Source organism: Bombina bombina, chromosome 1 (genome assembly GCF_027579735.1).
Source record: "Bombina bombina isolate aBomBom1 chromosome 1, aBomBom1.pri, whole genome shotgun sequence".
Taxonomy (NCBI): domain Eukaryota; kingdom Metazoa; phylum Chordata; class Amphibia; order Anura; family Bombinatoridae; genus Bombina; species Bombina bombina.
Window position 1 is genome coordinate 931,279,470 of NC_069499.1, and position 144,179 is coordinate 931,423,648.

The window sequence follows — 144,179 nt, forward strand, 5'->3', positions numbered from 1 at the left end:
TGAGGTCAGCAGCATTATTAACTCTCGTATGTCCAGGGGCGTACAATATTTGGTTCACTGGAGGGGCTAAGGTCCTGAGGAGCGTTCATGGGTTCCCTCTTCTGATGTTCATGCTCCCGCCCTCCTCCGTGCCTTCCATGCCCATTTCCCCAATAAGCCTTTTGTCCTCCCATGGGGGTGGGGTCGTTGAAGGGAGGGTACTGTCAGGGGTTTTTCGCTATTTTGTTTGCCATGTGCTGCTGGCAGCCATTTTACTCACCTCTCTTGCTGACGCTGGTGCATACTGTGTGATGCTGCTCATTTCCTGCACTTCCTTTTATGGCCAGACTGGTGTACATCATCCGTGTGAGACAGGATGCAGTCTCAGAATTGTGATGTCATCACTTATTATTTAAAGGGCCTCTGTTTAGTATGCTTTGCCCTTGCGTTGTCTCAGACCTGTTTGTGAGAGCGCCTGTGTATTACCTGGCTGTCTGATGTCCCTCCTGGTTCCTAATCCCTGGCTTGTTCCTGACTCTGCTGTTCTCCTAGTTCCTGATTCCGGCTCGTCTGACTACTTGCTTTGGCTCCTGACTCGGCTTGTCTGACTACCAGCTCTGGTTTTGATTCCTGGCTTGTTATTTGACTTGTGGACTTTTTATTACTTTTGCTATTAATTAAGGTGTGATTATTTTTGCACTTCTCGTCTCAGTCTGATTCCTGGCACCCTGACATCAAGGAGGCAAACTATAGTAGACCTCAGCCTAGAGAGCATATACATGAAGTCAGGGCAGGTCCTTCAAAGTCAGGAGTGTAGGAGTCTTCAGGCCTTACATCTTAGAAGGAACTAGAAGGAAAATGTGGCTCTGATACTGTCCTTCATAAACGGGGATCATCTTCTTGAGGGTTTCACCATTTCACCATGAAGCTCAATTTAAGAAATCAGTTTCAATGGCTTGTGAGCATTCAGGTTTGCATTTTAGCTGAACCAGTGCACAGGTGAAATAATCAGCTGATCAGTAACACCATGGTTACTAACCTACTCTCACCCATCAGCTGATTATTTAATCTGTGCTCTGGTTCAGCTATAATGAAAACCTGGCCTGTTGAGGGTTACTTGAGGACCGCGGTTTAGAAACACTGGTCTTTCTGACAGACTCCCTGCAGATGGGGAAGTTTGTCTATGCCAGGACATAATTTATTGATGTAAGTGAAATAAAGAAGGTGTGGACACAACTACGGATTCATCAGGTTCCTTTTTCTTTTTTACAATAAAAAGTAGAAGTATATTTACATTTATTTCAATATATATATTCAATATTATTTGTGTTATTGCTAAACAAGTGTAGTTGTTTTTAATTTCCATTATACTATACATTTCTAAAATAAAAATTATGGATTTATTTTCTCATATATTTGGGTTATTTTTATATTTAGATGTATTAAATGAGGAATAATCAGTGGGGATATTACATATTTAATTAAAGGTCAAACTATCAGTCCACCCTAATTAAGCAGTCCACGGAGTGAGCTCATAGGATGTGTACCCAGTCCAGTCTGAGAGTGCAGGCCCCTTCCGTGTTTTGTCCACAAGAGGTTGCAAACTTTAAAAATTGTGGGTACTTACATCACCACAAAGCTACAGGTCTAGTTGGGAGGAGGGTAGTACTGATTATTTTCTTGTATTTCAGATTTTCTTTCATTACATCTCCCTTTCACAATTTTCCTTTATTCATACCCTGACTAGAAGAGCAAAAAGGTGAAGCATAGTAAAACTCATTTACATATCCTTACCCAGAATTCTATAAATCAGTGGAAGATTTGCAGATGGCAGGGGCGTATTAAGGCATAGACCAACGAGGCCGGTGCCTAGGGCAGCAGATTTTTAAGGGGCAGCAGAATTTTGAGTCCCTAGGGCCACTCTACTGAACTCAGGGCCAGGTGGCTAAATCAACCAGGGCCCGGCTATTGCTATCCTATGGGATTGTATGTGGGTGCGCATGACGTGGTGACAGTGGAGGCGGAGCTCACTTGCGCAGCCTGGCCTGGACTGAGAGGGAATGCGGTATTCTTCCTGGCTCCACCGCGTGATTGAGAATCACACAGACTACACAGTGCAGTGTGTACTACACCGTGACCACTGTGAAACAGCATATGCCTTTCTCCCTTCAATACATCTTCATTAGGCATTAAAATACTTAAGCGGATTAGTCACTAAATACATTTACTGTTTGTCTATCTGTCATACATGCAAAGAATAAGTATTTATTGCTGAATCTATACAACTATGTGACTTAAAACACAACTAAAAATATGTTGTATGCATTTAATACATTCAGAAACAATACAAGTATATACTTTATTATGATTGTATCATGTGACTTTATCCCCTAGGATACAATTCCTAAACCTATCATAACTACTGTTGTATTTTTTAAGTACTTTTAAAGGCCAGTTTGTGTATTCATTACATATTTATCCAAGCAGATATTTTGCTTAAATAACTGTCAATCACCAAAGAAGATGTTTAAGGTTAAACAACTACCTACTGACAAACTATCATACAGTGAAGGATATTTTTTTCTGATATATACACTTTAATCATTTGACTTGCAAAATAATGTATATATATATATATATATGTGTGTGTGTGTGTGTGTGTGACCAGAGTGAATACAAGCCCTGGTGAACATCTACTTAAAAAGACATTATTTTTTTTATTTTTTACACCCTGCCCCAAAAATATTATGTCTAAAAAAAGGCCTTAAACCTGGGGTGGGGTGGGCAGCAGAATTTTGAGTGCCTAGGGCAGCACAAAACCTAAATACGCCCCTGGAGCCAGATGGCCTTTACAATTATCTATTTTCAGCCACCAGCTTGTCTAGTAATAATAAAATTAAGAGCAGCAGAGTAGAATTTGTGCAGAATTAGTGTGTATGTATTTCTAGTAATTATAAAAAATGTGAGGTTCAGATTAATATTACCAGTTTCCTAAGTCACTTATGGTAACTAATTCTGCTAATTAACCAGACAGCTAAGAGCTCATGTCTCAATTTAATTCCATGTGCATCTTCTAAGATAATATTCCCATTTTCTCATAAATTGCACAATTCCTCCCCCTAGTGGATATATGGAGCAATAGCTATAGTTGTAATACTTATTATTCCTGTCTAATTACTAATTATCTGTTATAAAAAATTTTTTACAGGGCCTATGTTGGGTATATATAAGCAGACAAAAGTAGTAATAAATAGGATTTAATTTAACTAGATAGCCCCCTGAACCAACAAGGGTCTAGAATCATAAATTAAATGCACACTATAGCAAAAGAGCTGCAACATAGCAACAGCTGGCTATAATGTGTTCATAAATTATAAATTAAAAAAAACAGCGTAACTAAAAATGTACCAGATTTTATGTAGTGGCTGCTGGGTCTGCTTAGCAGCAGTTAGTAATACTTATGAAAGTTTCTACAGCTAGCTCCATTCATAGTCACAATAACCATTTAGATTTTGCTATACTACAGTAATTTTATTTGCAGCTAATAAAATCAGCTGGATAATGTATTGACCAGTGTTCCCTCTAAGGCCAGAGAGAGGTCCAGCAGGGAAACAGTTAATTAGGAAACCATACTGTGCAGTTAGCAAACACTACACAATACAGACTGCAAGGTATGGTTCCCTTATTAACTGTTTCACTGCTGGACAGCTCACAAAATGTGGCCTTCGAGGGAACACTGGGCAGCTGGTATCCAAGAAAGGCAATGTAAATGATAAAAAAAATTATCATCTGCACTGATTTACACTAAAGAAAAAACTGTTAGGTGCAAGCTATGTGGGGTTTGCAGCGGGCTAGTAGTGAAGGAAATTAGCAGCCAATGATTAGTGGAGTGAAGTTTAATAGGGCTAAACCTGGAGTTAACAAACACTGCCCTCATTTCATGTCTCTTTAAAGTGACATTGTAGTTTACAAATCTGCTCCCATTTAGGGCCACATTACAAGTGGAGCGCTATTTAACACTCGATTGTTAACTGCACTAGAAGTAATCTTTTTGCGTGCGTCGGATTGCGCTTGTATTACAAGTTGAAAGTAAAAAGTTATTGTTCACGCTAACCCGACGCGCGTAAAAAGCTGAACTTATAATATCCCGCACGATAACCTATTCCCCCATAGAAGTCAATGGAGCAAAAAAAGTGGAAAAAACAGCCTACTCGCGCTCAAACCTGATCGCATATTCTCAAGTGCGCTAACACGACATAAAAATATGAATATTTCACATTCCAATTACGTTCTTTACAATGAAGAATATCTTCTAATTAATTCATAAATACATATTTCTACATATATCTGATGTTTTTTGGTACAATATATGCAGTATTTCTACATATATGTATATATATATATATATATATACACTAGTCCTAAAGCCCGTTCACACGGGCCATTTTTTGCAGTACAGCGGTCCCACCCCTTGCACTCTCTCCCTCCCCGCTCTCTCTCCCCCTCTCTCCCCCTCTCTCTCTCTCTCCCCCCTTTCTCTCCCCCCTCTCTCTCTCCCCCCCTCCCTCTCCCCCCCTCCCTCTCCCCCCTCTCTCTCCCCCCCCCCCCTCTCCCCCCCCCCTCTCTCCCCCCCTCTCCCCCCCTCTTTCCCCCCCTCTCTCCCCCCTCTCTCTCTCCCCCCTTTCTCTCCCCCCCTCTCTTTCCCCCTCTCTCTCCCCCCCCTCTCTCTCCCATCTCTCTCTTCCCCCTCTCTCTCTCCCATCTCTCTCTCCCCCTCTCTCTCCCCCCCTCTCTCCATCTCCCCCTTTCTCTCCCCCCTTTCTCTCCCCCCTGTCTCTTCCCCCTCTCTCTCCATCTCCCCCTCTCTCTCTCCCCCCTCTCTCCCCCTCTCTCTCTCCCCCCCTCTCCCTCTCCCCCCTCTCTCTCTCTCCTCTCTCCATCTCCCCCCTCTCTCTCTCCCCCCTCTCTCTCTCTCCCCTCTCTCTCCCTCCCCCCCTCTCTCTCTCTCCCCTCTCTCTTCCTCCTCTCTCTCCATCTCCCCCCTCTCTCTCTCCCCCCTCTCCCTCTCCCCCCTCTCTCTCTCCCCTCTCTCTCCCTCCCCCCCCCTCTCTCTCTCCTCCCTCCCTCCCCCCTCTCTCTCTCTCCCCCTCTCTCTCTCTCTCCCCCCCCCTCTCTCTCCCCCCTCTCTCTCTCTCCCCCTCTCTCTCTCTCTCCCCCCTCTCTCTCTCTCCCCCCTCTCTCTCTCCCCTCACTCTCTCTCTCTCTCCCCTCTCTCTCCCCCTCTCTCTCTCTCCCCCTCTTTCTCTCTCCCCCCTCTCTCTCTCTCTCTCTCTCTCTCTCTCTCCCCCCTCTCCCCCTCTATCTCCCCCCTCTCTCCCCCTCTCTCTCTACCCCCTCTCTCTCCCCCATCTATCTCTCCCCCTCTCTCTCTCCCCTCTCTTTTTTTGCTCTCTCTCTTTCCCCCTCTTATTTTCTCTCTCCCCCTCTATTTTGCTCTCTCCACCCTCTCTTGCTCTTTCCCCTCTCTTATCCTATCTTTAGCTCTTTCCCATCTCTTTTGTTCTCTCCCCCTCTTTCTATCTCTCCCCCTCTCTATCTCTCTCCCCTCTCTATCTCTCTCCCCTCTATCTTGCGTGAGCAACCGTGCCCGGCCCACCCCCTTCAAGTCCGGCCACGCCCCTTCACGTCCAGTCACGCCCACTTCTGCCGCATCGCAGATCAGGTAGGGACTCTAAGGCCAGTTGTGTTTGTCCTCGTGCTGTCTCTACTGCGCATGACAGCTTCGGACAAACACTTGACCTTTTATAGTATAGGATATATACCGTATATATATACACTATGGATACCAAGGTTTTTTTTGTAATGTTAGGTTTTAAATTTTTGATAATAGTAGGTTTTTATTTTTAAAGGTATGATTCGGTTTTTATTTCATTTGACAGGTAAGGGTCTTTGTTTTTTTTAGGGTAGTTATTTTATTTTGGTAAAGTTTGGGGTAGTTTGTTTTGGGTTAAGTTAGGGGGTGTTAGTTGAGAGGGTTTAGATGTGGTCGATGGCAGTTTAGGGGTTAATAGTATAGTTTAGATATTGCGATGTGGAGGGATGGGGGTTTAGGGGTTAATAGTATATTTATGTAGTTTGCGATGTGGGGGGGGGGTGGCTGTTTAGGGGTTGATGGTATATTTATGTAGTTTGCAATGTGGAGGATATCGGTTTAGGGGTTAATAGTATATTTATGTAGTTTGCAATGTGGGGGGGTGGCGGTTTAGGGGTTTATTGTGTGTTTAGTGTAACTGTTTCATTTGGACATGTGAACTTTCAGGTCACGTAAAAAGTTTGAGCGGTAAATGCGATTGCGCTCGCACAATTGCATTTACTTTCAACTTGTGAAACAAGCGCAAATTAGTGATTTACACTACCCATAGAAAATATGGGGAAGTAAATTACAGCGAGTTTGCGGAAACTAATATGCGGTAATTTTGATAGTGCGCCACTTGTAATATAGATTTGAGCGATCTTGTTTCCGCTCATAGTGATAACTATAGCGCTACACTTGTAATCTAGGCCAAAATGTTTGCCTGTGTGCTCTAGTTATTTACCTCAATTAATTTTCGAATACATAGTTATGTAAAATAGTAAATCCCATAGGTATTATAATCACATCCACAGTCAGCATGCATAAGAAACTTGCCTGACCTAAATAGTGCTCTGTTATTGGTTGATGTGTTTGCTAATCATGGTTGAAAACACACCCACCAACCAGGGAAGATCCTATGAGCACTGAGAATGTATTTGATAAGGGACAAACAGGAGCCTGGGTTTCATGTTATTGATCTGTGAGATTTGTTCATAAACGAAGAGACAATTTTATTTGTATGTCTTTCGTAGAGTCAAAATGTTTATCCATCTGTTAACAGACTCTAAATAATATACCCCACATCTAATAATAAACTTCTGCTATGGCAATTTCTTAGGCAGGTAAGAACCAAAAGGCCTGCCCAGACTGCACTAAATAATCAGCGTAGCCTTCCCATATGTCAGGTATTCTTGAATTCCCTTGCAGTCCTTAATACCATTATTATAAGTCTAGTTCATGAATCAGGAAAAAGGAAAATGTGGGAATCCGTTAGTCAGACCTCAAATGTCCTTCTTAAAGGTCAATATACAGTTCTGTCCGTTCAGCCACCAAAACCAATACTCCTCAAAACAGACTTTTTACCAGTGCTACAAATCTACTGAACAAAGTCACTCAAGTGCTGGAATTGCATACCTCCAAATAAATGTGTAGTGGGCAGAAAGATTTGCCGTTCTTTGAAGAAAATACCGGCCATGCTCATTAACATAAATTTGAATAAATAATTAAACAGCATAACTCAAAAACTAAAGCTGCTTGGACTTATTTTAAATGCTCATTTGTTTATAACTAGTATTAATCTCCCTCAGAAGACGTTTCACTTTGACAGGGGCTTTCTTTCAATATTTATTATTTATTTTCTACATTGACATGAACCTTAAAAATACCGGCCATGTCGGTAAAATACCGGCTGGGTGGCAACCCTAGACCCAACTGGCTGGTACAAATCTCCACCAGACGCTGTACGTGTATCCATTAGGCTTCTCACCCTTGTGCAGACGGACAATTCCGACAAGTCACCAATCCAAAGGCTGCAGCACCCGATGACGTATCTGCGTGTAGGAGGAAGATATTCTGCAACGGAGCTGGTACAGGCTGAGCAGACTGAAGACTAGTGCCAAAACTGCCGTGCTGGTGAAGTAAATATTCCACAAGAAAGAAGGTGGACAGTTCACAGTTAAATCCCAAAACTTTTATTTCATCCGTTAGAACTGTTATAGAAACAACAGCAGCAAGGTAGGGAGAGCGTAGCACCACCTGGCTTACGCCGTAATCATAGCCAATGGGTGCTAGGTTCAACCCAACTCATTTAAAAATGCTAATATGCAACCCTATAGGTTGCTAGAAACTAGTTACGCTAAACCCTAATTGTTCAATAAGTTGCCAAAGTGACGCTGTAACAGCAAAAATTCAGATAGAGTGCTAGAACAGACATTATAGATGATATATAGGATGTATATATAAAGTGCAAAAGCAATACACATTAAAGTATAATACCTTAGATTGCATAATGGACCAATTGCAAAGGCAGTTTAGAAAAGAAAATAATGAATAGATAAACATACTTGATAAGCATAAAGACATACTAGAAAGTTAATATGAAAATATATACAATCTAAAACATCAATGCTAATCCTAGAATAAATACACACAAATCCTATATCCTATACAATTCGGCATCCTATAATATAAAAGGTCAAGTGTGTTTGTCCGAAGCTGTCATGCGCATCAGAGACAGCACGAGGACAAACACACCTGGCCTTACCTGGCACACTGTTTGCGGCGGTGGGGTGAAAGTGGGCGTGGCCAGGTGGGAGCGTGGGCATGGGCGGGCGCGGTCGGCACGAGAGAGGGGAGAGAAATAGAAAGAGTGGGGGAGAGACAAAAAGAGATAGGGAAGAGCTAAAGAGAGGGGGAAGAGCAGAAGAGAGGGGAAAGCGCAGAAGAGAGGGGGAGAGAGAGCAAAATAGAGGAGAAAGAGCAAAATAGAGGGAAGAGAGAAAAAAAGAGAGGGGGAGAGAGAGAGCAAAAGAGAGGGGGAGAGAGAAAATAAGAGGGGGAAAGAGAGAGTGCAAAAGAGAGGGGAAGAGAGAGAGGGGGGAGAGAGAGCAAAAGAGAGGGGGGAGAGAGAGCAAAAGAGAGGAGGAGAGAGAGCAATAGAGAGGGGAAGAGAGAGTGCAAAAGAGAGGGATGGAAAGAGAGCAAAAGAGAAGGGGAGATAGAGCAAAAGAGAGGGAAGAGAGAGAAACAAGAGAGGGGGAGAGAGAGTAAAAGAGAGGGGGAGAGAGAGCAAAAGAGAGGGGGGAGAGAGAGAGAGCAAAAGAAAGGGATGGAGAGAGAGAGCAAAAGAGAGGGGAGAGATACAGAGCAAAAGAGGGGGGGAGAGGGGGGAGAGAGAGAGCAAAAGAGAGGGGGAGAGAGAGCAAAAGAGAGGGATGGAGAGAAAGAGCAAAAGAGAGGGATGGAGAGAGAGAGCAAAATAAAGGGGAGAGAGACAGAGCAAAAGAGAGGGGGAGAGAGAGAGGGGGGAGAGAGAGCAAAAGAGAGGGGGGAGAGAGAGCAAAAGAGAGGAGGAGAGAGAGCAATAGAGAGGGGAAGAGAGAGTGCAAAAGAGAGGGATGGAAAGAGAGCAAAAGAGAGGGGAAAGAGCAAAAGAGAAGGGGAGATAGAGCAAAAGAGAGGGAAGAGAGAGAAACAAGAGAGGGGGAGAGAGAGTAAAAGAGAGGGGGAGAGAGAGCAAAAGAGAGGGGGGAGAGAGAGAGAGCAAAAGAAAGGGATGGAGAGAGAGAGCAAAAGAGAGGGGAGAGATACAGAGCAAAAGAGGGGGGGAGAGGGGGGAGAGAGAGAGCAAAAGAGAGGGGGAGAGAGAGAGAGCAAAAGAGAGGGATGGAGAGAAAGAGCAAAAGAGAGGGATGGAGAGAGAGAGCAAAATAAAGGGGAGAGAGACAGAGCAAAAGAGAGGGGGAGAGAGAAAGCTCAAAAGAGGGGGGGAGATAAAGCACAAAAGAGAGGGGGGGAGAGAGAGCGCAAAAGAGAGGGGGAGAGAGAGAGCACAAAAGAGAGGGGAAGAGAGAGCACAAAAGAGAGAGGAGAGAGAGAGTGCAAAAGAGAGGGGGAGAGAGAGAGTGCAAAAGAGGGGGGAGAGAGAGAGCACAAAAGAGAGAGAGAACGCAAAAGAGAGGGGGGAGAGAGCGTAAAAGAGAGGGGAAATAGAGAGCGCAAAAGAGAGGGGGAGAGAGAGCAAAAGAGAGGGGGAGATAAAGCAAAAGAGAGGGGGAGAGAGGGAGCAAAAGAGAGGGGGGAGAGAGAGAGCAAAAGAGAGGTGGAGTGAGAAAGAGCGCAAAAGAGAGGGAGAGAGAGCGCAAAAGAGAGGGGGAGATAGAGCAAAAGAGAAGGGGGAGAGAGAGAGCAACAGAGAGGTGGAGAGAGAGAGAGCATAAGAGAGGTGGAGCAAGAGAGAGCGCAAAAGAGACGGGGAGAGAGAGCGCAAAAGAGAGGGGGAGAGAGCACAAAAGAGAGGGGGAGAGAGAGAGCAAGGGGTGGGACCGCTGTACTGCAAAAAATGGCCCGTGTAAACGGGCTTTAGGACTAGTAGTTAATAATTTATAGGAAAATAATAAATGGTCTAAGATAATATTGGATTCGTAGATCAGGGAATATACATCTGGGAAGAAACTACTCCCAATAATTAATATGGTCATACTTAGGAATTAAGACCTTGTGGTATACGAGTGCCCAACCTGAAAATCCAATACATCTCTCTTTTAGCCAAGATCTGATCAAGATTTCCACCCCTTTTGGGAGTTTTTACTTTTTCAATGGCACACCACCTAAATGAATGCATATTGCTATCATGTTTTGTGGCAAAATGTTGCACAAGTAGAGTAGAGGATCTACCTCTAGTGATAGTAGACAGATGTTCCCGTATGCGAGAGTTAACATCCCTACTCGTAAGCCCCACATATTGAAGATTGCAAAAAGTGCATTTAATATGGTAGATTACATAAGAAGAAGTGCAGTTTAGACATGATTGTATTTCAAAAACTTCTCCTGTAACAGAGGACCTAAAAGTGTTGGTGATGTATGCAAAGTCACAAGGTTTACATTGATTGTGACCACATATATACATCCTCACATGGGTAAGCCAGGAACTTGTAGGAGGAGTCGTTGACTTGAGTTGTGTTGGGGATAATATAGAGCCAAGTGTACGACACTTTTTATATGAGCATCTAATTCCCTTTCTCATAACATCAACCAAACTATCATCCGCTGCCAGAAGCGCAACATGTTTTTTGATTATAGCACGTATCTGTGAATATTGAGTGCTATAACCTGTTACAAAATGTAAACCGTCAAAGTTAGAATGTTTACTTCTACAGGAAACATCCAATAGAAGTGTTTCCCTCTCAGTGTTGTGAACCTCTCATCTAGCCCTATATACTTCCCTTTTTGGGTATTTCCTGGTAAACAATCGTTCTTCCAATAGACCAGCCTCAGTCACAAAATCAGTGAACTGGCCTCTAGCCACTGCAAATGTCACATGATCTGGGTGACAAGAGGTAGCGTGAAGAAGGGTATTACCGGCTATGGGTTTGCGATAGACCCTTGACATAATCTTACCACTGTCATCTCCTATCAAAGTGAGATCCAAAAAGTTTATATATTTGGAGTGATACTCAAAGGTAAATCGCAACCCCATATCATTTGTGTTCAGATAATCAACAAAGGGAACAATCAACTCAGTAGGACCTGACCAGATCAGTAGCAAATCCTCAATGAAACGTTTAAACAGTCTTATATAAGAACCGAATGGGTTGCTCTCTCCAAAGATGTGCACCATCTCCCACCATCCTAGATATAAGTTTGCATAGGATGGAGCAAATTTTTCTCCTATGGATGTGCCACCTTTGGAGAAAGAAATCCCCATCAAATCTAAAATAATTATGGGTAAGCAAAAACTAAGCCACCTTGGCAATAAACTTCTGAAAATTGTCAGTATACTGAGTGAAGTGTTGAAGAAAAAAAATGCAAGGCTTGTAAACCTTTGTCATGAGGAATTGGCGTGTAAAGGGACACTGCATCAATTGTCAGCCAAGTAAAGCCATTGTCCCATGTGACTTCTTTAATTAAATTGAGTACATGCTTAGTATCTCTGATACAGGACTAGGGAGGAGACAAGAGTGTGTTCTAGTAGGGAATCAATACCACTTATGATTGGTCGTCCTTGTATATTGCTTATAGTTTTATGTACCTTCGGTAGATGGTGAAACCAGGGTGTCTTTGGAAATTCAACATTCAAATAATCTACCATTTGGGAATCAAAGAAGCCCTGTTCCATTCCATCATCTAGAAGTTGTCTTAATTCCATTCTGAACACACCAGTGGGATCCCCACTTAGTCTAGAATACTCTTGAGTATTAGTCAGTTGACGTTGTGCTTCAGATATATAACTTGATCTATCCATCACAACCACTGACCCTCCCTTGTCTGCAGGCCGTATGACAAGTGCCCTGTTTTGTTCCAAAGAAACAAGTGCTTCCTTTTGTCCCTTTGTAAAATAACATTTCGGTTTATAGGTATTTAATTTAATGGATTCCCCTAGGGCCACTAAATCAGATTCAAGTAATATTTAACACTAGACGATTAACATCTAATAAGGTTTGGAAAACGTTAAAATTAGAAGAAACAAAACAAAGACCCAAACTAAGAAGATATTCCTGATCTGAGGTTAGAGGAACACTGGACAAATTTAGAGCATTAGTTATTTGTATTTGCTCTGTGTGCTATTGCCCCTGAGTTGATACCTGTCTTTTGTGCCTTGGTTTGGGTTTTTTTTATAACTCGAACCCCCTCCCATAGGATACTGTTCCACTGGAAAAACCCAGTCCAAATCTGACTGTTCTGAAGATTTCCCACTAGTTTGTGGGGAAATACTCGATTTTATTTGTGCACTAACCCCACTGTTCTCATGATGGGTTGGAATCATTACTGGCATTTTGGGCTTTACCACTAGTTCTGACTGTGATACCAATGTCCCTTCTATAGGAACACCTTGAGTTACTGAATTCACTAGTACATTGTCAGTCCCTTTACTGTCATCAGAAGAATATTCAGTCTCACTGTCAGAAAAAGAGACATTCTTTTTACCCCTACATTTTTTGTTATTTTTGCCTTTGCTATTTTTATTGTTACCATTAGACTGAGATTGATTACGTCTGAAATCACTGCCCTTTTTTTCAATTCCAAATGTATACTGCATTAGATATATAGTATGCTTTATCTCTCATATATTTTAGATGTTTATTTTCCATTATTGATGATTTGCCCTGTGCAACTGATTGTTGTAAAATATTGTCATATTTGACAAACTTAGGCTCTGAACACATTTTATTTAGTTCCACCTGCAAATCATCAATTTAAAGTTTAATTTTATCCAAATTTTGAGTCCTATATTTGATCACCATTAGCATTAAACATACTGAACATTCTGATAAAATGTCATTCCAGGCAGTTAAGAAGTCTTTATCCTCACTATCTATTTCAAAAGTAGGAAACTTATACACCCTAAGACCTCTGGGTATCATGCCTGCCTTTATATATTTATCAAATGTCCATATGTCCCACTGAGCTTTAAGCTCTTACATCAACAGATTCTCCATATGATCAAATAAAGTCCCCAATGAGAGAGAACATTTATCTTCAGAGAAGATTAAGTCACAATCCTGAGTGTTGTTGCAGTGTAACATGGCTGGTCTCAATGAAAAAAAATTAAATGCATCTTGATGTGTCCCTTCCATAATAAAGCACTATATTCCCAATGGTCCCAGAGTAACACCAGAAGTACCCAATGAAATAGGAAAAAGGAAAATGTGGGAATCCGTTAGTCAGACCTTAAATGTCCGTCTTAAAAGGTCAATATACAGTTCTGTCCTTTCAGCCACCAAAACCAATACTCCTCAAAACAGACTTTTTACTAGTGCTACAAATCTACTGAACAAAGTCACTTGAGTGCTGGAATTGCATACCTCCAAATAAACGTGTATTGAGCAGAAAGAGTTACCATTCTAGGTGAGACCCAACTGGCTGCTACAAATATCCACAAGACGCTGTGCGTGTATCCATTGTGCAGACGGACCCTTCTGACAAGCCACAAATCCAAAGGCTGCAGCACCCGATGACGTATCTGTGTGTAGGAGGAAGATATTCTGCAACAGAGCTGGTACAGGCTGAGCAGACTGAAGACTAGTGGCAAAATTGCCGCGCTGGTAAAGTAAATATTCCACAAGAAAGAAGATGGACAGTTTGCAGTTAAAATCCAAAAAATGTATTTAATCCATTAAAACTGTTTTAGGAACAACAGCAGCAAGGTAGGGAGAGCGTAGCGCCACCTGGCTTACGCGTTTCGGCTTACGACGTAATCATAGCCAATGGCTGAATTTTGCTGTTACAGCATCACTTTGGCAACTTATTGAACAATTAGAGTTTAGCATAACTAGTTTCTAGCAACCTATAGGGTTGAATATTAGTATTTTTAAATGAGATGGGTTGAACCTAGCACCCATTGGCTATGATTACAGTGTAAGCCGAAACGCGTAAGCCAGGTGGTGCTACGCTCTCCCTACCTTGCTGCTGTTGTTCCTATAACAGTTTTAACGGATGAAATAAAAGTTTTGGGATTTTAACTGCAAACTGTCCACCTTCTTTCTTGTGGAATAGTTCATGGATCAACCACTCTTTTTGGAAAGAAGTGCTTACATAAATTACTCCTGAACTTGCTACAGTTTAATTTCACATCATGACCTCTTGTTATGGTATTGCTCATTTTGATGAACTAAGGCTCCGACTATGTCATTCCAAAGATTGCTACAGTTGTACCATCTAGAATTATACTAAAGGAGACATTTTAAAAAATAGAGAAAAAATACATTTTTATTAAGATTTGCGTCATGACAGCATGTTCCATGTACAGTAGATTGAAATCATAAGAATATGCTAATGGACACATTTGATTAAATCTAATTATAGTTTTTCAATAGCTATTAGAATCTTATAAATCAAAAATGAACATCTGATATAATAAGTTCCAAGAAAGGGAACAAAATGAAAAAAAGGAATACTCTTGTCTCCCTTTAACCCCCACACCACACATCCCCCAAACAAAATAGCTGTTTTTAAGTCAGTATCCCAACAGCAGACGTTTACTAGGGTCACCTAAATATCCCCCTCTAGATCAGTCTCCCGTGGGCTTTGAATTCCATTCAAACTTCTCAGATTGTATAGGGCCTGTCATATTTATCCATGTCAGAAAAACCCTCTATAGACCTCAACTATGTCTAGTACCGGTTTCTAGCTCAGGGGTTTATCTCTAATATTTTGAGCCAGTTTGACTGCCAGGAGTAGGTAAACACAAAGGTAGAGCCTTAAAGGGACACTTTACTCTAAAATTGGTTTCCCCTTAATGTGTTTCAAATGATTTCTTATACCTGATTCATTCAGAATATTATATATATATGGGAATTACTCCTTTTTTTCTACTTGTAAAAACAGTTTTTTTGCTCTTTAAAATCTCAACCCAATGGTCTCACAAACATGCCAATTCAAGTGGACTGAGCTTTCAGATATAACAACCCTCCTTATCTTATCTCTCTATATATACACAGGCAAACCTATCATATATTAAAGTCCAATACTTAGATACTGGAATTTTGATTTTCAATTGCTAGGACAAACCTAAAAATGCAATTCCCATATATATTTAATTCTATGTAGCTTGAATAGCAAGTCATTGGGAATATATTAAAGGAACAGAGGATAAGTAACTGCTAATAGTTTATTATAGTCCTAACACAGAGAACTGGGAGAATGTTTTTTGCTGTTTCCTCTTGTTTACGTAGCTTTTGTAGAGAGAATACTGCAGTATTAATATTTTCAGCATAGGTGGTGGTTTGAAAAGACAAAAGCAGTTATGACAAATGATACAATAAAGGTAAAGGAGCTAGTATGAACTAGTATGAACAGTATAATAGCATGTAAAATAAACCATTGGGAATTCATTTAAGGGGAGATAATTGTACAGTACAATGGCCCTATAAGATCATCAGCATTCTTATTAGAATAAGTACATACAAATCTGTTAAATAGATATCAGAGCAGACAAAAAAAAGCAGAATAAGGAAAATGGCTCTGCTAATGTGATGTAAAATCTTTTAGACAGAAACAAATCAGAACAGGGTACTCTAATTAGAAAAATTTCACCCTCTTTCATAAATGATTAACCCCGGTGGCTGGTCCACCCCAAGCAACTGCAGGAGACCAGGCAGAGTAATTAATGCTTGGCCAATTTCCATTGTTCTGTGAATCTGTCTTGTTATAACATGGGCCCTTAAATATTAACTGTTGCTACACCAAACCGTACAGCACAGAACAAATCATCACACATAACCTAAATCTCAATTCAGCTTCCCATCCCCCTGCCCCTGATGATAGGGCAGAAGTCTTTTTAAATACCCCATCTGATCATGTGATTATCCTTTATTCATCCCCATTCATATTCCCTGCTTTATCTGCACCATTGGTTTTGTGATGTATTCATTATTTTTCTGATTATGAAACATAATACTCAGCGCTGGCATTTTATATGCAGCTCACGCGTTCAATGGTTGCATTCCAGATTGTTACAGGTCATGTTGTTGGACTGGTCTGTCAGCTCAAAATCAGTAACAATTACTATGTATCCCTGAGAAAGAGAGAAATGAGATTTGATGAGAAAGTTAATGGCACAGTAGAAAGTAGGGGTATTCGAGGGGAGTGAATGGTTGTTTTGGGAAGAAACAAAAACTTATAGAGACAGTAAACACTTTGAGATTGCAATATAAAATGTTTAATAATGCATCATAAAACACATTTGTAATATACTTTCATTATTTATTTTGCCCCCTAGGGACAGTCTAATTTTTTTTTATTGTTCTAGACGCCTTTACTACTCATTCCCCAGCTTTGTATAACCAACACTGTTATATAAATATATAGGGGTCGATTTATGAAGCAGCGGATGCTGCTTCCGACCCATTTCGCTTCAGTTCCGCCTGAAGCGGAAGATAAGAAGCAGCGGTCCTAAGACGGCTGCTCCTTAACTCGTCCGCCACCTCTGAGGTGGAGTACAGCAATCAGCATGATCGAATACGATCAGGTTGATTGACTCCCCCACCTAGCGGCCGATTGGCCGCAAATCTGCAGGGGGCGGTATTGCACCAGCAGTTCACAAGAACTGCTGGTGCAATGGTAAATGCCGACAGCGTATGCTGTCGGCATTTATTGATGAGCGGCAGACATGATTCGCTATAGCGGATCATGTCTGTCCGCACCATGGTAAATATACCCCATAGCCTCTAAGTTTGCCTGTTTCTAAGCCCCTGCAGGTCGCCTCTTATATCAGTGATTTGTATTAGCTTTTTAAATCTTGCACAACAGCGAGAAAGTGCTAATTAATTTGTGCCATACAGATAACATTGTGCTCACTCACATGGAGAATGATAATGGTTATATAAGAACCAGCACCAGGTACGGGGCAGAAGCTTAGATACAAGGTAATCACAGAGGTAGAAAGTATTTTATTATAACAGTGCTGGTTAAGCAAAACTGGGGAATGGGTAATAAAGGGATTATCTATCTTTTTAAACAATAAAATGTTTTCCCTTTAAAGGGATATGAAACCCAAAAAATGTATTTTGTGATTCAGACAGAGCATACCATTTAAAAAAAATGTTTCCAATTTATGTCTATTATCAATTTGTTTAGTTCCCATGATATTCTGTGTGGAAGAGATACCTAGATAGGCATCTGGAACACTACATGACAGGAAATAGCGCTGCCATATAGTGCTCTTGTAAATGGATAACATTCTTGCAAAACTGCTGCCATATAGTGCTCCAGAAATGGGCTGGCTTGTAAGCATACGTCCCTGTTTTTTAACAAAAGATACCAAGAGATGAAGAAATATTGATAACAGAAGTAAATTAGAAATAATTTTTTGGGGTTTCTTATCCCTTTAAATATGCAAATATGATTCAAAGCTGAAAGAGCATATGACAGACTTCATAAGTAGTACCCTGCCACATATCTCTACCTAATTTGTTTATCTTATATTTTCTGCTGACACCAAACAATTGAGATTTTGTTAAGACAATGACAGTGGCAAAACAGTTGCAGCAAACCAGTGGCGTCACTAGGGTTGGTGTCACCTGGTGCGGTAACTCATGGTGTCAACCCCCATCTAGGATTGCTACCTTTTTAAGAAAAAAATACCGGCCACTTTAATTACCAGACAGCTAGGACAGATAGATAGACAGCAACATAGACAGACAGATAGAGGCAGGCAGAAAGACAGATAGATAGACTGATACAGACAGACAGACAGACAGCAACATAGACAGACAGATGGAAGACAGAGAAATAGACAGATAGATACATACATACATATAGATAGATAGATAGATAGATAGATAGACAGACAGAGACAGGCAGACAGATAGACAGACAGATAGATAGACTGCAACATAGACAGGTGGCAGACAGGCAGATACAGGCAGATAGATAGATAGATAGATAGATAGATAGATAGATAGATAGATAGATAGATAGATAGAGGCAGACAGACAGATAGATTGCAACATAGACAGACAGATACAGACAGACAGACAGACAGATAGATAGATAGATAGATAGATAGATGGATAGATAGATAGATAGATAGATAGATGCAGAAAGACAGCTAGATAACAACATAGAGAGACAGATGGCAGACAGACAAATAGATAGACAGACAGATAGATAGATAGATAGATAGATAGATATACTGTATAAATAGACAGACAGATACAGATGGCAGACAGACAAATAGATAGACAGACAGATAGATATATAGATAGACAGACAGATAAAGGGAAATAAAGAAAGATAGAAGATAGATACAGACAGACAGACAGATAGATAGATAGATAGATAGATAGATAGATAGATAGATAGATAGATAGATAGATACAGACAGATAGAAAGATAGATACAGGCAGATAAAGAAACACACAGGGGGCTACTTATCAAGCCGTCTACTTTTCTGGCTTCGCCGGCCCAATACGTCCGCCTAAGCTCGCCTACCTTCGCCGCCGCGGACCTTGAATACGTTCGCCTAAGTTATCAAATAAAGCTGTCAAAAAGCCGCGGGGCGATGAGCAGCGGACTGTGACAGTTATCACTCATCGGATCTCGCTGCCCTTCGGCTTTTTCCCAGCTTTATTGCTAGCCTGTCACTAAGCACTCACACTAAACTACACTGTTCTACCCCCTATACCGGCGCCCCCGGAGGCCCCCGCAACTAAATAAAGTTACTAACCCCTAAACCGCCGCTCCTAGACCCCGCCGCAAGTCTTATAAATGTATTAACCCCTAAACCGCCGCTCCTAGACCCCGCCGCAAGTCTTATAAATGTATTAACCCCTAAACCGCCGCTCCTAGACCCCGCCGCAAGTCTTATAAATGTATTAACCCCTAAACCGCCGTTCCCGGACACCGCTGCCACCTACATTATACCTAGTAACCCCTATCCTGCCCCCCTATACCGTCGCCCTCTATTATAAAATTATTAACCCCTATCCTGCTGATCCCGCACCTCTCCGCAACTAAATAAATAGTTTAACCCCTAAACCGCCGCTCCATGAACCCGCCGCAACCTATAATAAATTTATTAACCCCTATCCTGCCCCCCACTACGCCGCCGCCACTGTAATAAAATGATTAACCCCTAAACCTAAGTCTAACCCTAACCATAACGCCCCCCTAACTTAAATATTAATTAAATAAATCTAAATAAATTAACTCTTATTAACTAAATGAATCCTATTTAAAACTAAATACTTACCTTTAAAATAAACCCTAATATAGCTACAATATAAATAATAATTATATTCTAGCTATCTTAGGATTTATTTTTATTTTACAGGTACCTTTCAATTTATTTTAACCATGTACAATAGCTATTAAATAGTTATTAACTATTTAATAGCTTACCTAGCTAAAATAAAGAGAAATGTACCTGTGAAATAAATCCTAACCTAAGTTACAATTACACCTAACACTACACTATACTTTAATAAATTATTCCTATTTAAAAATAAATACTTACCTGTAAAATAAACCCTAAGATAGCTACAATGTAATTAATAATTATATTATAGCTATCTTAGGATTTATATTTATTTTACAGGTAACTTTGTATTTATTTTAGCTAGTTAGAATAGTTATTAAATAGTTATTAACTATTTAATAACTACCTAGCTAAAAGAAATACAAAATTACCTGTAAAATAAATCCTAACTTAAGTTACAATTAAACCTAATACTACACTATCATTAAATTAACTAAATAAACTACCTACAAAGAACTACAATGAAATACAATTACATAAACTAACTAAAGTACAAAAAATAAAAAAAGCTAAGTTACAAAAAATAAAAAATTAAGTTACAAACATGTTAAAAATATTACAACAATTTTAAGCTACTTACACCTAATCTAAGCCCCCTAATAAAATAACAAACCCCCCCAAAATAAAAAAAATCCCTACCCTATTCTAAATTACATAAATTTCAAAGCTCTTTTACCTTACCAGCCCTTAAAAGGGCCATTTGTGGGGGCATGCCCCAAAAAGTTCAGATCTTTTGCCTGTAAAATAAAAATACAACCCCCCCCCCAACATTAAAACCCACCACCCACATACCCCTAATCTAACCCAAACCCCCCTTACAAAAACCTAACACTAATCCCCTGAAGATCATCCTACCTTGAGTCGTCTTCACTCAGCCGAGCCACCGATGGAACTGAAGAGGACATCCGGAGCGGAAGAAGTTAATCCTCCAAGCGGCGCTGAAGAAATCTTCCATCCGATGAAGTCATCATCCAGGCGGCGCTGAAGAAGTCTTCGATCCGGCCGATGTCATCTTCAAAGAGGCGCTGAAGAGGTCTTCTATCCGGGCGAAGTCATCTTCCAAGCCGGGTCTTCAATCTTCCTTCCGCCGACGCGGAACCACCTTCTTCACCGACGGACTACGACGAATGACGGCTCCTTTAAGGGACGTCATCCAAGATGGCGTCCCCTCAATTCCGATTGGCTGATAGGATTCTATCAGCCAATCGGAATTAAGGTAGGAAAATCTGATTGGCTGATGGAATCAGCCAATCAGATTCAAGTTCAATCCGATTGGCTGATCCAATCAGCCAATCAGATTGAGCTCGCATTCTATTGGCTGATCGGAACAGCCAATAGAATGCGAGCTCAATCTGATTGGCTGATTCCATCAGCCAATCAGATTTTCCTACCTTAATTCCGATTGGCTGATAGAATCCTATCAGCCAATCGGAATTGAGGGGACGCCATCTTGGATGACGTCCCTTAAAGGAGCCGTCATTCGTCGTAGTCCGTCGGTGAAGAAGGTGGTTCCGCGTCGGCGGAAGGAAGATTGAAGACCCGGCTTGGAAGATGACTTCGCCCGGATAGAAGACCTCTTCAGCGCCTCTTTGAAGATGACATCGGCCGGATCGAAGACTTCTTCAGCGCCGCCTGGATGATGACTTCATCGGATGGAAGATTTCTTCAGCGCCGCTTGGAGGATTAACTTCTTCCGCTCCGGATGTCCTCTTCAGTTCCATCGGTGGCTCGGCTGAGTGAAGACGACTCAAGGTAGGATGATCTTCAGGGGATTAGTGTTAGGTTTTTGTAAGGGGGGTTTGGGTTAGATTAGGGGTATGTGGGTGGTGGGTTTTAATGTTGGGGGGGGGGTTGTATTTTTATTTTACAGGCAAAAGAGCTGAACTTTTTGGGGCATGCCCCCACAAATGGCCCTTTTAAGGGCTGGTAAGGTAAAAGAGCTTTGAAATTTATGTAATTTAGAATAGGGTAGGGATTTTTTTTATTTTGGGGGGGTTTGTTATTTTATTAGGGGGCTTAGATTAGGTGTAAGTAGCTTAAAATTGTTGTAATATTTTTAACATGTTTGTAACTTAATTTTTTATTTTTTGTAACTTAGCTTTTTTTATTTTTTGTACTTTAGTTAGTTTATGTAATTGTATTTCATTGTAGTTCTTTGTAGGTAGTTTATTTAGTTAATTTAATGATAGTGTAGTATTAGGTTTAATTGTAACTTAAGTTAGGATTTATTTTACAGGTAATTTTGTATTTCTTTTAGCTAGGTAGTTATTAAATAGTTAATAACTATTTAATAACTATTCTAACTAGCTAAAATAAATACAAAGTTACCTGTAAAATAAATATAAATCCTAAGATAGCTATAATATAATTATTAATTACATTGTAGCTATCTTAGGGTTTATTTTACAGGTAAGTATTTATTTTTAAATAGGAATAATTTATTAAAGTATAGTGTAGTGTTAGGTGTAATTGTAACTTAGGTTAGGATTTATTTCACAGGTACATTTCTCTTTATTTTAGCTAGGTAAGCTATTAAATAGTTAATAACTATTTAATAGCTATTGTACATGGTTAAAATAAATTGAAAGGTACCTGTAAAATAAAAATAAATCCTAAGATAGCTAGAATATAATTATTATTTATATTGTAGCTATATTAGGGTTTATTTTAAAGGTAAGTATTTAGTTTTAAATAGGATTCATTTAGTTAATAAGAGTTAATTTATTTAGATTTATTTAATTAATATTTAAGTTAGGGGGCGTTAGGGTTAGGTTTAGGGGTTAATCATTTTATTACAGTGGCGGCGGCGTAGTGGGGGGCAGGATAGGGGTTAATAAATTTATTATAGGTGGCGACGGTGTAGGGGGGGCAGATTAGGGGTTAATAAATGTATTATAGGTGGCGACGGTGTAGGGGGGGCAGGATAGGGGTTAATACATTTAATATAGGTTGCGGCGGGTTCAGGGAGCGGCGGGTTAGGGGTTAATACATTTATTATAGTTGCGGTGGGCTCCGGGAGCGGCGGTTTAGGGGTTAATATGTATAGAGTAGCTTGCGGTGGGCTCCGGGAGCGGCGGTTTAGGGGGTAATAACTTTATTTAGTTGCGGCGGTGTAGGGGGGGTCAGATTAGTGGTGTTTAGACTCGGGGTACATGTTAGGGTGTTAGGTGTAGACAGCTCCCATAGAAATCAATGGGATGTCTGTCAGCAGCGAACTTGTACTTTCGCTATGGTCAGACTCCCATTGATTCCTATGGGATCCGCCGCCTCCAGGCTGGCGCTTTGAAAACCAGGTACGCTGGGCCGTAAAAGTGCCGAGCGTACCTGCTAGTTTTTTGATAGCTAGCAAAAGTAGTGAGAATGTGCCGCACTTGTGTGCGGAACATCTGGAGTGACGTAAGAATCGATCTGTGTCGGACTGAGTCCGGCGGATCGAAGCTGACGTCACAAAATTCTACTTTTGCCGGTCTCGAGCCTTTGATAACTAAGGCGTATCAGCCTCGCCACAAATACGCTGAGGAATACGCAGCGTATTTGAGGTTGACGGCTTGATAACTACCCCCCACATTATCAACCACATGATTAAACAGAACTGGATGGTATTATCTACAGTAATTTACTTCATTCACTTGATATCCTTTGTTGAAAAGCATTTCTAAATAGGCTCCGTAGCTGCTGATTGGTGGCTGCATATAGATGCCTAGTGGGATTGGCTCACCCATGTGCATTGTTATTTGTTCAACAAAGGATATCAAAAGATTGAATCAAATTAGCAAATAGAAGTAAAATGGAATGTTGTTTAAAATTGTATTCTCTATCTGAACCATGAAAGATAAATGTTTGGTTTCATGTCCCTTTAAAGTATTATTAGCATTAGAGAGAGGGGTTAGGCACCGAGAGAGGAGCTCACCTGCAACAGTTGTACTGTAGGGTTCTGCAGACGTAAGTTGGAGATAGGAAAAGGGTAGATATCCCTGAGTCGTTCTGGAAAGACAACAATAATATAAGTTCAGCAGATATGTTATGAGTATAGTTCCCATCCAGCATTTTACCATCATGGCTGCTATTTTTAAGGTTCAGGTCAAAGGTGAAAATAAAGATTAAATAAAGAAATAAAGATGCTATCATGGTCAGACTTCTTCTAAGTGTGTTGGAATCCAATTATAAACAAATTATCATTTTAAATCAGTACTCGCAGCTTTAGTTCCTGATTTATGCTGTATCATTATTTATGCAAATTTATGCTAATGATCTTGGTTGTTATTTTTTTTCGATATATCATGGCAACCCTAGATATGAGGTTGAGATGCATACAATGTAAAATACTTACTGTTAATTAATGGACATGCAACCTTAAGAGCAAGGCTTACAAATCTCTGCAGCTCAGCTACCTATAATGGACAAGAGAACCTGCATGTTAGAATCGGGGGGGGGGGGGGGGGGGGGGAGTTCAGACTAATGTGTAACATTCTAGGAAAAAGATCTATGGTACTGGAGTCAATAATATGAAAAGTAGCTTATTTACAGGGACCAAGTAGTTTGTATGTACTTAAGAGAGATTGAAATGGTCCCCAGGTCGGCCACTGGTCAACTGCAAATCTGAACAAACTAATGTTTTAGTTGTAGCTTCTTTAGAATTTAAAGGGACATAAAACCCACATTTTTAAACAGCTTTCCAATTTACTTCTGTTATCAAATTTGCTTTGTTTTCTTAGTATCCTTTGTTGAAAAGCATACATAGGTAGGTTCAGGAGCTGGGAGCTAGGCTGCTGATTGGTGGCTGCACAAATATGCATCTTGTCATTGGCTTACCCATGTGTTCAGCTAGCTCCCAGTAGCACATTGGAAAGTTGTTTAAAAATGTCTTGTATTTACAAGGTATTTAGGGTCACTTTAAGTGCAATGTAGAGACTTTACTTGGATCTCTATCTGCATTAATCACTTGTCTATCTTTACATTTGCCACTTTTATCTTGTTTGTTGAAAACGTAAAAAAGCTATTAGAAGATAAATAAATGGTTAAATACATCTGTTTGTTTTTAGTAAAACATATTGCTAGTTTAGTAGAGCTAAAATGGGAATAAAGCACTAACCTTAACTGGCCCCACATCAGAGTGTACGAGGGTAAGGGAGAAGCTGTGAGGAGAGAAGGTAATTCTGATGTCATCAATATGTGGATGAATAAAACGTTCAAGACTTAGGGCTAGATTACAAGTGGTGTGCTATCATTAGCGTGAGAAGCACAAATGCAGGGTTTTTTGGCGCTCAAATCCATTTTACAAGTCACACAGTGTTTAAATTACCGCAAATTTGTTTGCGCAAACAAAATAATTTGACCAAAGGAAAAAGTTGTACTAAACTATACTACTAACCCCTAAACCACCACATCCCCACATCACAAACTACTCTGCTACACTATTAAAAGAAAATAACTATTTAAAAAAAAATAATATCCTAATCAAAAGATTGCCCTGAAAATGGCAATTGGTTGGGGATTGCCCTTAAAAGGGCATTTGGTAGGACAGTACCCTAAAGCTCTTTTGCTGCCCAATAAAAAAAAATATTCTGAAAAACCCTATCCTAAAAAAAGGTTGCCTGAAAAAAGGCATTTGGTAGTTCAAAAAAAAAAAAACTATTCTTCAAAAAAACACCCAAAGGAAAAAAAAACACCACTAAACACCAAACTTGAGTACCATCGCCAACTGCAGTGCTCCTCTTCATAGCGGCCCATCTTCATGAAGGTGGTGGCAGGCCATCTTCATGGAGGCGGCGGTCCTCTTCTATCTTCATCCCAGTGGCGGTGGTACATCTTTCTCCATCTTCCTCCATCTTGTGCCACTGTTCTGCTGGGTAAGTATTTATCCATCTTCCACCCAAGATTGGCTGATTTGAATTTGGAATTGAAAATCAGCCAATAGCAATGTAAGGGTGGTACCTCACATTCAAACTTCAGTGTGTGGCAGGTGACCGCATGAAGAGGATGTCAGCAATGAAAGATCCAAAGATGACAAGAAAAGATTGGTTGGAAGATGCATGAAGTAGAGAAGATGGATAAAGATGGACCACTGCCGCCAGGATGAAGATATAAGAGGACTGCTGCCTCCATGAAGATGGACCCCCGCCTACTCCATGAAGATAGGCCTCCAGGATGAAGATTGGCCTCTCCATGAAGAGGAGCACCGTATTTGGCGATCATGTGGGAGCTGGATTCAAATTTGCAAGTACCATCTTTGAGGTTTAGCAGACTTTTTTTGGGTGGGTGTTGGGTGGGTGTTTTTTTTTTGTACAATAGAGGGGGGTTGCCCTACCGAATGCCCTTTTCCGGAGGTTACGTTTATTGGAGAATGGAGTATTTTTTGAGAAAAAGGTCTAAATAACTTTAGGGCAATGCCCTACAAAGAGCCCTTCTAAGGGCTATTGCTATAGTAACTTTTAGTGTTAGTATAGGTTTTTTTTTTATCTTGGGGTGGGGTTTTAAGGAGGGCTTTAGTTTTAGAATAGGCATGACTATGGGTTTTTTATTTTTCTCAATTTTTTTTATTTTCTTTAATGTTAGCAGTTTAACAGGTATATGCTGTGCTATATGTGCGGTAAAATAGCTGCATGATGGGACCTATTTAAAATTTATACAGGTGTGTAATCTTGGAGAATAAAGACATATGATATGCAAAGCAAATGTGTGTGGCTTGGTAAGTGTAATATAGGAGAAAGGAACAGGTGTGAGATGGGACTACAGGTAAATGATGTATGCGGCTGTAACACACTAGATTACATTCCTGTGGTAAAGTTACAGCATTTACAAGAGGAATGTAATCTAGACCTAGAAGTAGAAACAATTATTATAAGAGGTCATTTAGAGAGTTTAACAGATGTGTGATATGTAGACGTAAGAAACCGGTGTGAAATAAGTGATGTGGGGGTATATAAGGAAAAAAGAAGAAAAGGGTGTATGATATGACAAATTCGTACCAGATACATTTTTCTGCTTTCAGGAATTTATTTTAAATGCCAGTTTTACTGAATGCAAATGCTGCAAACCTTTGAAAATATTAAAGCAACAAAAAATAAAGAAAACAATTTACAGAGAAATCCCCCAAACAACACAGATGAGTCAGTGAATGCAAAAGAACAGCTGGCCAGTCCAGGAAGGGAAATACAGCCTGGTCTGTTAGAGGGGCTTGAGGGTAAATCTGAGGAACACTGTGATGCACTGAATGTTTCATTTAGCTACATCAGGACAATAAAAGGGAAAGGCCAGTGTCTGAGTACCCCTTGCTAATGCTCCAGGTATACCCAGGGGTACACTTACCCCACGTGTGATATACAGAGGGTACACAAATGCCTTTTAGAAAAAGATGTGTGTGTGACACAGGGATAAAGAGGGAAGAGGCACTGGCATGTGAAAGAAAGAGGCATTTGTAGTTGGATATTTATGTAACATCAAGGGTAGGGGTTTAGTTGTGTGAGGAGGGAAGGGATAGTGCACATGTTTGGCATTTGATAGAGAAAGTATATATACAAACGAAGGGACCAATAAGAGTGTGTGATTTAAAAAACAACTACAATGTCATATTTTGCAGGGAGGCTACAGATGTAATTTCTGGGAGAGAGTATTATGAAGCTGATAATAGATTAGGAACACGTAAGTAAAAGATGAAGTTATAAAGTAAAGGCAAATAAATAAGATATGTAATAGCACGGACGTCTGCATAAATTTGTCTGAGGGGCAAGAAAAAAGAAAAGAGAAAAGAACTGCCCATGTGTAATAGATTATAGGACGATTTTATGATTTCTGGGAGTTACTCACTTTTTTTCTGCTAGTTGAGCTCCAAGGCTCTGTTCAGACAACAATAAGTCAACCTGAAATTCTCCGTCCTATAAAAAAGGTAGAAATGACAGCCCTATAAACAATTTGCACATTTGATTGATAATTACTATTAAATGCTGAATACAAAATGCCAATAAAACTAATGCTGATGCCATTAGAAATGCCAAAATATTAAACTGTTACAAATTATGATAAATAGTGCGCACCAACTTATTCCACGAATGTGGAAAAAAGAAACAATCCCCACTCTACAAATGTAGTTACATGAAACACAGAACAACCTTAAACTAGAAAGGTATCACTACCTCATATCTAATACGCTCAGCACGCACGCAGAAATAATGTTCCTACATAACTACCTCAGTTCCCCCTATACCATGCTCCCTTATATAAGGTACAAAAAGATAAACACCCCTTCCTACCCACTATAATGATAAATACTAACCAAAATGTATGGATCTCCCATCCTTCACTCTGATGACACCACAAGGCGGCATATCACAATAATACAAATTAAACAGTTCAGGATCTGTATATATCCATACATACTGTCTATTACATAGAAATTATTATTGTATATTGTTTATGGTTTTGTTTATTAACCCTTTCATGACAGGGTCATTTTGACAAATTGAAATCCCGCAATCGTGTAGGTGATCGCGAGATTTCAATGATGGGATCGGGTCAGGGGGGCGTCCCTATGAAGCTAGGCACGTTCTCCAGACTGCGATCCTATCTAGGAAGCACCATTGGCTTCAGGACAGCCAATCGGCTTGGACATTCTATTTTGTCTTAACGGCGCTAAAGCCCAGCGCGGTTAGGACGGAATAGAATGCCGCAACGGCGTTAAAAAGTTATAAAAGTATTGGAAATTTGCAAGTAAAAGTGCAATGGGCTACAAGTAGAACATGATGACAGAGTCCAAAACACTGCAGCAAAAACTTAAGAACTTTTATACGGACTTACAAATACAGGCTGCAACCAGACTTTCGGGGCCCATTTATCAAGCTTGTGGGTCCGTGTTTCTGGCGAGTCTTCAGCAGGCGAGCTCTGAGCAGGCGGACAGGAATCGCCAGAAATCAACCCGATCAAGTACGATCGGGTTGATTGACAGCTCCCTGCTGGTGGCCCATTGGCCGTGAGTCAGCAGGGAGCGGCGTTGTACCAGCAGCTCTTGTGAGCTGCTGGTGCAATGTTAAATGCGGAGAGCGTATTGCTCTCCGCATTCTGCGAGGTCTTGCGGACCTGATCCGCACTGTCGGATCAGGTCCGCAAGCCCTTTAATAAATAGACCCCATCATCTGAACTGTCTGTTACTTATAAATGACCCATGTATGCCACAAGTTGAAAGAAAAAAAAAGAAAAATGACAAAATATTACAGACAACACATCAGTAAAGAGGTTAAACAAAGGTGCACTTGTAGAAAACAACCATGGTACAGAGCGGCTCAAACTTGTCCCGGCAAACACTGTCATGTGCTGGTACATAAGAGTGCCCTCCTAATCACTTGTGTAAAAGCATCTGTATTTCAAAACTAACACTGTCTTGACACTGAAGGGACACTGAATCCAAATTATTTCTTTCATGATTCAGATAGAGCATTCAATTTTCAGCAACTTTCTAATTTACTCCTATTATCAAATTTGCTTCATTCTCTTAGTATCTTTATTTGAAAAGCAAGAATGTAAGTTTAAATGCCGAACCATTTTTGGTGAACAACCTGGGTTGTTCTTGCTGATTGGTGGATACATTCACCCACCAATAAACAAATGCTGTCCAGGGTACTGAACTAAAATTTGGCTGGCTCCTTAGCGTAGATGCCTTCTTTTTCAAATACAGATAGCAAGAGAATGAAGAACAATTGATAACAGGAGTAAATTAGATAGTTGCTTAAAATTACATTCTCTGGCCTCTATGTATGAAGCCGTCTACTTAGCTGCATTTGCTAGCCCAATACGCTCGCCTATTCTCGCTTACCATCGCCGCCGCGGACTTGAATACGTTCGCCAAAGTTATCAAAAAATCTGTCAAGAAGCCAGACAGTCATCGATCTCGCTGCTCATCGGGTTCTTCGCAGCTTTTTTGATAGCCTGTCACTAAGCACCCACACTAAACTACACTGTTTTACCCCCTAAACTGCCGCTCCCGGAGCCCCCCACAACTAAATAAAGTTATTACCCCCTAAACCGCCGCTCCTGGACCCCGTCGCAACTATAATAAATGTATTAACCCCTAAACCGCCGCACCCGGAGCCCACCGCCACCTATTTTAAAGTTATTAACCCCTATCCTGCCCCCCACTACACCGCCGCAACCTATATTCAAGTTATTAACCCCTATCCTGCGGATCCCGGACCCCGCCGCAACTAAATAAATTTTTAACCCCTAAACCGCCGCTCCCGGACCCCGCCGCAACTAAATTAAATGTTTAACCCATAAACCGCCACTCCCGGACCCCGCAGCCACCTATATTAAACTTATTAACCCCTAAACCTAAGTCTAACACTAACACTAACACCCCCCTAACTTTAATATTATTTTAATAAATCTAAATAAAACTTACTATTATTAACTAAATTATTCCTATTTAAAACTAAATACTTACCTGTAAAATAAACCCTAAGATAGCTACAATATAACTAATAGTTACATTGTAGCTATTTTAGGATTTATATTTATTTTACAGGCAACTTTGTATTTATTTTAACTAGGTACAATAGCTATTAAATAGTTAATAACTATTTAATAGCTACCTAGCTAAAATACTTACAAAATTACCTGTAAAATAAATCCTAACCTAAGTTACAATTAAACCTAACACTACGCTATCATTAAATAAATTAAATAAAGTAACTACAATTACCTAAAATTAAATTAAATAAACTAAACTATAGTACAAAACCCCCCCACTAAATTACAGAAAATAAAAAAGAATTACAAGAAGTTTAAACTAATTACACCTAATCTAAGCCCCCTAATAAAATAATAAAGCTCCCCAAAATAAAAAAATGCCCTACCCTATTCTTACCAAGTAACCAGCTTTTTTACCAGCCCTTAAAAGGGCTTTTTGCGGGGCATTGCCCCAAAGTAATCAGCTCTTTTACCTGTAAAAAAAAATACAACCCCCCCCAACATTAAAACCCACCACCCACATACCCCTACTCTAACCCACCCAAACCCCCCTTAAAGAAACCTAACGCTAAGCCCCTGAAGATCACCCTACCTGGAGCCGTCTTCACCCAACCGGGCCGAAATCTTCATTCAAGGTGCGCAGAGGAGGTCATCCATCCGATTGAAGTCTTCATCCAGGCGGCGTCTTCAATCTTCATCCATCCGGAGCGGAGCCATCTTCAAAGGAGCTGACACGGAGCCATCCTCTTCAACCGACGACTGAACGACGAATGAAGGTTCCTTTAAGGGACGTCATCCAAGATGGCGTTCCTCAAATTCCGATTGGCTGATAGGATTCTATCAGCCAATCGGAATTAAGGTAGGAAAAATCCAATTGGTTGATGCCATCAGCCAATCAGATTGAAGTTCAATCCGATTGGCTGATTGGATCAGCCAATAGAATGTGTGCTCAATCCAATTGGCTGATTGGATCAGCCAATCGGATTGAACTTCAATCTGATTGGCTGAATAAATCAGCCAATCAGATTTTTCCTACCTTAATTCCGATTGGCTGATAGAATCCTATCAGCCAATCGGAATTCGAGGGACGCCATCTTGGATGACGTCCCTTAAAGGAACCTTCATTCGTCGTTCAGTGGTCGGTTGAAGAGGATGGCTCCGTGTCGGCTCCTTTGAAGATGGCTCCGCTCCAGATGGATGAAGATTGAAGATGCCGCCTAGATGAAGACTTCAATCGGATGGAGGACCTCCTCTGTGCACCTTGGATGAAGATTTCGGCCCGGTTAGGGGAAGACAGCTCCAGGTTTTTTTAAGGGGGGTTTGGGTGGGTTAGAGTAGGGGTATGTGGGTGGTGGGTTTTAATGTTGGGGGGGTTGTATTTTTTTTTACAGGTAAAAGAGCTGATTACTTTGGGGCAATGCCCCGCAAAAAGCCCTTTTAAGGGCTGGTAAAAGAACTGGTTACTTGGTAATTTAGAATAGGGTAGGGCATTTTTTTATTTTGGGGGGCTTTATTATTTTATTAGGGGGCTTAGATTAGGTGTAATTAGTTTAAACTTCTTCTTTTTTATTTTCTGTAATTTAGTGTTTGTTTTTTTGTACTATAGTTTAGTTTATTTAATTTAAGTTTAGGTAATTGTAGGTAATTTTTTAAATGTATTTAATGACAGTGTAGTGTTAGGTTTAATTGTAACTTAGGTTAGGATTTATTTTACAGGTAATCATGTAAGTATTTTAGCTAGGTAGCTATTAAATAGTTATTAACTATTTAATAGCTATTGTACCTAGTTAAAATAAATACAAAGTTGCCTGTAAAATAAATATAAATCCTAAAATAGCTACAATATAATTATTATTTATATTGTAGCTATCTTAGGGTTTATTTTACAGGTAAGTATTTAGTTTTAAATAGGAATAATTTAGTTAATACGAGAAATATTATTTAGATTTATTAAAATAATATTTAAGTTAGGGGGGTGTTAGTGTTAGACTTGGGTTTATGGGTTAATAATTTTAATATAGGTGGCGGTGGTATAGGGGGGGCAGGATAGGGGTTAATAACTTTAATATAGGTGGTGGCGGGGTCCAGGAGCGGCGATTTAGGGGTTAAACAATTGATTTAGTTGCGGCGGGGTCCGGGATCCGCAGGATAGGGGTTAATAAGTTTATGTAGGTGGCGGCGGTATAGGGGGTGGCAGATTAGTATGTATAATGTAGGTGGTGGCGGGGTCAGGGAGTGGCGGTTTAGGGGTTAACATGTTTAATATAGTTGCGGCGGGGTCTGGGAGCGGCGGTTTAGGGGGTAATACATTTATTTAGGTGCGGCGGTGTAGGGGGGGACAGATTAGGGGTGTTTAGACTCGGAGTACATGTTAGGGTGTTAGGTGCAGACATCTCCCATAGGTATCAATGGGATATCGGGCAGCAGCGAACATGAGCTTTCGCTATGGTCAGACTCCCATTGATTCCTATGGGATCCGCCGCCTCCAGGGCGGCAGATTGAAATCCAGGTACGCTGGGCCGGAATAGTGCCGAGCGTACCTGGTAGTAGTTTGATAACTACCAAAAGTAGTCAGATTGTGCCGAACTTGCGTTCGGAACATCTGTAGTGACGTAACCATCGATCTGTGTCAGACTGAGTCCGGCGGATCGTATGTTGCGTCACTATATTCTACTTTTGCCGGGCAGTAGAGGTTGATAACTATGGCGAATCAGCCTCGCCACAAATACGCTGTGGAATTCCAGCGTATTTGCGGTTGACGGCTTGATAACTAGAGGCCTCTATCTCAATCATGAAAGAAAAAATGTGGGTTCAGTGTCCCTTTAAAACATCACTGTGGTCATTGCCAGCTGCAACATGCTGGCTGACATTTCATAAGTCATCAGCAGGTAACATTGTTAAGAAAAACATTATATTGCAACTTCACACTCTTCTTGTACAACCCCACCATTATTAAACCTCTATTATATCTCTATTTTAATATGACACTGTGTTTCTGACTCCCTTTCTGTCAGGTCTGGTCTTTAACAGATGCCATTCTAGAGCTATGCTTGGCAGTGCCATAGAAGCCCCAATTATTAATTTAGCACTATCAACCCTTATAAATGCCCTGTACATAGGAATGCCACCCAATCAGTATTTATTGGCCATAATGTAGATAATACAGAATAAATACAGAAATAAAGACCAGTTATGGTGAAACTTTCATCCTATTAGCTTTAGTTTTTGACTTGCTGTATATTTATGTAAATGTATGCTAATTAGCATAGATGGTAACAACAAGGGGGTCGATCCGATATAAAGCGTCGCCCGCAAAAGCCGGCGACGCCAATATTTACGCTGATTTGGTATCCTATATACGGCGTAACCTAGAAGTTAGGCGCGTATATTTCTGCCGTCGCCCGTAGTTTTTTGGGCCATAGGCAGGTATACCAAACCAGCGCAGTTTGGTATCCAATATGCAGCGTAAGGACTTACGTGGCGAAAATGGAGAAAACTTACTCCATTTTCACCTCGCCACAAAAAGCAGCCGTAAGAAGCCTTACGCTGACTATTGGAGCCCCGTAACTCCCTAAACTAACTAGAAAATAAACCTAACACCTAACGCATGCGCAATGTCTATCTCCCTGTCAACCGCGATCTGCTAAATAAAACCTAACGCATGCGCAATGTCTATCTACCTGTCAACCGCGATCCCCCCCCCCCCCGAAATCCCTAATAAAGTTCTTAACCCCTAAACCGCCGCTCCCGGACCCCGCCGCCATCTACATAAACTAACCCCCTACTGTGAGCCCCTAAAACCGCCGCCATCTACCTTATCTATCCCCTAATCTGACCCCTTACACCGCCGCCACCTATATAAAAATTATTAACCCCTAATCTAATCCCCCTATACCGCCGCCAGCTATATTAATATTATTAACCCCTAATGTAAGCCCCTTACACCGCCGCCATCTCTATTAAAATGATTAACCCCTAATTTAATCTACCTACCCCGCCGCCAGCTATATTATCTATATTAACCCTAAGTATATTATAGTTAATATAGGTATTACATTATATATATTAACTATATTAACCCTAATTATATTAGGGTTAATATAGTTACTATAGTATTTATATTAACTATATTAACTCTATCTAACCCTAACACCCCTAACTAAATTTATATTAAATTAATCTAATTCATTTATAAACTAAAATATTCCTATTTAAATCTAAATACTTACCTATAAAATAAACCCTAAGATAGCTACAATATAATTAATAATTACATTGTAGCTATGTTAGGGTTAATATTTATTTTACAGGTAAATTGTTAATTATTTTAACTAGGTATAATAGATATTAAATAGTTATTAACTATTTAATATCTACCTAGTTAAAATAATTACCCAATTACCTGTAAAATAAATCCTAACCTAAGTTACAAATACACCTACACTATCAATAAATTAAATAAACTACAAACATCTATCTAAAAATACAATTAAATTAACTAAACTAAATTACAAAAACAAACAAACACTAAATTACAAAAAATAAAAAAAAGATTACAAGATTTTTAAGCTAATTACACCTATTCTAAGCCCCCTAATAAAATAATAAACCCCCAAAATAAAAAAAATTCCCTGCCCTATTCTAAATTAAACAAATTTCAAAGCTCTTTACCTTACCAGCCCTTAAAAGGGCCTTTTGTGGGGCATGCCCCAAAGAATTCAGCTCTTTTGCATACAACAAATACAATCCCCCCCCCATTACAACCCACCACCCACATACCCCTATTCTAAAACCACCCAAACCCCCCTTAAAAAAGCCTTACACTACCCCCCTGAAGATCTCCCTACCTTGTCTTCACCACACCGGGCCGAACTCCTGATCCGATCCGGGCGAGGTCTTCCTCCAAGCGGCAAAGAAGAATTCTTCCTCCGGCGACGTCTTCCTCCAAGCGGCAGCAAAGTCTTCATTCTTCCGGCGGCATCTTCAATCTTCTTTCTTCGCTCCGCCGCCGCGGAGCATCCATCCCGGCCGACTGCTGTACTACGAATGAGGTACCTTTAAATGACGTCATCCAAGATGGCGTCCGCCGAATTCCGATTGGCTGATAGGATTCTATCAGCCAATCGGAATTAAGTTAGAAAAATCTGATTGAATCAGCCAATCAGATTCAAGTTCAATCCAATTGGCTGATCCGAACAGCCAATCAGATTGAGCTCGCATTCTATTGGCTGATCGGAACATCCAATAGAATGCGAGCTGAATCTGATTGGCTGATTGGATCAGCCAATCGGATTGAACTTGAATCTGATTGGCTGATTCAATCAGCCAATCAGATTTTTCTAACTTAATTCCGATTGGCTGATAGAATCCTATCAGCCAATCGGAATTCGGCGGACGCCATCTTGGATGACGTCATTTAAAGGTACCTCATTCGTAGTACAGCAGTCGGCCGGGATGGATGCTCCGCGGCGGCGGAGCGAAGAAAGAAGATTGAAGATGCCGCCGGAAGAATGAAGACTTTGCTGCCGCTTGGAGGAAGATGTCGCCGGAGGAAGAATTCTTCTTTGCCGCTTGGAGGAAGACATCGCCGGAGGAAGAATTCTTCTTTGCCGCTTGGAGGAAGACATCGTCCGGATCGGATCAGGAGTTCGGCCCGGTGTGGTGAAGACAAGGTAGGGAGATCTTCAGGGGGGTAGTGTTAGGCTTTTTTAAGGGGGGTTTGGGTGGTTTTAGAATAGGGGTATGTGGGTGGTGGGTTGTAATGGGGGGGGATTGTATTTGCTGTATGCAAAAGAGCTGAATTCTTTGGGGCATGCCCCACAAAAGGCCCTTTTAAGGGCTGGTAAGGTAAAGAGCTTTGAAATTTGTTTAATTTAGAATAGGGCAGGGAATTTTTTTTATTTTGGGGGTTTATTATTTTATTAGGGGGCTTAGAATAGGTGTAATTAGCTTAAAAATCTTGTAATCTTTTTTTTATTTTTTGTAATTTAGTGTTTGTTTTTTTTTGTAATTTAGTTTAGTTAATTTAATTGTATTTTTAGATAGATTTTTGTAGTTTATTTAATTTATTGATAGTGTAGGTGTATTTGTAACTTAGGTTAGGATTTATTTTACAGGTAATTGGGTAATTATTTTAACTAGGTAGATATTAAATAGTTAATAACTATTTAATATCTATTATACCTAGTTAAAATAATTAACAATTTACCTGTAAAATAAATATTAACCCTAACATAGCTACAATGTAATTATTAATTATATTGTAGCTATCTTAGGGTTTATTTTATAGGTAAGTATTTAGATTTAAATAGGAATATTTTAGTTTATAAATGAATTAGATTAATTTAATATAAATTTAGTTAGGGGTGTTAGGGTTAGATAGAGTTAATATAGTTAATATAAATACTATAGTAACTATATTAACCCTAATATAATTAGGGTTAATATAGTTAATATATATAATGTAATAACTATATTAACTATAATATACTTAGGGTTAATATAGATAATATAGCTGGCGGCGGGGTAGGTAGATTAAATTAGGGGTTAATCATTTTAATAGAGATGGCGGCGGTGTAAGGGGCTTACATTAGGGGTTAATAATATTAATATAGATGGCGGCGGTGTTAGGGGCTCACTTTAGGGGGTTATAGATATAATATAGCTGGCGGCGGGGTACGGGAGCGGCGGTTTAGGGGTTAATAACTTTATTAGGTTGCGGCGGGGTACGGGAGCGGCGGTTTAGGGGTTAATAGCTTTTTTATTGTTAGGCTAGTGAGGGGGGATAGCGGATAGAGGGTTAGACAGTGCGGGCTATGTTAGGGAGGCGTGTTAGACAGTGCGGGCTATGTTAGGGAGGCGTGTTAGACAGTGCGGGCTATGTTAGGGAGGCGTGTTAGACAGTGCGGGTGTTTTAGACTTTAGTCAGGTTTTACAGGCGCCGGCAGTTTCTAACGTGCCGCAAGTCACTGGCGACGCCAGAAATTTGTACTTGCGCAGATTTCTGGACATCGCTGGTTTGTCAGACTTACGGCACGTTAGCATCTGACGGCGACCTATATGGGATAGCTCGAGTTGCGAGCTGAAACTGCGGGCGACGCCGGTTCCCTCGCTTGCGCCGCAAACTGCGATCTATATCGGATCGCGCCCAAGAATGGTGGGAACCCTAGTCTCACATACCCTTTTCTTGTACAGTGATCTGTACGACTCTATGACTGGATGATACTCAACAACGGTGCAACCACATCTACCGAAGCGAAACTAACACACAAGTCCTCTCATTATAATCAGTAGCGCTTTTTAAAAAAAAATGTAAAGGATGAGTCACATAACCTGCTACTCATTATGGTGTAAATGACAAAATTGCAATAACTCACTGGATACTTTCTTAAGAGTGATAAAATGAGGTGGAAGTTCCATGGTATATAAACCTTGTACTTGTCTATATTGATATTCAAGGCATTTTTAATTTTTTTTTTTAATAGGATGAGCAGAAAAAGTAAAAATAATTTATATATACAATATTTAGGAGTGTATGAATTTATAGCATTTTATTTTTTGCCCTTTCTGCTTCTGATTTCCTTTGAGTTTACTACGATATTAAATATATTTTTTACATCAAACAGATAGATATATTTGCATAATATATATAGTGAAAAATGAATAGTAATTTTCCATTCAAATAGGACAGCAGCTCAATAAAGATTTGATTTTCCATATACATATATGTCCAGCAATGCATTTATGGAATACTAATTTTAAATCCTTAAAGGGATATGAAACCCAAATTTCTTCTTTTATAATTCAGATAGAGCACGCGATTTTAAACATCCTTCTAATTTACTTCGATTATTATTTTTTCTTCATTCTCTTGGTATCTTTTGTTGAAAGGCAAGGACGTATGCTTAGGAGCAGGACCATTTCTGGAGCACTTTATGACAGCAGTTTTGCAAGAATGTTATCCATTTATAAGAGCACTATTTCCTGCCATATAGTGCTCTAGATGCCTACCTAGATATCTCTTCATGGAAATTAAACATTTAATAAAAGAAGAAAATTGCAAACTTTTTTAAAAATGTTATGCTCTGTCTGAATCACAAAACAACATTTTGGGGTTTCATATCCCTTTAAAAATGTTTTGTATTAATTTAAGTATCCTGTTAACTAGTTAATTTATGGAGATTAGTGGTACCTTTACAATATCTCCCCTGATAACTCAAATTATATCTCATATAAAAATAAAACAACCTCCACAAATATAATTACCAGCCACTCTCGACCTTATCAGCTACACACACACTGTTGCACTAATATCATTCTAAATTGCGCTCCCTTACTTTCTATCATCCACCCATTTCACCCACCGATTGCAGCTGGAAAAGAGGTGCCAGTTGCTGCTTGGGGTTCATGGCAAATATCTGAATGTCTGTGGCCACCTGAACGGTCAAAGCGTTACTCTGACAGCTGACGAAGGGAGGGGAGCTTGCAGAAATCTGAAGGAGAACTGGAGGGGAATCCGGGAATCGGGTGGGAAGCTGAAGAGGAACAACAGAGACAAACACTTAAAGTGGCATTGTACTGTAAACCAATTACCCCCTGTAATCTGTTCCTAATGATCCATTTTACCCGCTGGAGTGTTTAAATTGATTACATACAGTTAATTTACTTTTATTTGTCATTTGAGATAACTGTTTTTGCCTGTTAAAACTGCCATTTATACGAAAATTCCAGTACTATGGTATTTGCTAGAGAAAACCTAGAAGAAATCAACCACCCAATCTGGTTGGGAGAGTACAGCCCATTTGAAAGACTGTTTCTGCAGCTGCTTTGAAAACAATTAACTCTTATCAGCTGTGTTTCAGAGTACATTGTCCCTTTAAATAAGGTGACTTCTGGTCACAACACAATTAAGCAACACGATAATGCTGTGAGATAGGACACACTAACTAAAAACCAGGGAGCGATTCAGAGGCATCATACTTGGATGCAACGTTTGAAAATTAAGAGTCTATCCCAGGCTTAAAGGCATAAAACCTAGATATTGAAACATTTAATTAGCAAAGTTACATCTGACATTTGATAGAGACATTCAACTCACTTGACATATGGATTGGGTAGTAAAAAATCCCTGTAAACAGTAACACAATATCCTGCAGACATATGGAATGGGCATAAAGATTCAGTACCTGAACACAAAGATCACATCTGAACAAAGAGTATATATGGACAAAAACAAATACAAAATACAAAAATGTTTCTCACCTCTGGAGCATAGATCCCTAAACTTTTTATGTTTAGTCGCAGGGGAGATTCTTTAGGTATCTGAAATGAACAGAAAATACAATTACCACCTAGCAGTATTAATTAAAAAAATAAAAAATAAATGTTACATTAAACAGGTATTTCTTTCATCAGATGGTGAGTCATCACGTGAAGTAATTCCTCTCCTGACCACTAGGAGGAGGCAAAAGATACCCCAACACATAAACCATGCAGTGAGGTCCAGGAAATTTGTGAGAATAGGAAACAGCACCCACAGTTCACAGCACACGGAGAAGGCTTACCATGCCTATGTGCGCATCAACAAAAAAGAGATATCTCCAGCTGTGATGAATTAAAAGACCTTTATTTTTCACATATGGTCAACAAATATACAGCAACGTTTCGGGCTAACACCTAGCCCTTACTCATGCCTGACAAAAGTTTTTAAATTCAGTGTTTAAATAGCCATTTTAGGCGCCAAACAATTGTACTGGGCAAATCTATACTGCCACCTAGTGGTTACATTTGTATATCATTTCATTCAACGTTGTTAAAAAACAACACTTGTCTTCCAAAATACTTTAATTGTGCATCTACCTCCTCTAGTGGTTATCAATTTATGTGTACAGGAGCCTTTTCAAAGGAAATTTATTACAACAAACAATAAATAGACAATAATTTTATTTACCAACCTAAAATCTCTACATTTTTCTAGAGAGCACAAAAAACATATATCTTTCGGATCTAAAATAAGATTCTTTTCTATTGCTTTATTAAGCTTGTAGTTGACTTTACTCCAGAACTGTCTTATTTTTGGGAATGACCAAAACCAGTGCATCGTATCCGCTTGTACTAAACAACATTTAGGGCATAACGATGTACTATTTATAAACCATTTACCTAAATGCACTGGAGTAATGTAAACCCTATTTACAGTGAGATTCTCTCAATGCTGTCATGAAGGATGTCCTTATTGCCAGTCTAAAACATTTTTTAACTCATATTTGGTAAAGTGATGGTAAATCCTAGCTTTTTTGAAACTCTAGGATTTACCAGTGCAACAATTAAAGGGGACTTTAAGTCATGAAGTATAAAATACTTCATGCTGAAAGTTCCTTTATTTGTCTGCAGCGTTTATCACTGAGCACCTCAGGCCACACCAGCAGAACGCTATTTTTTCAATGAGGTGACGTTTCCACCTCTTAGCACAGCCGGCATTATGCCATATAGCTAGGCTAAAACAATGTTTCTAAATACAATCATGTTCACAAAAGGACTAGGTAAGTCATTACTAGGACAATGTACGGTGCCAGAATATTAGACTCTAAATCATAGATAGTAACATGATCCTTTTCAGTGATTCAGTCAATTGCAAACATAGCTAATGCCATCAAGTTATATAACTTTATATTAGGATAAGCTAAACTGCCCACAGTTTTATGGAGACTTATCTTATGGGTAGAAAGATAAATCTTTTTCTCCGGCCAAACAAAATGAGCAGAAGCCCTATTTAAAAATACCACATCTTTAGTATGAATGATGAGAGGAAGATCTTAAATAAGATACAACAGCTGCAGGAAGAAGACAGTTTTAACCAATGCTATCCTAGCTGAAATAGGAAGAGACATCCATTTTTTTAAATCGTTATCATATTTTGAAAGGAAAGCTAAAAATTTTGAATTCTACCACCTAGAAGGCCTCTGCTAATCTTAATACCTAAATAATTAATTATATCTACTATCTGAAATGGGCAGGCTTGTTATGAATTCATTGATAGAATATTTCATTTTGCTTAGAAACACTAATAAATCATCAGCAAATAAGGTCAAAACCAGCATAGACTTTCCAATAATTATACCATTCAATTCTTGTCTTAGAAGGATTGCAAATGGTTCCAAAGAAAGATTTAAAAGCAAGGGTGGCAAAGGGCAACCCTGCCTTGTACCTTTCCCTAGCACAATATTGGCTATTAACTCATTATTTATAACATTGTTAGAAATAGGATAATGCCAGAGCATACAAATAAACTTTACAAAGTTCCCCTGGTATCCAAAAGAAACGAGGGTCATAAAGAGATAGTCCCAACCTACCAAATCTAATGCTTTTTCTGCATCAACAGACAGTATCGCTAAGTCTATTTTATTTTGACATTTTCTATCTTTACTCTTATACCAGAAATAATCTAAAACTGTAAGAACCTTACAAATTATATTTGCTCTATTTCTTCCTGTCATGAATCCTACTTGATTCAAGTGAATTAATGAGCCAAGATGTTTTTTGAACCTATGAACTATGCTATGCTGTCAAATTCAGGTATTTGAGATCTTGATAAAAGAAAGGCCCTCGGGAAAGAAGATACCTTTTTAGAGTAAAAAGATATAAACCACAATAAATAACCAGATATTGTGTAAGAGGTGCACCAGCAATGACCCTTAAAGCGACAAGGTGCAATTGGCCAATAGGCCACAAAAGTGAATACAAATAAATATAAATATAAACAAATACTCATATAAACAAATTGAAAAACATTTGAGGGTCAAATAAAATAAAGAGTGTGAAAGATCAACAGTGTAAAAAGTCATCAATCAATCCAAATGGTGGCAGGACGGTATGTATCGATAGGCTGCTCTCTTGATAGAAGACGATAAGAAAAAACAATGTCCTATAAGAGAAAATGAAAAGAGACGCCTTATGGTGTAGTATCTCAATGAACGAGGCACTGTATTCTAATATCTCCCATAATCTGGGTATAGATGCCGTTTCTAGTTTTTTGGAAGGTGACTGGTATATTCCACGATTACAAAAACAGTTCATTGTGCAACTTATTTTATTTATTCTTAAGCATAATTATTTTTTATTTCAAAATTACTTTTACCTGCAGGTAAAAGGTACTGCCATGAGTACCAGGTTCACCCGGAGTTTTGAAAACCTTTTCATGGGTTGCTTCGAACATCAATATACCTATCTAGGTTCGGGGCGAGCCTGGTATTCTATGGCAGATACATAGATTATCTTATTTTTTTGTGGAATGGCTCTAGAGAGAGAGCAGAAGAGTTTGTTGATCATTTAAATACCAATGACAGAGGGCTCGTTTTCACTAGTTGTATCCATCATGAATCTGTGGTGTTCTTAGATTTGTGTTTACGCTTCATTGATCTAGGAGGAATAGATAGTTCCACACATTTCAAAACTGTAGACTGCAATAGTTACCTGGACATCTCCAGTAATCATTACCATCCATGGAAGAAGAATGTCCTATATGGAAAATTCAAAAGAATTAGGACAAACTGTAGCACCCTAGCTAATTATGAAGAACAAACTCTTAATCTAAAGGAAAGGTTCCAAGAAAAATATTACCCTTTGGAAACTATAGAAAAAGGTTACCTTTGGGCCAAAAACGAAGATAGGGAGGAATATTTCCTTGACCATAAGAAAGGGAATATAGAATAGCCCATTAACTCTAATAAATCAGAATTAAGATTCATAACCCAGTTTAATTCTGATCACAAATTCACCAAGCTCTAAATAATCACTAGACGATACTAAAGAGGGATCCGATTCTAAATGGATTAATTGGAGATAAGCCTATGGTGGTCTTCAAGAAGGCTCTAATATTAAGAATATCTTAACCCTAGAAGAATTGTAAAGCACAAAAATACTCCTGGGTCTTCTAGCTTCTATAAAAATAACAAAAAACTAAAGAATAAGCACACTTTTAAGATCAAGAAGGGAGGACATGTTTTCACTCTCATATCAATAAGAAGAGTTATCATATCAAAAGCCTTTAAACCTGTGCCTCACACAAACAGTTTTGCACTAAACAGGGTACGTTATTTTCCCCCATAGCGCTGCCATTACGAGTTTCTGAAAAGCTTCCTTGTGCGTGCGATATGGTGGCGTTAAGCTCCATACCGCACAAAAGCCAAGGGCTGAGTTTACGTGCTCATGCACGCTTTCCCCATAGACATCAATGGGGAGAAAGCACGGAATGAAAAGCTCCGTAACGCAAACCCCATTGATGTCTATGGGGCAAAAAAGTTATGTTTAAACCTAACATAAACCCGAAGTCTAAACACCCCTAATCTGCCCCCCCCCGACATCGCTGACACCAAAATAAAGTTATTAACCCCTAATCTGCTGCTCCCAACATCGCCGCCACTAATAAAAGTTATTAACCCCTATTCCGCCACTCCCCGACAATGCTGCCACTATAATAAATTTATTAACCCCTAAACCTCTGGCCTCCCACAGCACCGCCACTAAATAAACCTATTAACCCCTAAACCACCAGCCCCCCAGATCGCAAAAAACTAAATTAAAATATTAACCCCTAAACCTAACAACCCCCTAACTTTATATTAAAATTACAATATCCCTAACTTAAAATAAATAAAACCTTACCTGTGAAATTAAAAACCTAAGTTTAAACTATAAATTAACCTAACATCACTATTATACTAAACTATTATACTAAAATTAAAATAACTTACAATTAAAAAAACTAAATTACTCATTAAAAAACCTAACACTACTAAAAGAAATTTAAGTCTAAAATTACAAAAAATAAAAAATACTAAATTACAAAAAATAACAAACGAAATTATCAAAACTAAAAACAATTAACCTAATCTAATAGCCCTATAAAATTAAAAAAGCCCCCCCAAAATAAAAAAAACCCTAGCCCCCAACAGTAAAACCCACCACCCAACCAGCCCCCCAAAATAAAAAACCTAACTCTAACAAAAACCTAAGCTACCCATTGCCCTGAAAAGGGAATTTGTATGGGCATTGCCCTTAAAAGGGCATTCAGTTCTTTTACATAGCCCTGAAAATGGCATTCAGCTCTTTTACCTAAAGCCCAAACCCTAATCTAAAAAAAAAACACCCAAAACAATTTTAAAAAAAACCTAACACTAACCCCCGAAGATCCACTCATAGTTTCTGAAGTCCGGACATCCATCCTCATCCAGGCGGTGAGAAGTCTTCATCCAGACGGCAAGAAGTCTTCATCCAGGCGGCATCTTCTATCTTCATCCCGGTGGCGCGGAGCGGATCCATCCTTGAAGACATCCGGCGAGGAGTGTCCTCTTCATACGGTCACCGCCATACACTGGATCTTCAAAGCAAGGGAGCCTTTTCAAAATTGCGTCCCTTGCATTGCTATTGGCTGATTTGACTCTTGAAATTCAAATCAGCCAATAGAATGAGAGCTACTGAAAATTGTATGCGCTGATTTGAATAGCCAATAGAATTTCATTAGCACTCATCTCAGTAGTTTAATTTATTAGTGGAGATGTGGGGGGGCTGGCGGTTTAGAGGTTAATAGGTTTATTTAGTAGTGGCGATGTGGGGGACTGACGGCTTAGGGGTTAATTGGTTTAGTTAGTGGCGGCGGTGTCGGGGAGCGGCGGGGATGTGGGCGGGCGGCAGATTAGAGGTTAATACGCTTTAAAATAGTGTTTGCGATGTGGGAGGGCAGTGGTTTAGGGGTTAATAGGTAGTTTATGGGTGTTAGTGTACTTTGTAACACTTTAGTTCTGAGTTTTGTGAAACATTTTTGTTACACAAAATCCATAACTACTGCTCTCAGATGGCGGTATGGATCATGTCAGTATAGGCTGTAAAGCAAGCATTTGAGCCTCACCGCACAACCTGTAATACCGGCGCTTTGGAAATCCCATGAAAAAACCTAATTTTTTTGAGTGTGGGATTGACGTTGCATTACAGGCTAAAATGCTTGCGGTATAGCTATACCAACATGACTCGTAATGGCTGCGTTACTGTTTTTACACTGAAATTGCCATTTTTTCAGCGTTAAAACCGTAACACACACCTCGTTATCTAGGTGTATGTGATTTATTTGTTATCCTGTGAATGTGAAATTCAATACGTGGGCCGCACGATAAGGTGCCTTAGCCATAGATGGTCTGAACACTATCGCAGTATTATCAATAACAAAAAAAATCACAGTTTCATTAGACATTGCCATATGAAACATAGTGGTAATCCCGACTGCTATACTATTACTTCTATAGAAGGTATATTTACATCATACCTCTATAACAGATTTATAAGATTAAGGCAGAGGGAGACTTATTGGATCCACAAGTTGAAGACACTCCATCCTTTAGGACTAAATATGAATGTAGATTTAGCAGCTTTTTAGGACCTTTATCATGTGTCTCCAATTTGTGGAATCAATGTGTGGGCTCTGATATGCCACTTATTCTCTATTTAGAGAAGTTCATCATTTTGTCTGTAATATGTTTCATATTGTTATGGTAGGGTACTGATACATATGTTATATCTGGTTCCTGTCACTATTGTGGCTTTGCTATTATAGCTTATCACTTATTCCCACATATGTTTATTATTATTACAAGTACTATAGGATTATCCGATACTGCTCCACTACTGGTCCTTAATATAATTGAGTTGTGTTATTTATCAACATATCGCATTTAACACTCTCCATACACAAATACAATCCTTGCCTTTACCACCGCTACAAGTTACGGTATGCAATGAAGTAAAGAGCGTATGGTCGTTTTTTGGTGTGTATTCACACTGCACTTCCAATATTGATTACTGACCATTATACGATGATCATCCTAATATCTTTATGAGACATTTGGTGATCAACTGATTTGATCTTTTCCTACTTTCCACTTTTATTTTAACACTAAAAGTAGGAAAATAAAATAGAACAAAATTATTTATATTACTCGCTTTTTTTGATGTAATATGCATTATGGTGTTTTAAATACATTTTTCTTATTTATTACCTTAGTGTTGATTTATATCAATGACCACTTATAATATTATTCTAAATCTTATTTATAACATTGCTTTGCACTGACACTAGATTATCGTTAATCTTTGTTTGCTTTTTCACAAATATTTACTGTATCATGAGGATATCTGAACCAGATCTGCAAACCAAATCCTGCAAGGCCACCTCGGAGCAATCAGAATTGCTAAGGTTTGTTCCTGCTTATAGTTCTGGCTATCACTCTGAATAGTAACACAAATGGAGGAAAGGTGACCAGGGAACCACTAGGGCATGTATCAGACTTGCTTGAAGGTCCCAAGAACTGGCACAATGCTAAGGCTGTTTGTGATTCAAAGTAGAGGCCATGAGATCTATCTCTGGCGGACCCCAACATCTTACAATCTGGGTGAAGTAACTGGTAACTGAGAAAGTCTGCCTCCCAATTAATTACAACCAGAATGTGGATAGCAGAAATCATGCAATGATGACGCTCTGCCCAGCTGATGATGCAGAACACTTCCCTCATCCCTAAGGAATTGTGTGTTCCTGCCTCATGATTGATATAGACCACTGCTGTGATATTGTCTGACTGAAATCTCAGAAACGATTCCTGTCTGAGGTTGGGCCAAATCCAGAGAGCTCTGAAGATTGCACGTTCCAGAATATTTATGGGTAACTTCGCCTCCTGATGAGACCAAAATCCCTACATTTTCTGAGACCCCAAGACTGCACCCCAACCTAACAAGCTGGCATCTGTGGAAATTACAACCCACACTGGCCGAAGAAAGGAGATCCCCTGAACCAAAGATAGGTTAATCTGCCACCAAGTTAGAGACTGTCTTGGTCTGTGATCTAACAGAATCCTCTGAAACAAATCCTCGTAGTCCCCACTCCATTGATGCAGCATCTGCAATTGGAGGGTCAGAAAATGAAATCTAGTAAATAGAACTGCAGCTGAGACAGCCACCATAAGACTCACAACTTCCATGCCCTGAGCAACCAGGAGGATTCAGCTGCAGAAGGGCACAGGCCTGTTGCAGCTTCAGTCTGTGCTAATCTTTCAGGTACAATTGCATAGTCACTATGAACCCCAGAAAGGACGCATGGGTCTGAGAAGTTAAGGAGCTTTTTGTAAGATTTATTTTCCAACCGTGACTCTGAAGATTGTCCATGTAAGGAACTACAGAGATTACTTAAGCTTGAACTTACAGAGCACCCAGCACTTTTGTAAATACTCTGGGTTAATCTTTCAAGGATCTTGAGGCACTCAAGGCAGAAAAAATAATACCCGAGGAGGCCTTGAATGAAAGCGTATTAGATACCCCTGGGAAAGGATTTCCAATACCCAGGGATCCCAAACAAATCTCCATCAAGCCTCCTGAAACAGACTTAATCCGAAGGGCTAGACTTCCAGGATGATTTGGGATAGCCAGAACTCTGGACAGAGGGGGAAGCTTTTGGGGCCTTAGATTACAGAAAGAAACAAACACTCCCTGCAGATCTAGGTTTGACTGTGGCAATAATACTATCCAACCAAGGCCCAGACATTTATTTAAAGGGATAGAAAGCAATCTATGTTTAGACACCATATCAGCAAACCAAGACTTAAGCTACAAAGCTAAAACAGGCAATGTAGCATTCTTAGCATTACTGCAAACCATTTCCACGGCTGCATTGCAAATAAAGGTATTTGCTGCTCTCAGGAGATTAATGTGATCCTGAATCTCATCCAAAGTGGTTTCCCCAGAAACAAGTTCTGGAAGTCCTGGAAGGTTGTCACACCAAACAGCAATAGCAGCAGCTACACAGGCAACACTGACAGCAGATCGAAACATTAAACCTGCAAGCTAAAAGGATTGTCTGTGAAAACCTTCTGTTTTCTATCTAAAGGATCCTGAAAAAAAAAAAACTATCCAAAGGAATATTGGTACACTTGGCCAGAGTGGAAATAGCTGCATCCATCTTAGGAATAGTTTCTTAAATCTCTTTATTAACAGAAGGAAGAGGAAACATATATTTTAACTTAGCAGATGGAACAAAATGAATTCCCGGCGTCTGCCATTCCTTAGAAACTAATTCATAAACTGAGTCAGGTTTGGGAAAAGAGGAAATCTGTTTGGAAGCTGCCTTGAAGAATTTGTCAATTCTCTTAACTGGTTGCTTAACTGTACCAGGACAATCCTCTATCACTAAAGCAATTAAAACTTCCTGCAATAAAGCACGAATATTCTCAAGACTGAAATTAAAGGACACATCCTCTGCCACAGCAGCAGGGTCCTGAGATGCATATCATGCAAGACCATCCTCAGAGTCAGAGACAACCCTATCATCAGTGGGTAACTTAGAGGGGCCGCTCCTAAGGGAAGTCCCTGATGAGCTAAAGGTCAAAGAAGGACCACTTTCCAATCCTCACAAACATCTGCAATAATAGCTGGAGGTAAAATAGTTAAAACCTCATTAATAGTGGAATGAATATACTCCTTTACGTTTTGGAGAACGTTCAAATGAACCCTCCTTGGAGCAACTCTAATAAGGTAAAAACCCTTGCATACTCCGAAGTGTAAAACCCTGTTAAGGGTTAGAAATAGACTCAGTACATGAAGTACTATAGCTGAGCATTGGACAAACCTGAGAATCCTTACAAAGCAAACACAAACTGGAAGTAGTATCATATGGTCTCCCATCTAAAAGATCAGCTAAAAACAGAGGCCTGAGCTGAACTAGTTTGCTCCATAGTAACAGTAAGTAAGTAGCTTAAAGGGACAGATAAGAAAGTAGCTTAAAGGGTTTCAGATAGAACAAACAGGTTTCTGCAAGGAGGAAATTGGCATCATATCGGTTAGAAGACCCCTCACCTTCAAGTAGATCTGCATTTTACTTTCACCTTACTCCTCAATAAGAAGGCAAAGGGAAATGATTGAAGATCATTGGAAGTGGGAGGGATTTGAAGCTCTGATGTGTTGGGGTATCTTTTGCCTCCTAGTGGTCAGGAGGGGAATTACCACACGTGATGGCTCACAGACTCTCACCATCTGATTAAAGAAATACCTGTTTAATTACTCTAATTTCCTATACATATATAAACATCTGAAAAAAATAAATCCTCTAGAAAATAACTAACTGCCGGAAATAATTTATTTAGAATAGAATATCAGTATATAAAATATCTATAATTAATTTAGAGGAGTTAGAGAGACACTCATAGTAATATGTGTACACAATATAATGTGTATATCATAGACATAACATAAACCTACATTAGCATAAATAAAGTGTAAGGACACAACAAAATGAAGCAGCTGCCTCCCATTCCCAGAGAGCCCGGTTCTTTCTGATTATTATTCCTGCACAGGCTTACCTGGGCAACAAACTGAGTTGAAAGCTGAAACTTATACTCCTTACACTGCTCCCTGAAAACTTTGTTTAGGCAGCTAAGGAAACTTATCAGGGAGCAGAGTAAGTGTTTCAGCTGCCAACTAAAAGTACAGAATAGTTTGTTGCAGTGGCAGAGGTCAAGTCAAGCGGGAACGCATGGGAACGGAGTTCCTGCACTATTTTTGCAGGAGGAACTAAGTTCCCTCTGGACAGAGAACAGAAACACTTCAGAGATCACTGCTGCTGCTGGTGGGAGGAGCTGGAGCACAGTCTGGTTAGAGAGATGGTGAGATCCTCTAGTAATGGGCAGTAACACTTTCTACAATACAGAAAATGCAGGCCTGCCAGCGGTCCTGCTGTGTGATCGCCCCGCACTGTGTGGAACACATGGTGCTTACATTCCTTTGTGGCTTGCTCTGCGGTTATTTAGCTTCTCTCAGCAGAAATAGGACTATTGCAGGTGAGACTCTGTGACAGAGGAGAATTCTCAGGCCCAAAGGGAAACATTCAACCCTCCATTTGATTTAATTTGCTTTCATTAACCAAAGTGTATATATTATATACATATACTGTAAATACTACAGTGTGTGTGTATGTATATAAAACAATATTAATTGTGAGGGGGTGGAAGTCTTGGTGAGTACCCACTCTTATTTTTTGTATGACTTGACCCCTATGCAGTGGTAACCCTGTGCATGAATAATAATCAACTAGATAAGGGCTATTAGGGGCAGGATGGCAACTGTTGGAGGGTACTGTTACTGCCAGTAATGTCTGGCTGTTGAACACTTGGTTCTGCAGATGTTCTATGGCTGAAAATGGAGCATAGCAAAACAGGGAACTGTATAGGGAAAGAACTATACAGTAGTATTATACTGCTCATAGAAGGAAATCAAAACACATTTTAACAAATTTAGCTGCAACCTATTTCACACATATACATGGCATAAATATTATTTAAGTAATTTGTTCTAAACTATCACACTTAGTTTTCTGACTTTATTGTTGCTTTAAGTTAAATAAAACAAAATTGTAATACACGTTCATATTTTCTGCCTGTTTTACTGTAAACTACATCAGAATATTAACCTTGTTTCACTCAATTAAGAGAAGCTGGAGTATATAAATCGTACTTAATGGGAAAATAAACACCTTGTAATTATAAGACATTTCTCTTGTGTTGCTATAGAATACCATATTAGCCAAATCTTAAAGGGACACTAAACCCAAATGTTTCCTTTCATGATTCAGATAGAGCATGCAATTTTAAGCAACTTTCTAATTTACTCCTATTATCAATTTTTCTTCATTCTCTTGCTATCTTTATTTAAAACACAGGAATGTAAAGCATAGGAGCCGGCCCATTTCTGGTTCAGAACCTGTGTTATGCTTGCTTATTGGTGGCTAAATGTAACCACCAATAAGCAAGCGCTATCCAGGGTGCTGAACCTAAAATGGGCCTGCTCCTATGCTTTACATTCCTACTTTTTAAATAAGGATAGCAAGAGAATGAAGAAAAATTGATACTAGGAGTAAATTAGAAAGTTGCTTCAAATTGCATGCTCTGTCTGAATCATGAAAGAAAAAAATTGGGTTAAGTATCCCTTTAAGATTTTAAAAAAAAATTGATATCCTTTTTACTGCAGTTATTTTCCAATAGCCAAACTCCACCCACCATCTGCCTTACTTGGAGGAGCCAATCTGGGCTAGTCATGGTCATAAAGTTAGTAACAGATGTGTAGCAGAATTCGCCCAGAGAAGCCTGCAGTGTGCATTTCAAGTTCTGAGAATTATAAACTGCTCAATTTTCAGAGCTGAATTTCATGAAAGGGGCAACATAAATAATGAAAGTATATTGCAAAAGTTGCTTCATTACACATAACTAAACATTTTATATACAAATCTCAAGGTGCTTACTGTCCCTTTAAGTATGGTGACATTTATCTGAGCCTGCAACATTCGACATAGTGATATGGATGGTGATTGGTTAACTTAGAGCACATACTCATTTATTCCTCTCCCTATTTTGCCACAACTAATATAAAATGTGAATAAAGTTAAACCTATTCAGCATAACTAATTGATTTTTAAATCTACAAGAAGATATGGTGACATTTACTGTGCATAAAGCCTAATGCCATTTAGAACTACATTTTGAATCTGTAGAATACATTTGAAGTTTCTCTTAACCTTTAATAACCTAATAAGGCAGTGCCACTTCCTATACTTACCATGTCATCCGTGACGTTAGCTCTGAGAAACCCAGACTTGTAGTGAACGTATCCAGCTGAGTTAACAGTAAACTGTGAGAGTCCTAGGAGGAGCATCCGAGAGTCAATATCTGGAAGTACAAATTTTTCAGGGGGAAACGGGGCTTCCCAGCGTTGAGCAATACCAACAAACTCTCCCTGAGGTAGTAAAAATCAGAGGCAAATGATACACAATCACGTTTACATTTAAAAAAAAAGATTTCCCTTTTCTTCAAATTACCTTTACTCCAAGCTCCAAAATAAGCTCTGTGATATTTGGAGGAACTACCAGAGGGAATTCCACAGCAGACACTGAATCCACACGCCAAGAAACTGCAGAGGGACACAGGGTTAATGTGTAGAAATTCAACGAAAATGTTTAGGACGTAAATGTACTATGTCTCTGAGAAATAAGATGTCTACTTCACAAATATCATGAACTAACAAGAATATAGTAGAGAAAGGAACAATTATATATTTATATTTAGTTTTTATTATTATTATTATTATTTATTTTATTATTCTTTTTTAAACTGTTTTTTTTAATAAATTAGAACTCTCAGTTTACTTCTGTTATTAAATGTAATTAATTCTCTTGGCATCCTTTGTTGAAAAGCATACTTAGGTAGGCTCAGGAGCAGCAGTGTGCTACTGGGAGCTAGCTTCTATTGGTGGCTATAATATATGATTCCTTTCATTTGCCCCCAGATGCTGCTCTGGAGCTTATTATAATATGTATTTAACACCTTTGTAGGGTTTAAATACATAGTTTTATGCAAGTGACTTTGCCATAATAATATTCTCTTACACATTCTCCTACACATTAAAACATATTCTTTTTACACTTTTACATTCCTTTAACACTTTAATTTAAATCAATGTAGATCTATGTCATGTGGTGCAAAGACCAGCGTTCTGCATAACATAGAACTTATAGAAAGCAGTCTCACTTGTCAATTGACAACCAAGTCTTGCTGTTTGGGCTGCAGGCATCTGCCTTCATATGGTAATGCCGCTTGATCAGTGCACCGTTACCATATGAAGCCAGATTGCCTGATCATTACAGACAGTGACACTGTCTGAGTAAGTGTCTGTAACAATCATTTCTTGTTGCCGGTAGGAGGTGTGGGAGAGAATGAAGGAGCTGGGTAAGTGTTCCAGCAGGGAAGAGGGAGCGAGGAGCAGGGCCCTACACTGCAGAAAATAAGTTTTGAAGGTAGAGGGAGGGATGGGTCGCTACACTACAGAAAAAGGGGAAATTAGAGAGGGGTCTCTACATAATGATCATGGGGAGGTGGGAGGTGAAGAGGGTGATGGGGATTCTACTCTACGGAAACAAATATGAATAAATAAAATTAAAATAAATTAAAAATACCTCTAAACTGGGTACCGACAGACAGCTACCAGTACCTAAGATGGGAGGGTTAGATAATTGTTCGGGAGGGATCAGGGAGGTTGGAGGGTTGAGGAAGGATCTCTACACTGCAGAAAAAATAATAAATAAAAAATCCCTTAACTGCATACTGGCAGACAGTCTTCCAGATAAGATGGTGGTGAGGAGTGTGGGTGGGGAGTGTTGAAGGGGAGAGCTGTTAGGGAGGGATCAGGGAGGTAGGAGCTGTCAGGTGGGAGAGTAATACCTACACTACAATACTACTAACCCTTGCCTGCTAACGACTTCTCCCCTTCACTGCAGGGAACTTCAGAAGTGTGATGCAATTAGCCGCATTCTAATTACCAAAAATCAATGGTAAAGCCATGCATGTCTGCTAGTTCTGAACAAAAAGGATGACAGGGAAGCCATTTGTGTTATAACTGCACAAGTGAGTGGCATGTAAATAATTTCAGTGAGAACCCCGAAGGTTGTGAAAAAGGTAACTATTGTTTTTTATTTTTTTTAAATATATATAATTGCAATTGGCAGTTAATGGGTGGCATAAAATATAGCAACATGGGCCTAGATCAATACCTTGATTTGTCTACTTAAAAATATATATATATATATAAAATAAAATCTTATCACTATATTAGGTGGTTATCATTGTCTATTTATATGATGGATAATAAAGGGTGTTAATTAGTTTGACCTGCTTTGCTGTGATGTTTTTCAGATTGTCCCTATTCACTCAAGGTTCGTTGATTTTTGCTTTATTCATAGGTAGTTGCTGGCTAAGGTACTCTTTTCTCTTCTTTTTTTATTTATATATATATATATATATGTGTGTGTATAGTTTTGATAGGTAAATAATAAAAGAAAACAAGGCTCTATTTCTGTTTAAATGAGTGATACTAAAAATGCTAAAAATTCTCTCGTATTTTGTGCAAGTTTTTCTCTAAAATTCGCGGTAGTGAAGAGATTAAAATTTTAAAATGCAACAAAAAAATTAAACGTGATTATCATCGTTGTTTACTTGCTTCTTCCTATATGATTAACGTATTGTGAATGCCTTTGACAGAATAATCAAAGTTCTAATCAAATTAGGTCTCTCTGTTCTTCAAAACTGGAGAGTGTGTGTTTCAGTATACGTTACCTGGCCAATGTCTCATTATTTCTCCTACTTGCATCACAGTTTTATCAAACTCCGGGCAAAGCTGCAAAAATAAGTGATCATGTGAATCGATCAACATCTCATATTTGCTTTTCCATTGGTGGAAACACAGCCACATTAATACATACTTGTTTGCTCAGTGCATCATAAATGGGTCCCAGCATGGCGTTCCGGAACATGTCTAATAGCCACCTGTTAGCACACAACATATAGATATACTTATAAATACGATGAAGGTAAAGTTTAAAGGGACATAATACCCATATGCTAAATCACTTGATGCAGTGAAAATATAAAAAGCTGACAAGGAAATATTACCTGAACATCTCTATGTAAAAGAAAGGAAGATCTTTTACCTCAAAATGTATTCAGCATTTCAGCTCACAATAGTAGCTGCTCTGTGAACAGATTTTTTTGCTTTAATGTGATTTCATGAGATTTTACTCAAATCTCGTGATCATTCATAGTAAACTTCCTTAAATTGAGAAGGGAAATAACATGATTGTGCCTGCACATGCTTGATACACACTCCCTTGCAAGTCCCAGGACTAGTATTCTATTGGCTGATTAAAATCCCCTTACAATAGCATGTGGCAACTGAGGTAATTTGGAGGTAAAATATCTTCATTTTTTACATAGAGATGTTCATGTGATATTTGCTATTCACAGATATGCTGAGTTGCTATCAAGTGCTTTAATGTTTGGGTATCATGTCCCATTAAGTACACTTAACACATTCTAGGATAAAATCCAATTTTTTAAATGGTTATACTTTTGAATGGCTCAAATCATTTTGATGAAATTTGCAGTTTTATTTGTCATCCCAATTCACCAATCTTCATGGAATTTAGTAGGAAGGTGCATCTTATTGGCCAGCTTATTCCTAGCTTGCCTTGTCTAGCGATATAAAGCATCTAAAGTTGTACTGTAACAATTTTTTATGTGCATGAACCAAAAGAGAACCAAAAATAATATATTTAGGTGGCTCTTTTAATACCAGGATGAAAAGCCTGTAAACACTCAGGGGCATGCACATTAGCAGCAGTCTTCCACGACTTCTTCTCAGGCCCATTCCTTTGCCATGGAATAAAATATTCAAGCGTACTTGAACCAATGAGAGAACCAAGGATAAACTCTTTGTCAAGTTCCTCTATAATCATCCATGATAAACAGTGGAAGAGCAGGCAAACACGCTAAGAGAGTGTTAGGCCTATGTGGACAGAGAAAAATTAAAGTCTGGGTGAATAAAGAGAGAGAGAAGTTGGAAGGCCGCAGAATTCATTTGGAAGATTATTTGAACAAGACTAATGAACTCATGCACTAATTTATTTGAAGGCACAAACAAATAAAGGGCCCAGCTCTCAAAACTCACCAGCATTTTGCTGAGCACTATGGGCCCGATCCGATATAAATCGTCGCCCACAAAAGCCGGCGGCGCCAAATTTTGCGCGGGTTTGGTATCCTATATACGGTATAAGGACTTACGGGCGCAGATTTCAGAAAATCTACTCCATTCTCATCTCGCCACAAATTGCAGGCGCAGCAACTCTTGCACTGACTTAGAAACCAACGTAACTCTCTGAAGGCCTAAGAAATGCATGCTTAACAACATACATATCAGCAGCTTGATCACAAATAGTTAACCTCTTCAAAGCATTTATTATTCCTGCCCCTGCAAGTGTGTCAAACCAATCACAAAGGGGTGCATCATGGGGCACAAGGGGTGCATCATTGGGCATAAGGGGTGCATCATGGGGCACAAGGGGTGCATCATTGGGCACAAGGGGTGCATCATGGGGCACAAGAGGTGCATCATTGGGCACAAGGGGTGCATCATGGGGCACAAGGGATGCATCATTGGGCACAAGGGGTGCATCATGGGGCACAAGGGGTGCATCATGGGGCACAAGGGGTGCATCATTGAGCACAAGGGGTGCATCATGGGTCACAAGGGGTGCATCATTGGGCACAAGGGGTGCATCATGGGGCACAAGGGGTGCTGGAAGCCCTACAATCCCCTGTTGTTCCGTCTACACATGCTGATTCTATAGTTGCTGCTGAGGTCCATGGTGATGGTGCTGCCCCTACTGCAGCTGGTCATCAAATTACATACTGCGGATTTCCACTGCATGCAAGTGAAACTACTACATCCCACCCCCATTCCCTTAACCACCCTAATTACTGAAAATATATCATTAGTTTAATTCATGTTTTGGTCACTATGATTTATTGACTATCATTGCGAGGAATGAAAGTGGATGTTTATACCTTATGTTCACACCTTCTGTAAAAACATTATTATTTAGATATATATATACCCGTGTGCAGGGATAGGCAAGGTGTCCTTCACTAAAAGTCTTTACTTTAGAAAATGTCTGCCACAGCTTTGGCTCATGCCTATCCCTGCACATGGGTCAATTTCTATTGGATGTGAGAAACCTTGATTTACATCTTAAAAGTGAATATCACTATATGTACCCTTCATACACAACTATGTGATGTGGTTTAGAGAACATGAATATGTCATAAACATGATGATATTACCTTTTGGGGCCATTTCCACACAGGCATTATTATATTTTTCAAAAATATTAGTGTACTAAAACACCCCTCACATGGATGTGGATGACAATTATATGGTAAATAACAGAGGACAAGATTTAGGCTGAAATATAACAATATATTTTTTTTTTAGGCTTCTTAGATGAGGGGGCTGAGGTGCCTGGAGTGGCTCTCCTGGGTCTCCTGGGTTGTGTGGATTCAGAGGATTCTGCAGGAGTGCTGGCCACAGATGAGAGGCTGGAGGCAGTGTCCTGCTGGTGTGTGAAATGCTCCACCAACACACCCAACAGTTGGTTTTGTTCCCGCCATCTGTTGTCAGTCTGCATCTGCATATCTAAAATAACTCTCATCATCTGAGATTGGTTCTGGACTATACCACTTAAAGATGCTGCCATGTCCCGTTGCAGCTCAATGGAACGCTGGAGTAAAGTCTGTTGGCTCCTGTAAAACCTGCGTTGGGTCTCTCTGCATTCTCTCGCAGGTTGCTGTGAGCCTCCTCTGGAGGGCAATGTATTCGTCGCCCAGGGCAGAAGTAAAAGGATCTACAGGCTGTTCACCAGCAGGGATTATAGGCGCAGGTTCACCTCTAGCTGCTGTTGCATCTGGAACTATGACAGCTGTTGCTTCAGGAGGAACTACAGGAGCTGGTGCTTCAGGAGGAACTACAGGAGCTGGTGTCAGGAGGAACTACAGGAGCTGGTGCTTCAGGAGGAACTACAGGAGTTGGTGCTTCAGGAGGACCCATGACAGCTGGTGCTGCAGGAGGACCCATGACAGCTGGTGCTGCAGGAGGAACTACCACAGCTATATGCTTCTCTTCATATGCTGGAGCTCTTCCAAGGGAAGCGGATGGTGGAGCTCTCCGGGTGGACTGGTAGTCCCATTGACGACTGGTGTGCGACCACAGCCTGTCCAGTCTGTATGTCCTGTCGGTAAAAGTCCTGACTGGCCTGATATTGGGAGGGGGGGAAAACATCTACCATTTGGGGATGCCTTGGCTCCCCCTCATAACCAAAAGAATAGTCCTCCAGCCAGGGCCCCTGCCAGGTCTGCTCTTCCAAAGTTGGTGGCATGACGTATGGGTCCTCAACAGAGGCAATCCAACCCACCTCATGCCTGGGAGCATACTGTTGAGGGATTCTCTGGCCTGGTGGTTGTGGAGAAGGCATTCTCTGGCCTGGTGGTTGCGGTGGATGCATGACCGTTTGCACCCTGGTGTTTCATACAATAGTTCTGTGTACATGTCAGTGATGGAGAAAATGTGTTCTTTAAGTGACACTATGGTCACACAATTTCCTTTAGCCTGATGTAGGCACATAACGTGCTTTCTTGAGCTAAAAGTATTGTGATGGCTATAGTGTCCATTTACTGAAAACTCTATATGTGGCTTGTGGCCTGTGTTACTCCAAGACATGTTAGTATTTAACTATTCCACCTCATATCATGAATTTCAATGCGTTAAGTAGCATTAAATGGACATTAAAACCATTTTTATTCTTTCATGATTCAGCTAGAGCATGCAATTTTAAACAACTATGGCCTCGCTTCCATTGAGTCATTAAAAATGGAGCCGTAAGCTACCGAAGCGGCCGACAGCTAAAAGTAATTTACGGCTGCATTTTAGTACCAGGTTTCCATTGAAAAGATTAGCGTGTTGCGCGCAGTCGCTCTTTTCGTGTAGCTGTAAGTTAACTTTGTGTTAACGCTTCCATCTGACGTCGGATTTCTTGAAAATCAATTAGTTGCTAAGGTAACCCGGCCTTACGCTATAGAATTTACGTTTAACGTCCGTGCTTCTTACCTGTGATCGCCTCTCAAGAAAAATAAAAAAACACTTATCCATATTTTTAATAATCAAATACTATTTTCTAATATAATTATATTTAACACTTCATAAATATAAGTAATATTTATTGCTGCCCTAGGCATAGGTCTAGTTTGCATTCTGTAGATATGTTCTTGCATATATTATTATATTTAAATATATACTGATATTTCTATTAGAATATAAGTTCAACTATTTCTATACATGAGACAACAATAAATATTACTTATAACAATTTATTTCTACATTAAAACACTTGCATTATTTGCAAGTTTTATAATTTCAATAGAAAATAGGTCTCAAAAAGCACAATTTTCCTCTTTTACACCTAGTTGAGCTGGGGGTAATATTTCTCAATGTATTGACAGCCTCCGACAATGTATTAACGGTTAGCGCTTTCATTGGAAACCTGGTATAATTTATCGATTAACGGCTTCTATTACTTTCTATGGGACGCAAAGTTCTTTTCGGCAGCCGAAGTCCGGCTGCCGATATTGAGGTATAACGCGCCATTGGAAACAGTCGATAAACGATATCGCTTCCGACAGCATATTTATCGGTTTGCGAGTGCACGCAAACTGAATTACGACTCAATGGAAGCGAGGCCTTTGTAATTTACTTCCATTACCTAATTTGCTTCATTCTCTTGATATTCTTAGCTGAAAAGCATATCTAGATAGGCTCAGAAGCTGTTGATTGGTGGCTGCACATCAATGCCTCATGTGATTGGCTCACCCATGTGCATTGATATTTAATAAACAACGAATAACAAAATAATGAAGCAAAATAGATAATAGAAGTATATTGGGATGTTGTTTAAAACTGTATTCTCTATCTGAATAATGACATAAAAAGCTTTGGTTTAATCTCCCTTTAATGTGAAATATAATTGTAGATGTTTTTGTTAGTAGGCCAAATACCATGCTCCTCATTGTGTACATGAATGTGTGACATTAAAGGATGTTATATCTCAAATACATATAATAGAGGTGTGTGGGATGTTACTCACCAGCTTGCTGTGCTGATGTTGCAGCCCCTCACGAGCCCCTGGAAGTCCACGGACTGCTGTAACGCTTAGGGACCTGCGAATGATCTCCTGCCACTCATTATATTCCGCCTCCTGGGGAGGACCACCGCCTGTTCCCCTCTGGTGCATGGCTTCTTGGCCCATTTTCTCCTTGAGCCCATCCACATTCCTCCTCTGCTGGGCCACGCTGTTGACTGCCTCCTCGACCCTCAGCCATGCATCTTTACGCCTTCGGGCAACTCCTTTGCCCATCTCTTGGCCAAAGAGGGCAGTGTGGTTCTCCATGACGGCCTGGACTAGCACGAGGTTTTCGGCAAAAGAGAAGTTGGGGCACCTCATGCGCTCCTCGTCCTGGGCCGCCTGGCTCCCTCCCTGGGATGTCCCTGGTGTGGGTTCCTCCCTATCCTCTCCCTCCTCCCCCCTTCTATCCCCATGTGCACCCTCTATCCCTCTTCTGAGTGTGCCTGGCCTTGGGGCAGCCCCACTCCCATCCTCCCTTCTAACTCTCCCTCTCCCCACTGCACTCACTCCCTGATGGGGACCCTGCTGCTCCTCCTGTCCATAATCCTCGCCCTGCAACTCCCTTTCCCTCCTCCCCCCCCCCCGCCCTAGCTCTCCCTGTCATCCTCAAACTACACACACTCACACTCACTCCCACTTCAATCACACACAATCACAACCAAACACTCAGCCTATCACACTGTAAAAGATAAACAAAATGTGTGAGGTGTTAGAAAAAAAAAGTGTTGTGTATTTTGTATATGTGTGTATGCAAAATGTGTGCAATATGTTAAAAAAAAAGTGTTAGTAAATGTACAGGCTTAAGAATCCAAAAATCCGACCTAACTAACTGAATGAAATGCTCCTCTCTCACTGCTCTTACCACTAATCTCTACTCACTGTAGTGTGCTGTAGCTCCAAGAACCAACCAAACACACTAAAGAAAATGGCCGCTGCGCATGGGTTTATGTATGAATTTTGAATGGCGTAATTACGTGTCGCATCTTTTAGAACTGGCTGTTGTTTTTTACAATTCGTAGCCTAATTTGCATAAAACTACACTTTATTGAGACTTTACGTGAACAAAATACTGACGTAAGTACTTGCGACGACTAAAATGTGTATTTGAGCACATTTTAGTTGATCGACGGTTTTTCCTACTTACGCCAGTTTAGCATCTGACGGAGCAGTATATTGGATAGGTCGAGTTGTGAGGTGAAATTACGGGCGGCGTGGGTTCTCTCGCTTGCGCCAAAAACTACGACCTATATCGGATTGTGCCCTTTATTGTAAAGTAAGTGTCTCCTTCACATACAGCATATTAGTGAACTCCCCTTAATGAGATAAACTGTTCACAAAAGCAATCTATTTAAGGGGCCTCGTAATACTGAAGAGGCAAACCAGAAATAGTTAGAGAATTGGGCTCTTTAAACACAACACAAACTCTTATTTTGTCACTGGAAGCAGGAGCGCAAAACAGATTACCATGGTTGTTGTACTGAGGCAGCAATGGGGAGCCTTCAACCAGCTATTAAAGGGATATGAAACCCAACATTTCTATTTTGTGATTCAGACAGAGCACATTATTTTAAAAAAGTTTCCAGTTTACTTCTATTATCAAATTTGCTTTGTTCCCATGGTATTCTTTGTTGAAGAGATACCTAGGTAGGTATCTATAGCACTACATGACAGGAAATAGTGCTGCCATATAGTGCTCTTGCAAATGGATAACATTCTAGGAAAACTGCTGCCATATAGTGCTCTAGAAATGAGCAGGCCTGAGCTTAAAGTGAAAGTAAACCCTAGCGTTTTACAAACGCTAGGATTTACTATTGAAACAAATAAAGGGCACTTTCATTCATGAAGTATAAGATACTTTATGTAGAAAGCTCCTTTATTTTATTCAATCGGTCGCCGCTCTTAGCACCTACAGCAGCGCATGGCTAAAAAATTTGTTGGCTAAGAGGTGACGTTTTCACCTCTTAGCCAATAGCTGTGCGGTAAATCCGGCTTGGCGCCCATGGGAGCTGCACGGCTATTGGCAAAGGTGAAAACGTCATCTCTTAGCCCAAAATTTTTTTAGCCGTGCACTGCTGTGTTAGAGCTAAGAGCGGCGATCGATTGAATCAAATAAAGGAGCTTTCTACATGAAGTATCTTATACGTCATGAATGAAAGTGCCCTTTATTTGTTTCAATAGTAAATCCTAGCGTTTGTAAAACACTAGGATTTACTTTCACTTTAAGGGGCCTATTTAACAAATGTCTTGCGGACTTGATCCGACAGTGGGGATCAGGTCCGCAAGACATCGCTGAATGCGGAGAGCAATACGCTCTCCGTATTCAGCATTGCACCAGCAGCTCACAGGGTGCTACGTCGCCCCCTGCAGACTCGTGGCCAATCTGCCGCCAGCAGGGAGGTGTCAATCAACCCGACCGTACTTGATCAGGGTTGAATTCCAGCGATTCCTGTCCTCCTGCTCAGAGCAGGCAGACAGGGTTATGGAGCAGCGGTCGAGTCTTCAGACACGGGCCGTCAAGCTCCGTTCGGAGCTTGATAGATAGGCCCCTTAGTCTCTGCTTTTTATAACAAAAGATATCAAGATAACAAAGAAAAATGTATAATAAAAGTAAATTAGATTGTTGTTTAAAATTGCATGCTCTATCTGAATCTTGAAAGACAACAAGTGGGTGTCATATCCCTTTAAATTTAGTTAGACGGCAGGTTTAATTTAGGATGGATGGAAACCATACTTAATGAAGATGGGTAGATTGTAAGCTCTTTGAAGCAGGGCTACACTTCTCTTGTATTAGTTTCTATGTATCTACTGTATATCTTTTTTTACCACAAATCAGTGTAATTATCTACCTCTGCTCATGTACTCAGTGCTACAGAATTTTGCTACTATGAGTTAACCAATTAGAGCATGCAGATTTTGCACTATAATGACCTTTTACAGATATCTGTTATTGATAAATATAAATATTTTAATGCTATGTTTATTAGATGATATGTTGTATAGTACAAACACTACACATATATTGTTATTTGTTTTGTCATACCCTCACTATAGAGCATTATTTATATCAACTATATAGTTATTAAAGGAACAGTAAAGTCAAAATTAAACTTTCATGATTCAGATAGAGCATGCCATTTTAAACAACAATCCAGTTTACTTCTGTTATCACATTTGCTTTGTTCTCTAGGTATCTTTTATTGAAGAGTAAAACTAGGTAGTCTCATAAGAGCTCAAGGAAGCAGTGTTTTGTAACATTGTATAACAAAGCTATTAATAATGTTGCAAAACACTGCTGCTAATCTATAAAGCAACCTTTTTTAAACTTTGCTTTAAAGGGACGTCAAAATTATACTTTCATGACTGAGATAGGGCATGTAATTTTAAACAGCTTTCCAATGTACTTTAATCATCAAATTTGCTTTGTTCTTTTGGTATTTTTAGTTGAAAGCTACTCCTAGGTATGCTCATATGCTAATGTCTAAGCCCTTGAAGGTTGCCTCCTATCTAAATGTATTTGACAGTTTGTCACAGCTAGAGGGCGTTAGTTCATGTGGGCCATATATATAACATTGTGCTCACGCCCCTGGAGTTATTTATGAGTCAGCACTGATTGGCTAAAATGCAAGTCTGTCAAAAGAGCTAAGATAAGGGGCAATCTGCAGAGGCTTAGATACAAAGTAAAAACGTATATTAATATAACCGTGTTGGTTCTGCAAAACTGGGGAATGGGTAATAAAGGGATTATCTATCTTTTTAAACAATACAAATTCTGGACTACACTGTCTCTTTAATACATGTTATATATGATGATGTATTCAAAGCAAAGATTAGATTTTTTACGTTTTGGTTTCTATAAAATATTTTAGTTTCTATAAAGTAATGAGCGCTGCCATGTTCTCCTATCTAATAATATTTTCAAGTGTTGACAGTGCAAACAATAGCTTTGTGGAATATACCAATGTTAAAGGACCATTAAACACAGTACACCTGCATAATTAACAAATGCATCATAAAAAGACAATGCAGTAGTACTGAATTTCAAATCAGATGTAGACTTTCTTTTTCTGACAATTTTCAAAGTTACTTCCATTTCCCTGCCCCCTGTATTATGTGACAGCCATCAGCCAACCAAAAACGCATAAACTGTGAAATCTTGCACATGCTCAGTAGGAGCTGCTGCCTCCCAAAAGTGTGCTTATAAAAATTTTGTACATTTTGTCAATGGAATAAAATGGAAAGTTATATTTTAAAATTGTATGCTCTATCTGAATTAAGACATTTTTAGTTTCACTTTAAAGAAATATATTCACCAAGGTTTAAAGTGACATTGTACTGTAAAATGTTCTCCCCTTTAATGATTCCTTTAAACTGCAGGATTGTATTAAATTGTTTACATATAGCACCTTTATTTTGTCATTTCAAATAGCTGCTTTTATGTATTTAAAACTGATACCCATACTAAAAATGTAAATACTGGAGTATTAGATATAGAAAAGCTAGGCAAACAAGAGAAGGCAAAATTAAATTAACCTCTAGTGTGGGGGGGAGGCTCAGTTAATTGGAAGGCGTGTTCCTACTGCAGCTTTAAATATAATTAACTTTTATCAGCTGCTTGTCTGAGTGCATTATCCTTTTAATGGAACGGTAAACGTTTCGACATTGTGGATTTTCCAGGCTTCACAAGCCGAACCTTGCCACATACCGGTCCCTAATTTGCAATTTGAAGCTAAACAATGTTGGTTTTGTCAATACAGTGACAGTGGCAAGCCCTGTCATTTCCAAAATCAGATTGGCTCCTTCAAATAAGGAAATTTGTGGGTGGAGTTTGACCATTGCAAAAGAACTGTTACATACAAGGTGTTAATGTGTTCAAATATAGTTCAGACTTTGCTGATATCTTGATCTATTAGAAGACTGCAGAAAAAATGTTGTAGATTACTGTCCCCTTTAATCCCCTTTGACACTAATATTTTCCACGCAGCCAAAGTTTACACACGTCATCTGTCCTTAATTATCCTCAGCAGAAGAGATTAGACAGGGGAAAACTATTTTTCAACATAGCAGCAATTATTACAAACTCAGTGGAATGTAAAGCCCACAATTTTAAGTTAGAGAAAAGGAGACAGGATAATTAAAGTATACTGAAAAGTTGTTGTTTTTTTATATACTTCAGAAAATTAAACATTTTATATTTCAATTAAAGGTGTTTAACCCCTTAATGACCACAGCACTTTTCCATTTTCTGTCCGTTTGGGACCAAGGCTATTTTTACATTTTTGCGGTGTTTGTGTTTAGCTGTAATTTTCTTCTTACTCATTTACTGTACCCACACATATTATATACCGTTTTTCTCGCCATTAAATGGACTTTCTAAAGATACCATTATTTTTTATCATATCTTATAATTTACTATAAAAAAAATTATAAAATATGAGGAAAAAATTGAAAAAAACACACTAACTATGACCCCCAAAATCTGTTACACATCTACAACCACCAAAAAACACCCATGCTAAATAGTTTCTAAATTTTGTCCTGAGTTTAGAAATACCCAATGTTTATATGTTCTTTGCTTTTTTTGTAAGTTATAGGGCCATAAATACAAGTAGCACTTTGCTATTTCCAAACCATTATTTTTCAAAATTAGCGCTAGTTACATTAGAACACTAATATCTTTCAGGAATCTCTGAATATCCATTGACATGTATATATATTTTTTTTAATAGACATCCCAAAGTATTCATCTAGGCCCATTTTGGTATATTTCATGCCACCATTTCACCGCCAAATGCGATTAAATACAAAAAATCGTTCACTTTTTTAATAATTTTTTCACAAACTTTTGGTTTCTCACTGAAATTATTTACAAACAGCTTGTGCAATTATGGCTTAAATGGTTGTAAATTCTTCTCTGGGATCCCCTTTGTTCAGAAATAGCAGACATATATGGCTTTGGCGTTGCTTTTTAGTAATTAGAAGGCTGCTAAATGCCACTGCGCACTACACGTGTATTATGCCCAGCAGTGAAGGGGTTAATTATGGAGCATGTAGGGAGTTTTTAGGGATAATTTTAGCTTTAGTGTAGTGTAGTAGACAACCCCAAGTATTGATCTAGGCCAATTTTGGTATATTTCATGCCACCATTTCACCGCCAAATGCGATCAAATTAAAAAAAAACGTTAAATTTTTCACAATTTTAGGTTTCTCACTGAAATCATTTACAAACAGCTTGTGCAATTATGGCACAAATGGTTGTAAATGCTTCTCTGGGATCCCCTTTGTTCAGAAATAGCAGACATATATGGCTTTGGCGTTGCTTTTTGGTAATTAGAAAGCCGCCAAATGCCACTGCATTTCACACATGTATTATGGCTAGCAGTGAAGGGGTTAATTATGTAGCTTGTAGGGAGCTTGCAGGGTTAATTTTAGCTTTAGTGTAGAGCTCAGCCTCCCACCTGTAACATGAGACCCCCTGATCCCTCCCAAACAGCTCTCTTCCCTCCCCCACCCCACAATTGTCCCCGTCATCTTAAGTACTGGCAGAAACTCTGCCAGTACTAAAATAAAAGCTATATTTGGGCTTTTTTTGTGTTTTTTTTTAGCATATTTACATATGCTGCTGTGTAGCATCCCCCCTTAGCCCCCAGCCTCACTGATCCCCCACCAAACAGCTCTCTAACCCTCCCCCTCTGCCTTAATGGGCGCCATCTTGGGTACTGGCAGCTGTCTGCCAGTACCCAGTTTAGTAAAAAAATTTGCCTTTTTTAAAACAAAAATGCCCTTTTCTGTAGTGTAGCTTCCCCCCACCCCCAAGATCAACCCCCCACCCCTTCCAGATCACTTAGCTTTTAATTTACAGCTATCAAAAGTTTTAATTTTTTACTTTTGATAGCTTTATTTTTCTGTAGTGTAGCGGTTCCCTCCCGCTCCCACCCCGTGCACGCGAACGCCCGCCGCCCCCCGTGCACGCGCGCGCTCCCGCCCCGCCCCCGATCCCGCCCCCCTCCACTCTTCTCGGCACATCGATGGCCGCCCACCCGCCTCCCAGGCTTGCTCCCACCCACCAACGATACCGGCCACCGATGTCCGGTGCAGAGAGGGCCACAGAGTGGCTCTCTCTGCATCGGATGGCCAAGGGGGGTTATTGCAGGATGCCTCGATATCGAGGCATCACTGCAATAACCGGAAAGCAGCTGGAAGCGAGCAGGATCGCTTCCAGCTGCTTTCCAGACCAAGGACGTACGCCACACGTCCTCGGTCATTAATTGTATTTTTTTTTGAGGACGTGTGGCGTACGTCCTTGGTCATTAAGGGGTTAAAGGGATATGAAACTGCAAAAACAATTTTGTGATTCAAACAGAGCATACTATTTTAAACAAGTTAATTATCAAATTTGCTTTGTTCCCATGATATTCTGTGTTGAAAAGATACCTAGGTAGGCATCTAGAGCTTTACATGGCAGAAAATAGTGCTGCCCTCTAGTGCTCTTGTAAATGGATAACATTCTTGCAAAACTGCTGCCATATAGTGCTCCAGAAATGGACCCTAAGCATACATCCCTGCTTTTCAACAAAAGACACCAAGCCACCTGAGGAAGAGGAGTGTTTCCTTGAAACTTGTAGTGGATCTTTTTGGATTATCCGGCTGGTTCTCCTGTTCTCCTGGTTGCAGTTTATTTGTTACCGACTGTGGATTGTGATTCCAGCGGTTACATTGTGACACTTTCAGTGCAAGTATAATTTCTATATTAGTATTTAGCACTTATTTTTAATTACATTTTACTGAATAATTGATTTATTTATTAGCGCTATCTTATATTTTCCCCCTTTTTAAAGGGATATATACATAAAACAAAAGACACCAAGAGAATGAATAAACATTGATAATAGAAATAAATAAGAAAGCTGTATGATCTGTCTGAATCACAAAAGAAGAAAATTGGGGTTCATGTCCCTTTAACTTTCCTTTAAAGGGATAGTAAAGTCCCAATGAAACGTTCATGAATCAGATAGGACATATCATTTTAAACAACTTTCTAATTTACTTTTATCATCAAATTTGCTTTGTTCTCTTGTTATTCTTAGTTGAAATCTAAACCTAGGTAGACTCATAATTTCTAAGCCCTTCAGCTAGAGGGCGTTAGTTCATGTGTTTCATATAGATAACATTGTGCTCACGCACGTGAAGTTATTTAAGAGTCAGCACTAATTGCCTGACATGCAAATTTGTCAAAAGACCTGAGATAAGCAGGCAGTCAGCAGAAGCTTAGATATAAAGTAATCACAGAGGTAAAAAGTATATTTCTATAACAGTGTTGGTTTTGCAAAACTGGGGAATGGTAAATAAAGGGATTATCTATCTTTATAAACAATAACATTTTTGGTGTTTACTATCCCTTTAACTGCCTTGTATTCTAGAAGATAATTTAGTTGTAGTAATTTCTACTCGCATGTTCACAGTCACATTTATACTACAATTGGTTTTGGGTTAATAAAACAAGAACAAAAACTTTTTTCAGCCACTTCTCTTTTTTTATGTCGTGTCATTTTTAACAGGAAGGTGAAAAATAACATAATGATCATGAGTTGTTTGTTGTTTATAATTAAAATGACAAGAAAGTTAAAATGATTAAACTTTCATGTTTCAGCTTTTAGCTAATTTGCTTCATTCTCTTGCAATCCTTTGTTGAAGGTGCAGCAATGCACTACTAGGACCTAGCTAAAAAAATCATGTGTTCCAATGACATGAGGCATATATGTGCATTCAACAATTAACAGCTAGCTCCCAATAGTGCACTGCTGCTCCTAGATATGCTCATCAAGAAAGGTTACCAAGAGAACAAAGAAAATTTGATAAGAGAAGTAAATTGGAAAGTTGTTTCAAATTGTATGCTCTTTCTGAATTATAACGTTTTAATTTTGACTTTCAAGTCCCAATAATGTTCAATGCAATTTTCTAATCTGACTTTATTTGTTTAGTTGTACACAAACACCACTGTTTCCTGTCCATGTTTCATAGCTAATTAAACATAATCATCCCACAAAAAATCTACACCTATGATCTAGTGCAAATAGTCTTTACTGATTACCATAAGTAATGATACTGCATAAGTTTGCTTTTCTCAGTAATTGTTTGATTATGTCCCAAATTACTTTTTAGCATTAACAGTCTCTCTGACACTGATTCATAGAGCGTATGCAATTTTAAACAATCTACTACTAATATATTGCTTTGTTCTCTTGGTATCCTTTGTTGAAAAGCATATCTAGGTAGGCTCAGGAACAGTAATGCATTACTGCGAGCTAGTTGCTGAATAGTGGCTGTACATATATACCTCTTATCATTGGCTCACCTGATATGTTTAACTAGTACCCAGTAGTGTATTGCTGCTCCTTCAACAAAGATTACCAAGCGAATGAAAAAAAAATTAATAATAAAAGTACATTGGAAATTTGTTTAAAATGATATGCTCTATCTGAATCATTTACTTTAACATATAATGGATTGGCTCACCAGCCTCCCTCTCATATAAAATGGCTTGGCTCACCAGCCTCCCCCTCATATAGGATGGCTTGGCTCACCAGTTTCCCTTTTATATAGAATGCCTTGGCTCACCAGTCTCCCTTTCATATAGAATGCCTTGGCTCACCAGCCTCCCCCTCATATAGGATGGCTTGGCTCACCTGTCTCCCTTTCATATAGAATGGCATGGCTCACCAGCCTCCCCCTCATGTAGAATGCCTTGGCTCACCAGCCTCCCCCTCATATAGAATGCCTTGGCTCACCAGCCTCCCCCCCATATAGAATGCATTGGCTCACCAGCCTCCCCCTCATATAGAATGCCTTAGTTCACAAGCCTCCCCCTCATATAGAATGCATTGGCTCACCAGCCTCCCCCTCATATAGAATGCCTTGGCTCACCAGCCTCCCCCTCATATAGGATGGCTTGGCTCACCAGTCTCTCTTTTATATAGAATGCCTTGGCTCACCAGTCTCCCTTTCATATAGAATGCCTTGGCTCACCAGCCTCCCCCTCATATAGGATGGCTTGGCTCACCTGTCTCCCTTTCATATAGAATGGCATGGCTCACCAGCCTCCCCCTCATGTAGAATGCCTTGGCTCACCAGCCTCTCCCTCATATAGAATGCCTTGGCTCACCAGCCTCCCCCCCCATATAGAATGCATTGGCTCACCAGCCTCCCCCTCATATAGAATGCCTTAGTTCACAAGCCTCCCCCTCATATAGAATGCATTGGCTCACCAGCCTCCCCCTCATATAGAATGCCTTGGCTCACCAGCCTCCCCCTCATATAGAATGCCTTGGCTCACCAGCCTCCCCCTCATATAGAATGCCTTGGCTCACCAGCCTCCCCCTCATATAGAATGCATTGGCTCACCAGCCTCCCCCTCATATAGAATGCATTGGATCACCAGCCTCCCCCTCATATAGAATGCATTGGCTCACCAGCCTCCCCCTCATATAGAATGCCTTAGTTCACAAGCCTCCCCCTCATATAGGATGGCTTGGTTTACCAACCTCCCCATTACTTAACTGCCTTTTTCATAAACCAAATAGCTTTGCTCTCCTGTTAACAAACACACCCATTGGATCATCACATTTGCCCCCTACTAAAATCATGATTGTGAGTCTCCTTGCGTGTCTCATGAACCCCTGTTTTTCTGTTGCATCTGCAATATTAATCCACACATCCTATATACAATAAATGTCAACCATCTTTCTCACCCAGCTCCTCCATGGAAGCTGAGGTCCACATGACCCACATTGGAGCTGCAACCTGCATCCCATATAACTCCATGGCCGAGATCATCACGTGTAATCCCAATGACAGCAGAGAAGGACAAGTCTCTGACCAGCAGGTTCATCCTAGCTTTGGCCGAACTAGAAAAAGATAAACAGTTATAAGATATCCTAGTAGCCTTTCTGTCTGTTTCCTCCTATCAGCTTTTGTAATATACCGCTGTCTTGTTGACTTTGGTTATGTTTAGGGCAAAAACTAAAATGCTGGATATTGATATTTATTTTGAGCAAATATGTAGGTGGCTACACATTATTGATCACACAAGCATTTGTTATTTATTGCTCCTTTTTAGGTTTTCTTAGTATGTCTTCCTGTAAAATACTTGAATAATAGATGGGAAGATAGTATTAAAATATAGCTAGCAAAAGATTTAGTAGTACTGATATTTACTAAACGGTGAACTGGTGACATATGCAATTTTACTTCCAGCTTATTTTGTTTTATCTGTGTAGTTGGTATTCACAATTACATTTGTGGTTTTCAGTTAAATTGATTCGATCCTTATTCAAAAAAGTAAAACATAAAAAATATGTATTGGTATTGTTTTTTTTGAGGGGGTTGGCAGATAGTGCCATCTTGTCTCACACATTATACACGGTTGGCTTGCTCTCTTATTGATTAGGTTTCTATAGATAAGGAATGCGATTTATCACAGACACCTTTCAAATCGACAAATTTCATACAATGTAAAAGCATCATAAATGTGACTCTGGAGGGAAATAGACACCATGAGGCCTATTTAACAAAGGTCTTGCGGACCTTACCCGACAGTGCGGATCAGGTCCGCAAGACCTCACTGAATGCGGAGAGCAATACGCTCTCCAAGAGCTGCTGGTGCAACGCCACCCCCTGCAGACTCGCGGCTAATGGGCCGCCAGCAGGGGGGTGTCAATCAACCCAATCGTACTCGATCGGGTTGAATTGTGGCGATTCCGGCGATTCCTGTCCGCCTGTTTAGAGCAGGCAGACAGGGTTATGGAGCAGCGGTCTTTAGACCGCTGCTTCATAACTGCTGTTTCTGGCGAGTCTGAAAACTCGCCAGAAACACGGGCCCACAAGCTCCAATCGGAGCTTGATAAATGGGCCTCCATGTATGTTATAAATAAAACACTGTTCAATAGAATAAGAGCAAGACAAATGTGGTCATGACATTATTGAGTGCTAATAAATAAAGTAATCTTAAATGTAGAAATTAAAATCAGAAGAGAGTATAAATAATGAGTATAAAGCAGTATTTGTATGTTTGTTATTAATGACAAAATGCTGAATACTGAAAATATCAGTAATGTAGTATTGGCTATAGACAATCTATGTAAACTTGGGAAAGCAGCAGTAGCAGCAGAAATCAACCACCAGTGTGGGTGGGAGGAAGAAACCATTCCTTTTGAATTGAGTGTTCCTACAGCACATTTGAAACTATGGATTCTCATCATCTGCTTGCCTGAGTACATTGTCCATTGTAAGGGACATAAAACAAGTTGGGATAGAGACAAAATATAATAATATGTACGTTAATTACTTTACCTGCAAATTTATACTGCAGTGTGTGTCACCATTAACCCTTTCTTTTTAGTTTCTGAACTGCAAAGCTCTAACTCCCCCCACACATTTCCTTCTATGGCTGTATCTATATCTATTGTTGTTTTGGTAGACTGCAAAAATGCATAAGGATTATCTGCTGGAGCATGCCTAAAAGCTGTGAACTCAGTTGAAATACAATACTTGTGTTTAAACACTGATAAGGGGGGTGGTGGAGTTGGCTTCTCCAGGCAGCTTAGATATGTAATTCATTTTGCTTATTTTTGAAAATTACTTGACAAACATTTTATTAACAATTTTTTAATGCAAACTATTTTTAATTAATTAGCTCTTTTAGGATATGCACAGATCTCAACCTGTTTTATGTCCCTTTAACAATACCTGAAACAAGCCATCTTATAACAAATATGGTTACCTCATAATTACTGAAATACACATGATTACATGAGTTTATACATTTTTGTTAGTGATAATCAACTCTGGATTTTGCATAAATAGAAAGTTATTAACATGAACACATCAAGAATGTTAAAGGGACTGTAATCTTATTTTTGTTGCATCCAATAGGGCACTTTAAAAGATAATTACATTGCTAATGTTTTGTTTACTTTCCCCCCTCTTTTTCTTAATAGTGCTGGAAAAGCTACTTTGTTTGGGTTTGTGGATATGTGTTCCTGTCCACCAATAGAGTTATGAGAGTTACCTTTATCAGCCAATAAGCAACTGATGTTTAAGTACGTTGAACATAAACATTAATTTCTTTTACGTTTCAATATCAATTTAAAAATCTACACTAATGTTTCTTTATTAGACTATACTTAAACATTTTTACCATTCTGTAACATGCATGTTAGAAATTATACATCTAAATCTTACAAAACACTTACAAGAGGAAAGTTTTAATACTCAGTTCTCCGGTGACTGATATTTGCCCTTTATTGACAGACAGCTGGACGCCAGTGTTGGTAGAAAGGAAGACATTTTGCTCTGAGAGATCCAGGTTCTCAATCTGTAATCTGTTTAGATACAGAGGAATACATAAGATATCAACACCTTTTGAGAATATGACATGGCCTCAAATGTACAGCAGAACGTTTTAGTCACAAGACTCTAGGTGCAGCACAACTGGAAAATCCTAATACTCGGCTAGATTACAAGTTTTGCGTTAGGCTTAAAAAGCAGCGTTAGCCGGTTCTAATGCTGCTTTTTAACCCCCGCTGGTATTACGAGTCTAGCAGGTACAGGTGTACCGCTCACTTTTTTGGCCAGACTTGGAAATACCGCAAATCCACTTACGTAAATTGCGTATCCTCTTTTTTCAATGGGACTTGCATAGCGCCGGTATTATGAGTCTGCCAAAAAGTGAGCGGTAGACCCTCTCCTGTCAAGACTGGTACCGCATATTAAAGTCAGTAGTTAAGAGTTTTACACTACAACGCCGTAGCATAAAACTCTTAACTAAAGTGCTAAAAAGTACACTAACACCCATAAACTACCTATTAAACCCTAAACCGAGGCCCTCCCACATCGCAAACACTAAAAGAAAATTTTTAACCCCTAATCTGCCGAACCAGACATCGCTGCCACTATAATAAATATATTAACCCCTAAACCGCCGCACTCCCGCCTCACAAACATTAGTTAAATATTATTAACCCCTAATCTGCTGTCCCTAACATCGCCACCACTATATTAAAGTTATTAACTCCTAAATCTAAGTCTAACCCTAACCCTAACACCCCCTAACTTAAATATAATTAAAATAAATCTAACTAAAAATTACTATCATTATCTAAATAATTCCTATTTAAAACTAAATACTTACCTGTAAAATAAACCCTAAGATAGCTACAATATAACTAATAGTTACATTGTAGCTATCTTAGGATTTATTTTTATTTTACAGGCAAGTTTGTATTTATTTAACTAGGTAGAATAGTTATTAAATAGTTATTAACTATTTAATAACTACCTAGTTAAAATAAAGACAAATTTACCTGTAAAATAAAACCTAACCTAAGTTACACTAACACCTAAGACTACACTATAATTAAATAAATTAACTAAATTAAATACAATTACCTAAATTAAATAAATTAGCTAAAGTACAAAAAACAAACACTAAATTACAGAAAATAATAAACAAATTACAGATATTTAAACTAATTACACCTAATCTAATAGCCCTATTAAAATAAAAAAAGCCCCCCCAAAATAAAAAAAAAACCCTAGCCTAAACGAAACTACCAATAGCCCTTAAAAGGGCCTTTTGCGGGGCATTGGCCCAAAGCAATCAGCTCTTTTACCTGTAAAAAAAATACAAACAACCCCCCCAACAGTAAAACCCACCACCCACACAACCAACCGCCCAAATAAAATACTAGCTAAAAAAAACTAAGCTCCCCATTGCCCTGAAAAGGGAATTTGGATGGGCATTGACCTTAAAATGGCAGTTAGCTCTTTTGCAAGCCCAAACCCCTAATCTAAAAAATAAACCCACCCAATACACCCTTAAAAAAACCTAACACTAACCCCCTGAAGATCGACTTACCGGGAGACGTCTTCATCCAAGCCAGGCGAAGTGGTCCTCCAGACGGGCAGAAGTCTTCATCCAAGCCGTGCAGAAGTGGTCCTCCAGATGGCATCTTCTATCTTCATCCATCCGGCGCGGAGCGGGTCCATCTTCAAGACATCGGAGCATCCTCTTCATCCTACGACTAATACAGAATGAAGGTACCTTTAAGTGACGTCATCCAAGATGGCGTCCCTTAGATTTAAGAATTAAGGTAGAAAAAATCCTATTGGCTGATGCAATCAGCCAATAGGATTGAGCTTGCATTCTATTGGCTGATTGGAACACAAATACAAAAATACAGACGCCCCACATAAAAAAATCGGGTGGGGAGCTCTGGACTTTCCATCTGAAGAAAAGAAATGATCAGGTAAGCATAATTTATGTTTTTCTTCATAAATGGAAAGAGTCCACAGCTGTATTTATTACTTTTGGGAAAACAATATCCAAGCTACAGAGAACACTGAATGCCAAGACAAGACAAGAGTGGGCCCATTCTGAGGGCACCAGGCCTGAAACCACTACCCAACAAAACCCTGCTTCGCCCAAAGCTGAGAACATTAAAAGGAAAAGGCCCCAAGGACACTGACCCGCAGATAGTCTGGAAGCCTAGCTAGAGACGCAAAATCAGACTCAACTGAGCTAACAGTCCTCCAGGAGACACAGCCACCCAGTGGTCGGCCCCCAACCACACACCCCTTACTAGCAAAGGGAACACCAGCCCAAAACTCCCAAAGGAACAGGGCAAGGAAAAACTAAAGAAAACCGAAAAGACACCCCAAAACTCCATAAAGGAAAAAACCCCAGAACGAGCTTAGCTCACAAAGACCCAATTGGGTCCACGACAAACAAGGGGAGACAACGCCCAGACGAACAGAAACACAAGGTCTAGGACCGGGCATCCGAATAGTGATTTTCACTCTCAACATTGTGTGAAAACACCGAAAACGACCTGAAGATGTATTCCTCAAGTCGTCAGCACTCAGAATACCGAAGTATTCAACACAAATACTTGTAGGAGACCCAGACAAGGTAAACACCCGAGTCAAGAACACGCAGCCGACATCAGGATGACACAGAGAGAGAGAATACTTGCTAAAAAGTTAAATGCGGCTAAACAAGGTATTAGATTGCAAAACTGCAAGACAGAGGGCACACTCTAAGTAATCCAAGCCACCAGACCGACACATAGGTCTCAAAAGGGGAAAAGCACAGAACCTCAACAAGGCTCACTACACCCCGAACGAACAATAAAAATCAGAACCTATTCCCAGCCGGGCCAGCCCAAGAGTCAGCAGGTCTGAAAACAGGGGAACAGAAGGACCCCAACTACTCACAAAAGAGCGGAGAAAAGGCTTCAGCCATTCCAACAGAGCTAGGGGACCCACCCAAAACTCCATAAAGACAGTCGACAAGGCTGAAGATCCAGAATAATCTAGCAAAAGACCCATCTTGACGTGGAGCCAGCAAGACTCCAGATAGAACAGAACAACCCAGAGAGCATGCCTTTCTCCAAATAGGTTAAACCCTCTGTTCCATCCCCTGATCTAGGAGAAGTCCTAAAACAAGGCCACCTCCGTAGGAGGACAAGCCCCCCCCTAAGAAAAAGGGGGTCATAAAAAAACAGAGAACCTGCCCTCGAGACACAAGGCCACAGGCTGAGCAAGAGAGCAATCTCCAACGCAAATGATCTTGGAAGGAATCCCCTTCGAATTTTGCACCCAGACAGGGTACTTCAGCAAACCGTCCAAGGGAAACCGTTCATTAAATTGTAGGCAAGTCCAATGAGCAGCGTCACTCAGTAAATCTGGCCAAACGTAACCAGATCTACAAGCCAGACCAAAGGTCATAGCCCAAGTTCCCCGGAACAGGGGAACCCTGAACCCACCCTAGATCCTGAAAAAAATGGTCAGAACCTGCAACGGGATCCACAAGGGAAAATGGTGAGAAAGAGCCTCAGCAACTGGAAGAACAAGGGCGAGGACAGGTCCGAGCCCCCAATTGTTTACAACAAACAATATCCTAGAAATTCAAACACCCCGTCTGATATGAAAAACAGACCCATAGGGAGATCTAGAAGAGCCCGGAGAACGAGAACACCTCGCAAGTCCTGACCCAAGTAAGAAACAACCCCATGCCGAAGTCCAACGCTCCAAGGATCTAAGGCATCTCAAATGAAGACTCTAGAGCCCATAGGCATTCAAACTGCCACAAAACGTCCAAGGCAAGGGAATACCTTGAGGGCAAGGTCACTCGAGCAAAGGCTAGTCTCCACATCACCGCCATACGAGACAGAGGAGCACATGAAAACAAGGATGTGGAGCATCCGCAGATCCGGGAAAAAAACCCTAATCAGAGCCCAAAGGAAACTCTCTCGAAGGGAAAACCAGGTCCCCAAAGGAAACCCAACCCACATGGAGGAACGGACAAATCCAAAGGGTCTCAAGAAGAGAGCAACCATGCAATGTTCTCACTGACAAGAGAACCATGGAAGGAACAAGTCCAAAAAGACAATTCCTAGAGCCTTAGAAAGGCCAAACCGCCCTAAACCAGCGGTAAGGAGGCGCTAAATCCCCTATCCTCCCACGTGAGGAAAAATACTCTAGGTCCCAAGAGAATCTGAAGCAAAAGGAGTGACGCAGCGGAGCGCTGCTGACCCAGTCAACCAGCTTGAAGGCTAAATAAGGATTGAAACAATCATTCCAGCCTCAGGGACCCACGAGTCCTCTTTAGAATGTTTAACTGAAACTTGTAAAATAAAACAAGAAACACAAATAATAAAGTGAGCACTTGGCCTCAGCTGGACCAGCTAGGCAGAACAGGCGCCACGTGTCTGAGCAAGCCACGAGACAGAAGATCTGTCTCGTGACCCAAGCAGGACTAGCCTGCAGACAGGGCCAAAACTGTCAAGCTGCCTAAATCCTCCCTCAGAGGGGAAGAGAATAACAGACACAACAAAGGACTAACGTGTCCCTTAACAAACTTAACAAACAGCGAGAATCAATCCCAGATTAAGTTCCCAAAGGAAACATATAATCAAAAATAAAAGACATTGTAACCGGATAAAAGAAAATATAAGGCAACTCATAGGTAAACCCCAAGAAGAAACAGGCATACCCGCAGGACCAGCCAAACGGAACCCTGATCTTCCAACAAAAACTGGGAAGGATCTCAATAACCAACAATCAGGAGATTACGTAATCCCCTCATGTCTAATGAGGTGAGCCATTCGAAGTAGAATACTGTGGATTCCCCTATCTGTTAAGGAGAAGATCCTCTAATAACTCAAAAACGTGCCTGAGTAAAATGCGAAGGCACGCTATTCTGTAACAAAAGACACAACACTCGGGGACAGCTACACCCACAGGGAACTGTATAGGCCCAGCCAAGGCCCGGGAGACCCAGGACAATCAGGCATGAGCACAAACGCAAATAAACGTCTGGACTTTGCAGACGCACAATTGCCAAAAATATGTGAAAGCGAAAATGACCTGCAGCCTCCGGGGGGAACAAGCCACCCTGCAAGGAGGGATAAACATAATAATGGTAAACCGCATGTGTAGTAGTAGGGAGCGGTAGGGAACTTGCCTCTCGGAGGACAGAACCCCCAGAGGCGTATGGCTCAGCAGACCCCTGATTCCCTGAGCCCGAGGAACAAGGTGCTCTGATTGACCTGTGTCAACGGGGCTAATTCGCATTCTTCACAAGTCGAAGAATCTGAATCTGAAATTTGAACAGTCTCAGCATCAGAATCCTCCATAACTAGATAGAAAATATATAATATGGACTAAGGAAAAACCTAAACGGCAGCTGAAACCCACAATGGCTGGGGCACTCACCACCTCCTAGAACCAGACACTAGCAGACTCTAATTTTTCAGTCGCCACACGGTCAGGAATGCGGAAATGGAAGACCAGAACGTAAACAAATCCAGTCACAAGGTGAACCATACAGTCCAAAGAAAGCACGCCCAACCAAAGGCCTTGAATCACATAACAAACGTGATTTAAAAAAACCCTGTTCAATAATCCCCCTCGGGAGATAATAACCCTCAATTCCAAGATACCAAAGGAACCTCACTGAGGCCCTATATATACTATATATATAAGTCCCGCAAGATATCACCTTCCAGGAAACCAATAAGTTACAGTACATTCTGATTAAGTAAAATTAAACGATCTTACCGGAATCTATGCCGTAGAACAGGAACACAGCCCTTCAAGTGTGACGAATAGTAGCAGCTCCATCGCCATGGACTTGAGAGAAGAAAGCATGCAGCGAAGCAAAGTTCGACAACGCTGATTGCTTGTGGAGCTGTTAATATGAGTCGGGATGGTTTCGCAGAAAGACTCTCCCTGCATCTCCGGACTCTAACTTTTATCCAGGCCCTCACTGAGAGACTGATAGGATTACTTAAAACTCCCTTCCCATGTCGAAGAGTACTACCCTCCATAAGAGACAAAACAAACTTCTGACACTTCTCTGCCAACCTCCTGGGACAAAAGGCAAAGAATGACTGGGGGATGAGGGGAGTGGGAGGAGTATCTAAGTGTTTGGCTGGGGTGTCTTTGCCTACTCCTGGTGGCCAGGTTCTTATTTCCCAAAAGTAATTAATGCAGCTGTGGACTCTTTCCATTTATGAAGAAAAGAATATTAAAATAAGTGTTGTTATTCATGACATGACTAAGAGCCTATTGTAGGCTTGAAACATTGTTTGTATGTTTGTACCTATGGACCCTGCTTAAGGAATAAAGGTATTTTTTAAGAATTGGCAACTGGAAAAAGTTTGTATTTTCACTGTGTACAGATTGAATATATTCAAATGGTAGGTTCCTGGCATTCACCCGCTGGTACTTATGGCAACAACATAAGTGTTGTCTCCAAGTCTTTGCAGGGTCGGCTCTAAGGGGGGGCATTTTTTTTGCAGCCACTGGACCCTGGAGATCCGCCACTGGAGGGCCCAGCTAATCTATTTACTCTCCTCTATTTACAACCAGATAACAAATAAAGTTGCATTTCCCTGCTGGTGCTCTCACAGTTAACCTAGGGCTTGCAATGCCCCTCCTCCTGCTAGCCCACTTCCTACAGAGCTGAAGTGAGATGATGACATCATCAGACCTCTGCAGGAAGTGCTGGGAGAAGCTAACAGTCAGTGAGAGGGATGGCAGAAGTAATTTTGTGAAAACACAGCCGTATAAGCAATGTGTGTGTGAGAGTAGTATCCCTTCCCTATTATGCTTTATATCCTGGCAGCCACAGATAAAGAAGCAAATTGGGAATTCCTTGGTTTCCCCACTGCAGGTCACACAAACCAAGTGTGCATTGTGCCTGCTTTATCTGCAGTGATCAGTGTAAAATGTGTGTCAGATTATAGGTGCTCAAATACACACGCTTCAAATGTAGCTGTGGGACATGACACGCTGCACTTCCAGAAATATAAACAAATCTAACTCCTGCACAGCCAGAGATCTGATAAATGTAACCCCTGTACTGCCACAGTAGGTCTGCTCCTATTTTGACTCTCATACATGCTTTTTAAATGCGTGCCCCCTCGTGAAAAAAAAATGCTCCCCCATTTCATTCGTTCTGGAGCCGACCCTGAGTCTTTGTACAATGGTGCCAGGGCCTGTCCAGGCAGACTAAAGTGTGTCATTTTTGACAGGCAAGAGAGCAAGAACCTTCGGTCTTGGGTAGAATTCTCAATAACAGGCCTTCCTATCATACCGTACCTTTTGCTGGGTCTGTGCTGTCTGAAAGTGGTTTCTTGCTAGCCCCATAAGGGTTTTCAGCTTATCCCTAAGCTGCAGGACATAAGAAACTACATGGGTTCCACCAGCCTCATCCTGACCTTCCCACTGTTCTGGAATTAAGTCCAGGGACCACGGACCCTGTGACCACACAAAGACTCAAAAGGAGAAAATCCAGTCGACACCTGTGGCACCACCCTATAGGCAAATAGAAGGTGTGGCAAAGGTCCTTTTCTGTCTCCAAAAAAGGAATGGATTATGCTTTTAAGGGTTCCATTGAACCGCTCACAGAGGCCATTAGTTTGGGGGTTATAGACCTTACCTTGCAGAGGCGCCACATTTCCTGTAGCAGCTCAGACACGAATTGGGTGCCTTGGTCTGAAATGATCTCTTGGGGAAAGCTTACCCGGGAAAACATTGTAATCAATTCATCAGCTACTGTCTCTGCTGAAATCTTTGGAATGGCAACACCCTCAGGGTAACGTGTTGCATAGTCAAACATAGTATCGAATGTATAGTTGGAATGTTTTGCTAGGTCATTTTAGGGGCCCTATAATATCAAAGGCTACTTGCTAGAATGGTCCCTCAATAATGGGTAGGGGTTGCAATGGGGCTCTCATTGGATAATAGGGCTGACCCATTCTCTGGCAGGTATCTCATGACTGACAGTAGCGGTGGAGATCCTGGGACACTCCTAGGCCAGAAAAAGGCTTTGGTAAGGCGTTATTGGGAATAGTTGATTCCTGGGTGACCCGACAGTGGGATTTCATGAGCAACTCTCATATGTTCTCTACGATAACAACTAGGGATAAAAAGCTGACGCCTTATTTTCCAAGCCCTGTCACTTGAGCGGCTACCTGTCTCCCATTTCGTCTGGGCGGTTAGGTGAATGTCTTTGGGCCTGAGAATGGTAGGAAGCTAAGGTCCCATCAGTAAGTGTTTGGTTCTTAAATTCATCAGGAACATCCCAGGGAGTGGGAAATAATGAATGTTGTTTGGGCGTTGCATTTCATGATTACCTTAGTGGATCTGCTGTCCTGGAGATAGTTTATTTTGCTTTGTTCTGCAGCAGAGACCTCTGCTTTTTGTCTCCATGTGGTTACAGGGGCAACAAAGTGAGTCTCGATCTGGCCAAGGTCATTCCCGAGGAGAACATAGGCAGGTAATCCTTCTATGATTGCCTTGTCCTGTGCTCCAATCCAGGTAGACACAAGCAAGAGGAATACAGAAATGTTGGTCACCTGCAACTTGCACTTGAACACCATAAGGCAGTAGGGCACTTGGAACGGTGTGCGGTGGTTAGTCTTGATTAAGGGAGAAGATTTACTGGGCTAATCTTTAGCCATATGTACATTTGATTAAATGTAAAACATTGGTGGGGGTCCAGATCTACAAGTACGGAATGTAGTATTTTGTCCTGGAAGGGGGGACTGGAGTCCTGAGTGGGGCTGGGGGACAAGATGACTTCTTCCACTGGGGAGTGACCCACGGGAGGTGCCTGTGCCAAGGACAAGTTTTGCAGCCTCCACATGTGTTGTGGGGTTACGATCCTGGACCCATTCCTTCATTTCAATAGGAACATTTAAGTAAAAATGCTCAAGTCAAATTAGTTGTTGGCAGTCCTCCAGGATAACAGCATTGGAGACCTGGATCCATCCTATGTTCCATACGGCTGGCCCATTCAAGGTGTATGTCTGGTGCCCTGTGGCGTTAATCCCTAAAATTGTCTTTGGTAGGTCTCTACAGTGACTGCATACCTTGCAACTAGGACCTGCTTTATCTCTCCGTATTCCATTACACTGACATCAGACATGGCTCGGTATGCAGCAGAAGCTTTACCTGTAAGCTCATCCCCAGCATTCAGGCCTAATCTAGTTCACTTACATTATGAAGACTAGAAAACCATTCAGAATCCTAAAGGAATCCATTCTCATCGAACATGCACACGGCATTTATGTGTACCCTCCTGTCTGCCCAAAGGGAAGTTGATGCTGCAGCAGAACAGGCATCTCAAACTTTATCCTGAGCCCTGATAACTTAATTTGCTATGTGAAGCAAACTGAGTATAGCATCATTGTTAGGGTTTGTTATCAAGGGAACAATTATCCCCAGGCAAATCAACCATAGTGGAGTACACTTCCTGGGCTGCTGTTCCCTCAGAGAAGGAAATTAAAGAAGGTGGTGCAGTAATGTGCATCCCATTGACCTTGTCCTGTGCACTGTAATTTAGCAATCAGATCTCCCTTCCTGAGATGACCAGCATTGATTCCCCTTGCTTTGGCCATTTCCTGGAGTGCAGCAAGGGTCAGGTTCTCACATGGCTCTGCCATTGAATCTGCTCTGCTATCTACTAACTTTTCCTCTGAAAAGGGTCCCAGCTGGTGGTTTGGACCAGCAGATTCCACAGCTGCCAGCCAAATGTCACGGGGTGGGTGTTGCCAGGAGTTGCTGGAGGGAGGAACAGTCAGTCCTGCAGTTAAAGTGGCCTTCCTGAGTGCTGAAAAGGACCAGCTTCCTGCAGGGAAACTCCAGCAATCTTCTGCACCACTCCAGTGGACAGGGTCTGTTTTACTCAGACCTGTGGGTTACAGCCTGCTCAGTGTAACAAAATCTTCAAGTGATAATATCTCAGGCAGACAAAGTGATAATAGCTCATTTATCCCAGTGACACAGCCGAGACTTGTATCCTGGGAAGTCTGATTTATTGAGGGAACTGCAGTGGTATAAATAGTACTTCTTTTCTCACACCAAGTGCCATAAAACAATAAAAATTCTCCTTTCTTAGACACTGAACAATAGCAGCTAGAATCTAGACACTAGATGTTCAAGTACTGAAAAATATCTAGCGGAAAGCGTTTCTCTTATGCAGAGACTAATTGCTAGAGGATATAGCAAAAAATTGGTCAAGAGAGCTAAATACAAAGCCCTGAATATTAAAAGAGATCATCTACTGGTCCCTAAGAATAAGACCCCTACTGAAGCACAAAACCGAGATTGATAACAACATACAATCCTCAAATGTCACAAGTAATTAAAATTATTAATGAACAATGGAACATATTACAGAATGATCCTACATTAAGTGCTACAATAGGTAACAGGATCTCTATAGGTTAAAAGAGACCCATTAGCCTCAGGGACCAACTGGTAACCAGTCATTTTGTAAGGTCTGTTAGGAAAAAGGATACTGACCCAGGAATATTTCCCTGTGGCACTTGTTCTGCATGTAAATTCGTTTCAAAAACCAAAACCATCACTGAGAGAACTGGCAAAAAATATACATTAACTTCGCACTTTTCATGTAAATCTATAGGCATCATATATGCATGCACTGTTCTGCTCTTGCCAAATGACTTACGTCGGGATGACGACACGTGAGGTAAAGGTACGAATTTTGGAACATGCTAATAATATTAAAAACGCCAATAGAGATGAAGTCAGAGGTAAAAAATTGACATCTGTTGCAAAACATTTTCAGCAATACCATAATAGCACTACCACAGCCTTAAAATATACAGTCATTCAGAGAGTATCCTTAGGTATAAGGGGTGGAAATCTTGAGAAAGCTTTGCTCAAAATGGAGTGCAAGTGGATATACCTATTAAATTCAGTGAAACCAAATGGTATGAATGATTTTAACAACTTCTTTGTATATTTATAAGTCACATGTATCACTAATTACATTAGTTTTCTACTACACTTTTATATTTGAATCTTTTAATTTATTGATGATCATTCCCTCTGAAACAGAATTTATTTGGATATGGGATCATACATTACTTTATATTACACTCATATATCTCATCTAGTAGTCACTTTTAGCTATCCACATTTTGGTTGTGTTCTTTTTGTTTTCTTTTGTAACTCCACATTTGTATTTGATCTCCATTTTCACTCATTTATGTCTTAGATAACAGTTCCACGGCTTGATTAGGAGTATCACTTGTTTATATTTATTCCTAACTAATATACAATGTAATACATTTACCACAAAATGGTCTGAATTTATATTCCATTTTCTAACCTATGTATATTCCTCCCTTAACAATCCGTTGACTTAAGCTCAGGAGTGAATTTCTATAATAGTGATTATCCTCAGCTTTGTCAATATCTCTGGTGAATAATCACAGATACACATTGGTACACATGTTCCATCTTTGGACAGGATTCCTTTACTATAGCCTATGATAAATATATAATTACTATTACATATACTTAATCAAAAGCATATTCATAAATATGCATCAGTGTAAGCCTTCATATGCACCGTTTTAGAATATCCCATGTGGAACCTCCAAGACATTGTATTATGATTTATATAACATCTACAGTATGACCTCCCTATCACTCTTTCAATAAATCTTATATTAACCATATGGATTATTTGGCACAGGTTACTTTACTTATCTTCGGATTCAACAGTGGGCAATGGAGCAACTGTATCTTGGTATTGAAACCAGCATTGACATATAGAATCTAATCATTGCATGCCAGTTTTAACTATGTACATATGTATACTTGGGGTTCAGCGTTATATAGCTAACTAATTTACCTTAAACGAGGAGTGCATGAATATAGTGAGATGAAATGATATTGGTATCATCCTCCTGTTTAGTTATTTAGACCGATGAACAAATCTAGAGTACATTAAGTTGAGCATATTTATATACAATCACGCTGACCTATAATTTACACTCAGTTATACATAGTAATACTCAGTCTTTTGTCAGGATATTCTCCATACTAGTAACGGGGAGTGCATTGATGGAGCGGTCCTTATGGCATTATGACCCATATAACATCTAAAGTCAAACCTCTCCTAGCACTCTCTTAATAAAGCATATTTTAATTATGAGGACTACTTGGCACACATCACTTTACTTGCCTTGGAATTAAACAGTAAATCATGGTACTGAGATTAGTATTGACATGTAGACCCTGACTACTGTATGCCTGGTATAACTATATATATATATATATATATATATATATATATATATATATATATATATGTACAGATTTATGAATAATGCCTGATGGGGCTCAGTGTTATATAGTTGACTGGTTTATTTTAAATGAGGAGTGCATGAATATAGTGGGTAAATATTGGCATAACCCTATAATATCGAATGGCAATATTGATACAAATACCAGCCTCAGTATTCCTAATAAATGAGACTGATGAACAAATCTACAGTACATTGTGTCAAATGCAATTACTGACAATCACGCTGAGACCTATATTTGATATCAGTTATGCACAGTGATACTCAGCCTATTGTTAGCCCATCCTCTACGCTTGAAATGGTTAATGCATAGATGGAGCGGTTTCATGGTGGCACCTATTTATAATATTGATAGGAATCCATATGTATACTGCCTATTAACATGTTGATCTAACGGTGTTAACAATATATTACATCGGTGAGCTATAATTGATTAATATGTTTGAAACAATGTAAACCAATTTCAATTGCGATTTTTGTTTTACCTCATTGTATATTTACCTTTATCATAGTCGCGGTTATATTTATTGAAGGCTATGACATGTAGATAATAACAGCTCTATAGTCGATCTTGATCTAATGACTCTTGGGCTAATACAGAAGGAATTTAGATGTGACCGACAATTTATATGCAGAGTTAAGAATTTAATAGTGGGTCCACCGATTTCATATCCATCTAGTGATGGGTATGTTCCGCCTGACAGAAAGTAAATAGAATCGTCCAATAGAAAGAACCCATCATACGTTATTTGACAGGTGTACGCCCTCTTATGATGCTCGCTATGATGCTCACTATGATGGGTTGTCAGGAATTATAGGAAACACGATTCTATTGGTTAATACATGCTAATGACATGCTTGGCAACCAATTCTTAGGTATGTTACAATCCAATCGTATTGCGAGGAGGGTCTAACTGACTCATAAATATCCGGCAATAGCGGCGGACCGCATCCCCTCTGAGGAAGCCTTTTTTGTGAAACGCGCGTCAGGGGTCCTCTTGGAGAAGCTTTGTCTCTCCTCTGTTTTAATTTGCTAAATTATGTTGTAAAAAACTATTTATTGGTAAACTCACTTTGGATATAAGTATATTAAATAATAGTGTTAATTTAATTACAGCCCTCGAATTGTAAGGGCTTTATTTATAATCCTTTTGTTACTGCTGACTGTTACAATTTAAAAAAAAAATCCAATCTGAATTTAAGGAATTATATGGGAATTTGATCTCTCAACTTAGTTTAGTGTTTTTAATATTAGCTTAAGCTATTGTATGTGTGCAGATTTTTCTCTTATATTTTTAAATAAAGGTTTAAGTATGGATTAGTGATATTTACCATTTAAATGTTGACTATGAGTCTGACCTCTACAGCAGAGTTATAAATGGATACACAGATAAGAGCTTACTATATACAATTGTATAATCTATTACAATTACTTTGTTAGTTTTGTGTTTTGTTCTCTGCTCTATATCTGTGACAGTTAAGCAATCTTAATATATTAAGATTTATCTTACTCATAACAATATATTGGTTTCCTGTCAATTAACACTCTAGCCCTCCCCTCACCCCTTACTATAATTCAGAATCTAGACACTGCCTGATGGTAAGGCAGTCAATAGTAGAAAGTCAACTACAGCAATTGTTGATTGGTCATTAATTCTACTCTTGATTGGCTAAAACAGAACCAATAAAGGGAATGTGTTTCAGCCAATAAGAGGAGTACCTACTTCCTATGGAGTTTTGCATTCAGTTTGTCTGGCTGCAGATTGTTGGAATTCCCACCCTCTCTCCATAAAGAAAAACCAGCCAGGGGAGGTGGAACTTTTTTTTATTAACTAGTTTTATTAATGTTGCAGCTCCTAATTTTTCTGGTAACAATGTACAATGCACATTTCAAAATACACTTCTCATTATTATAATAAATGTACCCATAAAAAAAGTTCAGGGGAGGGGTATCCGTGACAGGTTAATAAGGGATTATCTATCTTATTAAACAATAACAATTTCCAAGTAAAATTTTGTGAAAACCAAGTAACATGAGTACAGCACCTTTTAGAAATGTTCACAAAAGTTCACTAGAGTGCTCACGGGTCACATAGGGTCTCTGCTAACCCCTTCCAAAATCCAAATAAAAAAAAAGACCGCAGCACCTCTGTAGTTATAGCAAAACAATTACTCTTTATTAGGTTGACATACCCAATAAAAACAGACCCGAAACGTTAGCATGTTTAAGGGTCTGTTGTGACCTGAAACATAAGCATGATTAAGGGTATGTTGTGACCCAAAACATTAGCATGATTAAGGGTCTGTTGAGACCTAAAACGTTAGCATGATTAAGGGTCTGTTGTGACCCAAAACATTAGCATGATTAAGGGTTTGTTGAGACCTAAAACGTTAGCATGATTCAGGGTCTGTTGTGACCCAAAATGTTAGCATGATTATGGGTCTGTTGTTACCTGAAACATTAGCATGTTTAAGGATCTGTTGTGACCCGAAATGTTGCTGTCTTTCTGGGTTACGTCACCCTTATAAAGAGCAATTGTTTTGCTATTACTACAGAGGTGCTGCAGTCTTTCCATTAAAATATTGTGGCAGTCAAAAATCACCAAATAAAATGTACACACATGCTAAAACTATCTCTCCACATCTAAATAATCATCTTCCCACACCACAGGCCATTTAATACAGTTACTCAGTTAGCTGCTAATTAATGACATTGCCCTATGAATCCCAACATTTGAAATGATGACATATATAATAGTTGCGTAAAAGTCATGTTATGGCTCTGGGATTTTTAACAACAATAAAATATTTAGGGCTAGATTCCAAGTGGTTCGCTATCTTGTCGCTTATTTCAAGTTGAAAGTAAACACCACCATATGAGCACAAACTAAATGTGTGCTTGTCGGGTAAGTGAGATTGAAGACCTCGCATAAAGGGTTAGGGCTAAAAAATCTTTGCATAAAACACAACATAAATACATTAAAATAAAGTGTTACACTATATATACTATCTAATAAAAATGATTCACATACATGTTAAAAAAGTTATAAGGGTTAAAAGGTATAAGGTATATGGCAAGGTATTCGAATGGAAAGGGCTATAATATATATGTATAAAAACATACATATACATGTCTAAATATGTGTATGTATGTGTATATATGTATATACATACATACGCATATAAACACATATATACACATGTATACACATTTATACATATATATATATATATATATATATATATATATATATATATATATACTTTGGAGGCCTTTCCAAAGTATAACTGAAAACATGAAAAATTATTTTTAATACATTTTAATATTTAATAATGTGTTTTACTGTGTATGTACTGAAAATATTTTACATTCCAATGTTCCTCACATAGGGGAAAATGTTCTATGTATGTTTAAATAGATATACATATATATATATAAATATATATATATATATATATATATATATATATAGGTATAGATATATATTTATATATTTTACAACAAATCCATCATATATATATATATATATATATATATATATATATATATATATATATATATATATATATATAAAGAAAAAGAAAAGTTTCTTCTATGTGAAGAACAATGGAATATAAAATATTCATTACTAACTTCAGGTTAGCGCTATAGGTTTAACTCCTGTCGTGTTAGCATGCGAGCAATAAGTGTTAGTTTTTTTCCAGTTTGCACGCTCCATTGAAGTCTATGGGGAGAAGAAGTTAACGTGGTCATGCAAAACATTTTACTTTCAAGTTGTAATAAGTGCAACTAACCAGCACATGTTAAAAGTTTACTTCTGGCAGTGTTTGCGCATGAGCAAAAGTGCTAAATAGCGCAGGACTTTTAATCTCCAAAATAGTCCGTTTCTGAGTGCTGAAACTACTAAACAGCTAATCCACTCCCTGGTAATTTCCCGATTTGACTACTGTAACAAATTACTAACTGGTCTCCCTCTCTCCCGCCTCTCTCCCCTCCAATCCATCCTAAATGCATCTGCCAGGCTAATCCACCTCTCTGTTTCTGCTGCACCTCTCTGTGAGTCCCTTCACTGGCTTCCCATTCACAGCAGAGTTAAATTCAAAATGCTCACCCTGACCTACAAAGCCCTCACCATTGTTGCCCCACCCTACCTATCCTCACTCATCAACAAATATTCTCCAGCCCGCCCCCTAAGATCCAACAATGACCTGCTTCTTGCGTCCCCTACCATCACCTCCTCTCATGCTAGACTACAGGACTTCTCTCGTGCGGCACCAACCCTCTGGAACGCACTTCCTCGAGCCGTCAGACTTTCTTCTAACCTCTCCTCCTTTAAACGTTCCCTAAAGACCTTTTTGTTCACGGAAGCTTATCACCCGACTCATTAACAAACTAACTTCACTTAACTAACAGCTGCCCTCTGTCTCCTCACTAATATCATTCTCACCTTTGCAGTCCCCACATCCTGTTTCCCATCCTTCTAACCATCTAGATTGTAAGTTCCCACAGGCATAGGGCCCTCAATTCCCCCTGTATTTGTCTGTAAAATTGTGTCTTTTATCGTATTGTTTCTCCATTGTACTGTTATCCTTGTACCCATGGGCAGCGCTGTGGAATCTGTTGGCGCTTTATAAATAAAGAATAATAAAATAATAATAATAATAAAATCTGGCCCTTAATTACTATATGATATTTAATAATTCATTATATATAATAATTCATTATGCAGCAAAGAAAAACAAAATATATTGTTCTCTGTCAACTCACTGTGTCACCAAGTAGGTCACATGACCAATCACTGGAACTTTGACAGAGCCGCTCACATCAGGAATATGAATAGATGCCAGTCTACTCTTTAGCTCCTGTATTCCAGCCTGTAAGCCTTCAAAAACAAACAAACAAACAAAATCCATCAGTTACAAACTGTCCCAAGGACCAAATTTACATTGTCAGCATCCCTAGGTACACATTAATTAGATGCTCCCTGACTTTGTGGCCAATAATATAACAACCAACACAGTGGAGGCTCCACTAAAGGATCACAGGCGCACGTGAACCACATGAGAGAGAAAAAGAAAAAAAAAATTTTTTTTGGCTGAATAAATATAATTTTTCCTATTGCCCCCCTATTGGAAAATTTATATTTATACAGCCCAAAAAGTTCCAGTCCAGTTCTGTTAAAAAAAAAAAGCCCTCTGCACTTATTTCAAAGGGTCTGCAGCGCCACCCCCAACCCAGCCCTATACCTTGTTAATCGCACAGTTTTTGATGTGCGAGTAGAGGCGGCTCTCCAGAGGGAGCTAAACAAAACAGCCAATCGGTGGTGCTCTCTTGTCTGGGGAGGCGAGGTCGTGGAGCATGGACATGAGTCGGACTGTCGGAAAGTAAAGGAGGGAGCTACTGCCGACTCACGTGTGACTCTCTCTGACAGTGACAATCAGAGTCAGACACAGTGTCCGTCATCGTGAGTCACTTGACGCTGCTTGCCATGCCACTGCTGCCGAGGAGAGAAGAAGAGGAGCTGCAGCTGCTGCTGATCTGCCCTAGTGCCACTGCCTGGAGGACACGCTTATTACGGTAAGGTAAGTCTTTTTTTTTTTTTTTTTTTTTGCTTGCCTGGCTAAATCCACCTGTCATAGTTTCACTCACTGAATTTACACCTAGTAATCCCCATGTGATTGTACTGTGTTTGTATAGCAATCCAAAAGCTCCTCTATAGAAAATACTGAGCTACCGGACTGGGTAAAACATGGTTTCTGTAAACATAAACCTGCAGTCCCTTTCTGTAAACAAGCAGGACAATTGCTACAGAATTGGGGGACAGGAGATCTAATTTAGTAGTTCTGATATGTGTACTATAACACAATACAGGAAATGGGCTTTTGCTTCGTGAAGTAAAATACAGAGTTGGGTTAATTTATAGCATGGCACTGTCCATACCTACATCATCTCACACTACCATACCTACTATAGCTCACAGTGCCATACCTACATCATCTCACACTACCATACCTACTATAGCTCACAGTGCCATACCTACATCATCTCACACTACCATACCTACTATAGCTCACAGTGCCATACCTACATCATCTCACACTACCATACCTACTATAGCTCACAGTGCCATACCTACATCATCTCACACTACCATACCTACTATAGCTAACAGTGCCATACCTACATCATCTCACACTACCATACCTACTATAGCTCACAGTGCCATACCTACATCATCTCACACTACCATACCTACTATAGCTCACAGTGCCATACCTACATCATCTCACACTACCATACCTACTATAGCTAACAGTGCCATACCTACATCATCTCACACTACCATACCTACTATAGCTCACAGTGCCATACCTACATCATCTCACACTACCATACCTACTATAGCTCACAGTGCCATACCTACATCATCTTACACTACCATACCTACTATAGCTCACAGTGCCATACCTACATCATCTTACACTACCATACCTACTATAGCTCACAGTGCCATACCTACATCATCTCACACTACCATACCTACTATAGCTAACAGTGCCATACCTACATCATCTCACACTACCATACCTACTATAGCTCACAGTGCCATACCTACATCATCTCACACTACCATACCTACTATAGCTCACAGTGCCATACCTACATCATCTTACACTACCATACCTACTATAGCTCACAGTGCCATACCTACACCATCTCACACTACCATACCTACTATATAGGACACACTGTAAATAGGAAATAGTATGCCAGGGATGTAATGCACTTTTTAAAGGGACAGTCTAGTATAAATTAAACTTTCATTATTAAGATAGGACTTTTAATTTTAATAAACTTTCCAATTTACTTGTATCATCAAATTTGCTTTTTTCTCTTGGTATTCTTAGTTTAAACTAAACATAGGTAGGCTCATATGCTAATTTCTAAGCCTTTGAGGGCTGCCTCTTATCACATGCTTTTTAAATCTCTTTTTAACACAAAGAGACAGAAAGTAAATGTGGGCCATATAGATAACACTGTGTTCATGCACAGGGGGTTATTTAAGATTTAGCACAAAACAATGCTAAATTTAAGACAATAGATAATAAACAGTCACAGTCATGTGATCAGGGGGCTGGAAGAAGGTTCTTAGATACAAGGTTATCACAGAGGTAAAAAGTATATTAATATGGATGGGGGCGGAGTTTGGCTGCAGCTAAGATGGCTACATAAATCCAGAGCTCCGGTATATCAGGCATTTTAAAAGTATATAGTTGCAGGTAGCAGTGTCCCAAAGTGTATGAATTATAGAGGAGGTGACTGTTCAACCTCTCGGGGACAAGTTGTTATCACAATCTGATCATCCACTCACGTGGATCACTGAGGAACGGAGCAGGAGACGGCCCGATATCAAGCGCACACCCGGTGAGCATATTGCAATCCCACGAGGTATGAGCCTTGCAGCACTAACATAAATAGCTGTTACGCTCACCAATTAGTTGTCCGGTCTGAACGTAGGTCCTGCTCCTAGCACAAATTATGCCACGAGTCACTAACAAAACAGCCCAAGGCAAGGAACATAATGGTGCTGCTCTAACACACGCAGCGAAGCTTTACCTCACTATGCAATAAAGAGCTGTTTGCCAGATATCGGATTGAGGAATCTGTACTGCAAAGAACAGTTTGTGGCATTTTTTAGAGAGGTTTAAACTGCTGATGTTTATATATCACTCTGGAAAAGTTCATTTCATAGGAGTGTCAAAGGGGAATGTGAAAAAATGTATTCAGAAGACCAACTGTTATAAACGGACACAAAATTAAAACCTGACCATCCCCATACAACAGAATATACACCCTGCTCATAATACTGCAAAGGGACAAATAAATAAGGACATTATGGCCACAAAGAAAAATACCAAGCCAAATAAACAGCTAAAAAAAATAGGGAGAGAACATACAGTGAGCTCTTTTTTTTCTACTCCAGACAATAAGAGGCAATATAAGAGAGCATTCTTCAACTAGCTCCTTTATGGATGATGAAAACTCCCAAGATCAAGACACTTCTTCACAAGTACCCCTTTCTTTACTTTCCTCTCTAGCGTCCAAACAAGATATAGCTGACATCGTGAGGACATGTATGAGAGAGGAAATGGAGGAAATTAAACAGGACATTCATACTCTGGGCTTTAGAGTTGAAGCCATAGAAGATCAGATATAGTAAAGGAGGAGATCAACGACATACAGGACCAAGTGTCTGCACAGGCTTCTGTTATTGAAGACCTCAGCGACAAACGGCGGAAGAATCTCCGCAGTAGAGGCATTCCTGAATCAGTACTCCCTAAGGATTTCTACACCTATTTTGCATCTCTGTTTGCTCATCTGAAAGGGTCATAACAAGCGGTAAACATACCGTGGGTCAGGGCCCACAGGGCGTTGAGGCCGAAACCCCCTGATACAGCACCTCCCAGGGATGTTATAATGATAGTTAAAAACTACTTGGAAAAGGAAGAAATTCTCTCATTATCACGGAAACATCAACCAGTGAGGTTCAGGGGGACAGTGTTACAATTTTATACCGATTTGGCCCCAAGGACCCTACAAAGATGTCGGGAACTGGCACCATTGACAAAGCTGCTGTGAGATAAAAACATCCTGTACAGGTGGGGATTCCCTTTCCATCTATATGTGTTACGAGATACAAGAAGATTGGTGTGCAGGAAAATTTCAGATATTCCAGAATTTTGCAGAGGCTTGGATCTTGACCCTCCAGATTTCCCACCAACAGATATCCAACCGCACTCCTCAAGGAGACAAGAGAAAAGGCAACAACCTGAAAAATGGTTACCAGCACCCTCAAGAGCTATCAAAAAATCCTCTAATCCAGGAGCTCCGACAGAAAAAAGGAAGGCAACTAACTCCACTACTGATGAAGGAACTTGAAAGATCGAGAAATTACCCTGATAACATGAGTCGGTCTTCCTGATGGTGAAGGGTAATAACCCCGTAAAGTATAGTTTTGACCTATACTAGTTCAAAAGTTTATATTGCTTTGTTATTGTTTTCTCTCACCCTAAAATGCAGGTAACTGTGTAAGTTTAAATCGAAAAGGGTATAGTTTTTGGCCTAACACAGAGTATATGTGTATTTACTTTATATCTAGCTATGGGATGGGGGGGGGGGGGGGAAGGGGGATAACCTCTTGCTTTAAATTGTTAAGTAATAAGATACACTGCAAATTGTATTAATACAGTCTGATCCCCTCTAGAATTTGGATCTGTGGTTCTACATGGTCCGTATGCCCATCTCCGGAGATAGGAGAGGCATTGATTCTTTGTTTTTGTTTGTGTTAAATGTGTTTTATTCCTGTTTGAATTTGTATGTGAATTTCCTAAGAGGTTTGTATGGTTTACAAATTAGCTGTCAAGGTATGGAAATAATACTGTATAGAGCTGGATATTATATGAGACATTTTTCATGGTAATTGCCAATGTCTGCCCCAAATAGAATACTTAAATTTATTACACAAAACGTTAGGGGTTTAAACTCACCAGTTAAAAGGTCTGTGGCAATGTCTGACTTTCATAAAAGAAAAGGAGATATTTTATTCCTGCAGGAGACGCACTTTAGACGCTCACATGAGCCACGGTATATGAGCTCTCATTACAACAGGCATTTCCACAGATGTGGAGTGAGCATTCTGTTACATAAGTCCATTCCCTTTCACCATATTCAAACACACAATGATACTGATGGCCGTTTTTTAGGGGTTTTTGGACTGCTGTACAGGAGGCCAGTGACTTTAATTAATGTATATGCGCCCAATACCCAACAACTTCCCTTTTATAAAAAAACGTTTCGACGTATATTGGACATAGCTAAAGGGCTAGTTTTTATTGGGGGGGATCTTAACATCCCCATATATCCAGAAGTGGACAGTTCCAACCCAAACCCCAGCACATCTAGGCGTACACTCAAGCATTTATGGAAATTGTTGACGGATTATAATTTTACGATATTTGGAGGTTACTTAACCTGGATAAAAGGGAATACCCTTTTTTTTCTTCCCCAAATAAGATGTATAGCCGACTTGACTATTTGCTTACCAACCAGATAGGTTTGGAACACATTAAGAACGCAGGGATCATGCACACAGTATGGTCGGACCATTCGGCAGTATTCTTTGACATTATATGGCCCCATACCCCAGTTGCCCCATATATCTGGAAAATGGATGACTCTTTATTGAGAGGGGATTTGCAACTTACTAAAACACAAGAAGCATTGCAAGAATACTTTATATTTAACTCTTCTGATGACACAGACCCCATTACAGTTTGGGAAGCGCACAAGTGTTTCATGAGATGGGAATTTATTAAAAGAAAAGCACAATTTAAAAAAATAGCAAGACAGAAGTATCTAGATCTCACCTCAAAACTATCAGATTTAGAACACAAGCATAGACAGAATCAGGATGACCAATCTGTACAACAACTACTCCAAAGCACTAAAAAGGCCCTTCATGATTTATTATTACAGGAACACGCAGCCACTACATCGAAATTTAAGCAACGCTTTTTCTATGAAGGCAATAGGGCAGGTAAACTGCTAGCGAGGGCCCTCAAAATTAAGAAATTTAAATCTTTTGTGCATGAAATAAAAGCAGCTAAAAACAAAAAAGTCCATTCTACCAAAGACATTCTCACACAATTGGAGAAGTATTATACGCAGCTATACAATATTCCTTGTACAATAGATAGGCCAAGTGATGTTCCAGTCATACAAAATTATTTGAAGGAGATCCCTCTTCCTATGCTGGATGAGGATCAAGCAGCAGACCTAGAAGCCCCGATCACCTCGGAAGAGGTAAAGGCGGCGATTTACGATCTCAATCCAGGTAAAAGCCCCGGCCCATACGGCTTTTCCGTCTTATACTATAAAACTCTTGCTCCACTGCTAATTCCCCACCTATTGGAGATTTTTAATAAAGTAAATGCTCGCAACCCATTCCCCCCAAACATGTTAGAAGCCCATATAACAGTAGTCCCAAAGCCAGGGAAGCCTTCAGATGAACCCCAAAGCTATAGGCCAATCTCCCTTTTGAATGTGGACGTAAAATTATATGCGAAGATTCTAGCCCTCCGGATAAATAAAATTCTCCCGAAACTTATACATACAAATGAAGTTGGCTTTATCCCCCATAGAGAAGCGAGAGACAATACCATAAAAAATTTTAATTTGATGGAATACGCACAATCACACAACATCCCAGCTGTCTTTCTGGCAATGGATGCAGAAAAGGCCTTTGATAGGCTAAACTGGGCCTTTTTAAAAAGTACATTAATAAGATTTGGCATGGGTGAAGGCTTTATAAACAAAATATTTACACTATATAATGTTCCTACGGCCAAAATTAAATTAAATGACTCCCTTTCCAACAAGATCTGGATGAATAACGGAACCAGACAGGGCTGCCCATTGTCGCCCATTTTGTTCGTGCTGACAATTGAAATTCTAGCAGCAGCGATCCGAAACAACTCGAAAATAAAAGGTATTATGGTCCAAGATATTCAATACAAACAGGCATTATATGCTGATGACATCATATTATCGCTTACATCCCCATTACAGTCCATGGTAGCATTAAATGCCGAGTTGGATATATATAGTGAACTCTCTGGGTTTAAAATTAACCCCACAAAATCAGAGATGTTAGGAGTACATACCCCTGACATAGAAATGCAAGAAATTGCACAAAAGTATCACTATCACATACAAAATTCATCTATATAGTATTTAGGGGTTCAGATATCACATAATCAGCAGCTTTTGTTCCAACAAAATTTCCAACATTTCCTGGAGGAACTCCAGCAAGAATTACGTAGCTGGGAAAACAAAAGTTTATCCTGGTTGGGAAGGATGGAGGCATTCAAAATGACTAGCCTACCAAAAATTCTTTATAAATTTCAAACACTCCCCATTCCAATTCCACAATCGTACCTGAATACCATGCAAAACCATGATTAATACATACATTTGGCAAAATAAAAGGCCACGAATAGCCAAAAAAATTATGTACCGAAACAGAAAAAATGGGGGGACTGAGTGTCCCATCCTAACTTACTACAGACAAGCGGCTATCCTTACCCGAGTTATAGACTGGTGTAAACATGGGGAACATAAGGAGTGGGTCAAATTGGAGCAACAGCTAGCTAACTGCTCTTATATAGGCGGGATATGTTGGACTACTAAAATACATAGGAATATTAACAAGACACTGCCCCGCATTATGACAGAGACACTAAAAATCTGGGATGATATCTCTAATAAGAGTACGGGTATTTCCTCAAACCCCTCTCCACTTACACCAATTTTAAGTAACCCTGAGATCCCCATAGGACGTCAACCTGTGAGGGAGGCTTCATTCACTATTAACTCACTTATCCCTATTTTTACACTTATACGTGAAGGCAAATTAAAGTCGGAGGAGGAAATACTGGAATTGAATCCTCTATTAGCAAATGATTGGTACATTCGGCAACAATTGTCACATTTTATATTTTGCAACCCACAGAAACTTAAATTACTTAGACCCCTTACTGTGTTTGAAAGCACCTGTCACTCTCAATCCCCTACCAGAGGAGGTCTATCACTGTTATATCACTTATTAATAGCCCATCACTCTAGATCATTGCCAGCCTACTGCAAGGCATGGGAATCTGAGTTACAGAGATAAATTTCACCTAAAGAATGGGAAAAAATCTTTATAAATATGGGAAGGACCTCTCCTTCTATAACTATTACTGAAATGAATGTGAGATTACTGTATAGTAACTCCGCTTAGGCTTTCAAAAATATACACTAATGTGGAAAATACATGTGGAGGGGTTGTGGTGAGGTAGGATCAATGACCCACATTTGGTGGAATTGTCCATATATCAGGACATTCTGGGTAGAAATTGGCAGAGAAATAGAAAAATGTATATCTTATAAGATGGAGATAGATCCGTTGTTTTTTCTTTTTAGTTTTCCCCCTAAACTGAAATGTAAACTGAGATTAAAATTAGTATACGTCATGATAAATGGGGCTAAACAACTGATACCACGATTGTGGAAAAAAACAGCAGGTCCCTACGATATCTGAGTGGAAAGAGCATATTACGCAACTATTGAATCTAGAGAGATACCACTACGCTCAATTCCAACAACTAGACTTCTATGGTAATATGAGATTCCTTTGGGAGGATTATTTGGCATCATACTGAACAAATGTTCTATATTTTCAATGATAGAGACAAAATGTAATAGAATCGCAGTATCCAGCTTGTACTTATTGATTTATGTCATGTTTTTCATTTGGGCAGTATTATTTTTCCGCTGACTGTTCTGTATTATTCTTTCAACAGTAAAGGAAATTTAAAAAAAAAAAAAAAAAAGTATATTAATATAACTGTGTTGGTTATGCAAAACTGGGGAATGGGTAATAAAGGGATTATAGATCTTTTAAAACAATAACAATTCTATGGTAGACTGTCCCTTTAAACAGTGTTTATAAAAAGGCTCCTTTCAACTTTTTAATTGCAAGATATGCACTCATTGCCAATCTCTGAGTTTGTGTTCTGAGGGGTGCTGTACACTGTCACTCTATCTATTCACAACTATCAGTCAAACTTGTCAACATTTACAACTACATGAGCTATTAGCTCCATACAAATACATCAGTGGTCTGTATTACAATTGAATTTAGACTAAGGAGAATTGTGGCTGAGGACAAGAAACAACCTTTTGTGCCTCTGCTGATGTTCTGTACCTTTACTTTTATAAAAAACAAATGATAAATTTCCAAGCCCTCCCAATATGCTACAGAGGGACATTTTATAATGTTAGAGTGTTTTTAAACTGTCCCTCCAGTTTTCATTTTCAAGATTAAAGGAACAGTATATTGTAAACTTTTCAAAATAAAGGTAAATGAGCTAACTCCAGTGAGTAAAATGGATAATTGGAAACACCTGTTTCCAATGATTCATTTTACTCACTGGAGTTAGCTCCTTTACCTTTATTTTGTAATTTGAAGTAGCTGTTGTTGCCTGTTAAAGCCACCACCTATACAGATAATATGAATACTGCTGTATTGCTCTATCTCCACTACTATAGTTGCAACCAATTATATAATACTTGCTAGGTGGTAATTAGCCCCAGTTCATGTATTGTTAACCCCCATTTGAATAACCCACGAGCCGTCACTGAACCAACAACATGCAAATGTATTATTGCTTAAGAAGAGCTTATCTATTCCTCACTATATTTTCTGTCTGGACAAAAAATGTAAGATGACAGGAAGTCAGTTTGTCATGTGACTTATCAGGAAGTTACACTCTGAAAGATGGTTCCTCTGGGCACCTGCATTGACTAATAAAAAAATCCAGCCCTAACAAACGTCTTATCAGAATGGAAATATGACAGCATGAGAAGTTTAACATCATAGCCTACAAACCTTTACCTCCCAACCTTTATGGGAAATTGCTCTCTCCTATCCCATAAGCATGACATTCAGTCATAGGGCTGCCACCTTTTCTGGAAAAAAATACCGGCCATGCTTATTAGCATTAATTTGCATAAATAGTTATACAGCATAAAGTAGGCACTAAAGCAGCTAGGACTGATATTAAGTAATCATTGATTTACAATAAGATTCTAAAACACATAGAATGTGTTTCCACATGATAGCTTCTTTATTTCTATATTTATTCTTCATTTTCAACTTTAACCTGGACCTTAAATATAACAGCATTGACGGTAAAATCCCGACTGGGTGGTAACCCTATCTACTCACAATAACATGAAAAATAATGGAAATTTGACACCTGGAATTAGTAAATATAACATGGGAGCTTCCAACTGGAAACTCTCCCCAACATTGGGATTATGACAATTACTCATCATAAACCATCGGTACTGAAATTTTCTCCCTCTTTAGCACAGTTGTGAGAAGGAGGGAGGTGTCTGGAACTCAGCATGCAGGAATGGAAAACCAAAACAAAGAAAGTCTTTTCTTGAATAAACTTTACTAAAAAAAAATAGTGCAGAAAACAGATAAATCAAATTGAGGTCAATATTTAACCAGAGAAAGTCTTTACAATAAAAACTTTAAGCACAAGTCTTTCAGCAAGCACAGAACCCAGCGGGTACTGTTGGTGTGGAATGTCCAGGAACAAGAGAGCATATACTGTATATAAGTATCACAGCAGAGGTCTTTGGTCTCAGCAGTAGTATAAGCATGCTTTATTGCAGGTGTTAGACTTTTTCTCAGCCTGCTCTCCTCATTGATGTCTATGGGGAAATTGTGCACCAGCACGTATAACCAGCTCACCGCTGACTTAAGCAGCGCTGGTATTGGTGCTAGGTGAAAGTTTGAAAAAATGTTTAAAGAACAAAATGTACTGTATAATGTATATAAATAGCACATCATACACACATGCACTGTAAAACCACAATGCCCCAGCTCAAATGAATAAACAATTTATTCACATGTTTTTCTATTATTTTGGAAATGAAAAGGTTAATTTCACACATGTCAATTGCTATTGTCATTTCACACTGTACAAAGGTATCAATGTAAACCACTGTATTGTAAGGGATAGACCTGTTGAAGGGCCATAGTAGTGTTTATTTGCATTTGTTTAACATGAAAATGATAGGCTTCTTCTTAATGGGAAACATGGTTTACTTGATATTCTGATCTTGTAATATGAGGGCACAGATTCTTGCAGTATAAACAAGGTATCGGTTTCACTTAATTACAAATCACACTACAAATCTCATGCAAAATAGTGTTCCACTTCTAAATTAGACATCTGTGTGTTAAAAACTTAGAAAGGTTAAACAATATCTGTTATTGGCACGGTTGGCACCAATGGGTTAAATCACATGCCAGCAAAATATAGCGCAGTAATTTACATATCTCATAATTGAGTAATCTATATCCAGGATCAGGAGACAGTGGGTGGAGTCAGGGTGGGTAGAGTGCCTGGTGGATTGGATTGGATAGCACTAGGTAAAGCCAGTCTGTTCCAGGTTTGCATTTGAGGTCTAAGTCAGAGTGTGTGTGTTCCATGGCCATGATTAACCTTCATTCGTCGGGTAGTCGTCGTCGGAAGAGGATGCTCTGCGCCGGATGTCTTGAAGATGGACCCGCTCCGCGTCGGAAGGATGAAGATAGAAGATGCCGTCTTGGTGAAGACTTCTGCCCGTCTGGAGGACCACTTCTGCCCATCTGGAGGACCACTTCTGCCGGCTTCCTTGAGGACATCTTGCCGCTTGGATGAAGACTTCTCCCCTCCCGGTAAGTAGATCTTTGGGGGTTAGTGTTAGGATTTTTTAAGGGTGTATTGGGTGGGTTTTATTTTAAGGTTAGGGCTTTGGGCAGCAATAGAGCTAAATGCCCTTTTAAGGGCAATGCCCATCCAAATGCCCTTTTCAGGGCAATGGGGAGCTTAAGTTTTTTTAGTTAGGGTTTTATTTGGGGGGTTGGTTGTGTGGGTGGTGGGTTTTACTGTTGGGGGGGTTGTTTGTATTTTTTTTTACAGCTAAAAGAGCTGATTTCTTTGGGGCAATGCCCTTTTAAGGGCTATTGATAGTTTAGTTTAGGCTAGGTTTTTTTTTTAGGTTTTTTTTTTGGGGGGGGGGGTATTTTGATAGGTCACTTAGATTAGGTGTAATTAGTTTAAATATCTTGTAATTTGTTTTCTTTTGCAAGATGTACCGAGTCTACGGTTTCATCCTTACTTGTGGGATATTATCCTTCCCTACAGGGAGTGGCAAAGAGAGCACCCACAGCAGAGCTGTCTATATAGCTCCCCCCTTAACTCCACCCCCCAGTCATTCTCTTTGCCAGCTCTAAGCAGGAAGGGTAAAGTGAAAGAGGTGATAAAATATTAGTTTTTTCATTTCTTCAAGCAAGAGTTTGTTATTTTAAATGGTACCGGTGTGTACTATTTACTCTCAGGCAGCAGATGGATGAAGACTGCTGCCTGGAGGATGATGATCTTAGCATTTGTAACTAAGGTCCATTGCTGTTCCCACAGAGGCTGAGGAGTACAGGAAAACTTCAGTGTGAGGATCGGTTTCTTGCTATACAGCAATGAGGTATGTTCAGTCATTTTTTCTGCAGAGACTGTGTATTTCAGAAAGGCTGACAGTATCCCCATGAGGGTAAGGGTAAGCAGTAATCATAGAGCTAAAAAGAAGGGCATTACTTAGCTTGCTTATGGGGCCAATTACATATATGGTTGACACTGAATGTAAAATGTTTGTGTGCAAACGTTTTTTGAATGGGAGTGCTTTAACGTTTTTTGTGGGCAATAAACATTTTGGGCAACTTTATCAGGACACACATGGCTTATTTTTAGGGTCTTGGAACCCACATGGCTAGTTATAACCACTCTGGTGCAGTTCTTTAAGGCTCAGGGAACATCGAGTGAGATGGGCGGGGCCTATTTTTGCGCCTCAGTTGCGCACTTAGTTTTGTACAACAAGCAGCACATAACTCCTGAGGGCCCTGGCGTATGTTTTGGGCCAAATCGAAGCTTTTACCCCACACTTTCGATCCCTGAGGGCAGGTAGGGCCACAGCAGGGCTGTGGCAAGGTGCTGAGGTTCTGTTTCCAGATTTCGGCCTATTTTCGATCCGGTTTGGAAGTTAAGGGGTTAATTGTTAAAAAAAATTGTGCTGCAATCTTAACTACCTATTGTGTGTCTACATACAAAATCTTGAAAAATTTGGTGCATGTTTAGGCTGTTTTGCAGAATGTGTATGCTTTTTTTCTCTTAAAGGCACAGTACCGTTTTTTAAGATTGTTATTTTTTTCACTAAATAAAGTGTTTTCACGCTTGTTTGTAGTCATTACTAGCCTGTTCAACATGTATGACATTGAGGAAAGTCAATGTTTAATATGTTTAGAAGCCATTGTGGAACCTCCACTTAGAATGTGTCCCTCATGCACTGAAAGGTCAATAAATTGTAAAGAACATATTTTAGCTACTAAAAGTATGTCGCAGGATGATTCTCAGTCAGAAGAGAATCAGGTTATACCATCTAATTCTCCCCAAGTGTCACAACCGTTAATGCCCGCACAAGCGACGCCAAGTACTTCTAGTGCGTCTAATTCTTTCACCCTGCAGGATATGGCCGCAGTTATGAATACTTCCCTCACTGAGGTTTTATCTAAGCTGCTTGGGTTGCAGAGGAAGCGCAGTAGGTCTGGTGTGAGAACAAACACTGAGCCCTCTGATGCTTTATTAGCTATATCTGTTGTACCCTCACAATGTTCTGAAGTGAGAGATTTGCTGGCTGAGGGAGAGGTTTCTGACTTAGGAAATATGTTCCCTCAGACAGATTCAGATATGACGGCTTTTAAATTTAAACTAGAACACCTCCGCTTATTGCTCAGAAAGGTTTTAGTGACTCTGGATGATTGTGACCCTATTGTAGTTCCAGAGAAATTGTGTAAAATGGACAAATTCCTAGAGGTTCCTGCCTACACTGATGTTGTTTCCAGTCCCTAAGAGGATTTCGGAAATTGTTACTAAGGAGTGGGATAGACCAGGTATTCCGTTCACTCCCACTCCTACTTTTAAGAAAATTTTTCCTATATCAGACACCGTGCGGGACTCGTGGCAGACGGTCCCTAAAGTGGAGGGAGCTATTTCTACCCTGGCTAAGCATACAGCTATACCTATTGAGGACAGTTGTGCTTTCAAAGATCCTATGGATAAAAAATTAGAGAATCTCCTGAAGAAAATATTTGTTCATCAAGGTTTTCTTCTCCAACCTATAGCGTGCATTGTTCCTGTAACTACTGCAGCGTCCTTTTGGTTTGAGGCTCTGGAAGAGGCTCTTCAGGTTGAGACTCCATTAGAGGATATTCTAGATAGAATTAGGGCTCTCAAGCTAACTAATTCTTTCATTACAGATGCCGCTTTTCAATTGGCTAAATTAGCGGCAAATAATTCAGGTTTTGCCATTTTAGCGCACAGAGCGTTATGGCTTAAGTCCTGGTCTGCTGATGTGTCATCAAAAGCTAAGCTTTTATCCATCCCTTTCAAGGGTAAGACATTATTCGGACCTGAACTGAAAGAGATCATTTCAGACATCACTGGAGGGAAAGGCCATGCCCTTCCTCAGGATAAGATGAATAAGATGAGGACTAAACAAAATCATTTTCGTTCCTTTCAAAACTTCAAAGGTGGTCCCTCTCCCTCTTCCTCTGCTGTGAAGCAAGAGGGGAATCTAGTAACCCAGGGGTATCTTCTAGATTTCAAAGATTCTCCCCCAAGGGGGAGATTCCATCTTTCTCAATTGTCTGTAAAAAAAGAGAGGCATTCTTACGCTGCGTAGAAGACCTATATTCCATGGGAGTATACAGAACAGGGGCAAGGGTTCTACTCCAATCTGTTTGTGGTTCCCAAAAAAGAGGGAACTTTCAGACCAATTTTGGATCTCAAGATCCTAAACAAATTCCTCAGAGTCCCATCCTTCAAGATGGAGACCATTCGGACTATTTTGCCAATGATCCAGGAGGGTCAATATATGACCACCGTGGACTTAAAGGATGCGTATCTACACATTCCTATCCACAAAGATCATCACCAGTTCCTCAGGTTCGCCTTTCTGGACAAGCATTACCAGTATGTGGCTCTTCCCTTCGGCTTGGCCACGGCTCCCAGAACTTTCACAAAGGTGCTAGGGTCCCTTCTGGCGGTTCTAAGGCCGCGGGGCATAGCTGTGGTGCCTTATCTGGACGATATCTTAATCCAGGCGTCAACTTACCAATTAGCCAAGTCTCACACAGACATCGTGTTGGCTTTTCTAAGATCTCACGGGTGGAAGGTGAACGTGCAAAAGAGTTCACTTATCCCTCTCACAAGAGTTCCATTTCTGGGAACTCTGATAAATTCAGTGGACATGAAGATTTTTATGATGGAGGTCAGGAAATCAAAGATTTTATCCATCTGCTGAGCTCTTCATTCCATTCCTCGGCCTTCAGTGGCTTAGTGTATGGAGGTAATTGGTTTAATGGTAGCGGCAATGGACATAGTTCCGTTTGCTCGTTTGCATCTCAGACCACTGCAACTTTGCATGCTCAAACAGTGGAATGGGGATTATGCAGATTTATCTCCTCGGATAAATCTGGACCAAGAGACCATAGACTCTCTTCTTTGGTGGTTATCACAGGATCATCTGTCCAAGGGAATGTGTTTCCGGCAGGCCAGCATGGGTCATAGTGACGACGGACGCCAGCCTATTGGGCTGGGGTGCAGTCTGGAATTCCCTGAAAGCACAGGGATTGTGGACTCAGGAAGCGGCTCTCCTCCCGATAAATATTCTAGAACTGAGAGCGATATTCAACACGCTTCAGGCGTGGCCTCAGCTGGCGTCGGCCAGATTCATAAGATTCCAGTCGGACAATATCACAACTGTAGCATATATCAATCATCAAGGGGGAACAAAGAGTTCTCTAGCGATGATAGAGGTTACCAAAATAATTCAATGGGCAGAGACTCACTCTTGCATCTATTAGCAATCTATATCCCAGGAGTGGAGAACTGGGAAGCGGATTTTCTAAGTCGTCAGACTTTTCATCCGGGGGAGTGGGAACTCCATCCGGAAGTGTTTGCACAATTGATTCAGCAATGGGGCACACCAGAATTGGATCTGATGGCGTCTCGTCAGAACGCCAAACTTCCTTGTTACGGGTCCAGGTCAAGGGATCCTCAGGCAGTACTGATAGATACTCTAGCAGTACCCTGGTCGTTTACCCTGGCTTATGTGTTTCCACCATTTCCTCTCCTTCCTCGTTTGATTGCCAGAATCAAACAGGAGAGAGCTTTAGTGATTTTGGCCACGCAGGACTTGGTATGCAGACCTGGTGGACATGTCATCTCTTCCACCATGGACTCTGCCACTGAGACAGGACCTTCTGATTCAAGGTCCATTCCAGCATCCAAATCTAGTTTCTCTGCAGCTGACTGCTTGGAGATTGAACGCTTGATTTTATCCAAGCGGGGCTTCTCTGAGTCGGTCATAGATACCTTGATTCAGGCTCAAAAGCCTGTCACCAGGAAAATTTATCACAATATATGGCGTAAATATCTTTATTGTGCGAATCCAAAGGCTACTCATGGAGTAAGATCAGGATTCATAGGATTTTGTCCTTTCTCCAAGAAGGATTGGAGAAGGGGTTATCAGCTAGTTCCTTAAAGGGACAGATATCTACTTTATCAATTCTACTGCACAAACGTCTGGCAGATGTTCCAGATGTTCAGTCGTTCTGTCAGGCTTTAGTTAGAATCAAGCCTGTGTTTAAACCTGTTGCTCCGCCATGGAGTCTGAACTTAGTTCTTAAAGGTCTTCAAGGGGTTCCGTTTGAACCCATGTATTCCATAGATATTAAGCTTCTATCTTGGAAAGTTCTGTTTCTAGTTGCTATCTCTTCAGCTCAAAGAGTTTCTGAACTATCTTCATTACAATGCGACTCGCCTTATCTTGTTTTCCATGCTGATAAAGTGGTTTTGCGTACCAAACCTGGATTCCTTCCTAAGGTTGTTACTAACAGGAATATCAATCAGGAAATTGTTGTTCCTTCTCTGTGTCCTAATCCTTCTTCTAAGAAGGAACGTCTGTTGCACAACTTGGACGTGGTTCGTGCTCTGAAGTTTTATTTGCAAGCAACCAAAGATCTCCGTTAAACATCTTCTTTGTTTGTTGTCTATTCTGGAAAGCGTAGAGGTCAAAAGGCTACGGCTACCTCTCTTTCCTTTTGGCTGAAAAGCATCATCCGTTTGGCATATGAGACTGCTGGAGAGCAGCCGGGTTACAGCTCACTCTACTAGAGCGGTGGCTTCCACATGGGCTTTTAAGAATGATGCTTCTGTTGAAAAAAATTTGTAAGGCTGCGACTTGGTCTTCGCTTCATACCTTTTCCAAATTTTACAGATTTAATACTTTTGCTTCTTCGGAGGCTATTTTTGGGAGAAAGGTTCTGCAAGCAGTGGTGCCTTCCGTTTAGGTTCCTGTCTTGTCCCTCCCTTCATCCGTGTCCTAAAGCTTTGACATTGGTATCCCACAAGTAAGGATGAAACCGTGGACTCGGTACATCTTGCAAAAGAAAACAAAATGTATGCTTACCTGATAAATTTCTTTCTTTTGCGATGTACCGAGTCCACGGCCCGCCCTGTCTATTCAAAACAGATAATATTTTTTATTGAAAACTTCAGTCACCTCTGCACCTTATAGTTTCTCCTTTTTCTTCCTAAGCCTTCGGTCGAATGACTTGGGGGTGGAGTTAAGGGGGGAGCTATATAGACATCTCTGCTGTGGGTGCTCTCTTTGCCACTTCCTGTAGGGAAGGATAATATCCCACAAGTAAGGATGAAACCGTGGACTCGGTACATCGCAAAAGAAAGAAATTTATCAGGTAAGCATAAATTTTGTTTTTTATTTTCTTTTTTGTAATTTAGCTAATTGTATTTAATTTATTTAATTTTATTTAATTTAGGTAAGTTATTTAATTGTAGTGTAGTGTTAGGTGTTAGTTTAACTTAGGTTAGGTTTCATTTTACAGGTACTTTTGGATTTATTTTAGTTAGGTAGTTAGTAAATAGTTAATAACTATTTAGTAACTATTCTACCTAGTTAAAATAAATACAAACTTTCCTGTAAAATAAAAATAAACCCTAAGCTAGCTACAATGTAACTATTAGTTATATTGTAGCTAGCTTAGGGTTTATTTTATAGGTATTTAGTTTTAAATAGGAATTATTTAGTTAATGATAGTAATTTTATTTAGGTTTATTTAAATTATATTTAAGTTAGGGGGTGTTAGGGTTAGACTTAGGTTTAAAGGGTTAATAAATTTAGAATAGTGGCGGCGACGTTGGGGGCGGCAGATTGGAGTTAATAAATGTAGGTAGGTGGTGGCGATGTTGGGGGCAGCAGATTAGGGGTTAATAGGTATAATGTCGGTGACGGCGATGTCCGGAGCGGCAGATTAGAGGTTAATAAGTATAATGTAGGAGGCGGCGATGTTAGGGGCGGCAGATTAGGGGTTAATAATATTTAACTAGTGTTTGCGAGGCGGGAGTGCGGCGGTTCAGGGGTTAATATGTTTATTATAGTGGTGGTGGTGTCGGGAGCGGCAGATTAGGCGTTAATAATTTTATTTTAGTGTTTGCGATGCGGGAGGGCCCCGGTTCAGGGGTTAATAGGTAGTTTATGGGTGTTAGTGTACTTTTTAGCACTTTAGTTATGAGTTTTATGCCACAGCTTTGTAGTGGAAAACTCATAACTACTGACTTTAAAATGCGTTACGAATCTTGGCGGTAGAGGGTGTACCGCTCACTTTTTGGCCTCCCAGGACAAACTTGTAATACCGGCGCTATGGAAGTCCCATTGAAAAAAGACTTTACGAAATTTACGTAAGTTGATTTGCGTTAAGGCCAAAAAAGTGTGCGGTGCCCCTAAACCTGCAAGACTCGTAATACCAGCGGCCGTAAAAAAGCAGCGTTAGGACCTCTTAACGCTGCTTTTTTACCCTAACGCACAACTCGTAATCTAGCCGTTTTTTTATTTCAAAAGATATGCTTTTTAAATTTTAAACGGCTTTAGTCTAGAATCAGGATAAACAATACCATAGGTGACTGCAGAAGTTTTTCCGAGGGGGGGGGGGGGTAAAAATTAAATGTGCCCAGACAATATCAGTGGTTTAAAATTATTGCAAGATGCTACTAGTCCCAGAAAATAAGCTTACTAGTTTACTAGTACACTATACATTTTGGAGTCACTATTTGCATTTTTTGGGGTATAATTAAAGGGACAGTCAAGTATAAATTAAACTTTCATTATTCAGATAGGACTTTTAATTTTAATCAACTTTCCAATTTACTTTTATCATCAAATTTGCTTTTTTCTCTTGGTATTCTTAGTTTAAACTAAACCTAAACAGACTCATATGCTAATTTCTAAGCATTTGAAGGCTGCCTCTTATCACATGCTTTTTAAATCTCTTTTCAACACAAAGAGACAGAAAGTACACGTGGGCCATATAGATTACACTGTGTTCAGGCACAGGGGGTTATTTAAGATCTAGCACAAAACAATGCTAACTGCAAGACAATAGATAATAAACAGTCACAGTCATGTGATCAGGGGGCTGGAAGAAGGTTCCTAGATACAAGGACAGATAATCACAAAGGTAAAAAGTACATTAATATAACTGTGTTGGTTATGCAAAACTGGGGAATGGGTAATAAAGGGATTATCTATCTTTTAAAACAATAACAATTATATGGTTGACTGTCCCTTTAAATGGATGTCTTTATCCAGACTCCTTATAAATGAAAATAGAAATAGTTGTATTCATTATTTATTTAGTGTTTTTGCATTATACAGTTAAAAAAAAAGAAAAATTAAACACAAAAGAACCAACAAAAGTTAACATATAAAGCCCAAAACTGCTAACTACATTACCTAAGATATGCAAAATGTACTCTTCTCTATTTGTGCTGTTGGCAAAACTTTTAATAAACTATCTAGAATGTATAAAAAGTACAAATGATCTTACAAATGAATTAGCATATATGTTAGAGTTAATTTCCCATACATCCTTTTATTGTGTCTTTGTGTCTTTAAATATCTGTCTTTATCTTGACTTTAATCTCCTAAGGTGACACGTTTACGTCACAAGGAGGGGTTGGTAAATTTGGAACAGAACACTGGGATAGACTTCTGATACATTTGTAACCAGAGCAAATACGGCACATTTGTAAACAGCTTGATCCCAAACAATAGGTGTCTGTTTAAAGGGATACTAAACCCAATTTTTTTTCTTTCATGATTCAGATAGAGCAAGCAATTTTAAGCAACTATCTAATTTACATCTATTATGACATTTTCTTCGTTCTCTTGCTATTCTTATTTGAAAAAGCAGAAACATAAGGTTAGGAGACAGTCTATTTTTGTTTCAGCACCTGGGTAGAGCTTGCTGATTGGTTTGCTACATTTAGCCACCAATCAGCAAGCGCTACCCAGGTGCTGAGCCAAAAAAGGGCCGGCTCTTAAACTTACATTCCTGCTTTTTCAAATAAAGATAGCAAAAGAACAAAGAAAAAATAATCATAGGAGTAAATTAGAAAGTTGTTTAAAATTGTATGCTCTATCTGAATCAGGAAAGAAAAAAATATTGGGTTTAGTATCCCTTTAACAAAGACAATCCACCCCAAGTGACTTTTATATTGTTTTATCATTTGTTGAAGAAAGTTGCAATTATCCGGAGAGATTTGTATTGAGCCTAATACGTAGAGCTCTGGAAAGTGATAACATGCTAATTCATTTTTAAGATCACTTGTACTTTTTATTTTATGTTATATATTTTCCTGTACATTTGTGACTTTTTTTAGCACTTATTCTAGTATGTATGCTCACCTTGCTTCAGAGACTAAACATACTTACCTGATATCTGTATATGCTTACCTTGCTTCAGATACCAAACATACTTACCTGATACCTGTGTATGCTCACCTTGTTTCAGAGACCAAATATACTTACCTGATACCTGTGTATGCTCACCTTGCTTCAGAGACCAAATATACTTACCTGATACCTGTGTATGCTCACCTTGCTTCAGAGACTAAACATACTTACCTGATATCTGTATATGCTTACCTTGCTTCAGATACCAAACATACTTACCTGATACCTGTGTATGCTCACCTTGTTTCGGAGACCAAATATACTTACCTGATACCTGTGTATGCTCACCTTGCTTCAGAGTCCAAACATACTTACCTGATACCTGAGTATGCTCATTATGCTTCAGAGACTAAACATACTTACCTGATACCTGTATATGCTTACCTTGCTTCAGAGACCAAACATACTCACCTGATACCTGTGTATACTCACCTTGCTACAGAGACCAAACATAATTACCTGATACCTGTGTATGCTCACCTTGCTTCAGAGACCAAACATAATTACCTGATACCTGTGTATGCTCACTTTGTTATTGAAAGAAACACAGTCTTGCTTGATACCTGTGCCTGCTGTACATAGCTGGTATCCTGTGACAGTCTCACCAACAGTACCTGCTGGGTATGCTGTGTCTACTATACCAGCAACAGCCTTCCTTAAAGCAATAACCAGCCACTTGTAATGGCTGGTTATTTATCACTCGCCTGTAAACAGGCGAACAATAAATTAGAGCTTCACTTGTAAACTAGCCCTATGTGTTCAAATCACAAAAATGGGGTAAAAACTTAGTTAAACTTCCATTCTGCGCAGCAAGCACTGTAGCTGCTGATCTGAAAATAGATTGGTATGATAATGCGACTGCTCCTGCTAATAGGCTCACCCGTTTCTCTTCCTTGGGACCAGCAGTTCTATGCCACTCCCAAACGGGACAACTTTGCAGAGATTAAACACACAGGGCCTGATTAGGAGGGGAGCGCAAACGTTTGCACCCGAGGGATGGGGGGTTTATCACGGGGGGTTTGCGTTAGTCGGGCTTGACGCTGGTATTACAAATTGAAAGTAAACGCAACCACAATTTAGACTAAAATGATTACCGTGACTTCAGAGCTCTATATAACTGTTTGGCAAAACATAATAATAATTGCACAAAACACATGAAAATACATTACAAAGTACAGCTACGCTCATAATACCAATATCTAATAAAAAATAATCAAAAAACATATAGCACACAAATGTTATAAGGACTCAAATATATGAGATCTCAGGTGTCTCAGGCAAATGGCTTTAACATAGACATACATACATACATATACATCTTTTTACAGACATATATACACATACAAACACATAAATATGTCTGTGCAAATATACAGATATATATATAAAAGTGCATTCGAGTCAGGAACGAAACTACAGGGGGTGCAGAGTCCGCAACTGTGACTGGGCCCCCAAGGTGGGGGCCCAGCTTAAAAAAAAAAAACGTTGACCTAACACTGCCTGCACTGATATCATGTAAGTGTTATGTGATGCTTCACTAGTGTCTTTGTCTCTGACTACAGGGGTTAGTATTTCTGTTTTACCCATTGGTGTTTATGTGTGTGTGTGTATGTATGTATGTGACTATGTGTGTATTTATGCATGTATGTGTGTATGTTTTTATGTGTATATGTATTTATGTGACTGTGTGTGTGTATTTATGCATGTATGTGTGTATGTTTGTATGTGTGTATGTATGTATGTGACTGTGTGTGTGTATTTATGTATGCATGTATGTGTGTATGTATGTATGTGACTGTGTGTGTGTATTTATGCATGCATATGTGTGTATGTTTGTATGTGTGTATGTATGTATGTGACTGTGTGTGTATTTATGCATGTATGTGTGTGTATGTTTGTGGAACCAGCAAATTACAGACCTTGTTACTACAGCATGGAGGGGCGGGGGGTAAACAGTGTCACTATACAGTACCACTATATACAGTACGGGGGGGCTGGACCATGTCACAGACTACTGTGGTCACTTTATAAAGTAGGCCAGCCATCTCACCGGCAGATTACAGACGGTGTCACTAACTCACTATATACAATACTGGTGGGTTAAACAGTGTTACTATATACAGTAATAGGGGGCCAGACCATCTCACAGACTGTGGGCACAGGGTACCTCCTTTTGCAGACATGTAATCTGATTCACATTTTTTTTCTGTGTTAAATTTAAAAAATAAATAATAATAAAAAATTATATGTATCAAATTCACATTTTTTTGAGGGGGTGGGGGCCCTGGGCCCTGTGGTTTCTAGTTGCGCCTCTGGGAGTCCATTGCAGTTAAGAAGATGAAAACATGTAAAAGCATATTTATGCAATATTCCTATTTAATAAAGTGTTATACTGTGTAATTACTGTAAATATATATCTATACCTATATATAATCATGTATATATATAGCTATAGATAAATATTGTACCAAAAAAACATCAGATATATGTAAAAATATGTATTTATGAATAAATAGAACATATTATGTGCAGAACATTGGAATGTGAAATATTCATATTTTCATGTAGGGTTAGCGAAAATGAGAATATGAGTGCAACATGACAAGCACAAGAAGCTTATTTCTAGCACAATTAATGCTTGAACGGTAACGTTAATTTGCGCTCCACTCGTAATCTATCTCACAGTGTTGGAGCCCCTAATTAGAGGATGCAATATTTGCACTAGAATGTCCCTTTAAGTTGCAGTTTGTGCTACTGGCACAGATGGGTTAAACCACTTTTCTATGTTTTATTGGCACAAAGGTGCTAAACGTTTGTTAAATCTCTCATTGTCACAGAACCTCTGCTTCAATACTGACAAAATTGTATGTTATTGGCATCAAATTGAGAAAAAATGGAAGTTGTTAAAAAGGAGTTAAACCGCTGCTATAAACATTACTGGCACAAGTGGTCTAAATGGTTGATTGCTGTTTTACTGGCAGAAGGGGTTAAACCACTGTGCTTAGTTTTTCTGGCACAATGTTTATTTTTGGGGGGGGTTTGTGTGGGAGTTAACGCCATTGGTCCTTGTGTACCATTGGTATTCAAGAGGGGTATACAATGCTCAGTTTGTATGAAATATACTGTATACAGTGCTTTGGGTAGAGCATAGGGAAGGGTTGTCGCTGATCACATGGTGGCATTTTTGGGAGGGGCTGCAGCCTCTGGTCATTTTGCAAACTACCAATGCCCTTGAAGGAAGATCATCTGGGCTCCAACCTCCCTAACTTGAGATTTGCCTCATCCATAGTGGGAACTTCCCATCATGGTGAGGACCTCTGCTAAAGGTCAAAACACTCCTGATGATATAACCCACCAATAAGACCACAAACTGCAAAAGTAGCAACTTTCACCCTCCCCAAACATAAAAACCTACAAAATATTATTTTGTCAAGATGCTCCTTTATAAAACAAGAACCTCACTTGTGAGGCCACTAAAGCTGGAGTTGTAGACACTCACCATATGTAAATCCTTTCAGGGTTATTCTCCCTTTTATTCCTGCGTCCTCATTCTCAGTGTGAGACAAACGGAACAAAAGTACCAGAAGCAGGTATGGCTTCATCATCTGAACGGGATGCAAAGGAATTCAGAGGGTGGCAGCAGAAAACAGAAACATTAAAGCAACAAGATAGAGGACAAACTACATTGGGTAAAATGAGACAATTCTAGAAAAAAGGACTCCATATCATATGTGACTTTCCAAATATTTGCCCTGTTCTAAGTATCTGTGGTGGAAAGAAACAATGGTTTAGGAATGGAAACAAGAGATTTGAAGGATAGCTAATATCAACAATCATCCAGCAGTAGTGGCTTTATTGGAACAGTAAACCCAATTTTTTTCTTTCATGATTCAGATAGAGCAGGCAATTTTAAGCCACTTTCTAATGTACTCCTATTATCAGTTTTTCTTCGTTCCCTTGGTATATTTATTTGAAAAACATGAATGTAAGTTTAGGATCCAGACCATATTTGGTTCAGTACCTGGGTAGCGCTTGCTGATTGGTGGCTAAATGTAACCACCAATCAGAATCATGAAAGAAAAATGTTGGTTTAAGTATCCCTTTAATTTATATGATAAGATAACTCAACAATTAGAGTAAAGTATGGTCAAGCAAAAAAATCTTTTTATAATTTAAACTGTCCTGATCTGCTGTTTGAGTTTAGCCATTGAGACATACATTTCATTTCCATTATTTTGACCTAGAGGTTATCATTTCCCATTTTTATATGCAGTTGATAAAAAGACTTTTTTTTTTAAATAAAATAAATCAGATTTTTTTATTTAAATCAGATTTATTTATTTTTATTTAAATTGTATTTTATAACAATAAAATGCTTTTTTTAAAGAAAAATCTATCTAAATACAGTTTTCCAATTAAGATACAGTAAATCCAAATGTTACTCATCCTGAAATAAGGATTCATTTTTAATTATGGAGGACGAGGCTGTATATTCATGGCTGCAATGCTTAAATTATTAGTAAATTAATTCCATTAATCCATTTACAATGTTATGCTCTCCCAGTGGTATCTATAAGATTATTTGGGTAATTTTTCTACTTAGAAAATATTATTACAAATTATTGGTTTTGTAGTTCTCAAAACTGTGAATTTGTGTCTACGTTAACTTGCTTCTTCTTCCCAGCAAGAACATTATAAAATAAACATACAGAGGTCCATTTATCAAGCTCCGTATGGAGCTTGTGGGCCCGTGTTTCTGGCGAGTCTTCAGACTCAAGTTATGGAGCTGCTCTGAGCAGGTGGACAGGAATCGCCACAATTCAACCCGATTGAGTACGATCGGGTTGATTGACACCTCCCTGCTGGCGGCCGCAAGTCTGCAGGGGGCGGCGTTGCACCAGCAGCTCTTGTGAGCTGCTGGTGCAATGCTGAATACGGAGAGCGTATTGCTCTCCGCATTCAGTGAGGTCTTGTGGACCTGATCCGCACTGTCGGATCAGGTCCGCAAGACCTTTGATAAATAGGCCTCATAGGGTTGAGAAAAATACTTTAATTTAATTGTCCCTTTGCAAATCTTTCTCACTAACTGACTAGATTCTAAGGATTTCCCTACCTGAGTACAGGGCAGCTGGACAATTTGAGTAAGCAGTTGACCGAAATAGACAATAAAATCTGGTCTGTTATATGTGCTTCAGGGTAGAAATGAAAAAAACGCGGATTTCTGTGATATAGTAAATATTTACCTAAGCTGCATCAGGACAAAAAAAAAAAAATGAAAGGGCAAGTTCTGGCTTACCCCTTGCCAATGCTCCAGATACCCCATCAGTTACATATACCACAGGTTAAGAAAACCTAGTGGTCCTACATGCACAAATATACCATCCCCATGTCCTAGAGGTAAGTATACATTATTCTTTCCTTCCTATGGTTATACATCTTCCTTTATCTTACCCTAATATTATATAGCAGCCTGAGGGCAACTTCTTTTTACATATCTGAACCACTGCTTATGTTTTGTGATGTTTTGTGATGTTTAAGTTGAGATTTTGGCTATTATTGCTCGCTGCTCATCGCTGTCTCCTCATTTAAGTCACAGGGTGCCTATCAGTATGAATCTTCAGAGCAGCTGAGGGGGGGTTAAAGTTTGTTTGTTGATTTCTGGAATTGTCAACTTCCTGGGAATTCTGATGTCCCTGGGTCTGTGTTTATAAGCGGGTCTGTGTTTATAAGCAGGTCTGTGTTTATAAGCAGGTCTGTGGCTCATGTGAAAGTGTAAGTAATGAGGTATCTTGTGCCAAAGGATGGGCATTTTGAAACTTGCTTATGTATATGATTTTGTTTTGATTACAAATATTTTCAAAATTTGGCTCTGCTGTGAGGGAAAAATCATTTTACTGAAAGCAACAATTGGGACAACAGGTCCTGACAAAGATTCTATGATTAAGCGCTCACTAACAGCGCAAAAGGCGTATGATGTTGCACTATCCCTTCCGTGTCTGCTTTTAAATATGACAAGAAAATGTAAAATTTTAAGTAGCCTTTCTGGAGTGCGATTAACCTTTTATGCAGTCAAAAATAATTTTACTCTGGCCCCTCTTTCTGAAATAGTTGGACACTCCTTATATATACTATCCCTCTACCAATCCTACAGGTATATACTTTTTAACAGCCAATTGCGACGTGATAATGGTAATTCTTTCTCACATTTTTTGTAACCTAGAAAATTGTACTCTCCTTCATGGTGTCCCGGAGATATACACTTTGTGTCTTTAAAGATATATACTCTATATATATATATGCCAGTGAACAAGGGCTGAGACTTGGCCCGAAACATGTTTGGCATTCTGTTCTAAACCCTGCTGCAGGCCTGCAACTGGATTATGTATTTCTACATGTTTTTACATGTCATTTACATGGTTTTTAACTTTTTTTGATAAATAAAGATCTGCTTTTTTAAGAAAATATATTTCTGCCTTTTTCTGGAGCTGCGGGATGATAGAGTGTGTCTACTATATATATAGATAGATAGATAGATAGATAGATAGATAGATAGATAGATATACAGTATATATATATATATATATACACACTCAGTATACAACAGAAGTGAGTAGAGTACATCCCTGTACAATGTCACTTAAATGTCAAATGATTGAAAATGTTATCACCTTACAGTAATTGCATTACTTCTAGGTTTTACATTAGGATATTTGCTCTTATGTAACATTAAAAACTAACAGTTTAAATTTACTATACTAAAAATACTGGCCGCACAGTAGGAACTGTATATATGTATATACTATTTTCTTCACTTCCTCCTTGAAGTTACATTAGTCTAAATATAAGGTAAACTTTACTGTACTGTCAGCTCTAGAAGTTACATACATAAATACAAATTGTGTAGTTACCTGATCTGAAGCAGTAGTAGAATGTGCGGGGTTAAACAAAACTAGAAATGAGATCACAAAAACAAGGAAACGAAACCAGGGAGGGCCAGAGTATAACAGATGTGGTGCACAGATATAACAAAATTAATTTCCCCAGAACATAAATTCCCCAATAGTAGAAAAGAAATGATTCTTCAAGGAAGAATTAAAAAAAAAAAACAACTATAAACACATTTCCAAAAAACACACTAACTGCACAGCAGGCAACTAATATTTCATTGTTTGCACTGATTTGCATATCTGCTGATATCACAAAAAATTCATGGCCAGATTACATGGCACGGTAAAACGTGCTTTTGAGATAGCGAAGACTTTGCTAGAGTTAAGCTTTTTGCTCTAGTCGTGTTGCGCTTGTATTACAAGTTAAAAAAAAATATTTTGCGCAAGTGTTAACCCAACTAGAGCAAAAATCCTAACAAATTAACACGTGCGCATGCATGTATTCCCACATAGAAATCAATAGAGAGAAAAAAGTGGTGGAAAAACTAACACCCGACAATCGCGCAAACGCAATTGCATTTTCGCATTCCCCATAGAAGTCAATGGGAAAAAAATTGTTGTAAAAAAAAACATTGCACAAACAGCATAGCATATTCACTTTAGCAAATGTAAAATATTTACTGTAAACACAATAACCTAGATTACGAGTTTTGCGCTATACCGGGTGCGTAACTAACGCAATAAAATGAGCAGTATCGCACTTTCCATAGCGCTGCCATTACCAGTTACTGAAAAACCTCCTTGTGCTGTGCGTTATGGGGCGTTAAGCTCCATACCGCACAAAAGCCAAGGGCTGAGTTTACGTGCTTGTGCACCCTTTCCCCCATAGACAGCAATCGGGAGAGAGTGTTAGAAAAAAACTAACACCTGTGATCGTGGAATGGCAAATCGACGTAACGCAACGCCATTGATGTCTATGGGGAAAATAAAATTACGTTTAAACCTAACACCCTAACATAAACCACTAGTTTAAACACCCCTAATCCACTGCTCCCCGACATCGCCAACACTAAATAAAGTTATTAACCCCTAATCTGCTACTCCCCAATATCGCTGACGCTAAATAAAGTGATTAACCCCTAATCCGCTGCTCCCCTCAACTAATAAATAAACCTATTAACCCCTAATCCACCACCCACTCACATCGCTACTACTATAATTAACATATTAACCCCTAAACCGCCGGTCCCCCACATCGCCAACACTATAACAAAGTATTAACCCCTAAACCGCCAGCCCCCCACATCGCAACTAATAAACTAAACCTATTAACCCCTAAACCACCGGTCCCCCACAATGCAAAACACTAAATTACACTATTAACCCCTAAACCTAACACCCCGCTTAACTTTTAAATTAAATGTTACAATATAACTATCTTAAAATAAATAAAAACTTACCTGGGAAAAAAAAAAAAAAATAAGATTAAACTTTAAATTAACCTAACATAACTATTCTAATAAAATTAAAAAAAACTACCAATTAAAAAAACTAACTTACAAATTTAAATAAACCTAATACCATAAAAAAAAAAAAATCTAACATTACAAAAATAAACGCTAAAATTACAAAAAATAAAAAAACACTAAGATTACAAAAAATTTAAAAATGAAATTATCCGAAATAATAAAATTTACACCTAATCTAATAGCCCTATAAAAACAAAAAAGCCCCCCAGAATAAAAACACCCCCTAACCTAACAATAAACTACCAATAGCCCTTAAAAGAGCCTTTTGTAGGGCATTAGAACAGCTCTTTTACATTAAAAAGTCCCCCTTAAAAGTAAAACCCCCCCACCCAACCAATCCCTCAAAATAAAAAACCTAAGTCTAAAAAATCCTAAAATACCCATTGCCCCTAAAGGGGCATTTGTATGGGCATTGCCCTTAAAAAGGCATTCAGCTCTTTTACTTCCCTTAAAAAGGCATTCAGCTCTTTTACTGTCTATCCCTAATCTAAAAAAAAACAACAAAAAAACCCTAACACTAACCCCAGAAAATCTACTCACGGTTCCTGAAGTCCAGAAATCCATCTTCATCCAGACGGCAAGAAGTCTTCATCCAGGCGGCATCTTCTATCTTCATCCCGGTATCGCAGAGCTGTGGAGGTGCGGAGCATCATCACCGGTGGCGAGGACATCCAGCGTGGAGGATCCTCTTCATATGGTCACCACTGTACACTGAAGCTTGAATGCAAGGTACCCGTTTAAAAATGGGGTACCTTGCATTCCTATTGGCTGACATTTTCAAATCAGCTAATAGGATGAGAGCTACTGAAATCCTATTGGCTGATTTAAACAGCCAATAGGATTTCAGTAGCTTTCATCCTATTGGCTGATTTGAAAATGTCAGCCAATAGGAATGCAAGGTACTCCATTTTTAAACACAGTAAAAGAGCTGAATGCCCTTTTTAGGATTTTTTTATATTTAGGTTTTTTATTTTGGGGGGTTGGTTGGGTGGGGGGGTTTACTTTTAGGGTGGACTTTGTATTTTTTTTTTTTTCAAAATTGTTTTATTGAAAGATTTTTGCAGAAATAAACATATAATTATTGAATATAAATGTATACACAATATCAACCAATAAAGATAGATTCATCAAACACAGCAGTATACAGAGTGTCAAGTTATTGAAAATATTTGGATGGATACATTTTGTTGTTTCAAAACATTTAGCAAACACTAATGGTATGTCACATTATCAACAAGGGTTAGTAAAATATCCAATAGAAACGTGCTTATTATGTACCTCAGTAGTATTGAACAGAATTACATAGTACATTTTCAGAATGACTAGTAGCTAGACAATACAATGTCTATTCACTGATCATGGGCAAGAGAATGTGAAAAGGAGTAGGGGGGGGGGAAGGGAAAGAGAAGAGGGGAAAAAAAAACAACACATCCCGGGCAGAATGGGGTTCCTCCCTTCTTTTTCATAGAGTTTAGCATGGATTGTCCTTATTTATGGAACCAGGTATCCCATATTAGCCAGTAAGTCTCCATTTGATCAATCGAATTAAAGAAATATCTTTCCATGCTAGCCATGTAGTCTATTACAGCTTTGATTTCTATGAGGCGCGGAGGTTCAAGGGACTTCCAGGCCCGAGCGATGCATAGCTTTGCTGCCGTAAAAATGTATATCAGCAATCTCCTCGACATCTGAGGCGTATCACTGGCTATTATATGTAACAAAGCGTTGGAGGGTGATATCTCAGTAATAAGTTTCAAAGAATTGCATAGGCTTCCGATCTCCCCCCATAGTGAAGTTAGTTTCGGGCACTCCCACTAGATATGTAGGTCTGTGCCCATTGCTCCACAACCTCGCCAACACAAGGGCGAGGCCTAGGGGTACATTTTGGCAAGTCGGGCTGGGGTTCTATGCCACCTCAGGAGCACTTTTATATATACTTCCAGCAAAGTAACACAGTGTATGGTCTTTTTAGTGAGTGAGATAGCGCATTCCCAGTCGTGATCAGAGAAATTAATACCTATCTCCCTAATCCATGCTTTATATTGCCACGGTACACCTGGGGTAAGGTCCAACAGGAGTAAGTTATAATGAATTGTAAGAGGTTTGTGGAACTTAGTCCCACTTCTCCATCTGACCTCCCAGGGAGTAGGTCTCCAAACAGAGTTTGTGAGGAATCCTCATGACTTCAAAAAGCTAAGGATTTGAAGAGATTCAAATGGTAGCCAGGGCGGAGCAGGCTCAAATCTCTCAGATATCAGGGTCAAATTAAGAGTTTGGTTTTGGTCAAAAAAATCCTCAGTAGTTGAAAATCCCTTTTGCCTCCAGTCTCTCAAATGGATATTTTTGAGATCTCAAAATAAACCTGCCATGTGGTGCACTGGCGAAGGATGGGGAGCAATCAACAGTCGGCTTCTCAGGGATTCCCATATTAATAGGTTATGTTGTACCACAATATTAGGAAGGTGGGACATGAGTTTTCTAGCATTGGGGACCCAAATTAAATCAAAGAATTCTAAATCGCCTGGCATTTCCGAGGCCTCAAGGGAGTACCATCCCGGTCTATCTTCTTTGATGCCCCATGCTGTAACATGGGAAAGCCTTGCTGCTTCATAGTAGGTGAAGATGTTAGGTGCCGCTATCCCCCCACATGGGAATGATCTCTGCAGCGTATTATAGGCTATTCTATGTGCTTTATTTTGCCATATATAGCGAGAAAATAGTTTATGTATATGAAACAAAGTGGAATGTGGAACATTGAGCGGAATGCAGCGAAACAGATATAGCACCTTCGGGATCAAGGACATTTTAACTGAAGCGACCCTCCCTAGCCAGGACAATTTTTTGAAGTCCAACAGTATCTTAAGATTGTGTATTAATGAGTCAAAATTATCATGGATTAATTGATCCAGGTTAGCACTCAGGAATATATCCAAGTGCTTGAGGTTTTGTGTTAACCAGGAAAATGGGTAGAGAGATTGAAGTCTTAGTAAAGTGGAGTGGTCCATCTGTATGGGGTATCCTTCTGTCTTTTTATAATTGATTTTATAGTAGCTCATTTCACCAAAATGATGAATCACATTGAAAACTGCGGGCATGGAATATAGTGGCTCCGTTAGGAGTAGGGTCACATCATCTGCGAAAATAACTATTTTCTCTGGGGGGGGAGAGAAGAGGACTTTGTAATTTTTTTATGTAAAAGAGCTGTTTAACATAGTGCAATGCCCTACAAAAGGCCCTTTTAAGGGCTTTTGTAGTAGTTTATTGTTAGGTTAGGGGGTGTTTTTATTTTAGGAGGGGCTTTTTTTGTTTTAATAGGGCTATTAGATTAGGTGTAATTTTTATTATTTTGAATAATTTCATTTTTTATTTTTTGTAATCTTAGCATTTTTTTTGTAATGTTAGATTTTTTTCAATTTTTTCGTAGTATTAGGTTTATTTAGGTTTTTTTAATTGGTAGATTTTTTTATTTCATTAGAATGGTTATGTTAGGTTCATTTATAGTTTAATCTTATTTTTTTTTTTATTTCACAGGTAAGTTTTTGTTTATTTTAAGATAGTTAAATTGTAACTTTTAATTTAAAGTTAGGGGGGTGTTATGTTTAGGGGTTAATAGTGTAATTTATTTAGTGTTTTGCAACGTGGGGGACCGGCGGTTTAGGGATTAATAGGTTTAGTTTATTAGTTAAGATGTGGGGGGCTAGAGGTTTAGGGCTTAATACTTTATTAAAGTGTTGGCGATGTGGGGGACCGGCGGTTTAGGGGTTAATAGGTTTAGTTTATCAGTTAAGATGTGGGGGGCTAGAGGTTTAGGGCTTAATACTTTATTAAAGTGTTGGCGATGTGGGGGGCCGGCGGTTTAGGGGTTACTACATTTATTTAGTGTTGGCGATGTGGGGGGTCGGCGGTTTAGGGGTTAATAGGTAGTTTATGGTTGTTAGAGTACTTTGTAACATTTTAGTTATGAGTTTTGTGAAACATTTTTGTTTCGCAAAATCCATAACTTCTGGTCTCAGATCACGGAATTGATCGTGTTGGTATAGGCTATAACGCAAGCAATTTAGCTGGACCGTACAACCTGTAATACGGCGCTATGGAAAATCCCGCACTCAAACAAAATTTTTTGAGTGCGGAATGGAGGGTTGCATTAAGGCTAAGATGCTTGCGGTATAGCTATACCGCAGCAACTTGTCATATGCGTTACCTGCCATTCCAAGCACAATGGCCGATTTTTCAGCGGTATAGCCGTACCGCACAATAACGCAAAACTTGTAATCTAGGTAAAAGTTATTAGGTAATATCTTCATTAAAAATGAATATTGCGGTGGCCATCTTGTTCTTGTGTGTGCGAGGTATTTGTCTGTGGAGATTGGGCACCCGCCGGTGTTCCGGCTTGTGTTTCTTAATTTTTGCAATTAGATTGAGGGAAGCCGCACATGTTTAATTGTCAAACCTTCATAACTCCTAGGGTGTGCTGGATTCGCTACCTTAACTTCCCCCTTAGCCTCCACCTTCCCGCAAGTCACAGCACTCCCCTGTCCGGACTATGGGTGGGTCGGGGTGGAGCAGGGTGTGTGGCCCGCTAAGCAGTGCAGCCAGGATGCAGCGGGGTCCGTTAGGAGCCCTGGTCTTCTCTTGACATGGATCCCCCGGAGCTGTCGCCCTAACTAGCCTTCCCCTGCAGAGACATCCACCCCACAACCCGCACGCAGCCTACTGCACAGACATGACAGGCAGCCGTTGCACTTAGGACATCAGTGACACCTTTATCCGTGACTTTTCTAGTTCAGTCTTCCAATTCCCACTGTAGATATCGTACTACCGCATTTAAGTTATATGGTGTCGCCTTTTATCGCGACATGACAAAACCAATTCCTCACCACTGATCCCACAAAGGGAAGTCAGAAAAAATTGCAAGTGACAGGGATAGTGCCATTTAGTGCAACTCCTTTAGTACACCCCTTCCCCTTCCCCTACTGCCTTTATCCCTGTCATCAGGGTTTTCCTCCCCGGTGGGTGTCAGCAGCGGTCAAACATGGGCCTACTCATACGCTCTGTGGTCCCAGATAATGTGGGACAACTTAACTTTTGCTGTGAACAACTTTTTTCCTACAACAAACATAAATAATATCTCCATACAGAAGTTGAAAAAGGGGGTCTTATCTAAGGAAAAGTAACATTATTTCACTATATAATGTAGAATTGCGGCTGATTTATTGGTTTTATTTTTTTTCCCTTTGTTAGCTGAGAGATGACTTGGCTTTGCAGGATGGCTTTTGTTTTTATGGTACAGGTTAATTGTAGGAACGTCATTTTAACATCTTATCCTTGACGTTTTGATGGCTTTTGTTATAAAAGTTTTCTCTTTTTGTTTAAAAAATGCCTCCCTTATTTCCATCAGAAAATAACACCTTGTCTGTAATGGTACTGCAGCCCTTTCTGTTGTTTCTTGACCCCATTAGTATCAAAAGATTATCACGTGTTGCCGAAAGAGCCCTGTCGGTTATATTTACTTAATACGTCCCATAACATGGCTCGTTTGTGTTGAACTGGTGTCCTAAATATACACACAAATTAGTAATAGGCATTAGTATCAGCTCTGTGACAAAATGGGGGACCCAAATTCTCGCAAGAAACAGGCTCTGAGCAGACTGCGCTCTCAGCTAAGAAAGAAGAAAGAGTCTCTAGCTGACCAGTTTGACTTCAAGATATATATTGCCTTTGTTTTCAAAGACAAGAAGAAAAAGTTGGCTCTGTTTGAAGTGGCTGATGTGATACCAGTTATGGCCAATAATTATGAAGAAAATATTCTGTATTCCAGCTATTCCTTGGAAAGTTCCCTTGAGCTTCTACAGAAGGATGTTGTACAGCTTCATGCACCATGCTACCAGTGCATGCACAGCAATGTAATTGGATGCACTCAGGAGATGGACTTTTTTCTTTGGCCACGAAATGACATTGAAAAAATTGCCTGTCTTCTCTTTTCAAGATGGAAGGGATCTGAGGAGCCCTTTAGGCCTGTTCAGGCCAAATTTGAATTTCATTCTCTAAATTCCAGAAGAATATGGACTCATGCTCAGAACACTTGTATGTTGTGGACCTTCATGCTGAACCTTCATGCTGGATTTTTTTCCCCCTCATTTTGTATCAGAACTTTTTTTTTGTTTTTTTTTTGTTGTTTTTTTCTTGCTTAGAACTTGTATGAAGAGGAAGTTCTACAATTTTTCTGCTTTAGCCTTTTAATGTGAAATGAAGGGACTGTGACACACTAAATCAAATGTATCAGAGAGCACAAGGTATTTTGTTTGGTGGTCTTCCCATTTGCACTGGTCATGTCACATAACATTTAGTGTTAGATAACAGTATTGAGGGTGGAAAAAGAATGCCACAGGTGAGAGAAGCTCAGCTGCTATTCTGTAATATGAAACCATGATTTACTGATGTAGAATGAAAGCCCATTTGGGACCTATATATGAAAGATCCTGTCCAGCATTTGCTTTTTTATGTCTTAGTTTGCTTTTTAAGCTGAAAGTTGCACTTTTTTATTTCAATCTATTCTCCCAGTTGCTGCATACCTCCATATATTCCCCACAGAGGGTCCACAGATGCAAATATAGAATAGGAGTCTGCAGTAGCTACATTGTCTTTAAATACTAGTTATTGCAGAAACCACATCGATTTCTGGAGAGAGGAATTGCAACACAAACCTGCTAGTGCAGATATTACTTTTTCTAAATGAAAGTAATTCTGTTAAATCATTGTGGGTTCTGGGAAATAAGTTATAAAGTTGGAAACTAAAAAAGGTTGATGTAAAAAGTTGGTTCAGAAAGGAATTTTTTTAATTTTGTGCAGTGAAAATAAGGTTGACTACTGTTGTTTTGAGAGAAGGCTTTACTTAAAGGTTTCTACACCTTTTTTGATTATACTTGTGTAAGCCTACTCCTTTTGGCTAAAACTAGTGCTTATCTGGTTTAAATTTGTATCTAGTTTTTGTTTTGAAATTGGATTACATTGAAAATTTAAATAAATGAGGTAAATTAAAAACAAAAAAAAATATTGCATAAATATGTTTTTTCATGTTTTCATCTACTTAATGGCAAAGGGTTCTAATGCACTTATATATATATATATATATATATATATATATATATATATATATATATATATATATATATATATAATATATGTGTGTGTGTGTGTGTGTGTGTGTGTGTGTGTGTAAACCACAGCTCTGAGATTGCGGTAAAGATTGTGGTGTAAACTTGTAATACAAGCACAATGGAAAGGGGGCGCAAACAATCGCGATGATGCTCCGTCTCCTAATACTTCCTTTACTTGAAGCTACTGAAAGCAGTTAATATTCTTCTTTAATAAATGACCATTTATTATTGCACTTTTGCTTGCATGTAACTATGGGTGCGATTTATCAAAGTCTGGCAGACATGATACGCTGTCGGCATTTAACATTGCACAAGCAGTTCTAGTGAACTGCTCGTACAATGCCGCCCCCTGTAGATTCATGGACAAACGGCCGCTAGCAGTGTATGTCAATCAACCCGATCGTATAGGATATTGAGCGGATTGATGTCCGCAGCCACAGAGGCAGCCGACCAGTTAAGGATACCGCTGCTTCTTAACTGCTGTTTCCGTTGAGCCTGAAGGCTCACGCGGAAACAGGGGCATCAGGGGCCATTCGGCCCTTGATAAATTGGCCCCTATGTGTTTAACTCCTGAAAAGGGGTTAAACCCCATAGATAAAGTCAGCTACAGAGCAGCAATGCACTACTGGGACCTAGCTCCCAGTAATGCATTGCTGCTTTCTAATCCTACCTTGGTATGTCTTTCAACAAAGGCTAACAAAAGAAGAAAGTAAGTAAGACCGATCACAAAAAAAGATACTGCAGAACTAGAAAAAGTTCAGAGAAGGGCCACAAAGCTAATACGGGGAATGGAGAATTTAAGCTATGAGGAGAAGTTAGCCAAACTGGATCTGTTTTCTTTAGAAAAAAGGCGCTTGAGAGGTGACATGATTACTTTATATAAATATATTCAAGGCCCATATACAGAGATGGCAGAAGCTCTGTTTATTCCAAGAAAATTGTGACAAGAGGTCACAATTTAAGGTTGGAGGAAAGGAGATTTAATCTCCTGCAACGAAAAACTTTTTTTTCACTGTAAGAAAAATAAAATTGTGGAACTCATTACCAAAGGAGGTAGTGAATGCTAATACCATAGATACATTTAAAAATTGTTTGGATACATTTCTGTCTAAAAACAAAATTCATGGATATAATTGCTAGTATTAAATGGGTCACCTTTTAGTGGGATTATTTAAACTTAACTGAAGCTTTTTTTAAGTATTTTACTGTATATTTGTATAGGTTGAACTCGATGGACTTTGGTCGTTTTTCAACCTCATCTACTATGTTACTATGTATGTATGAAAGGTGTCTTAAAATGACATGCTCTATCTGAACCATGAAAACAAAGGTTGTCAGACTCAGGTAATTATTAAAGGGATATGAAACCCAAACATTTTCTTTGTGATTCAAAAAGAACATAGAATTTAAAAAAAGTTCCATCTTACTTCTATTATCAAATTTGCTTCATTCCCTTGGTATTATTTGTTAAAGAAATACATAGGTAGGTGTATAGAGCACTACATGGCAGGAAATAGTGCTGCCATCTAGTGATCTTGCAAATGGATAACATCCTTGCAGAAGTGCTCCAGACACGTGCATGCAACTTAGCTTTTGTCCGTGCTTTTCAATAAAAGATACCAAGACAGCAAGGAAAATTTGATAATAGGAGTAACTTAGAAAGTAAAATTGTATGCTCTTTCTGAATTGTGATAGAAAAAAATAGTTTTCATGGCCCTTTAAGTGTTCCCATTTCAATTCAAATTAAAGGGATATGAAACCCAACATTTTTATTTTATGATTCAGATAAAGCACGTGATTTTAAATAACTTTCTAATTTACTTCTATTATTAATTTTTCTTCATTTTCTTGGTATCTTTATCTTTTTTTTTTTTTTTTTAAACAGTAACAATTCTGGAGTAGACTGTCCCTTTAAGAGTACACAAAGCTCTTCTGTTTTTTTTTAAATACTTTATTTATATTAAGAACATACCATACATAATGACGCTCCATGAAGTGATAATATACATCATTACTTTACAGTCTTGTTTACATGGAAGGAATTGACATTGTCTTACAAGATTTGAATAAAGTTGATATGCAAATAATTTTCTTGCCAGATACATATGTACAGTATGTCTTCAGTTTTTATTTTTATAAATATTAATACTTCAAAACAATGGCTTTACCATACCCCTAGAGTTCAGATATATATAGTTGTCACCCAGGGTGAGTAGTCCACTTGGGTCCCTTTAAGCCTAGGTTGGGGAAGAAGAAGGTTCCACGTACTTAACTTAGGATATACGGATTGGGCCTAGTTCGCTCTTTAAATCCTCATGTCTGCTTGAGCTATCTCAGTCCGCAGGGTGCCATCCAGTTGCATTCAAAAATTCAGGTGATGTGTCTATCTAGGTCAAGTTGCCATTCTCCTTTTAACTGGGCATTTATAATGTATTCCAAGCTTCTTACTGGGTCTATTATTTGAGTCTGTTGGGCTCTATTTAGGGTGAGTATGTAGGGTTCCCATTCTTTCATGACGTGTGTTGTTCTGCCTTTGCGGTCTCCTAGTGTGTCAGCTTGTTCAAATAGTAGCTGTTGGTGGATCTTGTGTTTGAGCTGGGTAAGGGTTGGAGGTTTTGCATTTAACCAGTGTTGTAACATAGATTTTCTAGCTTGCAGTATTATATTGTGGACAAGCAGCATGTCCTTTGTGGGCAGGTTCTGAACCTCAAGAAATATAATTGTCTGTGCGGTAATGTCTAGACTTATGTTAGTTATGGAGTTTACCCAGTGTGTTAACATTCCCCAGAATTTGTACAGTTTAGGGCAAGCCAGGAGCATGTGTAATAAGTCCGCCTAGGTTCCCAGTTTTTATATGTTTTTGGCGTTATGTATGCAATTTCCAGGATCTTGGTGTGTGACTCCCTGATATTTGACAGCGCTCATGTGTGGTAACATTGAAAGGGACCAGGAGTCTACCACTTGTTGTTCTAGTTCTGGTATGATGAAATGTTCCTGACCTGTCAGCCAATCTAGCATGTACTTTGCTTGGGTTGCCCAACTTTAGAATTCTATGTTAGGATTGGCCATCCCTCCCACCTCCATCGAACTGGTAAACCTAATAGATTTAATTCTATGTTTCTTTTTTGTCCATATGAAGGAAAATATTAGCGAGTTCCAAAACTTCAAGTCTGCTTTATGTAGTACATAGGGTATCATTTGAAGTAAATAAAGAAGCTTTGGGAACAGGATCATTTTTATTTAGGCTTATTCTTCCCGCCATAGTAAGAGGGAGCTTTGTGCAGTGTAAGATAAAATCTTGAGGTTCTTTTTCAGTGGTGAGTAATTGGCCTCATACCATTTACTGGGGTCTGCTCTGAGTCTGATACCCAAATATTTGAAGTTACCCTTCACTATTTTAAAGTCATAAGTTAGGTTCGGTGGGGATTGGTGTGGTTTTAACCAAACTGATTCTGTCTTGTCCGTGTTAATTTTGTATCCCGAGATTTTACCAAAGTCTGCTATAATGTTGATTACCTTGGGGATAGTTGTGTCAGGGTCCTACATATAAAGTACCCTATCATCCACGACGAGGGAAAGGTGCAATGTTTTTTTCCCTACTTTTAGACCTTCTGTTTCCCCCCAAATCTTAATGACCAGGGGCTCTAGGATGAGGTCGAACAGGAGGGGGGAGAGTGGGCAGCCCTGCCTCATACCTCTTTCAAGGGTAAAGGATTGGGATGGGGTTCCATTTACTAAAATCGCAACCTGTGGGGAGTTATATATTGCTTTCATTGCCTGAGCGAAGAGTCCCGTGATCCCAAAATTTGTTAGAGTTAAAAAGAGATGGTCCCAAAGTACCTTATCAAAGGCCTTTTCCGCATCTACTAGTAAGACACATGCGCTATGCATGGCCTTCTCCCCTTTAGATTTGCGTTGTTTCCAGTAATGAGTCAGTAGGTATTGTAAAGTTTGAATATTGGTGACAGCAGATCTGTCCTTAACAAAGCCTGTCTGATCCTTGTGTATTAGACAAGGCAGAACTGTAGCCAGTCTGTTGGCGAGGATTTTAGTGAATTGTTTGTAGTCCGAATTCATTAGAGAAATAGGACGGTCTCTGTCAGGTTTAGGGATTAAACTAATGTTTGCTTCTGTGAATCTTTGAGATAGTGTGGATGTGCCTGTCATTATTCCATTAAATAGCATTGAGAGGGTGTCTGCTACTTCAAGCTTAAGTATTTTATAGAATTTGTTTGGTAGGCCATCAGGCCCTGGGGCCTTTTCGAGTGGTAGTTCCCCTATTGTCTTGGTTATCTTGGATGTGGTTATGGGTGTATTTATGGCATGAAGTTGGTCGTCTGTCAGTGTAGGCAGGTTTAGAGTCTTCCAGAATGTTGATTTTACCTTACCGCCCACAGTCTGTCCCTTATATAATTGTGTATAGTATTCTCTAAATGTTCGCTGTCTTTCCTTATTCTCTGTATGAAGTGTGCCTTTGTCTATTATGGCTGCTATGTTTCATGTGCCCTTTGTCAGTTTCGTTAGTCTTGCCAGTAAGTGCCCAGTTTTGTTTCCGTGTCTGTAGTATCTAGCATGTGTTACTTTAAAGTCTCTGACTGCGGCCTGAGTCAGAATGGTGTCTCCTTGTGATTTAATTTCTTTATATCTTTTCCTGTGTTCCTCTGTGGGATGCCTCAAGTGTTTATTTCTAGCATTTATTAACTGTCTTAATGCTAGGTCCTCCCTGAGTTTCTTTTTTTTCCCTTCTTTTTATGAGATATGAGGTTATTACTCCTCTGAGGACAGCTTTACCGGCTTCCCAGTGAAGGATGGGGTCATTAGTGTGTTGTTGGTTTAGGGTCTTGTATGCCAGCCATTCTCCCACTAGGTGTCTCTTAAGGTTTATGTCTTGGTACAGGTATTTGGGAAAGGACCAAGTGTTCTGCCCAGTTTCAGTTTGAGAGATATTGGTGCGTGGTCAGATATGATGGGGGTGTCGATAGTGGTCTATAGGACTTAGAACGTCCGAGATCAGAAATAGATCAATTCGAGAAATAGTGTCTTTTGCAGGAGTAATGCAGGTGTAGTCTCTTGCTTTTGGGTTTCTATTTCTCTAAATGTCTATTAATGTGAGGGCTGTCTTAAATTTATTCAGCATTAGAGATTCCCTTTTTGTTTAGGGTGGCTGTAGCGTTGTTTTTTGTGTTGGGATTTTTAAATCTGTCTGCAGGGGTTTGCGGTGCTACATTGACATCTCCCCCTAGGATCAGTGGTGCATCAGTCACGTTTAACAGTCGGGTACGGAGAGCACTCCAGAACTCTTGTTTTGTGTGGGTGGGCCATATACCCCACCTAAAGACAGTGGGCAGCCTTCTATCATTAATTAAAGGAGTATGTATCTTCCCTCTGGGTTTAATGTAGTTTGTATTATTTTGTAGTCTAGGTTTCTTCTAAAGAGGATGGCAACTCCTCTAGCCCTACTATTCTCATATTGAGAATATATAACCTCACCTACCCAACCTTGTTTTTGTTTTTGTTGTTCTGCGGGTTTCAAGTTTGTCTACCGTAAGTTGGTAATGTCTGCTTTTTGGAATATCAAATATTTTAGTATAGTTTTTTGTTTTATGGGTGATGTAATCCCCCCCATGTTCCAGGATATGATCCTTGCCCCCATGCTGTAGTTGGTGTGTACTGGCTTCAGGTAGTATTGTACTGGTTGGAGTGAATATTGAACTTATCTGGGGTATGTTATTTTTTGGGTTGGTTATTCCATGTGTGTGGAGGAGTTTACTTACTGTATGGCACCCTTGGGCTCCTGTTTAGAGGACCAAACACCAGTACAAGTGCTGTAGTGCAGGCCAATTTGAAGATAAAGATAACAAATGGTTGTAACCCAAGCCAAGAAAAAAAACAATATTGGCACAAATATATAACAATACAGTATGGTGTAACTTTGTTAACAGTGTAAAGCTGAGGTGCCCCCCCCCACACACACACACTTTCAAAAGGATATCAAAGGTCTTGGTATGTGACTTTTTATGGACTAGTAGATAGTCCTCAGTCCATTATGGTGTTTGTTTCACACCAATTCAGGCATCAGTAGAGGGTGACATGTGTTGAGTTCTTTAGCTTTCAATTCTCTGCTTCTTCAATAAGATCGAGAGGTTCTTTCTCTGTAGGAAGATTTTAAGTTGTTTTGTGGAGTCAAAGAACTTCGGTCCTTGGGACGTTTGAGGCGAGCAGGGAACAGTAGTGATACCATCTCTCCCCTTTCCAAAAGTTCTTTACAATATGTTGAGAACTCCCTTTGCCTCTTATCCACCTCAGCTGAGTAGTCTTGGAAAAGGTAAATCCTCTTTTTGTCATGCATCAGCTCTGGCGCTTGTCTGTAAGCTTTCAGAAGGGTAATTTCATTTCAATTAAGGTATTTGATTATTATCTGTCTGGGTGCAGATGGATGTTCAGATCTTGATGAAAGGATTCATACCCTGTGCGCCCTCTCTGCTATGCATAGAATATTGCTTGGTGGTATTTTTAGCAGGCTTAGTAGCAGTTTCTCAGCAAAGTCCAGAAGTGCAGTCCCACCACCCTTATGTTATTTCGCCTGGACTTGTTTTCAAGGTCATTCATCTTTTCCTGAAGGATTTTGTTTTGTTTCTGTAATTGTGCAATATTGGCAGAGGATTCTCTATGCTGGGTTTCAATATCTGCAACTTTTTGCTCTACCACTGTGAGTCTTGTGGAAAACATTTTAAAGTCAGAGGTTAGAGCATCTAATCCTGTTTGGAGCTGATCAATTTTTGGTAAAAAAAAGTGCTGACAATTGTGAAACGATAGGGTGGGTGTCTTGCTGGGAAAGATCTGCACATTCTGCAGCCCCATTTTAAACTGGGTGCATCTCAGCTTGGTGTTTAATCTTTTTATCTTGCTGTCTCTGCTTACCAGACATGTTGTCTATTTTCTTAGTATAGGGAGTGTAATATTTTTGCATACAGGATATGTGCTATGCGATAGCTTGGGTTTAAGCAGATTGATGACTTTGCTTTGAGGTTATACTGAAAGTATGACTGGACTGAAGAAGTATATGTGGGGGGGGTAGTCTGGGGGGCATCAGACTACTCACACATCAGTGTAGAGCTTCATGTGTTTTCCAGTAAATAAAATGACTGGGAAGTAGGGGGCTGCAGGGTTGTTTCCTAAGTGTATGATACTGGGAATTATTCCCTTTGTAAAGTGGGATGTTAAAGTTCAGTAGGTTGTTGTTCCACTTGTGCAGCTTTTCAATTATTGTGGCCATGTTTGAGCCTTACAGAGGGCCCGCTGTCTAAGGGCTTAGAAGAAATTACCCTTACTGAAATCTCCCTACGGGGAGCAACGTGGCTAATTGTGTGTCACTGTGGGATGGCGGCTATCCACGCGCCTGGGACAGTATGTGTAACTGGCCCAACTCACCAGGAGTCCAGAGTGTTGCGGCTTTAAGGTAGATGGCAGGGTCTCCAAGGGCAATCTCTGTTTGAAGTTCGGTGTTCGTGAGCAGTTGCGGCTCTGGGTCGTGCCGTGGCTTCTTTAACTTGCGGCTTCAAGGCAGGGCTAGCCGATGGTCAGGCTCCTAACTCAGCTTGCTCCAGATGAGGCTAGATGTTTCCCCATGAAGGATAGTGTTTTTTTGTGGGCAAACAATTACGGTTTACCGCTCCTTTAGGAAGGTCAGCTCGGAGCTCTCGACTTTGCGCCCGCCCACTGGAAGTCAGCTCTTCTGTTTTTATGTTTTATTGCTCTTGAAAAAGGCAACAAGGTCGGTGAAAGGCGTTGAGCTATTTTTATTGTTAACATTTTTTATACATTGTTTTACACTTTGTGAAATAAATCCTCTGAAAAAGAGCTGCTTTGACGTTTGAATCTATGGGGAATAAACTTGGCACTCGTGAGTATTTTCCATATAGTGCTTGTTGCGTGCCTGATGTGCTGCACTGTTAGGATTCCTTCTTCAGTCATTTTTCTTTCATGTAATTGGCAAGAGTCCATGAGCTAGTGACGTATGGGACATACAATCCTACCAGGAGGGGCAAAGTTTCCCAAACCTCAAAATGCCTATAAATACACCCCTCGCCACACCCACAATTCAGTTTTACAAACTTTGCCTCCTATGGAGGTGGTGAAGTAAGTTTGTGCTAAGATTTCTACGTCGATATGCGCTTCTCAGCATTGTTGAAGCCCGATTCCTCTCAGAGTACAGCGAATGTCAGAGGGACGTGAAGGGAGTATCACTTATTGAATTCAATTAATTCCCTAACGGGGGTCTTTTTCATAAGTTCTCTGTTATCGGTCGTAGAGATTCATCTCCTACCTCCCTTTTCAGATCGACGATATACTCTCAATTTACCATTACCTCTACTAATAACTGTTTTAGTACTGGTTTGGCTATCTGCTATATGTGGATGGGTGTCTTTTGGTAAGTATGTTTTTTATTACTTAAGACACCTCAGCTATGGTTTGGCACTTTATGCATTTATATAAAGTTCTAAATATATGTATTGTACTTATATTTGCCATTAGTCAGGTTCATGTATTTCCTTCTGCAGACTATCAGTTTCATATTGGGGGAATATAAACATCTTTTAAAAATGAAATTTATTTCTTACCTGGGGTTTAGTCTTTTTTTCAATTGACTACTTCTTACAAATTGTGGGTGGTATTAGGCCCGCCGGTGCAACAAATGCTAAACTTTATTGCATCATTTTTGGCGCAAAAATTTTTTTGGCGTGAAAAAGTACGTCTATGACGCAAGTTCGTCATTTCCGGCGTCATACTTGACGCCGAGACCTTTCACACGGTTGCGTCATTAGTGACGCGAGTGTGTCATTTCCGGTTATTTTTTGGCGCCAAAAAAGTTTAGTTACGTTGTGCGTCATACCTGGCGCCAAACTTTTTCATTATTTCAATACCCCATTGATGTTTGCCTCTTGATTTTTTCTCTATCAGAGGGCTATGCTATTTGCTTTTTTTCCCATTCCTGAAACTGTCATATAAGGAAATAGATAATTTTGCTTTAAATGTTGTTTTTTCTCTTACATTTTGCAAGATGTCTCACTTTGATCCTGTCTCAGAAGCTTCTGCTGGAACATTGCTGCCTGACATCGGTTCTACCACAGCTAAATGCATTTGTTGTAAAATTGTAGAAATTATATTGCCGAATGTCATTTGTAATAGTTGTTTTGATAAACTTTTACATGCAGATAATGTGTCCATCAGTAATAGTACATTGCCAGTTGCAGTTCCTTCAACTTCTAATGTGCATAATATACCTGTAAATTTTAAAGAATTTGTTTCTGATTCTATTCTGAAGGCTTTGTCTGCATTTCCACCTTCAAATAAATGTAATAGGTCTTTTAAAACTTCTCATTTAGTTGATGAAATTTCAAATGACCAACAATATGATAATTTACCCTCTTCTGATGAGGATCTATCTGATTCAGAAGATCCTCCTCAGACATTGACACTGACAAATCTACTTATTTATTTGAAATTGAGTATATGCGTTCTTTATTAAAAGAAGTGTTAATTACTTTGGATATTGAGGTAACCAGTCCTCTTGACGTTCAGTCTAATAAACGTTTAAATGCTGTTTTTAAACCTCCTGTGGTTTCTCCAGGGTTTTTTTCCTATTCCTATGGAATAAGCCAGGTACTTCTTTTATTCCTTCTTCAAGGTTTAAAAAATTGTATCCTTTGCCAGCAAAATCTATAGAGTTTTGGGAAAATATCCCCAAAGTTGATGGGGCTATTTCTACTCTTGCTAAACGTACCACTATTCCTATGGAAGATAGTACTTCCTTTAAGGATCCTTTAGATAGGAAGCTTGAATCTTATCTAAGGAAGGCCTATTTATATTCAGGTCATCTTCTCAGACCTGCAATTTCTTTGGCCGATGTTGCGGCTGCATCAACTTTCTGGTTGGAGAATTTAACGCAACAAGAATTGGATTCTGACATATCTAGCATTATTCGCTTACTGCAACATGCTAATCATTTTATTTGTGATGTTAGATCCATGTCTTTAGCTATATTAGCTAGAAGAGCTTTTTGGCTTAAATCTTGGAATGCTGATATGACATCTAAATCTAGATTACTATCTCTTTCTTTCCAAGGTGATAATTTATTTGGTTCTCAGTTGGATTCTATTATTTCAACTGTTACTGGGGGAAAGGGAGTTTTTTCTGCCTCAGGATTAAAAACCTAAGGGTAAATCTAAGGCTTCTAACCATTTTTGTTCTTTTCATCAGAATAAGGAACAAAAATTCTATCCTCCCCCCAAGGAATCTGCCTCCAATTGGAAGCCTTCCTCAAATTGGAATAAATCCAAGCCTTTTAGGAAACCAAAGTCAGCCCCTAAGTCCGCATGAAGGTGCGGCCCTCATTCCAGCTCAGCTGGTAGGGGGCAGATTAAGGTTTTTTAGATAAAATCTGATCGGATATTTGGATAAAATCTGTTCAAAATCAATGGATTCAGAGCATTGTCTCTCAAGGGTATCGAATAGGATTCAGAGTAAGACCTCCTGTGAGAAGATTTTTTCTCTCACGTATCCCAGTAAATCCAGTAAAAGCTCAGGCTTTCCTGAAGTGTGTTTCAGACCTGGAGTCTTCAGGGGTAATCATGCCAGTTCCTCTTCTGGAACAAGGTTTGGGGTTTTATTCAAATCTATTCATTGTCCCAAAGAAGGAAAATTTATTCAGACCAGTTCTGGATCTGAAAATTTTGAATCGTTATGTAAGAGTACCAGCTTTCAAGATGGTGACTATAAGGACTATTCTGCCTTTTGTTCAGCGAGGACATTATATGTCCGCAGTGGACTTGCAGGATGCATACCTTCATATTCCGATTCATCCAGAACATTATCAGTTTCTGAGATTCTCTTTTCTAGACAAGCATTACCAATTTGTTGCTCTTCCATTTGGCCTAGCAACCGCTCCAAGAATCTTTTCAAAGGTTCTGGGTGTCCTACTCTCTGTAATCAGAGAACAGGGTATTGTGGTGTTTCCTTATTTGGACGATATCTTGGTACTAGCTCAGTCTTTACGTACTGCAGAATCTCACACGAATCAACTAGTGTTGTTTCTTCGGAAACATGGTTGGAGGATCAATTTACCAAAAAGTTTCTTGATTCCTCAGACAAGGGTCACCTTTTTAGGCTTCCAGATAGATTCAGTGTCCATGACTCTGTCTCTAACAGACAAGAGACGTTTTAAATTGGTTGAAGCCTGCCGGCACCTTCAGTCTCAGTCATTCCCTTCAGTGGCTATGTGCATGGAAGTTTTAGGTCTCATGACTGCAGCATCGGACGCGATCCCCTTTGCTCGTTTTCACATGAGACCTCTTCAGCTTTGTATGCTGAATCAGTGGTGCAGGGATTATACAAAGATATCACAATTAATATCCTTAATTCCCAATCTACGACACTCTCTGACATGGTGGATAGATCACCATCGTTTAGTTCAAGGGGCTTCTTTTGTTCGGCCAACCTGGACTGTGATCAACAGATGCAAGTCTTTAAGGTTGGGGAGCTGTTTGAGGATCTCTGACAGCACAAGGGGTTTGGAAATCTCAAGAGGCGAGATTTCCAATAAATATTTTAGAACTCCGTGCAATTCTCAGAGCTCTTCAGTTTTGGCCTCTGTTAAAGAGAGAACCGTTCATTTGCAGACAGACATTATCACAACAGTGGCATATGTCAATTATCAGGGTGGGACTCACAGTCCCCAAGCTATGAGAGAAGTATCTCGAATACTTGTTTGGGCGGAATCCAGCTCCTGTCTAATCTCTGCGGTGCATATCCCAGGTGTAGACAATTGGGAAGCGGATTATCTCAGCCGCCAGACTTTACATCCAGGGGAGTGGTCTCTCCATCCAGATATTTTTCTCAGATTGTTCAGATGTGGGGTCTTCCAGAGATAGATCTCATGGCCTCTCATCTAAATAAGAAACTTCCCTGATACCTGTCCAGGTCCAGGGATGTTCAGGCGGAAGCAGTGGATGCGCTGACACTTCCTCTGTGTTATCATCCTCCTTACATCTTCCCGCCTCTAGTTCTCCTTCCAAGAGTGATTTCCAAAATCATTATGGAACAATCATTTGTGTTACTGGTAGCGCCAGCATGGCCACACAGGTTTTGGTATGCGGATCTGGTTCGGATGTCCAGTTGCCCGCCTTGGCCACTTCCGTTACGGCCAGACCTACTATCTCAAGGTCCGTTTTTCCATCAGTATCTCAAATCATTAAATTTGAAGGTATGGAAATTAAACGCTTAGTACTAAGTCATAGAGGTTTCTCTGACTCAGTGATTGATACTATATTACAAGCTCATAAATCAGTCTCTAGGAAGATTTATTATAGAGTTTGGAAGACTTACATTTCATGGTGTTCTTCTCATAAATTCTTCTGGCATTCTTTTAGAATTCCTAGAATTTTACAGTTTCTTCAGGATGGTTTGGATAAGGGTTTGTCTGCAAGTTCCTTGAAAGGACAAATCTCCGCTCTTTCTGTTTTATTTCACAGAAAGATTGCTATACTTCCTGATATACACTGTTTTTGTACAGGCTTTAGTTCTTATTAAGCCTGTCATTAAATCATTTTTTCCTCCTTGGAGTCTTAATTTGGTTCTGAAGGCTTTACAGGCTCCTACATTTGAGCCTATGCATTCTTTGGACATTAATCTACTTTCTTGGAAAGTGTTGTTCCTTTTGGCTATCTCTTCTGCTAGAAGAGTTTCTGAGCTATCTGCTCTTTCTTGTGAATCTCCTTTTCTTATTTTTCATCAGGATAAGGCGGTTTTGCGGACTTCATTTGAATTTTTCCATAAGGTTGGGAATTCTAACAACATTAGTAGAGAAATTGTTGTCCCTTCCTTGTGTCCTAATCCTAAGAATCCTTTGGATGTGGTGAGAGCTTTGAAATATTATGTTGAAGCTACTAAAAGATTTCAGGAAGACTTCTAGTCTATTTGTTATATATTCTGGTCCTAGGAAAGGTCAGAAGGCCTCTGCTATTTCCTTGGCCTCTTGGTTAAAGCTTTTGATTCTTCAAGCTTTTTTTGAGTCGGGTCAAGCTCCGCCTCAGAGAATTATAGCTCATTCTACTAGATCAGTCTCCACTTTGTGGGCTTTTAAGAATGAAGCTTCAGTTAATCAGATTTGCAAAGCAGCAACTTGGTCTTCTTTGCATACATTTACTAAATTCTACCATTTTTATGTATTTGCTTCTTCGGAAGCAGTTTTTGGTAGAAAAGTTCTTCAGGCAGCTGTTTCAGTTTGATTCTTCTGCTTTGATTTAAGTTTTTTTCTTTCAAAAATGAAAATAAACTTATTTTTTTGGGTTGTGGATTATTTTTTTCGGCGAAATATGGCTGTTTTTATTCCCTCCCTCTCTAGTGACTCTTGAGTGGAAGACTCCATGTCACAAATATCTCAGGATTCAGCTCCTAAGGAGTTAACTTTGTGCTGCTTGCACTCAAAACAGTTATTTGTTTTCAAGAAGAATTGTGTTTGTATTTTCTTTGAAGTGCCAGAACCCTCTAACTAGCCACCAAATGCTAGTGTGTATGCATTGAGTCATAAAATCACTGAAGCTCTTAGTCACAGAGATACACAGGATAAAGTTTATGGCTTAAGCTGTCAATAGAATGCATGATGCAAAACAGGCCCTTCATTACAAAAACTGACCAGGTCACTGACAGGACATTGGTATATTATGTACATATGTGGTTTAAAAGTGTTATAACCTTAACGGCAGGTAAATATGACAACCTATGGCATATTTGATATCAAACTGGTTCTCCCAATAAAACTAAGAGGTTCTAAATATGTAAATATAGAAATTTCTTACCTAGCAGGAATGATAATGGATTGTATAAATTCAGGCAAGAAATTTAGTCTATTTAAGTTTGTAAAGACAGTGGGGTTTCTTAGCCCGCCCAGGAGGGTGTGGTTAAGCAACATGATCTCTGAGAAGTAGGTTTAAGAATCTTATTTTTTAACAATAAGATTGTCATTCTTACAAGGGGAGCTGCTGTACAGAAGTAAGGAGCCATCATTTTCTTGCCATTCCCCTGGCGCAGATCTTGAAGCTAGTAAAGTATTCAATTCTGTTTTTCTCCTTTTTATTTTAAAACACTGTTTGCGTGTGTAATTTTATTTGTAACAACTTTTTATTATTAATGCATTGTGCATAATATTTTTGGCATAATAAATAATTCCTTTATTAAGTTTGGCCTTTGTCTAATAATTGAACCACTTTACTGAAAGAGACTGGAATATTAGAACTGTATAGTTTTAGGTTATTTTCTGCTAAATTGTATTTCTAGAGTTAATGTGTAAAGTCTGGGGTTTTCCTTAAGATTTTCCCTTTAATAAATTTTAAGTGGTGGCAGCATTTGAGCTATAGGTGACAGAAAAGGGGGCTGAAAACCCTTTCTGTGCCAAATAAGTGACTGGTGCAGGGTTGGATAACCTTGGTTCGTCACAAATTGGTGGGCAGCGGTGTAGATAATTTTTTTTATTATTAGAATTTAGTGCTTGTGGATTTGCTAGTGTGGAAATCCCGGTACTAAAAGAGATTGTTTCTTACAATTTCCAAAGGCTAAAACTCAGTGCATTATATAGTGACACATTGCAAACAGTCCCCTTGACTATTCTCTGTTGTTCTTTTCTATTTTATTTTTGCTATGGAGGCATACGAGCAGCGATCTAAAGAGGCACTTATACTCCTATGCCAGGAGCGGGATATTCCAACACGTTCAAAGAACAAAGATTTACTAATACAAGCTCTTGTTGAATATGATAACAGCCAAATCACACCAGTTGAGGTCTCAGGAGAGATGTCTGCAGCTGGGGGCAGCGATTCATCAGAATCTGGGGATCCCTTGGACTGTTATTTGCAAACTGTTCTTAAACATATGGGCTCAGTGGATGCAAGTTTGCGCATGGAACTGATTACAAAGTTTTATGAAAGACAGGCTGCTGAACCACAAGCTGCTGTGGCTGAGAGACAGGCGTCTCTGGCAGCTGAGAGACAGGCTGCTGAACGACAGGCAGAGAGAGCGTATCAGCTACAGCTTGCACGGTTGGAGAGAGGGATGGTCTCACCTGTTGTTGGTGAACCTAGAGACCTACCTGCTCCCAGAGTGCGTGCAGAGAACTTTCCCACCCTGGAGAAAGATGGAGATGTGGATGTATTCCTGCGTAGCTTTGAGAAAGTTTGCAGACAGTTCCAGTTGCCAAGGGAGCAGTGGGCCAAGTACCTTACCCCTGGCCTGAAAGGTCCTGCACTGGAGGCGTTTGCTGAACTACCCCCAGAGTTTGATCAGGACTATGATTCCATTAAAGCTTCACTGCAGAGGAGATACAATCTTACTCCTGAAGTTTACCGAAAGAAATTCCGTTCCCTGCAGAAAGGTTTGTCAGAGAGCTATATTACAGCTGTTGGGAACTTGATGACAGCCTTTAAACAGTGGGTCAGAGGATTAAAAGTTGCCACAATGGAGGAGCTGGAAGATTTGATGGTGAAGGAGCAATTTATGCAGCTGTGCCCAGCCGGAGTTCAAGAATGGGTTTTAGATCGGAAGCCCATAACAGCATTGGAAGCTGGCGAGCTGGCTGATTTTTACACAGCTAACAGGTCTCCAGAGAATGGGAGGAAATCCTTTTCTAAAGGGGGATCCACCTGTAAAGGAGCTGCTGCACGACCCCCCTTCACAAAACCTGCTGTGCCTTTATCCAGTGTGTCTGCTCCCTCTGGGAAAGGAGGGGCGGGTGCTGCATCTGGGCAGGGAGATACTCGCAAGTGTTTTGCTTGTCAAAAAATGGGTCACATCAGCACTAACTGCCCAGAGAGGAAGAAACCTTCAGCATCAGCAGGAGGAGGCCGCTCCTCAGGATTATCATCTTCTGTTTTGTTTGTAACCCGGCCAGAGGAAAGTACCAATGAGAACCTACAACCTTTGACTGTTGGAGATAAGGTAACATTAGGGCTAAGAGACACGGGTGCAGAAGTGACTATTGTACGTCCAGAGCTAGTTAGCTCGGAGGACATTATCCCTGGAAAGACTCTAGCAGTAAAAGGGATTGGGGGAGTACAACCTGCAGTGCCTATGGCACGAGTATATCTAGATTGGGGAGCCGAAAGAGGGTTAAGAGATGTGGGAGTGTCAGATATTATTCCTACAAATGTATTGCTTGGTACTGATTTGGGTAGATTATTGTCACAGTATATACCTGATCATGATACCTGTGACCTAGGTAAACAAGATAAGGGTCCTAATGTACAAGAGACCATGTGTAACTATGCTCAGATATGTGCTGAAGGGGAGGGGGGGCAGGGTGTGTGTGTGACGCAGCCTTTACCTGAACCAGACATGTCTGTAGTGCCCTGTGAAAATATGGGAGGATGCACTGACAGAGAGAGGGAGCTGAATGAGAATGACAGTCTGTTGGTGTGTGAACCAATCATCCCTAAGTACCAAAAGTGTGTAGAAGTAGTGCCAGAGGGGGAGGGCCCCTCTGTATCAGTGGTGACCCGACAGCAGTCTGCCCAGATTAGGGAGCAGGGGGTGCTTCAGCCTGAGGACCCAGGGGAGAACACTGATAAGGAAGGTGGGGGGCCTCAAACAGCACAGTCACTAATAATTGGTCAGAGTCAGGATTTTCAGCAGGCCCAGGGGACCAATCCCACACTAGAGAAGATCAGGGACCTAGCTAGGCAGCTGCCTGCTGACTCTGATAAAGAGAGAGTGTACTGGGATAAAGGGAGGTTGTACCGGGAGTCCATTCCAGTGAAGGGACAGGATCCCTGGCTAGCTGAGAGACAGTTAGTGGTACCTAAACGGTTTAGAGTGCAACTGTTGGGAGTGGCCCATGAAATTCCTATGGCAGGACATCTAGGGGTACAGAGAACCAAAGCCCGGTTGTCCCATCACTTTTATTGGCCGGGGATGGGTACTGATGTTGCTAATTATTGTCGCTCCTGTCCTGCATGTCAGAAAGTGGGGAAACCTGGAGAGGTGGGACGTGCCCCTTTAATTCCCCTCCCCATAGTGACTGAGCCCTTTGAGAGGGTGGCTGTGGATATAGTAGGGCCCCTAGCTATCCCCAGCAGTTCAGGGAAAAGATTCATTCTGACTGTAGTGGATTATGCGACCCGCTACCCAGAGGCAGTGGCCCTGTCATCTATCAGAGCTGATAAAGTGGCTGATGCTTTATTGGGTATCTTTGCAAGGGTAGGTTTCCCTAAGGAAATGCTAACTGATCAGGGCACGCAATTTATGTCTGGCCTGATGCAGAGTCTATGTAAAAAGGTGCAGGTAGAACACCTAGTGACTAGCCCATACCACCCCCAGACCAATGGCTTGTGTGAAAGGTTTAATGGAACCCTGAAGCAGATGCTTAAAACCTTTGTGGAGTCACAGGGAAAGGACTGGGAGCATTACCTGCCACACCTCCTATTTGCTTATAGAGAGGTGCCCCAGGAATCCACTGGTTTCTCCCCTTTTGAACTCCTATATGGACGCAGAGTGCGTGGCCCCCTTGATCTGATCAGGGAGGGATGGGAAGGGAAATTGAGTGCTCAAGAGACCTCAGTAGTAGACTATGTGATAAGGTTCAGGGACAGAATGCATAGCCTAGTGGGGGAGGTACAGGAAAACCTAAAGGCTGCCCAGTCTAAGCAGAAGCAGTGGTATGA

The 144,179-nt window shown here is 39.7% G+C and overlaps 2 protein-coding genes across 3 annotated transcripts; one reads left to right on the forward strand and one right to left on the reverse strand.

The window, feature by feature from the left end:
- Positions 1-14,511: 14,511 nt before the first annotated feature.
- Positions 14,512-117,852, reverse strand: LOC128647281 (bactericidal permeability-increasing protein). Of its 2 annotated transcripts, XM_053700090.1 has the most exons (16): positions 117,807-117,852; positions 114,398-114,503; positions 90,142-90,256; positions 72,936-73,064; positions 70,434-70,589; positions 54,382-54,445; positions 54,236-54,296; positions 51,946-52,037; positions 51,687-51,863; positions 39,309-39,368; positions 38,411-38,581; positions 27,396-27,463; positions 24,682-24,724; positions 23,920-23,980; positions 23,500-23,573; positions 14,512-16,346 (listed from the first exon to the last, which is right to left on the reverse strand). In XM_053700090.1, the coding sequence occupies exons 2-16, from the start codon at positions 114,501-114,503 to the stop codon at positions 16,263-16,265; spliced, it is 1,461 nt and encodes a 486-aa protein (XP_053556065.1). In that variant the 5' UTR covers positions 117,807-117,852; the 3' UTR covers positions 14,512-16,262. The 2 variants fall into 2 exon arrangements, with proteins under 2 accessions (XP_053556065.1, XP_053556101.1); XM_053700126.1 differs by lacking the exons at positions 23,920-23,980; positions 24,682-24,724.
- A 7,068-nt stretch (positions 117,853-124,920) lies between these two features.
- LOC128661701 (uncharacterized protein C6orf62 homolog) lies at positions 124,921-125,928 on the forward strand. Its single transcript, XM_053715927.1, has 2 exons — positions 124,921-125,398; positions 125,876-125,928. The coding sequence occupies exons 1-2, from the start codon at positions 124,921-124,923 to the stop codon at positions 125,926-125,928; spliced, it is 531 nt and encodes a 176-aa protein (XP_053571902.1).
- The last annotated feature ends 18,251 nt before the right edge of the window (positions 125,929-144,179 follow it).

Bases quoted from the DNA above. Each gene is read 5' to 3' on its own strand.
- LOC128647281 (XM_053700090.1), bottom strand. From the start codon at position 114,503: ATGATGAAGCCATACCTGCTTCTGGTACTTTTGTTCCGTTTGTCTCAC. The intron at 54,446-70,433 runs GTGAGAAAGATG...GTGTGCTAACAG, and splicing joins AGCTTCCATGGAGGAGCTGG to GTGGCTATTAGACATGTTCC. The intron at 27,464-38,410 runs GTGGGTGAAATG...CCTTTTTTATAG, and splicing joins CTCTTTTCCAGCTGCAATCG to GACGGAGAATTTCAGGTTGA.
- LOC128661701 (XM_053715927.1), top strand. From the start codon at position 124,921: ATGGGGGACCCAAATTCTCGCAAGAAACAGGCTCTGAGCAGACTGCGC. The intron at 125,399-125,875 runs GTATGTTGTGGA...CTATTCTCCCAG, and splicing joins GACTCATGCTCAGAACACTT to TTGCTGCATACCTCCATATA.